The sequence below is a fragment of the Heterodontus francisci genome, chromosome 50 (genome assembly GCF_036365525.1).
Source record: "Heterodontus francisci isolate sHetFra1 chromosome 50, sHetFra1.hap1, whole genome shotgun sequence".
Taxonomy (NCBI): domain Eukaryota; kingdom Metazoa; phylum Chordata; class Chondrichthyes; order Heterodontiformes; family Heterodontidae; genus Heterodontus; species Heterodontus francisci.
In genome coordinates this window covers 9,633,625-9,777,803 of record NC_090420.1, presented here as the reverse complement: position 1 = coordinate 9,777,803, position 144,179 = coordinate 9,633,625, and positions in this window count along the sequence as shown.

Sequence of the window (144,179 nt, the reverse complement as noted above, 5' to 3'; positions counted from 1 at the left end):
CATGTCCCGTGTATATTAGACCATCAGGTGAACACATTCTCCTCACTTCTACTCTTCACCTGGTGACACGTCCCGTGCGTGTTAAACCATCAGGGGAACACACTCTCCTCACTTATACTGCTCACCTGGTAACATGTCCCGTGTATATTAAGCAATCAGGGGAACACATTCTCCTCACTTATACTGTTCACCTGGTAACATGTCCCTTGTATATTAAACCATCAGGGGAATACAGTATCCTCACTTATACTGTTCACCTGGTAACATGTCCCGTGTATATTAAACAATCAGGGGAACACATTCTCCTCACTTATACTGTTCACCTGGTAACATGTCCCGTGCGTGTTAAAACATCAGGGGAACACACTCTCCTCACTTATACTGTTCACCTGGTAACATGTCCAGTGTGTATTAAACAATCAGCGGAACACACTCTCCTCCCTTTTCTGTTCACCTGGTAACATGTCCAGTGTGTATTAAACCATCAGGGGAACTCACTGTCCTCACTTATACTGTTCACCTGGTATCATGTCCCATGTATATTAAACCATCAGGGGAAAGCCCTCTCCTCACTTATACTGTTCACCTGGTAATAAGTCCCGTGTATATTAAACCATCAGGGGAACACACTCTCCTCACTTATACTGTTCACCTGGCAACATGTCCCGTGTATGTTAAACCATGAGGGGAACACACTTTCCTCACTTATGCAGTTCAGCTGGTATCATGTCCCGTGTATATTTAACAATCAGGGCAACACACTCTCCTCACTTATACTGTTCACCTGGTGACACGTCCCGTGCATATTAAACCATCAGGGGAACACACTCTCCTAACTTATACTCGTCACCTGGTAACATGTCCCACGTATATTAAACAATCAGGGGAACACGCTCTCTTCAGTTATACTGTTCACCTGGTAACATGTCCCATGTATATTAAACCATCAGGGGAACACACTCTCTTCACATATACTGTTCACCTGGTAACATGTCCCGTGTGTATTAAACAATCAGGGGAACACATTCACCTCACTTCTACTCTTCACCTGGTGACAAGTCCCGTGCATGTTAAACCATCAGGGGAACACACTCTCCTCACTTATACTGCTCACCTGGTAACATCTCCCGTTTGTATTAAACAATCAGGGGAACACACTCTCATCACTTATACTGTTGACCTGGAAACATGTCCCGTGCATGTTAAATCATCAGGGGAACTACTCTCCTCACTTATACTGTTCACCTGGTAACATGTCCCATGTATATTAAACCATGAGGGGAACACATTCTCCTCACCTATACTGTTCACCTGCTAACATGTCCCGTGTATATTGAACCATCAGGGGAATACAGTCTCATCACTTATACTGTTCAAATGGTAACATGTCCCGTGTATATTAAACCATCAGGGTAACACGCTCTCCTCACTTATACTCGTCACCTGGTAATATGTCCCACGTATATTAAACAATCAGGGGAACACGCTCTCTTCAGTTATACTGTTCACCTGGTAACATTTCCCATGTATATTAAACCATCAGGGGAACACACTCTCCTCACATATACTGTTCACCTGGTAACATGTGCCGTGTGTATTAAACAATCAGGGGAACACACTCTCCTCACTTATAATGTTCACCTGGTGACATGTCCCATGTGTATTAAACCAGAAGGGGAACACACTCTCCTCACTTCTACTCTTCACCTGGTGACACGTCCCGTGCGTGTTAAACCATCAGGGGAACACACTCACCTCACTTATACTGCTCACCTGGTAACATCTCCCGTGAGTATTAAACAATCAGGGGAACACACTCTCCTCACGTACAGTGTTCACGTTGTAACATGTCCCGTGTATATTAAACCATGAGGGGAACACATTCTCCTCACTTATATTGTTCACCTGGTAACATGTCCCGTGTATGTTAAACCATCTGGGGAACACACTCTCCTCACTTATACTGTTCACCTGGTAACATGTCCCGTTTATATTTAACAATCAGGGGAACACACTCTCCTCACTTATACTGTTCACCTGGTAACATGTCCCGTGTATATTAAACCATCAGGGGAACACATTCTCCCCACTGATACTGTTCACCTGCTAACATGTCCCGTGTATATTAAACAATGAGGGGAAAACACTCTCCTCACTTATACTCGTCACCTTTTAACATGTCCCACGTATATTAAGCAATCAGGGGAACAGGCTCTCTTCACTTATTCTGTTCACCTGGTAACATGTCCCATGAATATTAAACAATCAGAGGAAAGCCTTCTCCTCACTAATGCTGTTCAGCTGGTAACATGTCCCGTGTATATTATACCATCAGGGGAACGCACTCTCTTCACATATACTGTTCACCTGGTAACATGTCCCGTGTATATTAGACCATCAGGTGAACACATTCTCCTCACTTCTACTCTTCACCTGGTGACACGTCCCGTGCGTGTTAAACCATCAGGAGAACACACTCTCCTCACTTATACTGCTCACCTGGTAACATGTCCCGTGTATATTAAACCATCAGGGGAACACACTCTCCTCACTTCTACTGTTCACCTGGTAACATGTCCCGTGTTTATTAAACAATCAGGGGAACACACTGTCCTCAATTATACTGTTCACCCGGTGAAATGTCCCGTGTGTATTAAACAATCAGGGGAACACACTCTCCTCACTTATACTGTTCACCTGGTGACATGTCCCGTCAGTATTAAACAATCAGGGGAACACACTCTCCTCAATTATACTGTTCACCTGGTAACATGTCCCGTGCGTGTTAAAACATCAGGGGAACACACTCTCCTCACTTATACTGTTCACCTGGTAACATGTCCAGTGTGTATTAAACAATCAGGGGAACACACTCTCGTCACTTATACTGTTCACCTGGTAACAAGTCCCGTGTATATTAAACAATCAGCGGAACACACTCTCCTCCCTTTTCTGTTCACCTGGTAACATGTCCAGTGTGTATTAAACCATCAGGGGAACTCACTGTCCTCACTTATACTGTTCACCTGGTATCATGTCCCATGTATATTAAACCATCAGGGGAAAGCCCTCTCCTCACTTATACTGTTCACCTGGTAATAAGTCCCGTGTATATTAAACCATCAGGGGAACACACTCTCCTCACTTATACTGTTCACCTGGCAACATGTCCCGTGTAAGTTAAACCATGAGGGGAACACACTTTCCTCACTTATGCAGTTCAGCTGGTATCATGTCCCGTGTATATTTAACAATCAGGGCAACACACTCTCCTCACTTATACTGTTCACCTGGTGACACGTCCCGTGCATATTAAACCATCAGGGGAACACACTCTCCTAACTTATACTCGTCACCTGGTAACATGTCCCACGTATATTAAACAATCAGGGGAACACGCTCTCTTCAGTTATACTGTTCACCTGGTAACATGTCCCATGTATATTAAACCATCAGGGGAACACACTCTCTTCACATATACTGTTCACCTGGTAACATGTCCCGTGTGTATTAAACAATCAGGGGAACACATTCACCTCACTTCTACTCTTCACCTGGTGACAAGTCCCGTGCATGTTAAACCATCAGGGGAACACACTCTCCTCACTTATACTGCTCACCTGGTAACATCTCCCGTTTGTATTAAACAATCAGGGGAACACACTCTCATCACTTATACTGTTGACCTGGAAACATGTCCCGTGCATGTTAAATCATCAGGGGAACTACTCTCCTCACTTATACTGTTCACCTGGTAACATGTCCCATGTATATTAAACCATGAGGGGAACACATTCTCCTCACCTATACTGTTCACCTGCTAACATGTCCCGTGTATATTGAACCATCAGGGGAATACAGTCTCATCACTTATACTGTTCACCTGGTAACATGTCCCGTGTATATTAAACCATCAGGGTAACACGCTCTCCTCACTTATACTCGTCACCTGGTAATATGTCCCACGTATATTAAACAATCAGGGGAACACGCTCTCTTCACTTATACTGTTCACCTGGTAACATTTCCCATGTATATTAAACCATCAGGGGAACACACTCTCCTCACATATACTGTTCACCTGGTAACATGTGCCGTGTGTATTAAACAATCAGGGGAACACACTCTCCTCACTTATAATGTTCACCTGGTGACATGTCCCATGTGTATTAAACCAGAAGGGGAACACACTCTCCTCACTTCTACTCTTCACCTGGTGACACGTCCCGTGCGTGTTAAACCATCAGGGGAACACACTCACCTCACTTATACTGCTCACCTGGTAACATCTCCCGTGAGTATTAAACAATCAGGGGAACACACTCTCCTCACGTACAGTGTTCACGTTGTAACATGTCCCGTGTATATTAAACCATGAGGGGAACACATTCTCCTCACTTATATTGTTCACCTGGTAACATGTCCCGTGTATGTTAAACCATCTGGGGAACACACTCTCCTCACTTATACTGTTCACCTGGTAACATGTCCCGTTTATATTTAACAATCAGGGGAACACACTCTCCTCACTTATACTGTTCACCTGGTAACATGTCCCGTGTATATTAAACCATCAGGGGAACACATTCTCCTCACTGATACTGTTCACCTGCTAACATGTCCCGTGTATATTAAACAATGAGGGGAAAACACTCTCCTCACTTACACTCGTCACCTTTTAACATGTCCCACGTATATTAAGCAATCAGGGGAACAGGCTCTCTTCACTTATTCTGTTCACCTGGTAACATGTCCCATGAATATTAAACAATCAGAGGAAAGCCTTCTCCTCACTAATGCTGTTCAGCTGGTAACATGTCCCGTGTATATTATACCATCAGGGGAACGCACTCTCTTCACATATACTGTTCACCTGGTAACATGTCCCGTGTATATTAGACCATCAGGTGAACACATTCTCCTCACTGATACTGTTCACCTGCTAACATGTCCCGTGTATATTAAACAATGAGGGGAAAACACTCTCCTCACTTATACTCGTCACCTTTTAACATGTCCCACGTATATTAAGCAATCAGGGGAACAGGCTCTCTTCACTTATTCTGTTCACCTGGTAACATGTCCCATGAATATTAAACAATCAGAGGAAAGCCTTCTCCTCACTAATGCTGTTCAGCTGGTAACATGTCCCGTGTATATTATACCATCAGGGGAACGCACTCTCTTCACATATACTGTTCACCTGGTAACATGTCCCGTGTATATTAGACCATCAGGTGAACACATTCTCCTCACTTCTACTCTTCACCTGGTGACACGTCCCGTGCGTGTTAAACCATCAGGGGAACACACTCTCCTCACTTATACTGCTCACCTGGTAACATGTCCCGTGTATATTAAGCAATCAGGGGAACACATTCTCCTCACTTATACTGTTCACCTGGTAACATGTCCCTTGTATATTAAACCATCAGGGGAATACAGTATCCTCACTTATACTGTTCACCTGGTAACATGTCCCGTGTATATTAAACAATCAGGGGAACACATTCTCCTCACTTATACTGTTCACCTGGTAACATGTCCCGTGCGTGTTAAAACATCAGGGGAACACACTCTCCTCACTTATACTGTTCACCTGGTAACATGTCCAGTGTGTATTAAACAATCAGCGGAACACACTCTCCTCCCTTTTCTGTTCACCTGGTAACATGTCCAGTGTGTATTAAACCATCAGGGGAACTCACTGTCCTCACTTATACTGTTCACCTGGTATCATGTCCCATGTATATTAAACCATCAGGGGAAAGCCCTCTCCTCACTTATACTGTTCACCTGGTAATAAGTCCCGTGTATATTAAACCATCAGGGGAACACACTCTCCTCACTTATACTGTTCACCTGGCAACATGTCCCGTGTATGTTAAACCATGAGGGGAACACACTTTCCTCACTTATGCAGTTCAGCTGGTATCATGTCCCGTGTATATTTAACAATCAGGGCAACACACTCTCCTCACTTATACTGTTCACCTGGTGACACGTCCCGTGCATATTAAACCATCAGGGGAACACACTCTCCTAACTTATACTCGTCACCTGGTAACATGTCCCACGTATATTAAACAATCAGGGGAACACGCTCTCTTCAGTTATACTGTTCACCTGGTAACATGTCCCATGTATATTAAACCATCAGGGGAACACACTCTCTTCACATATACTGTTCACCTGGTAACATGTCCCGTGTGTATTAAACAATCAGGGGAACACATTCACCTCACTTCTACTCTTCACCTGGTGACAAGTCCCGTGCATGTTAAACCATCAGGGGAACACACTCTCCTCACTTATACTGCTCACCTGGTAACATCTCCCGTTTGTATTAAACAATCAGGGGAACACACTCTCATCACTTATACTGTTGACCTGGAAACATGTCCCGTGCATGTTAAATCATCAGGGGAACTACTCTCCTCACTTATACTGTTCACCTGGTAACATGTCCCATGTATATTAAACCATGAGGGGAACACATTCTCCTCACCTATACTGTTCACCTGCTAACATGTCCCGTGTATATTGAACCATCAGGGGAATACAGTCTCATCACTTATACTGTTCAAATGGTAACATGTCCCGTGTATATTAAACCATCAGGGTAACACGCTCTCCTCACTTATACTCGTCACCTGGTAATATGTCCCACGTATATTAAACAATCAGGGGAACACGCTCTCTTCAGTTATACTGTTCACCTGGTAACATTTCCCATGTATATTAAACCATCAGGGGAACACACTCTCCTCACATATACTGTTCAGCTGGTAACATGTGCCGTGTGTATTAAACAATCAGGGGAACACACTCTCCTCACTTATAATGTTCACCTGGTGACATGTCCCATGTGTATTAAACCAGAAGGGGAACACACTCTCCTCACTTCTACTCTTCACCTGGTGACACGTCCCGTGCGTGTTAAACCATCAGGGGAACACACTCACCTCACTTATACTGCTCACCTGGTAACATCTCCCGTGAGTATTAAACAATCAGGGGAACACACTCTCCTCACGTACAGTGTTCACGTTGTAACATGTCCCGTGTATATTAAACCATGAGGGGAACACATTCTCCTCACTTATATTGTTCACCTGGTAACATGTCCCGTGTATGTTAAACCATCTGGGGAACACACTCTCCTCACTTATACTGTTCACCTGGTAACATGTCCCGTTTATATTTAACAATCAGGGGAACACACTCTCCTCACTTATACTGTTCACCTGGTAACATGTCCCGTGTATATTAAACCATCAGGGGAACACATTCTCCCCACTGATACTGTTCACCTGCTAACATGTCCCGTGTATATTAAACAATGAGGGGAAAACACTCTCCTCACTTATACTCGTCACCTTTTAACATGTCCCACGTATATTAAGCAATCAGGGGAACAGGCTCTCTTCACTTATTCTGTTCACCTGGTAACATGTCCCATGAATATTAAACAATCAGAGGAAAGCCTTCTCCTCACTAATGCTGTTCAGCTGGTAACATGTCCCGTGTATATTATACCATCAGGGGAACGCACTCTCTTCACATATACTGTTCACCTGGTAACATGTCCCGTGTATATTAGACCATCAGGTGAACACATTCTCCTCACTTCTACTCTTCACCTGGTGACACGTCCCGTGCGTGTTAAACCATCAGGAGAACACACTCTCCTCACTTATACTGCTCACCTGGTAACATGTCCCGTGTATATTAAGCAATCAGGGGAACACATTCTCCTCACTTATACTGTTCACCTGGTAACATGTCCCTTGTATATTAAACCATCAGGGGAATACAGTATCCTCACTTATACTGTTCAGCTGGTAACATATCCCGTGTATATTATACCATCAGGGGAACACACTGTCCTCACTTATACTGTTCACCTTGTAACATGTCCCACGTATATTAAGCAATCAGGGGAACAGGCTCGCTTCACTTATAATGTTCAAATGGTAACATGTTCCGTGTATATTATACCATCAGGGGAACACACTCTCTTCACATATACTGTTCACCTGGTAACATGTCCCGTGCATATTAGACCATCAGGGGAACACACTCTCCTCACTTCTACTCTTCACCTGGTGACACGTCCCGTGCGTGTTAAACCATCAGGGGAACACACTCTCCTCACTTATACTGTTCAGCTGGTAACATGTCCCGTGTATATTATACCATCAGGGGAACACACTGTCCTCACTTATACTGTTCACCTGGTAACATGTCCCGTGTATATTAAACCATCAGGGGAACACACTCTCCTCACTTATACAGTTCACCTGGTAACATGTCCCGTGTATATTAAAACATCAGGGGGAATGCACGCTCCTCACTTATGCTGTTCACCTGGTAACATGTCCCGTGTATATTAAACCACCAGGGGAACTCACTCTCCTCACTTTTCCTTTTCAGCTGGTATCATGTCCTGTGTATATTAAACCATCAGGCGAACACACTCTCCTCACTTATACTGTTCACCTGTTGACATGTCGTGTGTTGTAAACCATCAGGGGAACACACTCTCCTCACTTATCCTGTTCACCTGGGAAATGTCCCATCAGTATTAAACCATTAGGGGAACTCAATCTCCTCACTTATACTGTTCACCTGGTGACATGTCCCGTGTGTATTAAACAATCAGGGGAACAAACTCTCCTCACCTATACTGTTCACCTGGTAACATGTCCCCTGTGTAAAAAACAATCAGGGGAACACACTCTCCTCACTTATACTGTTCACCTGGTGACATGTCCCGTCAGTATTAAACCATCAGGGGAAGACACTCTCCTCCCTTTTCTGCTCACCTGGGAACTTGTCCCGTGTGTATTGAACCATCAGGGGAACTCACTGTCCTCACTTATACTGTTCACCTGGTAACATGTCCCGTGTATATTAAACCATCAGGGGAAAGCCCTCTCCTCACTTATACTGTTCACCTGTTAATAAGTCCCGTGTATATTAAACAATGAGGGGAACACACTCTCCTCACTTATACAGTTCACCTGGTAACATGTCCCGTGTAGATTTAACTATCAGGGGAACACACTCTCCTCACTTATACTGTTCACCTGTTTACATGTCGCGTGTATATTAAACCATCAGGGGAACAAATTCTCCTCACGGATACTGTTCACCTGCTAACATGTCCCGTGTATATTAAACAATGAGGGGAACACACTCTCCTCACTTATACTCGTCACCTGGTAACATGTCCCACGTATATTAAACAATCAGGGGAACACGCTCTCTTCACTTATACTGTTCACCTGGTAACATGTCCCATGTATATTAAACCATCAGGGGAACAGACTCTCTTCACATATACTGTTCACCTGTTAACATGTCCCGTGTGTATTAAACAATCAGGGGAACACACTCTCCTCACTTATACTGTTCACGTTGTAACATGTCCCGTGTATATTAAACCATCAGGCCAACACACTCTCCTCACTTGTACTGTTCACCTGGTAACATGTCCCGTGTATATTAAACCATCTGGGGAACACACTCTCCTCACTTATACTGTTCACCTGGTAACATGTCCCGTGTATATTAAACCATCAGGGGAACACATTCTCTTCACTGATACTGTTCACCTGCTAACATGTCCCGTGTATATTAAACAATGAAGGGAAAACACTCTCCTCACTTATACTCGTCACCTTGTAACATGTCCCACGTATATTAAGCAATCAGGGGAACAGGCTCTCTTCACTTATAATGTTCAAATGGTAACATGTCCCGTGTATATTATACCATCAGGGGAACACACTCTCCTCACTTATCCTGTTCACCTGGGAAATGTCCCGTCAGTATTAAACCATCAGGGGAACTCAATCTCCTCACTTATACTGTTCACCTGGTGACATGTCCCGTGTGTATTAAACAATCAGGGGAACACACTCTCCTCACCTATACTGTTCACCTGGTAACATGTCCCCTGTGTAAAAAGCAATCAGGGGAACACTCTCTGCTCACTTATACTGTTCACCTGGTGACATGTCCCGTCAGTATTAAAGCTCAGGGGAAGACACTCTCCTCCCTTTTCTGCTCAGCTGGGAACTTTTCCCGTGTGTATTGAACCATCAGGGGAACTCACTGTCCTCACTTATACTGTTCACCTGGTAACATGTCCCGTGTATATTAAACCATCAGGGGAACACGCTCTCTTCACTTATACTGTTCACCTGGTAACATTTCCCATGTATATTAAACCATCAGGGGAACACACTCTCCTCACATATACTGTTCACCTGGTAACATGTGCCGTGTGTATTAAACAATCAGGGGAACACACTCTCCTCACTTATACTGTTCACCTGGTGACATGTCCCATGTGTATTAAACCAGAAGGGGAACACACTCTCCTCACTTCTACTCTTCACCTGGTGACACGTCCCGTGCGTGTTCAACCATCAGGGGAACACACTCACCTCACTTATACTGCTCACCTGGTAACATCTCCCGTGAGTATTAAACAATCAGGGGAACACACTCTCCTCACGTACAGTGTTCACGTTGTAACATGTCCCGTGTATATTAAACCATGAGGGGAACACACTCTCCTCACTTATATTGTTCACCTGGTAACATGTCCCGTGTATGTTAAACCAACTGGGGAACACACTCTCATCACTTATACTGTTCACCTGGTAACATGTCCCGTTTATATTTAACAATCAGGGGAACACACTCTCCTCACTTATACTGTTCACCTGGTAACATGTCCCGTGTATATTAAACCATCAGGGGAACACATTCTCCTCACTGATACTGTTCACCTGCTAACATGTCCCGTGTATATTAAACAATGAGGGGAAAACACTCTCCTCACTTATACTCGTCACCTTTTAACATGTCCCACGTATATTAAGCAATCAGGGGAACAGGCTCTCTTCACTTATTCTGTTCACCTGGTAACATGTCCCATGAATATTAAACAATCAGAGGAAAGCCTTCTCCTCACTAATGCTGTTCAGCTGGTAACATGTCCCGTGTATATTATACCATCGGGGGAACACACTCTCTTCACATATACTGTTCACCTGGTAACATGTCCCGTGTATATTAGACCATCAGGTGAACACATTCTCCTCACTTCTACTCTTCACCTGGTGACACGTCCCGTGCGTGTTAAACCATCAGGGGAACACACTCTCCTCACTTATACTGCTCACCTGGTAACATGTCCCGTGTATATTAAGCAATCAGGGGAACACATTCTCCTCACTTATACTGTTCACCTGGTAACATGTCCCTTGTATATTAAACAATCAGGGGAATACAGTATCCTCACTTATACTGTTCACCTGGTAACATGTCCCATGTATATTAAACAATCAGGGGAACACATTCTCCTCACTTATACTGTTCACCTGGTAACATGTCCCTTGTATATTAAACCATCAGGGGAATACAGTATCCTCACTTATACTGTTCAGCTGGTAACATGTCCCGTGTATATTATACCATCAGGGGAACACACTGTCCTCACTTATACTGTTCACCTTGTAACATGTCCCACGTATATTAAGCAATCAGGGGAACAGGCTCTCTTCACTTATAATGTTCAAATGGTAACATGTTCCGTGTATATTATACCATCAGGGGAACACACTCTCTTCACATATACTGTTCACCTGGTAACATGTCCCGTGCATATTAGACCATCAGGGGAACACATTCTCCTCACTTCTACTCTTCACCTGGTGACACGTCCCGTGCGTGTTAAACCATCAGGGGAACACACTCTCCTCACTTATACTGTTCAGCTGGTAACATGTCCCGTGTATATTATACCATCAGGGGAACACACTGTCCTCACTTATACTGTTCACCTGGTAACATGTCCCGTGTATATTAAACCATCAGGGGAACACACTCTCCTCACTTATACAGTTCACCTGGTAACATGTCCCGTGTATATTAAAACATCAGGGGAAAGCACGCTCCTCACTTATGCTGTTCACCTGGTAACATGTCCCGTGTATATTAAACCATCAGGGGAACTCACTCTCCTCACTTTTCCTTTTCAGCTGGTATCATGTCCTGTGTATATTAAACCATCAGGCGAACACACTCTCCTCACTTATACTGTTCACCTGTTGACATGTCGTGTGTTGTAAACCATCAGGGGAACACACTCTCCTCACTTATCCTGTTCACCTGGGAAATGTCCCGTCAGTATTAAACCATCAGGGGAACTCAATCTCCTCACTTATACTGTTCACCTGGTGACATGTCCCGTGTGTATTAAACAATCAGGGGAACACACTCTCCTCACCTATACTGTTCACCTGGTAACATGTCCCCTGTGTAAAAAACAATCAGGGGAACACACTCTCCTCACTTATACTGTTCACCTGGTGACATGTCCCGTCACTATTAAACCATCAGGGGAAGACACTCTCCTCCCTTTTCTGCTCACCTGGGAACTTGTCCCGTGTGTATTGAACCATCAGGGGAACTCACTGTCCTCACTTATACTGTTCACCTGGTAACATGTCCCATGTATATTAAACCATCAGGGGAACAGACTCTCTTCACATATACTGTTCACCTGTTAACATGTCCCGTGTGTATTAAACAATCAGGGGAACACACTCTCCTCACTTATACTGTTCACGTTGTAACATGTCCCGTGTATATTAAACCATCAGGCCAACACACTCTCCTCACTTGTACTGTTCACCTGGTAACATGTCCCGTGTATATTAAACCATCTGGGGAACACACTCTCCTCACTTATACTGTTCACCTGGTAACATGCCCCGTGTATATTAAACCATCAGGGGAACACATTCTCTTCACTGATACTGTTCACCTGCTAACATGTCCCGTGTATATTAAACAATGAAGGGAAAACACTCTCCTCACTGAGAATCGTCACCTGGTAACATGTCCCACGTATATTAAGCACTCAGGGGAACATGCTCTCTTCACTTATAATGTTCAAATGGTAACATGTCCCGTGTATATTATACCATCAGGGGAACACACTCTCCTCACTTATCCTGTTCACCTGGGAAATGTCCCGTCAGTATTAAACCATCAGGGGAACTCAATCTCCTCACTTATACTGTTCACCTGGTGACATGTCCCGTGTGTATTAAACAATCAGGGGAACACACTCTCCTCACCTATACTGTTCACCTGGTAACATGTCCCCTGTGTAAAAAGCAATCAGGGGAACACTCTCTGCTCACTTATACTGTTCACCTGGTGACATGTCCCGTCAGTATTAAACCTCAGGGGAAGACACTCTCCTCCCTTTTCTGCTCACCTGGGAACTTGTCCCGTGTGTATTGAACCATCAGGGGAACTCACTGTCCTCACTTATACTGTTCACCTGGTAACATGTCCCGTGTATATTAAACCATCAGGGGAAAGCCCTCTCCTCACTTATACTGTTCACCTGTTAATAAGTCCCGTGTAGATTTAACTATCAGGGGAACACACTCTCCTCACTTATACTGTTCACCTGTTTACATGTCGCGTGTATATTAAACCATCAGGGGAACAAATTCTCCTCACGGATACTGTTCACCTGCTAACATGTCCCGTGTATATTAAACAATGAGGGGAACACACTCTCCTCACTTATACTCGTCACCTGGTAACATGTCCCACGTATATTAAACAATCAGGGGAACACGCTCTCTTCACTTATACTGTTCACCTGGTAACATGTCCCATGTATATTAAACCATCAGGGGAACAGACTCTCTTCACATATACTGTTCACCTGTTAACATGTCCCGTGTGTATTAAACAATCAGGGGAACACACTCTCCTCACTTATACTGTTCACGTTGTAACATGTCCCGTGTATATTAAACCATCAGGCCAACACACTCTCCTCACTTATACTGTTCACCTGGTAACATGTCCCGTGTATATTAAACCATCTGGGGAACACACTCTCCTCACTTACACTGTTCACCTGGTAACATGTCCCGTGTATATTAAACCATCAGGGGAACACATTCTCCTCACTGATACTGTTCACCTGCTAACATGTCCCGTGTATATTAAACAATGAAGGGAAAACACTCTCCTCACTTATACTCGTCACCTTGTAACATGTCCCACGTATATTAAGCAATCAGGGGAACAGGCTCTCTTCACTTATAATGTTCAAATGGTAACATGTCCCGTGTATATTATACCATCAGGGGAACACACTCTCTTCACATATACTGTTCACCTGGTAACATGTCCCGTGCGTGTTAAACCATCAGGGGAACACACTCTCCTCACTTATACTGCTCACCTGTTAACATGTCCTGTGAGTTTTAAACAATCAGGGGAACACACTCTCCTGACTTATACTTTTCACCTGGTAACATGTCCTGTGTATGTTAAACCATCAGGGGAACACATTCTCCTCACTTATACTGTTCACCTGGTAACATGTCCTGTGTATATTAAACCATCAGGGGAACACACTCTCTTCACATATACTGTTCACCAGGTACCATGTCCCGTGCGTGTTAACACATCAGGGGAACACACTCTCCTCACTTTTATTGCTCACCTGGTAACATCTCCCGTGAGTATTAAACAATCAGGGGAACACACTCTCCTCACTTATACTGTTCACCTGGTAACATGTCCCGTGGATATTAAACCATCTGGGGAACACACTCTCCTCACTTATACTGTTCACCTGGTAACATGTCCCGTTTATATTTAACAATCAGGGGAACATACTCTCCTCACTTATACTGTTCACATGGTAACATGTCCCGTGTATATTAAACCATCAGGGGAACACATTCTCCTCACTGATACTGTTCACCTGCTAACATGTCCCGTGTATATTAAACAATGAGGGGAAAACACTCTCCTCACTTATACTCGTCACCTTGTAACATGTCCCATGTATATTAAGCAATCAGGGGAACAGGCTCTCTTCACTTATACTGTTCACCTGGTAACATGTCCCATGTATATTAAACCATCAGGGGAAAGCCTTCTCCTCACTTATGCTGTTCAGCTGGTAACATGTCCCGTGTATATTATAACATCAGGGGAACACACTCTCTTCACATATACTGTTCACCTGGTAACATGTCCCGTGTATATTAGACCATCAGGGGAACACATTCTCCTCACTTCTACTCTTCACCTGGTGACACATCCCATGCGTGTTAAACCATCAGGGGAACACACTCTCCTCACTTATACTGCTCACCTGGTAACATGTCCCGTTTGTATTAAACCATCAGGGGAAGACACTCTCCTCACTTATCGAGTTCACCTGGTGACATGTCCCGTGTATGTTAAACCATCATGGGAACACACTCTCCTTACTTATACTGTTCACCTGGTAACATGTCCCGTGTGTATTAAACCATCAAGGGAACACACTCTCCTTACTTATACTGTTCACCTGGTAACATGTCCCGTGTGTATGAAACAATCAGGGGAACACACTCTCCTCGCTTATACTGCTCACCTGGTAACATGTCCTGTGTATATTATCCCATCAGGGGAACACTCTCTCCTCACTTCTACTGTTCACCTGGTAACATTTCCCGTGTGTATTAAACCATCAGGGGAACACACTCTCCACACTTATAATGTTCACCTGGAAACATGTCCCTTGTGTATTAAACCATCAGTGGAACACACTCTCCTCACTTATAGAGTTCACCTGGAGACATGTCCCGTGTATATTAAGCCATCAGGGGAACACACTCTCCTCACTTATAATGTTCACCTGGTAACATGTCCCGTGTGTATTATACCATCAGGGGAAAACTATCTCCTCACATATACTGTTCACCTGGTGACTTGTCCCGTGTATATTAAGCCATCAGTGGAACACACTTTCCTCAATTATAGAGTTCACCTGGTAACATGTCCCGTGTGTATTAAACAATCAGGGGATCACACTCTCCTCACTTATACTGTTCACCTGGTAACATGTCCCGTGTATATTAAACCATCAGGGGAATACATTCTCCTCACTTATACTGTTCACCTGCTAACATGTCCCGTGTATATTAAACCATCAGGGGAACACACTCTCCTCACTTCTACTGTTCACCTGGTAACATGTCCCGTGTATATTAAACCATCAGGGGAAAGCCTTCTCCTCACTTATGCTGTTCAGCTGGTAACATGTCCCGTGTATATTAAACCATCAGGGGAACACACTCTCCTCACTTATACTGTTCACCTGGTAACATGTCCCGTGTATATTAAACCATCAGGGGAAAACACTCTCCTCACTTATACTGTTCACCTGGTAACATGTCCCGTGTATATTGAACCATCAGGGGAATACAGTATCCTCACTTATACTGTTCACCTGGTAACATGTCCCGTGTATATTAAAGCATCAGTGGAACACATTCTCCTCACTTATACTGTTCACCTGGTAACATGTCCCGTGTATATTAAAACATCAGGGGAAAGCAGTCTCCTCACTTCCAATGTTCACATGGTAACATGTCCCGTGTATATTAAACCATCAGGGGAACTCACTGACCTCACTTATACTGTTCACCTGGTAACATGTCCCGTGTATATTAATCCATCAGGGGAATACATTCTCCTCACTTATACTGTTCACCTGGTATCATGTCCTGTGTGTATTAAACCATCAGGGGAAGACACTCTCCTCCCTTTTCTGTTCACCTGGTAACATGTCCCGTGTGTATTAAACCATCAGGGGAACTCAATGTCCTCACTTACACTGTTCACCTGGTAACATATCCCGTGTATATTAAACCAACAGTGGAATACATTCTCCTCACTTATACTGTTCACCTGGTGACATGTCCCGTGTATATTGAACCATCAGGGGAATACAGTATCCTCACTTATACTGTTCACCTGGTAACATGTCCCCTGTATATTAAACCATCAGCGGAACACCCTCTCCTCACTTATACTGTTCACCTGTTGACATGACGTGAGTTTTAAAAAATCAGGGGAACACACTCTCCTCACTTATACTGTTCACCTGGTAACATGTCCTGTGCGTGTTAAACCATCAGGGGAACACACTCTCCTCACTGACACTGTTCACGTGGGGAAATGTCCCGTCAGTATTAAACCATCAGGGGAACACACTCTCCTCACTTATAATGTTCACCTGGTGACATGTCCCGTGTGTATTAACCAATCAGGGGAACACACTCTCCTCACATATACTGTTCACCTGGTAACATGTCCTGTGCGTGTTAAACCATCAGGGGAACACACTCTCCTCACTTATACTGTTCACCTGGTGACATGTCCCGTCAGTATTAAACCATCAGGGGAAGACACTCTCCTCCCTTTTCTGATCACCTGGTAATATGTCCCGTGTGTATTAAACCATCAGGGGAACTCACTGTCCTCACTTATACTTTTCACCTGGTAACATGTCCCGTGTACATTAAACCATCAGGGGAAAGCCCTCTCCTCACTTCTACTCTTCACCTGGTAATATGTCCCGTGTATATTAAACCATCAGGGGAACACACTCTCCTCACTTATACTTTTCACCTGGTAACATGTCCCGTGTGTATTAAACCATCAGGGGAACACACTCTCCTCACTTATACTTTTCACCTGGTAACATGTCCCGTGTATATTAAACCAGCAGGCGAACACACTCTCCTCACTTATACTTTTCACCTGGTAACATGTCCCGTGTATATTAAACCATCAGGGGAAAGCCCTCTCCTCACTTATACTTTTCACGTGGTAATATGTCCCGTGTATATTAAACCATCAGGGGAACACACTCTCCTCAATTATACTGTTCACCTGGTAACATCTCCCGTGAGTATTAAATAATCAGGGGAACACACTCTCCTCACTTATACTGTTCACCTGGTAACATGTCCCGTGAATATTGAACCATCAGGGGAATACAGTCTCCTCACTTATACTTTTCACCTGGTAACATGTCCCGTGTGTATTAAACCATCAGGGGAACACATTCTCCTCACTTATACTGTTCACGTTGTAACATTTCCCGTGTATATTAAACCATTAGGGGAACACACTCTCCTCACTTATACTTTTCACCTGGTAACATGTCCCGTGTATATTAAACCATCAGGGGAACACATTCTCCTCACTTATACTGTTCACCTGCTAACATGTCCCGTGTATATTGAACCATCAGGGGAATACAGTCTCCTCACTTATACTGTTCACCTGGTAACATGTCCCGTGTATATTAAACCATCAGGGGAACACACTCTCCTCACTTATACTGTTCACCTGGTAACATGTCCCGAGTATATTAAACCATCAGGGGAACACACTCTCCTCACTTATATTGTTCACCTGGTAACATGTCCCGTGTATATTTAACCATCAACGGAACACACTCTCCTCACTTATACTGTTCACCTGGTATCATGTCCCGTGTATATTTAACAATCAAGGGAACACATTCTCCTCACTTATACTGTTCACCTGGTAACATGTCCCATGTATATTAAACCATCAGGGGAACACATTCTCCTCACTGATACTGTTCACCTGCTAACATGTCCCGTGTATATTAAACAATGACGGGAACACACTCTCCTCACTTATACTCGTCAGCTGGTAACATGTCCAAAGTATATTAAGCAATCAGGGGAACCCGCTCTCTTCACTTATACTGTTCACCTGGAAACATGTCCCATGCATATTAAACCATCAGGGGAACACACTCTCTTCACATATACTGTTCACCTGGTAACATGTCCCGTGTAGATTAGACCATCAGGGGAACACACTCTCCTCACTTATACTCTTCACCTGGTGACACGTCCCGTGCGTGTTAAACCATCAGGGGAACACACTCTCCTCACTTATAATGCTCACCTGGTAACATGTCCCGTGAGTATTCATCAATCAGTGGAACACACTCTCCTCACTTATACTTTTCACCTGGTAACATGTCACATGTATATTAAACCATCAGGGGAACACACTCTCTTCACATATACTGTTCACGTTGTAAAATGTCCAGTGTATATTAGACCATCAGCGGAACACACTCTCCTCACTTCTACTCTTCACCAGGTGACACGTCCCGTGCGGGTTAAACCTTCAGGGGGACACACTCTCCTCACTTATACTGTTCATCAGGTGACCTGTCCCGTGAGTATTAAACAATCAGGGGAACACAGTCCCCTCACTTATACTTTTCACCTGGTAACATGTCCCGTGTATATTAAACCATCAGGGGAACACATTCTCCTCAAATATAATGTTCACCTGGTAACATGTCCTGTGTATATTAAACAATCAGGGGAACACACTCTCCTCACTTATACTGTTCACTGGTAACACGTCCCGTGTTTTTTAACCATCAGGGGAACACATTCTCCTCACTTCTCATGTTCACCTGGTAAGATGTCCCGTGTATATTAAACCATCAGGGGAACACACTCTCTTCACATATACTGTTCACCAGGTAACATGTCCCGTGCGTGTTAAACCATCAGGGGAACACACTCTCCTCACTTTTACTGCTCACCTGGTAACATCTCCCGTGAGTATTAAACAATCAGGGGAACACACTCTCCTCACTTATACTGTTCACCTGGTAACATGTCCCGTGTATATTAAACCATCTGGGGAACACAATCTCCTCACTTATACTGTTCACCTGGTGACATGTCCCGTTTATATTTAACAATCAGGGGAACAAACTCTCCTCACTTATACTGTTCACCTGGTAACATGTCCCGTGTATATTAAACCATCAGGGGAACACATTCTCCTCACTGATACTGTTCACCTGCTAACATGTCCCATGTATATTAAACAATGAGGGGAAAACACTCTCCTCACTTATACTCGTCACCTTGTAACATGTCCCACGTATATTAAGCAATCAGGGGAACAGGCTCTCTTCACTTATACTGTTCACCTGGTAACATGTCCCATGTATATTAATCCATCAGGGGAAAGCCTTCTCCTCACTTATGCTGTTCAGCTGGTAACATGTCCCGTGTATATTAAACCTTCAGGGGAACACACTCTCCTCACTTATACTGTTCATCTGGTAACCTGTCCCGTGAGTATTAAACAATCAGGGGAACACAGTCCCCTCACTTATACGTTTCACCTGGTAACATGTCCCGTGTATATTAAACCATCAGTGGAACACATTCTCCTCAAATATAATGTTCACCTGGTAACATGTCCTGTGTATATTAAACAATCAGGGGAACACACTCTCCTCACTTATACTGTTCACTGGTAACACGTCCCGTGTTTTTTAACCATCAGGGGAACACATTCTCCTCACTTCTCATGTTCACCTGGTAACATGTCCCGTGTATATTAAACCATCAGGGGAACACACTCTCTTCACATATACTGTTCACCAGGTAACATGTCCCGTGCGTGTTAAACCATCAGGGGAACACACTCTCCTCACTTTTACTGCTCACCTGGTAACATCTCCGGTGAGTATTAAACAATCAGGGCAACACACTCTCCTCACTTATACTGTTCACCTGGTAACATGTCCCGTGTATATTAAACCATCTGGGGAACACAATCTCCTCACTTATACTGTTCACCTGGTAACATGTCCCGTTTATATTTAACAATCTGGGGAACACACTCTCCTCACTTATACTGTTCACCTGGTAACATGTCCCGTGTATATTAAACCATCAGGGGAACACATTCTCCTCACTGATACTGTTCACCTGCTAACATGTCCCATGTATATTAAACAATGAGGGGAAAACACTCTCCTCACTTATACTCGTCACCTTGTAACATGTCCCACGTATATTAAGCAATCAGGGGAACAGGCTCTCTTCACTTATACTGTTCACCTGGTAACATGTCCCATGTATATTAATCCATCAGGGGAAAGCCTTCTCCTCACGTATGCTGTTCAGCTGGTAACATGTCCCGTGTATATTAAACCTTCAGGGGAACACACTCTCCTCACTTATACTGTTCATCTGGTAACCTGTCCCGTGAGTATTAAACAATCAGGGGAACACAGTCCCCTCACTTATACGTTTCACCTGGTAACATGTCCCGTGTATATTAAACCATCAGTGGAACACATTCTCCTCAAATATAATGTTCACCTGGTAACATGTCCTGTGTATATTAAACAATCAGGGGAACACACTCTCCTCACTTATACTGTTCACTGGTAACACGTCCCGTGTTTTTTAACCATCAGGGGAACACATTCTCCTCACTTCTCATGTTCACCTGGTAACATGTCCCGTGTATATTAAAGCATCAGGGGAACACACTCTCTTCACATATACTGTTCACCAGGTAACATGTCCCGTGCGTGTTAAACCATCAGGGGAACACACTCTCCTCACTTTTACTGCTCACCTGGTAACATCTCCGGTGAGTATTAAACAATCAGGGCAACACACTCTCCTCACTTATACTGTTCACCTGGTAACATGTCCCGTGTATATTAAACCATCTGGGGAACACAATCTCCTCACTTATACTGTTCACCTGGTAACATGTCCCGTTTATATTTAACAATCTGGGGAACACACTCTCCTCACTTATACTGTTCACCTGGTAACATGTCCCGTGTATATTAAACCATCAGGGGAACACATTCTCCTCACTGATACTGTTCACCTGCTAACATGTCCCATGTATATTAAACAATGAGGGGAAAACACTCTCCTCACTTATACTCGTCACCTTGTAACATGTCCCACGTATATTAAGCAATCAGGGGAACAGGCTCTCTTCACTTATACTGTTCACCTGGTAACATGTCCCATGTATATTAATCCATCAGGGGAAAGCCTTCTCCTCACTTATGCTGTTCAGCTGGTAACATGTCCCGTGTATATTATACCATCAGGGGAACACACTCTCTTCACATATACTGTTCACCTGGTAACATGTCCCGTGTATATTAGACGATCAGGGGAACACATTCTCCTCACTTCAACTCTTCACCTGGTGACACGTCCCATGCGTGTTAAACCATCAGGGGAACACATTCTCCTCACTTATACTGTTCACGTTGTAACATGTCCCGTGTATATTAAACCATTAGGGGAACTCACTCTCCTCACTTATACTTTTCACCTGGCAACATGTCCCGTGAGTATAAAACAATCAGGGGAACACACTCTCCTCACTTATACTGCTCACCTGGTAACATGTCCCGTTTGTATTAAACCATCAGGGGAAGACACTCTCCTCACTTATCGAGTTCACCTGGTAACATGTCCCATGTATATTAAACCCTTCGGGGAACACACTCTCCTCACTTATACTGTTCACCTTGTAACATGTCCTGTGTGTATGAAACAATCAGGGGAACACACTCTCCTCGCTTATTCTGCTCACCTGGTAACATGTCCTGTGTATATTAACCCATCTGGGGAACACACTCTCCTCACTTATACTGTTCACCTGGTAACATGTCCCGTGTGTATTAAACCATCAGGGGAACACACTCTCCACACTTATAATGTTCACCTGGTAAAGTGTCCCTTGTGTATGAAACCATCAGGGGAAAACACTCTCCTCACTTATACTGTTCACCTGGTAACATGTCCCGTCTGTATTAAACCATCAGGGGAACACACTCTCCTCACTTATAGAGTTCACCTGGTGACATGTCCTGTGCATATTAAGCCATCAGGGGTACACACTCTCCTCACTGATAATGTTCACCTGTTAACAAGTCCCGTGTGTATTAAACCATCAGGGGAAAACACTCTCCTCACTTATACTGTTCACCTGGTAACATGTCCCGTCTGTATTAAACGATCAGGGGAACACACTCTCCTCACATATAGAGTTCACCTGGTGACATGTCCCGTGTATATTAAGCCATCAGGGGAACACACTCTCCTCACTTATACTGTTCACCTGGTAACATGTCCCGTCTGTATTAAACCATCAGGGGAACACACTCTCCTCACTTATAATGTTCACCTGGTAACATGTCCCGTCTGTATTAAACCATCAGGGGAACACACTCTCCACACTTATAATGTTCACCTGGTAACATGTCCCGTCTGTATTAAACCATCAGGGGAACACACTTTCCTCACTTATAATGTTCACCTGGTAACATGTCCCGTCTGTATTAAACCATCAGGGGAACACACTCTCCTCACTTATAATGTTCACCTGGTAACATGTCCCGTCTGTATTAAACCATCAGGGGAACACACTCTCCACACTTATTATTTTCACCTGGTAACATGTCCCGTGTATATTAAGCCATCAGTGGAACACACTTTCCTCACTTATAGAGTTCACCTGGTAACATGTCCCGTGTGTATTAAACAATCAGGGGAACACACTCTCCTCACTTATATTGTTCACCTGGTGACAAGTCCCGTGTGTATTAAGCAATCAGGGGAACTCACTCTCCTCAGTTATACCGTTCACCTGGTAACATGTCCCGTGTATGTTAAACCATTTGCGGGACACACTCTCCTCACTTATAGAGTTCACCTGGTGACATGTCCCATGTATATAAAATCATCAGGTTAACACACTCTCCTCACTTATACCGTTCAGCTGGTAACATGTCCCGTGTATGTTAAACCATCAGGATGACACACTCTCCTCACTTATAGAGTTCACCTGGTGACATGTCCCGTGTATATTAAACCATCAGGGGAATACATTCTCCTCACTTTTACTGTTCACCTGCTAACATGTCCCGTGTATATTAAACCATCAGGGGAACACACTCTCCTCACTTCTACTGTTCACCTGGTAACATGTCCCGTGTATATTAAACCATCAGGGGAAAGCCTTCTCCTCACTTATGCTCTTCAGCTGGTAACATGTCCCGTGTATATTATACCATCAGGGGAACACACTCTCCTCACTTATACTGTTCACCTGTTAACATGTCCCGTGTATATTAAACCATCAGGGGAAAGCCTTCTCCTCACTTATGCTGTTCAGCTGGTAACATGTCCCGTGTATATTAAACCATCAGGGGAACACACTCTCCTCACTTATACTGTTCACCTGGTAACATGTCCCGTGTATATTATACCATCAGGGGAAAACACTCTCCTCACTTATACTGTTCACCTGGTAACATGTCCCGTGTATATTGAACCATCAGGGGAATACAGTATCCTCACTTATACTGTTCACCTGGTAACATGTCCCGTGTATTTTAAACCATCAGTGGAAGACATTCTCCTCACTTATACTGTTCACCTGGTAACATGTCCCTTGTATATTAAACCATCAGGGGAAAGCCCTCTCCTCACTTATACTGTTCAGCTGGTAACATGTCCCGTGTATATTAAAACATCAGGGGAACTCACCGTCCTCACTTATTCTGTTCACCTGGTAACATGACCCGTGTGTATTAAAGCATCAGGGGAACACACTCTCTTCACATATACTGTTCACCAGGTAACATGTCCCGTGCGTGTTAAACCATCAGGGGAACACACTCTCCTCACTTTTACTGCTCACCTGGTAACATCTCCGGTGAGTATTAAACAATCAGGGCAACACACTCTCCTCACTTATACTGTTCACCTGGTAACATGTCCCGTGTATATTAAACCATCTGGGGAACACAATCTCCTCACTTATACTGTTCACCTGGTAACATGTCCCGTTTATATTTAACAATCTGGGGAACACACTCTCCTCACTTATACTGTTCACCTGGTAACATGTCCCGTGTATATTAAACCATCAGGGGAACACATTCTCCTCACTGATACTGTTCACCTGCTAACATGTCCCATGTATATTAAACAATGAGGGGAAAACACTCTCCTCACTTATACTCGTCACCTTGTAACATGTCCCACGTATATTAAGCAATCAGGGGAACAGGCTCTCTTCACTTATACTGTTCACCTGGTAACATGTCCCATGTATATTAATCCATCAGGGGAAAGCCTTCTCCTCACTTATGCTGTTCAGCTGGTAACATGTCCCGTGTATATTATACCATCAGGGGAACACACTCTCTTCACATATACTGTTCACCTGGTAACATGTCCCGTGTATATTAGACGATCAGGGGAACACATTCTCCTCACTTCAACTCTTCAACTGGTGACACGTCCCATGCGTGTTAAACCATCAGGGGAACACATTCTCCTCACTTATACTGTTCACGTTGTAACATGTCCCGTGTATATTAAACCATTAGGGGAACTCACTCTCCTCACTTATACTTTTCACCTGGCAACATGTCCCGTGAGTATAAAACAATCAGGGGAACACACTCTCCTCACTTATACTGCTCACCTGGTAACATGTCCCGTTTGTATTAAACCATCAGGGGAAGACACTCTCCTCACTTATCGAGTTCACCTGGTAACATGTCCCATGTATATTAAACCCTTCGGGGAACACACTCTCCTCACTTATACTGTTCACCTTGTAACATGTCCTGTGTGTATGAAACAATCAGGGGAACACACTCTCCTCGCTTATTCTGCTCACCTGGTAACATGTCCTGTGTATATTAACCCATCTGGGGAACACACTCTCCTCACTTATACTGTTCACCTGGTAACATGTCCCGTGTGTATTAAACCATCAGGGGAACACACTCTCCACACTTATAATGTTCACCTGGTAAAGTGTCCCTTGTGTATGAAACCATCAGGGGAAAACACTCTCCTCACTTATACTGTTCACCTGGTAACATGTCCCGTCTGTATTAAACCATCAGGGGAACACACTCTCCTCACTTATAGAGTTCACCTGGTGACATGTCCTGTGCATATTAAGCCATCAGGGGTACACACTCTCCTCACTGATAATGTTCACCTGTTAACAAGTCCCGTGTGTATTAAACCATCAGGGGAAAACACTCTCCTCACTTATACTGTTCACCTGGTAACATGTCCCGTCTGTATTAAACGATCAGGGGAACACACTCTCCTCACATATAGAGTTCACCTGGTGACATGTCCCGTGTATATTAAGCCATCAGGGGAACACACTCTCCTCACTTATACTGTTCACCTGGTAACATGTCCCGTCTGTATTAAACCATCAGGGGAACACACTCTCCTCACTTATAATGTTCACCTGGTAACATGTCCCGTCTGTATTAAACCATCAGGGGAACACACTCTCCACACTTATAATGTTCACCTGGTAACATGTCCCGTCTGTATTAAACCATCAGGGGAACACACTTTCCTCACTTATAATGTTCACCTGGTAACATGTCCCGTCTGTATTAAACCATCAGGGGAACACACTCTCCTCACTTATAACGTTCACCTGGTAACATGTCCCGTCTGTATTAAACCATCAGGGGAACACACTCTCCACACTTATTATTTTCACCTGGTAACATGTCCCGTGTATATTAAGCCATCAGTGGAACACACTTTCCTCACTTATAGAGTTCACCTGGTAACATGTCCCGTGTGTATTAAACAATCAGGGGAACACACTCTCCTCACTTATATTGTTCACCTGGTGACAAGTCCCGTGTGTATTAAGCAATCAGGGGAACTCACTCTCCTCAGTTATACCGTTCACCTGGTAACATGTCCCGTGTATGTTAAACCATTTGCGGGACACACTCTCCTCACTTATAGAGTTCACCTGGTGACATGTCCCATGTATATAAAATCATCAGGTTAACACACTCTCCTCACTTATACCGTTCAGCTGGTAACATGTCCCGTGTATGTTAAACCATCAGGATGACACACTCTCCTCACTTATAGAGTTCACCTGGTGACATGTCCCGTGTATATTAAACCATCAGGGGAATACATTCTCCTCACTTTTACTGTTCACCTGCTAACATGTCCCGTGTATATTAAACCATCAGGGGAACACACTCTCCTCACTTCTACTGTTCACCTGGTAACATGTCCCGTGTATATTAAACCATCAGGGGAAAGCCTTCTCCTCACTTATGCTCTTCAGCTGGTAACATGTCCCGTGTATATTATACCATCAGGGGAACACACTCTCCTCACTTATACTGTTCACCTGTTAACATGTCCCGTGTATATTAAACCATCAGGGGAAAGCCTTCTCCTCACTTATGCTGTTCAGCTGGTAACATGTCCCGTGTATATTAAACCATCAGGGGAACACACTCTCCTCACTTATACTGTTCACCTGGTAACATGTCCCGTGTATATTATACCATCAGGGGAAAACACTCTCCTCACTTATACTGTTCACCTGGTAACATGTCCCGTGTATATTGAACCATCAGGGGAATACAGTATCCTCACTTATACTGTTCACCTGGTAACATGTCCCGTGTATTTTAAACCATCAGTGGAAGACATTCTCCTCACTTATACTGTTCACCTGGTAACATGTCCCTTGTATATTAAACCATCAGGGGAAAGCCCTCTCCTCACTTATACTGTTCAGCTGGTAACATGTCCCGTGTATATTAAAACATCAGGGGAACTCACCGTCCTCACTTATTCTGTTCACCTGGTAACATGACCCGTGTGTATTAAAGCATCAGGGGAACTCACCGTCCTCACTTGTTCTGTTCACCTGGTAACATGACCCGTGTATATTAAACCATCAGGGGAAAGCCCTCTCCTCACTTATACTGTTCACCTGGTAATAAGTCCCGTGTATATTAAACCATTAGGGGAACACACTGTCCTCACTTATACTGTTCACGTGGTAACATGTCCCGTGTATATTAAACCATCAGGGGAACACGCTCTACTCACTTATACTTTTCACGTGGTAACATGTCCCGTGTATATTAAACCATCTGGGGAACACATTCTCCTCACTTATACTGTTCACCTGCTAACATGTCCCGTGTATATTGAACCATCTGGGGAATACAGTCTCCTCACTTAGACTGTTCACCTGGTAACATGTCCCGTGTATATTAAACCATCAGGGGAACACACTCTCCTCACTTATATTGTTCACCTGGTAACATGTCCCGTGTATATTTAACCATCAGGGGAACACACTCTCCTCATTTATACTGTTCACCTGGTAACATGTCCCGTGTATATTTAACAATCAGGGGAACACTCTCTCCTCACTTATACTGTTCACCTGCTAACATGTCCCGTGTATATTAAACAATGACGGGAACACACTCTCCTCACTTATACTCGTCACCTGGTAACATGTCCAACGTATATTAAGCAATCAGGGGAACACGCTCTCTTCACTTATACTGTTCACCTGGAAACATGTCCCATGTATATTAAACCATCAGGGGAACACACTCTCTTCACATATACTGTTCACCTGGTAACATGTCCCGTGTATATTAAACAATCAGGGGAACACGCTCTCTTCACTTATACTGTTCACCTGGTAACATGTCCCGTGTATATTAAACCATCAGGGGAAAGCACTCTCCTCACTTATACTGTTCACCTGGTAACTTGTCCCGTGTATATTAAACCATCACGGGAACACACTCTCCTCACTTCTACTGTTCACCTGGTAACATGTCCCGTGTATATTAAACAATCAGGGGAACACATTCTCTTCACTTATACTGTTCACCTGGCAACATGTCCCGTGTATATTAAACCATCAGGGGAACACACTCTCCTCACTTATACTGTTCACCTGGTAACTTGTCCCGTGTATATTAAACCATCAGGGGAAAGCCCTCTCCTCACTTATACTGTTCAGCTGTTAACATGTCCCGTGTATATTAAACCATCAGGGGAACACACACTCCTCACTTATACTGTTCACCTGGTAACTTGTCCCGTGTATATTAAACCACCACGGGAACACACTATCCTCACTTATACTGTTCACCTGGTAACATGTCCCGTGTATATTAAACAATCAGGGGAACACGCTCTCTTCACTTATACTGTTCACCTGGTAACATGTCCCATGTATATTAAACCATCAGGGGAAGACACTCTCTTCACATATACTGTTCACCTGGTAACATGTCCTTTGTATATTAGACCATCAGGGGAAAACACTCTCCTCACTTCTACTCTTCACCTGGTGACACGTCCCATGCATGTTAAACCATCAGGGGAACTCACTCTCCTCACTTCGACTGTTCAGCTGGTAACATGTCCCGTGTATATTAAACCATCAGGGGAACACACTCTCCTCACTTCTACTGTTCACCTGGTAACATGTCCTGTGCGTGTTAAACCATCAGGGGAACACCCTCTCCTCACTTATACTGTTCACCTGCTGACATGTCGTGTGTTTTAAAAAATCAGGGGAACACACTCTCCTCACTTATACTGTTCACCTGGTACCATGTCCTGTGCGTGTTAAACCAACAGGGGAACACACTCTCCTCACTTATACTGTTCACGTGGGGAAATGTCCCGTCAGTATTAAACCATCAGGGGAACACACTCTCCTCACTTATGCTGTTCACCTGGTGACATGTCCCGTGTGTATTAACCAATCAGGGGAACTCACTCTCCTCACTTATACTGTTCACCTGGTGACATGTCCCGTCAGTATTAAACCATCAGGGGAAGACAATCTTCTCCCTTTTCTGTTCACCTGGTAACATGTACCGTGTGTATTAAAGCTTCAGGGGAACTCACTGTCCTCACTTATTCTGTTCACCTGGTAACATGACCCGTGTATATTAAACCATCAGGGGAAAGCCCTCTCCTCACTTATACTGTTCACCTGGTAATAAGTCCCGTGTATATTAAACCATTAGGGGAACACACTGTCCTCACTTATACTTTTCACGTGGTAACATGTCCCGTGTATATTAAACCATCAGTGGAACACACTCTACTCACTTATACTTTTCACGTGGTAACATGTCCCGTGTATATTAAACCATCAGGGGAACACATTCTCCTCACTTATACTGTTCACCTGCTAACATGTCCCGTGTATATTGAACCATCAGGGGAATACAGTCTCCTCACTTAGACTGTTCACCTGGTAACATGTCCCGTGTATATTAAACCATCAGGGGAACACACTCTCCTCACTTATATTGTTCACCTGGTAACATGTCCCGTGTATATTTAACCACCAGGGGAACACACTCTCCTCACTTATACTGTTCACCTGGTAACATGTCCCGTGTATATTTAACAATCAGGGGAACACACTCTCCTCACTTATACTGTTCACCTGCTAACATGTCCCGTGTATATTAAACAATGACGGGAACACACTCTCCTCACTTATACTCGTCATCTGGTAACATGTCCAACGTATATTAAGCAATCAGGGGAACACGCTCTCTTCACTAATACTGTTCACCTGGTATCATGTCCTGTGTATATTAAACCATCAGGGGAACACATTGTCCTCACTTATACTGTTCACCTGGTAACATGTCCCGTGTATATTAAAACATCAGGGGAAAGCACTCTCCTCACTTATACTGTTCACCTGGTATCATGTCCTGTGTATATTAAACCATCAGGGGAACACATTGTCCTCACTTATACTGTTCACCTGGTAACATGTGCCGTGTATATTAAAACATCAGGGGAAAGCACTCTCCTCACTTATACTGTTCACCTGGTAACATATCCCGTGTATATTAAACCATCAGGGGAACTCACTCTCCTCACTTATACTGTTCACCTGGTATCATGTCCTGTGTATATTAAACCATCAGGGGAACTCACTCTCCTCACTTATACTGTTCACCTGGTAACATGTCCTGTGCGTGTTAAAACATCAGGGGAACACACTCTCCTCACTGATACTGTTCCCCTGGTAACATGTCGTGTGTATTAAACCATCAGGGGAACACACTCTCCTCATTCAAACTGTTCAACTGGTAACATGTCCTGTGCGTGTTAAACCATCAGGGGAACACGCTCTCCTCACTTATACTGTTCAACTGGAAACATGTACCATGTATATTAAACCATCAGGGGAACACACTCTCTTCACATATACTGTTCACCTGGTAACATGTCCCGTGTATATTAAACAATCAGGGGAACACGCTCTCTTCACTTATACTGTTCACCTGGTAACATGTCCCGTGTATATTAAACCATCAGGGGAAAGCACTCTCCTCACTTATACTGTTCACCTGGTAACTTGTCCCGTGTATATTAAACCATCACGGGAACACACTCTCCTCACTTATACTGTTCACCTGGTATCATGTCCCGTGTATATTAAACAATCAGGGGAACACACTCTCTTCACTTATACTGTTCACCTGGCAACATGTCCCGTGTATATTAAACCATCAGGGGAACACACACTCCTCACTTATACTGTTCACCTGGTAACTTGTCCCGTGTATATTAAACCATCACGGGAACACACTCTCCTCACTTATACTGTTCACCTGGTAACATGTCCCGTGTATATTAAACAATCAGGGGAACACGCTCTCTTCACTTATACTGTTCACCTGGTAACATGTCCCGTCTATATTATACCATCAGGGGAACACACACTCCTCACTTATACTGTTCACCTGGTAACTTGTCCCGTGTATATTAAACCATCACGGGAAATCATTCTCCTCACTTATACTGTTCACCTGGTAACATGTCCCATGTATATTAAACCATCACGGGAACACGCTCTCTTCACTTATACTGTTCACCTGGTAACATGTCCCATGTATATTAAACCATCAGGGGAACACACTCTCTTCACATATACTGTTCACCTGGTAACATGTCCCGTGTATATTAGACCATCAGGGGAAAACACTCTCCTCACTTCTACTCTTCACCTGGTGACACGTCCCATGCATGTTAAACCATCAGGGGAACTCACTCTCCTCACTTCTACTGTTCAGCTGGTAACATGTCCAGTGTATATTAAACCATCAGGGGAACACACTCTCCTCACTTCTACTGTTCACCTGGTAACATGTCCTGTGCGTGTTAAACCATCAGGGGAACACCCTCTCCTCACTTATACTGTTCACCTGCTGACATGTCGTGTGTTTTAAAAAATCAGGGGAACACACTCTCCTCACTTAGACTGTTCACCTGGTAACATGTCCTGTGCGTGTTAAACCAACAGGGGAACACACTCTCCTCACTTATACAGTTCACGTGGGGAAATGTCCCGTCAGTATTAAACCATCAGGGGAACACACTCTCCTCACTTATGCTGTTCACCTGGTGACATGTCCCGTGTGTATTAACCAATCAGGGGAACTCACTCTCCTCACTTATACTGTTCACCTGGTGACATGTCCCGTCAGTATTAAACCATCAGGGGAAGACACTCTCCTCCCTTTTCTGTTCACCTGGTAACATGTCCCGTGTATGTTAGACCATCAGGGGAACACACTCTCCTCACTTCTACTCTTCACCTGGTGAAACGTCCCGTGCGTGTTAAACCATCAGGGGAACACACTCTCTTCACATACACTGTTCACGTTGTAACATGTCCCGTGCATATTAGACCATCAGGGGAACACACTCTCCTCAGTTCTACTCTTCACCTGGTGACACGTCCCGTGCGTGTTAAACCATCAGGGGAAAACACTCTCCTCACTTATACTGCTCACCTGGTAACATGTCACGTGTATATTAAACCATCAGGGGAACACACTCTCCTCACTTACACTGTTCACCTGGTAACATGTCCCGTGTATATTAAACCATCAGGGGAACACATTCTCCTCACTTATACTGTTCACCTGGTAACATGTCCCGTGTATATTATACCATCAGGGGAACACACTCTCCTCACTTATACTGTTCACCTGGTAACATGTCCCGTGTATATTTAACAATCAGGGGAACACACTCTCCTCACTTAGACTGTTCACCTGGTAACATGTCCCGTGTATATTAAAACATCAGGGGAACACATTCTCCTCACTGTTACTGTTCACCTGCTAACATGTCCCGTGTATATTAAACAATGAGGGGAACACACTCTCTTCACTTATACTGTTCACCTGGTAACATGTCCCATGTATATTAAACCATCAGGGGAACACTCTCTCTTCACATATACTGTTCACCTGGTAACATGTCCCGTGTATGTTAGACCATCAGGGGAACACACTCTCCGCACTTATACTTTTCACCTGGTAACATGTCCCATGTATATTAAACCATCAGTGGAACACACTCTCTTCACATATACTGTTCACGTTGTAACATGTCCCGTGTATATTAGACCATCAGGGGAACACACTCTCCTCACTTATACTTTTCACCCGGTAACATGTCCCGTGTATATTATACCATCAGGGGAACACACTCTCCTCACTTATACTGTTCAGCTGGTAACATGTCCCGTGTATATTATACCATCAGGGGAACACACTCTCCTCACTTATACTGCTCACCTGGTAACATGTCCCGTGTATATTAAACCATCAGGGGAAAGCCCTCTCCTCACATATACTGTTCACCTGGTCACATGTCCCGTGTGTATTAAACAATCAGGGGAACACACTCTCCTCCCTTATACTGTTCACCTGGTAACATGTCCCGTGTATATTAAACCATCAGGGGAAAGCCCTCTCCTCAGTTATACTGTTCATCTGGTAACATGTCCCGTGTGTATTAAACAATCAGGGGAACACACTCTCCTCCCTTATACTGTTCACCTGGTAACATGTCCCGTGTATATTAAACCATCAGGGGAACACATTCTCCTCACTGATACTGTTCACCTGCTAACATGTCCCGTGTATATTAAACAATGAGGGGAACACACTCTCCTCACGTATACTCGTCACCTGGTAACATGTCCCACGTATATTAAGCAATCAGGGGGACACGCTCTCTTCACTTATACTGTTCACCTGGTAACATGTCCCATGTATATTAAACCATCATGGGAAAGCCCTCTCCTCACTTATACTGTTCAGCTGGCAACTTGTCCCGTGTATATTAAAACATCAGGGGAAAGCACTCTCCTCACTTATACTGTTCACCTGGTATCATGTCCTGTGTATATTAAACCATCAGGGGAACACATTGTCCTCACTTATACTGTTCACCTGGTAACATGTCCCGTGTATATTAAAACATCAGGGGAAAGCACTCTCCTCACTTATACTGTTCACCTGGTAACATATCCCGTGTATATTAAACCATCAGGGGAACTCACTCTCCTCACTTATACTGTTCACCTGGTATCATGTCCTGTGTATATTAAACCATCAGGGGAACTCACTCTCCTCACTTATACTGTTCACCTGGTAACATGTCCTGTGCGTGTTAAAACATCAGGGGAACACACTCTCCTCACTGATACTGTTCCCCTGGTAACATGTCGTGTGTATTAATCCATCAGGGGAACACACTCTCCTCATTAAACTGTTCAACTCGTAACATGTCCTGTGCGTGTAAAACCATCAGGGGAACACGCTCTCCTCACTTATACTGTTCACCTGGTGACATGTCCCGTCAGTATGAAACCATCAGGGGAACACAATCTCCTCACTTATACTGTTCAACTGGTAACATGTCCTGTGCGTGTTAAACCATCAGGGGAACACAATCTCCTGACTTATACTGTTCAACTGGTAACATGTCCTGTCTGTTTTAAAACATCAGAGGAACACACTCTCCTCACTTATACTGTTCACCTGGTGACATGTCCCGTCAGTATTAAACCATCAGGGGAAGACACTCTCCTCCCTTATCTGTTCACCTGGTAACATGTCCCGTGTATATTAAACCATCAGGGGAACTCACTGTCCTCACTCATACTCTTCTCCTGGTAACATGTCCCGTGTATATTAAACCATCAGGGGAACACCCTCTCCTCACTTATACTGTTCACCTGATGACATGTCCCGGGTATATTAAACAATCAGGGGAACACTCTCTCCTCACTTACACTGTTCACCTGCTAACATGTCCCGTGTATATTGAACCATCAGGGGAATACAGTATCCTCACTTATACTGTTCACCTGCTAACATGTCCCGTGTATATTAAACCATCAGGGGAATGCATTCTCCTCACTTATACTGTTCACCTGCTAACATGTCCCGTGTATATTGAACCATCAGGGGAACACTCTCTCCTCACTTATACTGTTCACCTGGTAACATGTCCCGTGTATATTAAACCATCAGGGGAATATATTCTCCTCACTTATACTGTTCACCTGCTAACATGTCCCGTGTATATTGAACCATCAGGGGAATACAGTATCCTCACTTATACTGTTCACCTGGTAACATGTCCCTTGTATATTAAACCATCAGGGGAACACATTCTCCTCACTTATACTGTTCACCTGGTAACATGTCCCGTGTATATTAAACCATCAGGGGAAAGCCCTCTCCTCTATTATACTGTTCAGCTGGTAACATGTCCCGTGTATATTATACCATCAGGGGAACACACTGTCCTCACTTATACTGTTCACCTGGTAACATGTCCCGTGTATATTAAACCATCAGGGGAAAGCCCTCTCCTCAATTATACTGTTCAGCTGGTAACATGTCCCGTGTATATTATACCATCAGGGGAACACACTCTCCTCACTTATACTGTTCACCTGGTATCATGTCCTGTGTATATTAAACCATCAGGGGAACACACTCTCCTCACTTATACTGTTCACCTGGTAACATTTCCTGTGTGTGTTAACCCATCAGGGGAACACTCTCTCCTCACTTATACTGTTCACCTGTTGACATGTCGTGTGTTTTAAACCATCAGCGGAACACACTCTCCTCAATTATACTGTTCATCTGGTGACATGTCCCGTCAGTATTAAACGATCAGGGGAACACACTCTCCTCACTTATACTGTTCACCTGTTGACATGTCGTGTGTTTTAAACCATCAGCGGAACACACTCTCCTCAATTATACTGTTCACCTGGTGACATGTCCCGTCAGTATTAAACCATCAGCGGAACACACTCTCCTCAATTATACTGTTCACCTGGTGACATGTCCAGTTTATATTAAACCATCAGGGGAACACTCTCTCCTCACTTATACTGTTCACGTGGGGAAAAGTCCCATCAGTATTAAACCATAAGGGGAACACAATCTGCTCACTTATACTGTTCACCTGGTGACATGTCCCGTGTGTATTAAACCATCAGGGGAACTCACTGCCCTCACTTATACTGTTCACTGGTAACATGTCCCGTGTATATTTAACAATCAGGGGAAAGCCCTCTCCTCACTTAAACTGTTCACCTGGTAATACGTCCCGTGTATATTAAACCATCAGGGGAACACACTCTCCTCGCTTATACTGTTCACCTGGCAACATGTCCCGTGTCTATTAAACCATCAGGGGAACACACTCTCCTCACTTATACTGTTCACCTGGTAACATGTCCCGTGTATATTTAACAATCAGGGGAACGCACTCTCCTCACTTCTACTGTTCACCTGTTTACATGTCCCGTGTATATTAAACCATCAGGGGAACACATTCTCCTCACTGATACTGTTCACCTGCTAACATGTCCCGTGTATATTAAACAATGAGGGGAACACACTCTCCTCACTTATACTCGTCACCTGGTATCATGTCCCACGTATATTAAACAATCAGGGGAACACGCTCTCTTCACTTATTCTGTTCACCTGGTAACATGTCCCATGTATATAAAACCATCAGGGGAACACACTCTCTTCACATATACTGTTCAACTGGTAACATGTCCAGTGTGTATTAAACAATCAGGGGAACACACTCTCCTCAATTCTACTCTTCACCTGGTGACACGTCCCGTGCGTGCTAAACAATCAGGGGAACACACTCTCCTCACTTATACTGCTCACCTGGTAACATCTCCCGTGAGTATTAAAAAATCAGGGGAACACACTCTCCTCATTTCTACTGTTCACGTTGCAACATGTCCCGTGTATATTAAACCATCAGGGGAACACACTCTCCTCACTTATACTGTTCACCTGGTAACATGTCCCGTGTATATGAAACCATCAGGGGAACACATTCTCCTCACTTATACTGTTCACCTGCTAACATGTCCCTTGTATATTGAACCATCAGGGGAATACAGTCTCCTCACTTATACTGTTCACCTGGTAACATGTCCCGTGTATATTATACCATCAGGGGAACGCACTCTCCTCACTTATACTGTTCACCTGGTAACATGTCCCATGTATGTTAAATCATCAGGGGAAAACACTCTCCTCACCTATACTGTTCACCTGGTAACATGTCCCGTGTATATTAAACCATCAGGGGAACACATTCTCCTCACTGATACTGTTCACCTGCTAACATGTCCCGTGTATATTAAACAATGAGGGGAACACACTCTCCTGACTTATACTCGTCACCTGTTAACATGTCCCACGTATATTAAGCAATCAGGGGAACACGCTCTCTTCACTTATACTGTTCACCTGGTAACATGTCCCATGTATATTAAACCAGCAGGGGAACACACTCTCTTCACATATACTGTTCACCTGGTAACATGTCCCGTGTATGTTAGACCATCAGGGGAACACACTCTCCGCACTTATACTTTTCACCTGGTAACATGTCCCATGTATATTAAACCATCAGGGGAATACACTCTCTTCACATATACTGTTCACGTTGTAACATGTCCCGTGTATATTAAACAATGAGGGGAACACAATCTCCTCACTTATACACGTCACCTGGTAACATGTCCCGTGTATATTACACCATCAGGGGAACACACTATCCTCACTTCTACTCTTCACCTGGTGACACGTCCCGTGCGTGTTAAACCATGAAGGGAACACACTCTCCTCACTTATACTGCCCACCTGCTAACATGTCTCGTGTATATTAAACCATCAGGGGAACACATTCTGCTCACTTATACTGTTCACCTGCTAACATGTCCCGTGTATATTAAACCATCAGGGGAAAGCCCTCTCCTCACTTATACTGTTCACCTGGTAACATGTCCCCTGTGTATTAAAAAATCAGGGGAACACACTCTCCTCCCTTAAACTGTTCACCTGGTAACATGTCCCGTGTATATTAAACCATCAGGGGAACACATTCTCCTCACTTATACTGTTCAGCTGGTAACATGTCCCGTGTATATTATACCATCAGGGGAACACACTCTCCTCACTTATACTCGTCACCTGGTAACATGCCCCACGTATATTAAGCAATCAGGGGAACACGCTCTCTTCACTTATACTGTTCACCTGGTAACATGTCCCGGGTATATTAAACCATCAGGGGAACACACTGTCCTCAATTATACTGTTCACCTGGTAACATGTCCCGTGTATATTAAAACATCAAGGGAAAGCACTCTCTTCACTTATACTGTTCACCTGGTAACATGTCCCGGGTATATTAAACCATCAGGGGAACACACTGTCCTCACTTATACTGTTCACCTGTTAACATGTCCTGTGCGTGTTAAAACATCAAGGGAATGCACTCTCCTCACTTATACTCTTCACCTGGTAACATGTCCCGTGTTTATTAAACCATCAGGGGAACTCACTCTCCTCACTTATACTGTTCACCTGGGATCATGTCCCGGGTGTATTAAAGCATCAGGGGAACACACTCTCCTCACTTATACTGTTGACCTGGTAACATGTCCCATGGATATTAAACCATGAGGGGAACGCATTCTCCTCACCTATGCTGTTCACCTGCTAACATGTCCCGTGTATATTGAACCATCAGGGGAACATACTCTCCTCACTTATACTCGTCACCTGGTAACATGTCCCACGTATATTAAACAATCAGGGGAACACGCTCTCTTCACTTATACTGTTCAACTGGTAACATGTCCCATGTATATTAAACAATCAGGGGAACACACTCTCCTCACTTATACTGTTCACCTGGTAACATGTCCCGTGTATATTAAACCATCCGGGGAACACACTCTCCTCACCTATACTCGTCACCTGGTAACATGTCCCACGTATATTAAACAATCAGGGGAATACAGTCACATCACTTATACTGTTCACCTGGTAACATGTCCCGTGTATATTAAACCATCAGGGGAACACACTCTCCTCACTTATACTGCCCACCTGGTAACATGTCCCGTGAGTATTAAACAATCAGGGGAACACAGTCTCCTCACTTATACTTTTCACCTAGTAACATTTCCCGTGTATATTAAACCATCAGGGGACCACATTCTCCTCACTTATACTGTTCACCTGGTAACATGTCCTGTGTATATTAAACCATCAGGGGAACACACTCTCCTCACTTATACTGTTCACCTGGTAACATGTCCGGTGTATATTAAACCATCAGGGGAATACATTCTCCTCACTTATACTGTTCACCTGCTAACATGTCCCGTGTATATTATACCATCAGGGGAACACACTCTCCTCACTTATACTGTTCACCTGGTAACATGTCCCGTGTATATTAAACTATCAGGGGAAAGCCCTCTCCTCACTTATACTGCTCAGCTGGTAACATGTCCCGTGTATATTATAACATCAGGGGAACACATTCTCCTCACTTATACTGTTCACCTGGTAACATGTCCCGTGTATATTAAACCATCAGGGGAAAGCCCTCTCCTCACTTATACTGTTCACCTGGTAACATGTCCCGTGTGTATTAAACAATCAGGGGAACACACTCTCCTCCCTTATACTGTTCACCTGGTAACATGTCCCGTGTATATTAAACCATCAGGGGAACACATTCTCCTCACTTATACTGTTCAGCTGGTAACATGTCCCGTGTATATTAAACCATCAGGGGAACACACTCTCCTCACTTATACTCGTCACCTGGTAACATGTCCCACGTATATTAAACAATCAGGGGAACACGCTCTCTTCACTTATACTGTTCACCTGGTAACATGTCCCGTGCATATTAAACAATCTGGGGAACACACTCTCCTCACTTATACTGTTCACCTGGTAACATGTCCCGTGTATATTAAACCATCTGGGGAACACACTCTCCTCACTTATACTGTTCACCTGGTAACATGTCCCGGGTATATTAAACCATCTGGGGAACACACTCTCCTCACTTATACTGTTCACCTGGTAACATGTCCCGTGTATATTAAACCATCTGGGGAACACACTCTCCTCACTTATACTGTTCACCTGGTAACATGTCCCGTGTATATTAAACCATCTGGGGAACACACTCTCCTCACTGATACTGTTCACCTGGTAACATGTCCCGTGTATATTAAACCATCTGGGGAACACACTCTCCTCACTTATACTGCCCACCTGGTAACATGTCCCGTGAGTATTAAACAATCAGGGGAACACAGTCTCCTCACTTATACTTTTCACCTAGTAACATTTCCCGTGTATATTAAACCATCAGGGGACCACATTCTCCTCACTTATACTGTTCACCTGGTAACATGTCCCGTGTATATTAAACTATCAGGGGAAAGCCCTCTCCTCACTTATACTGTTCAGCTGGTAACATGTCCCGTGTATGTTAGACCATCAGGGGAACACACTCTCCTCACTTCTACTCTTCACCTGGTGAAACGTCCCGTGCGTGTTAAACCATCAGGGGAACACACTCTCTTCACATACACTGTTCACGTTGTAACATGTCCCGTGCATATTAGACCATCAGGGGAACACACTCTCCTCAGTTCTACTCTTCACCTGGTGACACGTCCCGTGCGTGTTAAACCATCAGGGGAAAACACTCTCCTCACTTATACTGCTCACCTGGTAACATGTCACGTGTATATTAAACCATCAGGGGAACACACTCTCCTCACTTACACTGTTCACCTGGTAACATGTCCCGTGTATATTAAACCATCAGGGGAACACATTCTCCTCACTTATACTGTTCACCTGGTAACATGTCCCGTGTATATTATACCATCAGGGGAACACACTCTCCTCACTTATACTGTTCACCTGGTAACATGTCCCGTGTATATTTAACAATCAGGGGAACACACTCTCCTCACTTAGACTGTTCACCTGGTAACATGTCCCGTGTATATTAAAACATCAGGGGAACACATTCTCCTCACTGTTACTGTTCACCTGCTAACATGTCCCGTGTATATTAAACAATGAGGGGAACACACTCTCTTCACTTATACTGTTCACCTGGTAACATGTCCCATGTATATTAAACCATCAGGGGAACACTCTCTCTTCACATATACTGTTCACCTGGTAACATGTCCCGTGTATGTTAGACCATCAGGGGAACACACTCTCCGCACTTATACTTTTCACCTGGTAACATGTCCCATGTATATTAAACCATCAGTGGAACACACTCTCTTCACATATACTGTTCACGTTGTAACATGTCCCGTGTATATTAGACCATCAGGGGAACACACTCTCCTCACTTATACTTTTCACCCGGTAACATGTCCCGTGTATATTATACCATCAGGGGAACACACTCTCCTCACTTATACTGTTCAGCTGGTAACATGTCCCGTGTATATTATACCATCAGGGGAACACACTCTCCTCACTTATACTGCTCACCTGGTAACATGTCCCGTGTATATTAAACCATCAGGGGAAAGCCCTCTCCTCACATATACTGTTCACCTGGTCACATGTCCCGTGTGTATTAAACAATCAGGGGAACACACTCTCCTCCCTTATACTGTTCACCTGGTAACATGTCCCGTGTATATTAAACCATCAGGGGAAAGCCCTCTCCTCAGTTATACTGGTCATCTGGTAACATGTCCCGTGTGTATTAAACAATCAGGGGAACACACTCTCCTCCCTTATACTGTTCACCTGGTAACATGTCCCGTGTATATTAAACCATCAGGGGAACACATTCTCCTCACTGATACTGTTCACCTGCTAACATGTCCCGTGTATATTAAACAATGAGGGGAACACACTCTCCTCACGTATACTCGTCACCTGGTAACATGTCCCACGTATATTAAGCAATCAGGGGGACACGCTCTCTTCACTTATACTGTTCACCTGGTAACATGTCCCATGTATATTAAACCATCATGGGAAAGCCCTCTCCTCACTTATACTGTTCAGCTGGCAACTTGTCCCGTGTATATTAAAACATCAGGGGAAAGCACTCTCCTCACTTATACTGTTCACCTGGTATCATGTCCTGTGTATATTAAACCATCAGGGGAACACATTGTCCTCACTTATACTGTTCACCTGGTAACATGTCCCGTGTATATTAAAACATCAGGGGAAAGCACTCTCCTCACTTATACTGTTCACCTGGTAACATATCCCGTGTATATTAAACCATCAGGGGAACTCACTCTCCTCACTTATACTGTTCACCTGGTATCATGTCCTGTGTATATTAAACCATCAGGGGAACTCACTCTCCTCACTTATACTGTTCACCTGGTAACATGTCCTGTGCGTGTTAAAACATCAGGGGAACACACTCTCCTCACTGATATTGTTCCCCTGGTAACATGTCGTGTGTATTAAACCATCAGGGGAACACACTCTCCTCATTAAACTGTTCAACTCGTAACATGTCCTGTGCGTGTTAAACCATCAGGGGAACACGCTCTCCTCACTTATACTGTTCACCTGGTGACATGTCCCGTCAGTATGAAACCATCAGGGGAACACAATCTCCTCACTTATACTGTTCAACTGGTAACATGTCCTGTGCGTGTTAAACCATCAGGGGAACACAATCTCCTGACTTATACTGTTCAACTGGTAACATGTCCTGTCTGTTTTAAAACATCAGAGGAACACACTCTCCTCACTTATACTGTTCACCTGGTGACATGTCCCGTCAGTATTAAACCATCAGGGGAAGACACTCTCCTCCCTTATCTGTTCACCTGGTAACATGTCCCGTGTATATTAAACCATCAGGGGAACTCACTGTCCTCACTCATACTCTTCTCCTGGTAACATGTCCCGTGTATATTAAACCATCAGGGGAACACCCTCTCCTCACTTATACTGTTCACCTGATGACATGTCCCGGGTATATTAAACAATCAGGGGAACACTCTCTCCTCACTTACACTGTTCACCTGCTAACATGTCCCGTGTATATTGAACCATCAGGGGAATACAGTATCCTCACTTATACTGTTCACCTGCTAACATGTCCCGTGTATATTAAACCATCAGGGGAATGCATTCTCCTCACTTATACTGTTCACCTGCTAACATGTCCCGTGTATATTGAACCATCAGGGGAACACTCTCTCCTCACTTATACTGTTCACCTGGTAACATGTCCCGTGTATATTAAACCATCAGGGGAATATATTCTCCTCACTTATACTGTTCACCTGCTAACATGTCCCGTGTATATTGAACCATCAGGGGAATACAGTATCCTCACTTATACTGTTCACCTGGTAACATGTCCCTTGTATATTAAACCATCAGGGGAACACATTCTCCTCACTTATACTGTTCACCTGGTAACATGTCCCGTGTATATTAAACCATCAGGGGAAAGCCCTCTCCTCTATTATACTGTTCAGCTGGTAACATGTCCCGTGTATATTATACCATCAGGGGAACACACTGTCCTCACTTATACTGTTCACCTGGTAACATGTCCCGTGTATATTAAACCATCAGGGGAAAGCCCTCTCCTCAATTATACTGTTCAGCTGGTAACATGTCCCGTGTATATTATACCATCAGGGGAACACACTCTCCTCACTTATACTGTTCACCTGGTATCATGTCCTGTGTATATTAAACCATCAGGGGAACACACTCTCCTCACTTATACTGTTCACCTGGTAACATTTCCTGTGTGTGTTAACCCATCAGGGGAACACTCTCTCCTCACTTATACTGTTCACCTGTTGACATGTCGTGTGTTTTAAACCATCAGCGGAACACACTCTCCTCAATTATACTGTTCATCTGGTGACATGTCCCGTCAGTATTAAACGATCAGGGGAACACACTCTCCTCACTTATACTGTTCACCTGTTGACATGTCGTGTGTTTTAAACCATCAGCGGAACACACTCTCCTCAATTATACTGTTCACCTGGTGACATGTCCCGTCAGTATTAAACCATCAGCGGAACACACTCTCCTCAATTATACTGTTCACCTGGTGACATGTCCCGTTTATATTAAACCATCAGGGGAACACTCTCTCCTCACTTATACTGTTCACGTGGGGAAAAGTCCCATCAGTATTAAACCATAAGGGGAACACAATCTGCTCACTTATACTGTTCACCTGGTGACATGTCCCGTGTGTATTAAACCATCAGGGGAAATCACTGCCCTCACTTATACTGTTCACTGGTAACATGTCCCGTGTATATTTAACAATCAGGGGAAAGCCCTCTCCTCACTTAAACTGTTCACCTGGTAATACGTCCCGTGTATATTAAACCATCAGGGGAACACACTCTCCTCGCTTATACTGTTCACCTGGCAACATGTCCCGTGTCTATTAAACCATCAGGGGAACACACTCTCCTCACTTATACTGTTCACCTGGTAACATGTCCCGTGTATATTTAACAATCAGGGGAACGCACTCTCCTCACTTCTACTGTTCACCTGTTTACATGTCCCGTGTATATTAAACCATCAGGGGAACACATTCTCCTCACTGATACTGTTCACCTGCTAACATGTCCCGTGTATATTAAACAATGAGGGGAACACACTCTCCTCACTTATACTCGTCACCTGGTATCATGTCCCACGTATATTAAACAATCAGGGGAACACGCTCTCTTCACTTATTCTGTTCACCTGGTAACATGTCCCATGTATATAAAACCATCAGGGGAACACACTCTCTTCACATATACTGTTCAACTGGTAACATGTCCAGTGTGTATTAAACAATCAGGGGAACACACTCTCCTCAATTCTACTCTTCACCTGGTGACACGTCCCGTGCGTGCTAAACAATCAGGGGAACACACTCTCCTCACTTATACTGCTCACCTGGTAACATCTCCCGTGAGTATTAAAAAATCAGGGGAACACACTCTCCTCATTTCTACTGTTCACGTTGCAACATGTCCCGTGCATATTAAACCATCAGGGGAACACACTCTCCTCACTTATACTGTTCACCTGGTAACATGTCCCGTGTATATGAAACCATCAGGGGAACACATTCTCCTCACTTATACTGTTCACCTGCTAACATGTCCCTTGTATATTGAACCATCAGGGGAATACAGTCTCCTCACTTATACTGTTCACCTGGTAACATGTCCCGTGTATATTATACCATCAGGGGAACGCACTCTCCTCACTTATACTGTTCACCTGGTAACATGTCCCATGTATGTTAAATCATCAGGGGAAAACACTCTCCTCACCTATACTGTTCACCTGGTAACATGTCCCGTGTATATTAAACCATCAGGGGAACACATTCTCCTCACTGATACTGTTCACCTGCTAACATGTCCCGTGTATATTAAACAATGAGGGGAACACACTCTCCTGACTTATACTCGTCACCTGTTAACATGTCCCACGTATATTAAGCAATCAGGGGAACACGCTCTCTTCACTTATACTGTTCACCTGGTAACATGTCCCATGTATATTAAACCAGCAGGGGAACACACTCTCTTCACATATACTGTTCACCTGGTAACATGTCCCGTGTATGTTAGACCATCAGGGGAACACACTCTCCGCACTTATACTTTTCACCTGGTAACATGTCCCATGTATATTAAACCATCAGGGGAATACACTCTCTTCACATATACTGTTCACGTTGTAACATGTCCCGTGTATATTAAACAATGAGGGGAACACAATCTCCTCACTTATACACGTCACCTGGTAACATGTCCCGTGTATATTACACCATCAGGGGAACACACTATCCTCACTTCTACTCTTCACCTGGTGACACGTCCCGTGCGTGTTAAACCATGAAGGGAACACACTCTCCTCACTTATACTGCCCACCTGCTAACATGTCTCGTGTATATTAAACCATCAGGGGAACACATTCTGCTCACTTATACTGTTCACCTGCTAACATGTCCCGTGTATATTAAACCATCAGGGGAAAGCCCTCTCCTCACTTATACTGTTCACCTGGTAACATGTCCCCTGTGTATTAAAAAATCAGGGGAACACACTCTCCTCCCTTAAACTGTTCACCTGGTAACATGTCCCGTGTATATTAAACCATCAGGGGAACACATTCTCCTCACTTATACTGTTCAGCTGGTAACATGTCCCGTGTATATTATACCATCAGGGGAACACACTCTCCTCACTTATACTCGTCACCTGGTAACATGCCCCACGTATATTAAGCAATCAGGGGAACACGCTCTCTTCACTTATACTGTTCACCTGGTAACATGTCCCGGGTATATTAAACCATCAGGGGAACACACTGTCCTCAATTATACTGTTCACCTGGTAACATGTCCCGTGTATATTAAAACATCAAGGGAAAGCACTCTCTTCACTTATACTGTTCACCTGGTAACATGTCCCGGGTATATTAAACCATCAGGGGAACACACTGTCCTCACTTATACTGTTCACCTGTTAACATGTCCTGTGCGTGTTAAAACATCAAGGGAATGCACTCTCCTCACTTATACTCTTCACCTGGTAACATGTCCCGTGTTTATTAAACCATCAGGGGAACTCACTCTCCTCACTTATACTGTTCACCTGGGATCATGTCCCGGGTGTATTAAAGCATCAGGGGAACACACTCTCCTCACTTATACTGTTGACCTGGTAACATGTCCCATGGATATTAAACCATGAGGGGAACGCATTCTCCTCACCTATGCTGTTCACCTGCTAACATGTCCCGTGTATATTGAACCATCAGGGGAACATACTCTCCTCACTTATACTCGTCACCTGATAACATGTCCCACGTATATTAAACAATCAGGGGAACACGCTCTCTTCACTTATACTGTTCAACTGGTAACATGTCCCATGTATATTAAACAATCAGGGGAACACACTCTCCTCACTTATACTGTTCACCTGGTAACATGTCCCGTGTATATTAAACCATCCGGGGAACACACTCTCCTCACCTATACTCGTCACCTGGTAACATGTCCCACGTATATTAAACAATCAGGGGAATACAGTCACATCACTTATACTGTTCACCTGGTAACATGTCCCGTGTATATTAAACCATCAGGGGAACACACTCTCCTCACTTATACTGCCCACCTGGTAACATGTCCCGTGAGTATTAAACAATCAGGGGAACACAGTCTCCTCACTTATACTTTTCACCTAGTAACATTTCCCGTGTATATTAAACCATCAGGGGACCACATTCTCCTCACTTATACTGTTCACCTGGTAACATGTCCTGTGTATATTAAACCATCAGGGGAACACACTCTCCTCACTTATACTGTTCACCTGGTAACATGTCCGGTGTATATTAAACCATCAGGGGAATACATTCTCCTCACTTATACTGTTCACCTGCTAACATGTCCCGTGTATATTATACCATCAGGGGAACACACTCTCCTCACTTATACTGTTCACCTGGTAACATGTCCCGTGTATATTAAACTATCAGGGGAAAGCCCTCTCCTCACTTATACTGTTCAGCTGGTAACATGTCCCGTGTATATTATAACATCAGGGGAACACATTCTCCTCACTTATACTGTTCACCTGGTAACATGTCCCGTGTATATTAAACCATCAGGGGAAAGCCCTCTCCTCACTTATACTGTTCACCTGGTAACATGTCCCGTGTGTATTAAACAATCAGGGGAACACACTCTCCTCCCTTATACTGTTCACCTGGTAACATGTCCCGTGTATATTAAACCATCAGGGGAACACATTCTCCTCACTTATACTGTTCAGCTGGTAACATGTCCCGTGTATATTAAACCATCAGGGGAACACACTCTCCTCACTTATACTCGTCACCTGGTAACATGTCCCACGTATATTAAACAATCAGGGGAACACGCTCTCTTCACTTATACTGTTCACCTGGTAACATGTCCCGTGCATATTAAACAATCTGGGGAACACACTCTCCTCACTTATACTGTTCACCTGGTAACATGTCCCGTGTATATTAAACCATCTGGGGAACACACTCTCCTCACTTATACTGTTCACCTGGTAACATGTCCCGGGTATATTAAACCATCTGGGGAACACACTCTCCTCACTTATACTGTTCACCTGGTAACATGTCCCGTGTATATTAAACCATCTGGGGAACACACTCTCCTCACTTATACTGTTCACCTGGTAACATGTCCCGTGTATATTAAACCATCTGGGGAACACACTCTCCTCACTGATACTGTTCACCTGGTAACATGTCCCGTGTATATTAAACCATCTGGGGAACACACTCTCCTCACTTATACTGCCCACCTGGTAACATGTCCCGTGAGTATTAAACAATCAGGGGAACACAGTCTCCTCACTTATACTTTTCACCTAGTAACATTTCCCGTGTATATTAAACCATCAGGGGACCACATTCTCCTCACTTATACTGTTCACCTGGTAACATGTCCCGTGTATATTAAACTATCAGGGGAAAGCCCTCTCCTCACTTATACTGTTCAGCTGGTAACATGTCCCGTGTATATTATAACATCAGGGGAACACACTCTCCTCACTTATACTGTTCACCTGGTAACATGTCCCGTGTATATTAAACCATCAGGGGAAAGCCCTCTCCTCACTTATACTGTTCACCTGGTAACATGTCCCGTGTATATTAAACAATCAGGGGAACACACTCTCCTCCCTTATACTGTTCACCTGGTAACATGTCCGGTGTATATTAAACCATCAGGGGAATACATTCTCCTCACTTATACTGTTCACCTGCTAACATGTCCCGTTTATATTATACCATCAGGGGAACACACTCTCCTCACTTATACTGTTCACCTGGTAACATGTCCCGTGTATATTAAACTATCAGGGGAAAGCCCTCTCCTCACTTATACTGTTCAGCTGGTAACATGTCCCGTGTATATTATAACATCAGGGGAACACACTCTCCTCACTTATACTGTTCACCTGGTAACATGTCCCGTGTATATTAAACCATCAGGGGAAAGCCCTCTCCTCACTTATACTGTTCACCTGGTAACATGTCCCGTGTATATTAAACAATCAGGGGAACACACTCTCCTCCCTTATACTGTTCACCTGGTAACATGTCCCGTGTATATTAAACCATCAGGGGAACACATTCTCCTCACTTATACTGTTCAGCTGGTAACATGTCCCGTGTATATTAAACCATCAGGGGAACACACTCTCCTCACTTATAATCGTCACCTGGTAACATGTCCCACGTATATTAAACCATCAGGGGAACACGCTCTCTTCACTTATACTGTTCACCTGGTAACATGTCCCGTGTATATTAAACAATCTGGGGAACACACTCTCCTCACTTATACTGTTCACCTGGTAACATGTCCAGTGTATATTAAACCATCTGGGGAACACACTCTCCTCACTTATACTGTTCACCTGGTAACATGTCCCGGGTATATTAAACCATCTGGGGAACACACTCTCCTCACTTATACTGTTCACCTGGTAACATGTCCCGTGTATATTAAACCATCTGGGGAACACACTCTCCTCACTTATACTGTTCACCTGGTAACATGTCCCGTGTATATTAAACCATCTGGGGAACACACTCTCCTCACTGATACTGTTCACCTGGTAACATGTCCCGTGTATATTAAACCATCTGGGGAACACACTCTCCTCACTTATACTGTTCACCTGGTAACATGTCCCGTGTATATTAAACCATCAGGGGAACACACTCTCCTCATTTATACTGTTCACCTGGTAACATGTCCCACGTATATTAAACAATCTGCGGAACACGCTCTCTTCACTTATACTGTTCACCTGGTAACATGTCCCGTGTGTATTGAACAATCTGGGGAACACACTCTCCTCACTTATACTGTTCACTTGTTAACATGTCCTGTGCGTGTTAAAACATCAAGGGAATGCACTCTCCTCACTTATACTCTTCACCTGGTAACATGTCCCGTGTTTATTAAACCATCAGGGGAACTCACTCTCCTCACTTATACTGTTCACCTGGGATCATGTCCCGGGTGTATTAAAGCATCAGGGGAACACACTCTCCTCACTTATACTGTTGACCTGGTAACATGTCCTGTGTATATTAAACCATCAGGGGAATACATTCTCCTCACTTATACTGTTCACCTGCTAACATGTCCCGTGTATATTATACCATCAGGGGAACACACTCTCCTCACTTATACTGTTCACCTGGTAACATGTCCCGTGTATATTAAACCATCAGGGGAAAGCCCTCTCCTCACTTATGCTGTTCAGCTGGTAACATGTCCCGTGTATATTATAACATCAGGGGAACACACTCTACTCACTTATACTGTTCACCTGGTAACATGTCTCGTGTATATTAAACCATCAGGGGAAAGCCTTCTCCTCACTTAAACTGTTCACCTGGTAACATGTCCAGTGTATATTATACCATCAGGGGAACACACTCTCCTCACTTATACTCGTCACCTGGTAACATGTCCCACGTATATTAAGCAATCAGGGGAACACGCTCTCTTCACTTATACTGTTCACCTGGTAACATGTCCCGGGTATATTAAACCATCAGGGGAACACACTGTCCTCACTTATACTGTTCACCTGGTAACATGTCCCGTGTATATTAAAACATCAAGGGAAAGCACTCTCCTCACTTCTACTGTTCACCTGGTAACATGTCCCGTGTTTATTAAACCATCAGGGGAACTCACTCTCCTCACTTATACTGTTCACCTGGGATCATGTCCCGGGTGTATTAAAGCATCAGGGGAACACACTCTCCTCACTTATACTGTTGACCTGGTAACATGTCCCACGTATATTAAACCATGAGGGGAACACATTCTCCTCACCTATGCTGTTCACCTGCTAACATGTCCCGTGTATATTGAACCATCAGGGGAACACACTCTCCTCACTTATACTCGTCACCTGGTAACATGTCCCACGTATATTAAACAATCAGGGGAACACGCTCTCTTCACTTATACTGTTCAACTGGTAACATGTCCCATGCACATTAAACAATCAGGGGAACACACTCTCCTCACTTATACTGTTCACCTGGTAACATGTCCCGTGTATATTAAACCATCCGGGGAACACACTCTCCTCACTTATACTCGTCACCTGGTAACATGTCCCACGTATATTAAACAATCAGGGGAATACAGTCACATCACTTATACTGTTCACCTGGTAACATGTCCCGTGTATATTGAACCATCAGGGGAACACACTCTCCTCACTTATCCTCGTCACCTGGTAACATGTCCCACGTATAATAAACAATCAGGGGAACACGCTCTCTTCACTTATACTGTTCACCTGGTAACATGTCCCGTGTATATTAAACCATCTGGGGAACACACTCTCCTCACTTATACTGTTCACCTGGTAACATGTCCCGTGTATATTAAACCATCTGGGGAACACACTCTCCTCACTTATACTGTTCACCTGGTAACATGTCCCGGGTATATTAAACCATCTGGGGAACACACTCTCCTCACTTATACTGTTCACCTGGTAACATGTCCCGTGTATATTAAACCATCTGGGGAACACACTCTCCTCATTTATACTGTTCACCTGGTAACATGTCCCGTGTATATTAAACCATCTGGGGAACACACTCTCCTCACTTATACTGCTCACCTGGTAACATGTCCCGTGTATATTAAACCATCAGGGGAACACACTCTCCTCACTTATACTGTTCACCTGGTAACATGTCCGGTGTATATTAAACCATCAGGGGAATACATTCTCCTCACTTATACTGTTCACCTGCTAACATGTCCCGTGTATATTATACCATCAGGGGAACACACTCTCCTCACTTATACTGTTCACCTGGTAACATGTCCCGTGTATATTAAACCATCAGGGGAAAGCGCTCTCCTCACTTATACTGTTCAGCTGGTAACATGTCCCGTGTATATTATAACATCAGGGGAACACACTCTACTCACTTATACTGTTCACCTGGTAACATGTCTCCTGTATATTAAGCCATCAGGGGAAAGCCTTCTCATCACTTATACTGTTCACCTGGTAACATGTCCCGTGTGTATTAAACAATCAGGGGAACACACTCTCCTCCCTTAAACTGTTCACCTGGTAACATGTCCCGTGTATATTAAACCATCAGGGGAACACATTCTCCTCACTTATACTGTTCAGCTGGTAACATGTCCAGTGTATATTATACCATCAGGGGAACACACTCTCCTCACTTATACTGGTCACCTGGTAACATGTCCCACGTATATTAAGCAATCAGGGGAACACGCTCTCTTCACTTATACTGTTCACCTGGTAACATGTCCCGTGTATATTAAACCATCAGGGGAACACACTGTCCTCACTTATACTGTTCACCTGGTAACATGTCCCGTGTATATTAAACCATCTGGGGAACACACTCTCCTCATTTATACTGTTCACCTGGTAACATGTCCCGTGTATATTAAACCATCTGGGGAACACACTCTCCTCACTTATACTGCTCACCTGGTAACATGTCCCGTGTATATTAAACCATCAGGGGAACACACTCTCCTCACTTATACTGTTCACCTGGTAACATGTCCGGTGTATATTAAACCATCAGGGGAATACATTCTCCTCACTTATACTGTTCACCTGCTAACATGTCCTGTGTATATTATACCATCAGGGGAACACACTCTCCTCACTTATACTGTTCACCTGGTAACATGTCCCGTGTATATTAAACCATCAGGGGAAAGCCCTCTCCTCACTTATATTGTTCAGCTGGTAACATGTCCCGTGTATATTATAACATCAGGGGAACACGCTCTACTCACTTATACTGTTCACCTGGTAACATGTCTCGTGTATATTAAACCATCAGGGGAAAGCCTTCTCCTCACTTATACTGTTCACCTGGTAACATGTCCCGTGTGTATTAAACAATCAGGGGAACACACTCTCCTCCCTTAAACTGTTCACCTGGTAACATGTCCCGTGTATATTAAACCATCAGGGGAACACATTCTCCTCACTTATACTGTTCAGCTGGTAACATGTCCAGTGTATATAATACCATCAGGGGAACACACTCTCCTCACTTATACTCGTCACCTGGTAACATGTCCCACGTATATTAAGCAATCAGGGGAACACGCTCTCTTCACTTATACTGTTCACCTGGTAACATGTCCCGGGTATATTAAACCATCAGGGGAACACACTGTCCTCACTTATACTGTTCACCTGGTAACATGTCCCGTTTATATTAAAACATCAAGGGAAAGCACTCTCCTCACTTATACTGTTCACCTGGTAACATGTCCCGTGTTTATTAAACCATCAGGGGAACTCACTCTCCTCACTTATACTGTTCACCTGGGATCATGTCCCGGGTGTATTAAAGCATCAGGGGAACACACTCTCCTCACTTATACTGTTGACCTGGTAACATGTCCCACGTATATTAAACCATGAGGGGAACACATTCTCCTCACCTATGCTGTTCACCTGCTAACATGTCCCGTGTATATTGAACCATCAGGGGAACACACTCTCCTCACTTATACTCGTCACCTGGTAACATGTCCCACGTATATTAAACAATCAGGGGAACACGCTCTCTTCACTTATACTGTTCAACTGGTAACATGTCCCATGTATATTAAACAATCAGGGGAACACACTCTCCTCACTTATACTGTTCACCTGGTAACATGTCCCGTGTATATTAAACCATCCGGGGAACACACTCTCCTCACTTATACTCGTCACCTGGTAACATGTCCCACGTATATTAAACTATCAGGGGAATACAGTCACATCACTTATACTGTTCACCTGGTAACATATCCCGTGTATATTAAACCATCAGGGGAACACACTCTCCTCACTTATACTCGTCACCTGGTAACATGTCCCACGTATATTAAACAATCAGGGGAACACGCTCTCTTCACTTATACTGTTCACCTGGTAACATGTCCCGTGTATATTAAACCATCTGGGGAACACACTCTCCTCACTTATACTGTTCACCTGGTAACATGTCCCGTGTATATTAAACCATCTGGGGAACACACTCTCCTCACTTATACTGTTCACCTGGTAACATGTCCCGGGTATATTAAACCATCTGGGGAACACACTCTCCTCACTTATACTGTTCACCTGGTAACATGTCCCGTGTATATTAAACCATCTGGGGAACACACTCTCCTCACTTATACTGTTCACCTGGTAACATGTCCCGTGTATATTAAACCATCTGGGGAACACACTCACCTCACTTATACTGTTCACCTGGTAACATGTCCCGGGTATATTAAACCATCTGGGGAACACACTCTCCTCACTTATACTGTTCACCTGGTAACATGTCCCGTGTATATTAAACCATCTGGGGAACACACTCTCCTCACTTATACTGTTCACCTGGTAACATGTCCCGTGTAGATTAAACCATCTGGGGAACACACTCTCCTCATTTATACTGTTCACCTGGTAACATGTCCCGTGTGTATTAAACAATCTGGGGAACACACTCTCCTCACTTATACTGTTCACCTGGTAACATGTCCCGTTTATATTTAACAATCAGGGGAACACACTCTCCTCACTTATACTGTTCACCTGCTAACATGTCCCGTGTATATTAAACAATGAGGGGAAAACACTCTCCTCACTTATACTCGTCACCTTGTAACATGTCCCACGTATATGAAGCAATCAGGAGAACAGGCTCTCTTCACTTATACTGTTCACCTGGTAACATGTCCCGTGTATATTATACCATCAGGGGAACACACTCTCCTCACTTATACTGTTCACCTGGTAACATGTCCCGTGTATATTTAACAATCAGGGGAACACACTCTCCTCACTTATACTGTTCACCTGGTAACATGTCCCGTGTATATTAAACCATCAGGGGAACACATTCTCCTCACTGATACTGTTCACCTGCTAACATGTCCCGTGTATATTAAACAATGAGGGGAATACACTCTCCTCACTTATACTCGTCACCTGGTAACATGTCCCACGTATATTAAGCAATCAGGGGAACACACTCTCTTCACTTATACTGTTCACCTGGTAACATGTCCCATGTATATTAAACCATCAGGGGAACACACTCTCTTCACATATACTGTTCACCTGAAACATGTCCCGTGTATGTTACACCATCAGGGGAACACACTCTCCGCACTTATACTTTTCACCTGGTAACATGTCCCATGTATATTAAACCATCAGGGGAACACACTCTCTTCACATATACTGTTCACGTTGTAACATGTCCCGTGTACATTAAACAATGAGGGGAACACACTCTCCTCACTTATACTCGTCACCTGGTAACATGTCCCGTGTGTATTACACCATCAGGGGAACACACTCTCCTCACTTCTACTCTTCACCTGGTGACACGTCCCGTGCGTGTTAAACCATCAAGGGAACACACTCTCCTCACTTATACTGCCCCCCTGGTAACATGTCCCGTGCGTATTAAACAATCAGGGGAACACAGTCTCCTCACTTATACTTTTCACCTGGTAACATTTCCCGTGTATATTAAACCATCTGGGGAACACATTCTCCTCACTTATACTGTTCACCTGGGAACATGTCCGGTGTATATTAAACCATCAGGGGAATACATTCTCCTCACTTATACTGTTCACCTGCTAACATGTCCCGTGTATATTATACCATCAGGGGAACACACTCTCCTCACTTATACTGTTCACCTGGTAACATGTCCCGTGGAGATTAAACCATCAGGGGAAAGCCCTCTCCTCACTTATACTGTTCAGATGGTAACATGTCCCGTGTATATTATAACATCAGGGGAACACACTCTCCTCACTTATACTGTTCACCTGGTAACATGTCCCGTGTATATTAAACTATCAAGGGAAAGCCCTCTCCTCACTTATACTGTTCACCTGGTAACATGTCCCGTGTGTATTAAACAATCAGGGGAACACACTCTCCTCCCTTATACTGTTCACCTGGTAACATGTCCCGTGTATATTAAACCATCAGGGGAACACATTCTCCTCACTTATACTGTTCAGCTGGAAACATGTCCCGTGTATATTATACCATCAGGGGAACACACTCTCCTCACTTATACTCGTCACCTGATAACATGTCCCACGTATATTAAGCAATCAGGGGAACACGCTCTCTTCACTTATACTGTTCACCTGGTAACAGGTCCCTGGTATATTAAACCATCAGGGGAACACACTGTCCTCACTTATACTGTTCACCTGGTAACATGTCCCGTGTATATTAAAACATCAAGGGAAAGCACTCTCCTCACTTATACTTTTCACCTGGTAACATGTCCCGTGTTTATTAAACCATCAGGGGTACTCACTCTCCTCACTTATACTGTTCACCTGGTAACATGTCCTGTGCGTGTTAAAACATCAGGGGAACACACTCTCCTCACTTATACTGTTCACCTGGTAACATGTCCTGTGCGTGTTAAAACATCAGGGGAACTCACTCTCCTCACTTATACTGTTCACCTGGTATCATGTCCCGGGTGTATTGAACCATCAGGGGAACACACTCTCCTCACTTATACTGTTGACCTGGTAACATGCCCCATGTATATTAAACCATGAGGGGAACACATTCTCCTCACCTATGCTGTTCACCTGCTAACATGTGCCGTGTATATTGAACGATCAGGGGAACACACTCTCTTCACTTATACTGTTCAACTGGTAACATGTCCCATGTATATTAAACAATCAGGGGAACACACTCTCCTCACTTATACTGTTCACCTGGTAACATGTCCCGTGTATATTAAACCATCCGGGGAACACACTCTCCTCACTTATAGTCTTCACCTGGTAACATGTCCCACGTATATTAAACAATCAGGGGAATACAGTCACATCACTTATACTGTTCACCTGGTAACATGTCCCGTGTATATTAAACCATCTGGGGAACACACTCTCCTCATTTATACTGTTCACCTGGTAACATGTCCCGTGTGTATTAAACAATCTGGGGAACACACTCTCCTCACTTATACTCTTCACCTGGTAACATGTCCCGTTTATATTTAACAATCAGGGGAACACACTCTCCTCACTTATACTGTTCACCTGCAAACATGTCCCGTGTATATTAAACAATGAGGGGAAAACACTCTCCTCACTTATACTCGTCACCTTGTAACATGTCCCACGTATATGAAGCAATCAGGAGAACAGGCTCTCTTCACTTATACTGTTCACCTGGTAACATGTCCCGTGTATATTATACCATCAGGGGAACACACTCTCCTCACTTATACTGTTCACCTGGTAACATGTCCCGTGTATATTTAACAATCAGGGGAGCACACTCTCCTCACTTATACTGTTCACCTGGTAACATGTCCCGTGTATATTAAACCATCAGGGGAACACATTCTCCTCACTGATACTGTTCACCTGCTAACATGTCCCGTGTATATTAAACAATGAGGGGAATACACTCTCCTCACTTATACTGTTCACCTGGTAACATGTCCCGGGTATATTAAACCATCTGGGGAACACACTCTCCTCACTTATACTGTTCACCTGGTAACATGTCCCGTGTATATTAAACCATCTGGGGAACACACTCTCCTCACTTATACTGTTCACCTGGTAACATGTCCCGTGTATATTAAACCATCTGGGGAACACACTCACCTCACTTATACTGTTCACCTGGTAACATGTCCCGGGTATATTAAACCATCTGGGGAACACATTCTCCTCACTTATACTGTTCACCTGCTAACATGTCCTGTGTATATTATACCATCAGGGGAACACACTCTCCTCACTTATACTGTTCACCTGGTAACATGTCCCGTGTATATTAAACCATCAGGGGAAAGCCCTCTCCTCACTTATATTGTTCAGCTGGTAACATGTCCCGTGTATATTATAACATCAGGGGAACACGCTCTACTCACTTATACTGTTCACCTGGTAACATGTCTCGTGTATATTAAACCATCAGGGGAAAGCCTTCTCCTCACTTATACTGTTCACCTGGTAACATGTCCCGTGTGTATTAAACAATCAGGGGAACACACTCTCCTCCCTTAAACTGTTCACCTGGTAACATGTCCCGTGTATATTAAACCATCAGGGGAACACATTCTCCTCACTTATACTGTTCAGCTGGTAACATGTCCAGTGTATATAATACCATCAGGGGAACACACTCTCCTCACTTATACTCGTCACCTGGTAACATGTCCCACGTATATTAAGCAATCAGGGGAACACGCTCTCTTCACTTATACTGTTCACCTGGTAACATGTCCCGGGTATATTAAACCATCAGGGGAACACACTGTCCTCACTTATACTGTTCACCTGGTAACATGTCCCGTTTATATTAAAACATCAAGGGAAAGCACTCTCCTCACTTATACTGTTCACCTGGTAACATGTCCCGTGTTTATTAAACCATCAGGGGAACTCACTCTCCTCACTTATACTGTTCACCTGGGATCATGTCCCGGGTGTATTAAAGCATCAGGGGAACACACTCTCCTCACTTATACTGTTGACCTGGTAACATGTCCCACGTATATTAAACCATGAGGGGAACACATTCTCCTCACCTATGCTGTTCACCTGCTAACATGTCCCGTGTATATTGAACCATCAGGGGAACACACTCTCCTCACTTATACTCGTCACCTGGTAACATGTCCCACGTATATTAAACAATCAGGGGAACACGCTCTCTTCACTTATACTGTTCAACTGGTAACATGTCCCATGTATATTAAACAATCAGGGGAACACACTCTCCTCACTTATACTGTTCACCTGGTAACATGTCCCGTGTATATTAAACCATCCGGGGAACACACTCTCCTCACTTATACTCGTCACCTGGTAACATGTCCCACGTATATTAAACTATCAGGGGAATACAGTCACATCACTTATACTGTTCACCTGGTAACATATCCCGTGTATATTAAACCATCAGGGGAACACACTCTCCTCACTTATACTCGTCACCTGGTAACATGTCCCACGTATATTAAACAATCAGGGGAACACGCTCTCTTCACTTATACTGTTCACCTGGTAACATGTCCCGTGTATATTAAACCATCTGGGGAACACACTCTCCTCACTTATACTGTTCACCTGGTAACATGTCCCGTGTATATTAAACCATCTGGGGAACACACTCTCCTCACTTATACTGTTCACCTGGTAACATGTCCCGGGTATATTAAACCATCTGGGGAACACACTCTCCTCACTTATACTGTTCACCTGGTAACATGTCCCGTGTATATTAAACCATCTGGGGAACACACTCTCCTCACTTATACTGTTCACCTGGTAACATGTCCCGTGTATATTAAACCATCTGGGGAACACACTCACCTCACTTATACTGTTCACCTGGTAACATGTCCCGGGTATATTAAACCATCTGGGGAACACACTCTCCTCACTTATACTGTTCACCTGGTAACATGTCCCGTGTATATTAAACCATCTGGGGAACACACTCTCCTCACTTATACTGTTCACCTGGTAACATGTCCCGTGTAGATTAAACCATCTGGGGAACACACTCTCCTCATTTATACTGTTCACCTGGTAACATGTCCCGTGTGTATTAAACAATCTGGGGAACACACTCTCCTCACTTATACTGTTCACCTGGTAACATGTCCCGTTTATATTTAACAATCAGGGGAACACACTCTCCTCACTTATACTGTTCACCTGCTAACATGTCCCGTGTATATTAAACAATGAGGGGAAAACACTCTCCTCACTTATACTCGTCACCTTGTAACATGTCCCACGTATATGAAGCAATCAGGAGAACAGGCTCTCTTCACTTATACTGTTCACCTGGTAACATGTCCCGTGTATATTATACCATCAGGGGAACACACTCTCCTCACTTATACTGTTCACCTGGTAACATGTCCCGTGTATATTTAACAATCAGGGGAACACACTCTCCTCACTTATACTGTTCACCTGGTAACATGTCCCGTGTATATTAAACCATCAGGGGAACACATTCTCCTCACTGATACTGTTCACCTGCTAACATGTCCCGTGTATATTAAACAATGAGGGGAATACACTCTCCTCACTTATACTCGTCACCTGGTAACATGTCCCACGTATATTAAGCAATCAGGGGAACACACTCTCTTCACTTATACTGTTCACCTGGTAACATGTCCCATGTATATTAAACCATCAGGGGAACACACTCTCTTCACATATACTGTTCACCTGAAACATGTCCCGTGTATGTTACACCATCAGGGGAACACACTCTCCGCACTTATACTTTTCACCTGGTAACATGTCCCATGTATATTAAACCATCAGGGGAACACACTCTCTTCACATATACTGTTCACGTTGTAACATGTCCCGTGTACATTAAACAATGAGGGGAACACACTCTCCTCACTTATACTCGTCACCTGGTAACATGTCCCGTGTGTATTACACCATCAGGGGAACACACTCTCCTCACTTCTACTCTTCACCTGGTGACACGTCCCGTGCGTGTTAAACCATCAAGGGAACACACTCTCCTCACTTATACTGCCCCCCTGGTAACATGTCCCGTGCGTATTAAACAATCAGGGGAACACAGTCTCCTCACTTATACTTTTCACCTGGTAACATTTCCCGTGTATATTAAACCATCTGGGGAACACATTCTCCTCACTTATACTGTTCACCTGGGAACATGTCCGGTGTATATTAAACCATCAGGGGAATACATTCTCCTCACTTATACTGTTCACCTGCTAACATGTCCCGTGTATATTATACCATCAGGGGAACACACTCTCCTCACTTATACTGTTCACCTGGTAACATGTCCCGTGGAGATTAAACCATCAGGGGAAAGCCCTCTCCTCACTTATACTGTTCAGATGGTAACATGTCCCGTGTATATTATAACATCAGGGGAACACACTCTCCTCACTTATACTGTTCACCTGGTAACATGTCCCGTGTATATTAAACTATCAAGGGAAAGCCCTCTCCTCACTTATACTGTTCACCTGGTAACATGTCCCGTGTGTATTAAACAATCAGGGGAACACACTCTCCTCCCTTATACTGTTCACCTGGTAACATGTCCCGTGTATATTAAACCATCAGGGGAACACATTCTCCTCACTTATACTGTTCAGCTGGAAACATGTCCCGTGTATATTATACCATCAGGGGAACACACTCTCCTCACTTATACTCGTCACCTGATAACATGTCCCACGTATATTAAGCAATCAGGGGAACACGCTCTCTTCACTTATACTGTTCACCTGGTAACAGGTCCCTGGTATATTAAACCATCAGGGGAACACACTGTCCTCACTTATACTGTTCACCTGGTAACATGTCCCGTGTATATTAAAACATCAAGGGAAAGCACTCTCCTCACTTATACTTTTCACCTGGTAACATGTCCCGTGTTTATTAAACCATCAGGGGTACTCACTCTCCTCACTTATACTGTTCACCTGGTAACATGTCCTGTGCGTGTTAAAACATCAGGGGAACACACTCTCCTCACTTATACTGTTCACCTGGTAACATGTCCTGTGCGTGTTAAAACATCAGGGGAACTCACTCTCCTCACTTATACTGTTCACCTGGTATCATGTCCCGGGTGTATTGAACCATCAGGGGAACACACTCTCCTCACTTATACTGTTGACCTGGTAACATGCCCCATGTATATTAAACCATGAGGGGAACACATTCTCCTCACCTATGCTGTTCACCTGCTAACATGTGCCGTGTATATTGAACGATCAGGGGAACACACTCTCTTCACTTATACTGTTCAACTGGTAACATGTCCCATGTATATTAAACAATCAGGGGAACACACTCTCCTCACTTATACTGTTCACCTGGTAACATGTCCCGTGTATATTAAACCATCCGGGGAACACACTCTCCTCACTTATAGTCTTCACCTGGTAACATGTCCCACGTATATTAAACAATCAGGGGAATACAGTCACATCACTTATACTGTTCACCTGGTAACATGTCCCGTGTATATTAAACCATCTGGGGAACACACTCTCCTCATTTATACTGTTCACCTGGTAACATGTCCCGTGTGTATTAAACAATCTGGGGAACACACTCTCCTCACTTATACTCTTCACCTGGTAACATGTCCCGTTTATATTTAACAATCAGGGGAACACACTCTCCTCACTTATACTGTTCACCTGCAAACATGTCCCGTGTATATTAAACAATGAGGGGAAAACACTCTCCTCACTTATACTCGTCACCTTGTAACATGTCCCACGTATATGAAGCAATCAGGAGAACAGGCTCTCTTCACTTATACTGTTCACCTGGTAACATGTCCCGTGTATATTATACCATCAGGGGAACACACTCTCCTCACTTATACTGTTCACCTGGTAACATGTCCCGTGTATATTTAACAATCAGGGGAGCACACTCTCCTCACTTATACTGTTCACCTGGTAACATGTCCCGTGTATATTAAACCATCAGGGGAACACATTCTCCTCACTGATACTGTTCACCTGCTAACATGTCCCGTGTATATTAAACAATGAGGGGAATACACTCTCCTCACTTATACTGTTCACCTGGTAACATGTCCCGGGTATATTAAACCATCTGGGGAACACACTCTCCTCACTTATACTGTTCACCTGGTAACATGTCCCGTGTATATTAAACCATCTGGGGAACACACTCTCCTCACTTATACTGTTCACCTGGTAACATGTCCCGTGTATATTAAACCATCTGGGGAACACACTCACCTCACTTATACTGTTCACCTGGTAACATGTCCCGGGTATATTAAACCATCTGGGGAACACACTCTCCTCACTTATACTGTTCACCTGGTAACATGTCCCGTGTATATTAAACCATCTGGGGAACACACTCTCCTCACTTATACTGTTCACCTGGTAACATGTCCCGTGTAGATTAAACCATCTGGGGAACACACTCTCCTCATTTATACTGTTCACCTGGTAACATGTCCCGTGTGTATTAAACAATCTGGGGAACACACTCTCCTCACTTATACTGTTCACCTGGTAACATGTCCCGTTTATATTTAACAATCAGGGGAACACACTCTCCTCACTTATACTGTTCACCTGCTAACATGTCCCGTGTATATTAAACAATGAGGGGAAAACACTCTCCTCACTTATACTCGTCACCTTGTAACATGTCCCACGTATATGAAGCAATCAGGAGAACAGGCTCTCTTCACTTATACTGTTCACCTGGTAACATGTCCCGTGTATATTATACCATCAGGGGAACACACTCTCCTCACTTATACTGTTCACCTGGTAACATGTCCCGTGTATATTTAACAATCAGGGGAACACACTCTCCTCACTTATACTGTTCACCTGGTAACATGTCCCGTGTATATTAAACCATCAGGGGAACACATTCTCCTCACTGATACTGTTCACCTGCTAACATGTCCCGTGTATATTAAACAATGAGGGGAATACACTCTCCTCACTTATACTCGTCACCTGGTAACATGTCCCACGTATATTAAGCAATCAGGGGAACACACTCTCTTCACTTATACTGTTCACCTGGTAACATGTCCCATGTATATTAAACCATCAGGGGAACACACTCTCTTCACATATACTGTTCACCTGAAACATGTCCCGTGTATGTCACACCATCAGGGGAACACACTCTCCGCACTTATACTTTTCACCTGGTAACATGTCCCATGTATATTAAACCATCAGGGGAACACACTCTCTTCACATATACTGTTCACGTTGTAACATGTCCCGTGTATATTAAACAATGAGGGGAACACACTCTCCTCACTTATACTCGTCACCTGGTAACATGTCCCGTGTATATTACACCATCAGGGGAACACACTCTCCTCACTTCTACTCTTCACCTGGTGACACGTCCCGTGCGTGTTAAACCATCAAGGGAACACACTCTCCTCACTTATACTGCCCACCTGGTAACATGTCCCGTGAGTATTAAACAATCAGGGGAACACAGTCTCCTCACTTATACTTTTCACCTGGTAACATTTCCCGTGTATATTAAGCCATCTGGGGAACACATTCTCCTCACTTATACTGTTCACCTGGGAACATGTCCGGTGTATATTAAACCATCAGGGGAATACATTCTCCTCACTTATACTGTTCACCTGCTAACATGTCCCGTGTATATTATACCATCAGGGGAACACACTCTCCTCACTTATACTGTTCACCTGGTAACATGTCCCGTGGAGATTAAACCATCAGGGGAAAGCCCTCTCCTCACTTATACTGTTCAGCTGGTAACATGTCCCGTGTATATTATAACATCAGGGGAACACACTCTCCTCACTTATACTGTTCACCTGGTAACATGTCCCGTGTATATTAAACTATCAGGGGAAAGCCCTCTCCTCACTTATACTGTTCACCTGGTAACATGTCCCGTGTGTATTAAACAATCAGGGGAACACACTCTCCTCCCTTATACTGTTCACCTGGTAACATGTCCCGTGTATATTAAACCATCAGGGGAACACATTCTCCTCACTTATACTGTTCAGCTGGAAACATGTCCCGTGTATATTATACCATCAGGGGAACACACTCTCCTCACTTATACTCGTCACCTGGTAACATGTCCCACGTATATTAAGCAATCAGGGGAACACGCTCTCTTCACTTATACTGTTCACCTGGTAACAGGTCCCTGGTATATTAAACCATCAGGGGAACACACTGTCCTCACTTATACTGTTCACCTGGTAACATGTCCCGTGTATATTAAAACATCAAGGGAAAGCACTCTCCTCACTTATACTTTTCACCTGGTAACATGTCCCGTGTTTATTAAACCATCAGGGGTACTCACTCTCCTCACTTATACTGTTCACCTGGTAACATGTCCTGTGCGTGTTAAAACATCAGGGGAACACACTCTCCTCACTTATACTGTTCACCTGGTAACATGTCCTGTGCGTGTTAAAACATCAGGGGAACTCACTCTCCTCACTTATACTGTTCACCTGGTATCATGTCCCGGGTGTATTAAACCATCAGGGGAACATACTCTCCTCACTTATACTGTTGACCTGGTAACATGCCCCATGTATATTAAACCATGAGGGGAACACATTCCCCTCACCTATGCTGTTCACCTGCTAACATGTGCCGTGTATATTGAACGATCAGGGGAACACACTCTCCTCACTTATACTCGTCACCTGGTAACATGTCCCACGTACATTAAACAATCAGGGGAACACGCTCTCTTCACTTATACTGTTCAACTGGTAACATGTCCCATGTATATTAAACAATCAGGGGAACACACTCTCCTCACTTATACTGTTCACCTGGTAACATGTCCCGTGTATATTAAACCATCCGGGGAACACACTCTCCTCACTTATACTCTTCACCTGGTAACATGTCCCACGTATATTAAACAATCAGGGGAATACAGTCACATCACTTATACTGTTCACCTGGTAACATGTCCCGTGTATATTAAACCATCTGGGGAACACACTCTCCTCATTTATACTGTTCACCTGGTAACATGTCCCGTGTGTATTAAACAATCTGGGGAACACACTCTCCTCACTTATACTGTTCACCTGGTAACATGTCCCGTTTATATTTAACAATCAGGGGAACACACTCTCCTCACTTATACTGTTCACCTGCAAACATGTCCCGTGTATATTAAACAATGAGGGGAAAACACTCTCCTCACTTATACTCGTCACCTTGTAACATGTCCCACGTATATGAAGCAATCAGGAGAACAGGCTCTCTTCACTTATACTGTTCACCTGGTAACATGTCCCGTGTATATTATACCATCAGGGGAACACACTCTCCTCACTTATACTGTTCACCTGGTAACATGTCCCGTGTATATTTAACAATCAGGGGAGCACACTCTCCTCACTTATACTGTTCACCTGGTAACATGTCCCGTGTATATTAAACCATCAGGGGAACACATTCTCCTCACTGATACTGTTCACCTGCTAACATGTCCCGTGTATATTAAACAATGAGGGGAATACACTCTCCTCACTTATACTCGTCACCTGGTAACATGTCCCACGTATATTAAGCAATCAGGGGAACACACTCTCTTCACTTATACTGTTCACCTGGTAACATGTCCTGTGCGTGTTAAAACATCAGGGGAACACACTCTCCTCACTTATACTGTTCACCTGGTAACATGTCCTGTGCGTGTTAAAACATCAGGGGAACTCACTCTCCTCACTTATACTGTTCACCTGGTATCATGTCCCGGGTGTATTAAACCATCAGGGGAACACACTCTCCTCACTTATACTGTTGACCTGGTAACATGCCCCATGTATATTAAACCATGAGGTGAACACATTCTCCTCACCTATGCTGTTCACCTGCTAACATGTGCCGTGTATATTGAACGATCAGGGGAACACACTCTCCTCACTTATACTCGTCACCTGGTAACATGTCCCACGTACATTAAACAGTCAGGGGAACACGCTCTCTTCACTTATACTGTTCAACTGGTAACATGTCCCATGTATATTAAACAATCAGGGGAACACACTCTCCTCACTTATACTGTTCACCTGGTAACATGTCCCGTGTATATTAAACCATCCGGGGAACACACTCTCCTCACTTATACTCTTCACCTGGTAACATGTCCCACGTATATTAAACAATCAGGGGAATACAGTCACATCACTTATACTGTTCACCTGGTAACATGTCCCGTGTATATTAAACCATCTGGGGAACACACTCTCCTCATTTATACTGTTCACCTGGTAACATGTCCCGTGTGTATTAAACAATCTGGGGAACACACTCTCCTCACTTATACTGTTCACCTGGTAACATGTCCTGTGCGTGTTAAAACATCAGGGGAACACACTCTCCTCACTTATACTGTTCACCTGGTAACATGTCCTGTGCGTGTTAAAACATCAGGGGAACTCACTCTCCTCACTTATACTGTTCACCTGGTATCATGTCCCGGGTGTATTAAACCATCAGGGGAACACACTCTCCTCACTTATACTGTTGACCTGGTAACATGCCCCATGTATATTAAACCATGAGGGGAACACATTCTCCTCACCTATGCTGTTCACCTGCTAACATGTGCCGTGTATATTGAACCATCAGGGGAACACACTCTCCTCACTTATACTCGTCGCCTGGTAACATGTCCCACGTACATTAAACAATCAGGGGAACACGCTCTCTTCACTTATACTGTTCAACTGGTAACATGTCCCATGTATATTAAACAATCAGGGGAACACACTCTCCTCACTTATACTGTTCACCTGGTAACATGTCCCGTGTATATTAAACCATCCGGGGAACACACTCTCCTCACTTATACTCTTCACCTGGTAACATGTCCCACGTATATTAAACAATCAGGGGAATACAGTCACATCACTTATACTGTTCACCTGGTAACATGTACCGTGTATATTAAACCATCTGGGGAACACACTCTCCTCATTTATACTGTTCACCTGGTAACATGTCCCGTGTGTATTAAACAATCTGGGGAACACACTCTCCTCACTTATACTGTTCACCTGGTAACATGTCCCGTTTATATTTAACAATCAGGGGAACACACTCTCCTCACTTATACTGTTCACCTGCAAACATGTCCCGTGTATATTAAACAATGAGGGGAAAACACTCTCCTCACTTATACTCGTCACCTTGTAACATGTCCCACGTATATGAAGCAATCAGGAGAACTGGCTCTCTTCACTTATACTGTTCACCTGGTAACATGTCCCGTGTATATTATACCATCAGGGGAACACACTCTCCTCACTTATACTGTTCACCTGGTAACATGTCCCGTGTATCTTTAACAATCAGGGGAGCACACTCTCCTCACTTCTACTGTTCACCTGGTAACATGTCCCGTGTATATTAAACCATCAGGGGAACACATTCTCCTCACTGATACTGTTCACCTGCTAACATGTCCCGTGTATATTAAACAATGAGGGGAATACACTCTCCTCACTTATACTCGTCACCTGGTAACATGTCCCACGTATATTAAGCAATCAGGGGAACACACTCTCTTCACTTATACTGTTCACCTGGTAACATGTCCCATGTATATTAAACCATCAGGGGAACACACTCTCTTCACATATACTGTTCACCTGAAACATGTCCCGTGTATGTTACACCATCAGGGGAACACACTCTCCGCACTTATACTTTTCACCTGGTAACATGTCCCATGTATATTAAACCATCAGGGGAACACACTCTCTTCACATATACTGTTCACGTTGTAACATGTCCCGTGTATATTAAACAATGAGGGGAACACACTCTCCTCACTTATACTCGTCACCTGGTAACATGTCCCGTGTATATTACACCATCAGGGAACACACTCTCCTCACTTCTACTCTTCACCTGGTGACACGTCCCGTGCGTGTTAAACCGTCAAGGGAACACACTCTCCTCACTTATACTGCCCACTTGGTAACATGTCCCGTGAGTATTAAACAATCAGGGTAACACAGTCTCCTCACTTATACTTTTCACCTGGTAACATTTCCCGTGTATATTAAACCATCTGGGGAACACATTCTCCTCACTTATACTGTTCACCTGGGAACATGTCCGGTGTATATTAAACCATCAGGGGAATACATTCTCCTCACTTATACTGTTCACCTGCTAACATGTCCCGTGTATATTATACCATCAGGGGAACACACTCTCCTCACTTATACTGTTCACCTGGTAACATGTCCCGTGGAGATTAAACCATCAGGGGAAAGCCCTCTCCTCACTTATACTGTTCAGCTGGTAACATGTCCCGTGTATATTATAACATCAGGGGAACACACTCTCCTCACTTATACTGTTCACCTGGTAACATGTCCCGTGTATATTAAACTATCAGGGGAAAGCCCTCTCCTCACTTATACTGTTCACCTGGTAACATGTCCCGTGTGTATTAAACAATCAGGGGAACACACTCTCCTCCCTTATACTGTTCACCTGGTAACATGTCCCGTGTATATTAAACCATCAGGGGAACACATTCTCCTCACTTATACTGTTCAGCTGGAAACATGTCCCGTGTATATTATACCATCAGGGGAACACACTCTCCTCACTTATACTCGTCACCTGGTAACATGTCCCACGTATATTAAGCAATCAGGGGAACACGCTCTCTTCACTTATACTGTTCACCTGGTAACAGGTCCCTGGTATATTAAACCATCAGGGGAACACACTGTCCTCACTTATACTGTTCACCTGGTAACATGTCCCGTGTATATTAAAACATCAAGGGAAAGCACTCTCCTCACTTATACTTTTCACCTGGTAACATGTCCCGTGTTTATTAAACCATCAGGGGAACTCACTCTCCTCACTTATACTGTTCACCTGGTAACATGTCCTGTGCGTGTTAAAACATCAGGGGAACACACTCTCCTCACTTATACTGTTCACCTGGTAACATGTCCTGTGCGTGTTAAAACATCAGGGGAACTCACTCTCCTCACTTATACTGTTCACCTGGTATCATGTCCCGGGTGTATTAAACCATCAGGGGAACACACTCTCCTCACTTATACTGTTGACCTGGTAACATGCCCCATGTATATTAAACCATGAGGGGAACACATTCTCCTCACCTATGCTGTTCACCTGCTAACATGTGCCGTGTATATTGAACCATCAGGGGAACACACTCTCCTCACTTATACTCGTCACCTGGTAACATGTCCCACGTACATTAAACAATCAGGGGAACACGCTCTCTTCACTTATACTGTTCAACTGGTAACATGTCCCATGTATATTAAACAATCAGGGGAACACACTCTCCTCACTTATACTGTTCACCTGGTAACATGTCCCGTGTATATTAAACCATCCGGGGAACACACTCTCCTCACTTATACTCGTCACCTGGTAACATGTCCCACGTATACTAAACAATCAGGGGAATACAGTCACATCACTTATACTGTTCACCTGGTAACATGTCCCGTGTATATTAAACCATCTGGGGAACACACTCTCCTCACTTATACTGTTCACCTGGTAACATGTCCCGTGTATATTAAACCATCTGGGGAACACACTCTCCTCACTTATACTGTTCACCTGGTAACATGTCCCGGGTATATTAAATCATCTGGGGAACAGACTCTCCTCACTTATACTGTTCACCTGGTAACATGTCCCGTGTATATTAAACCATCTGGGGAACACACTCTCCTCACTTATACTGTTCACCTGGTAACATGTCCCGTGTATATTAAACCATCTGGGGAACACACTCTCCTCATTTATACTGTTCACCTGGTAACATGTCCCGTGTGTATTAAACAATCTGGGGAACACACTCTCCTCACTTATACTGTTCACCTGGTAACATGTCCCGTTTATATTTAACAATCAGGGGAACACACTCTCCTCACTTATACTGTTCACCTGCTAACATGTCCCGTGTATATTAAACAATGAGGGGAAAACACTCTCCTCACTTATACTCGTCACCTTGTAACATGTCCCACGTATATTAAGCAATCATGAGAACAGGCTCTCTTCACTTATTCTGTTCACCTGGTAACATGTCCCGTGTATGTTAGACCATCATGGGAACACACACTCCTCACTTCTACTCTTCACCTGGTGACACGTCCCGTGCGTGTTAAACCATCAGGGGAACACACTCTCCTCACTTATACTGTTCACCTGGTAACATGTCCCGTGTATATTATACCATCAGGGGAACACACTCTCCTCACTTATACTGTTCACCTGGTAACATGTCCCGTGTATATTAAACCATCTGGGGAACACACTCTCCTCACTTATACTGTTCACCTGGTAACATGTCCCGTGTATATTAAACCATCTGGGGAACACACTCTCCTCACTTATACTGTTCACCTGGTAACATGTCCCGGGTATATTAAACCATCTGGGGAACACACTCTCCTCACTTATACTGTTCACCTGGTAACATGTCCCGTGTATATTAAACCATCTGGGGAACACACTCTCCTCACTTATACTGTTCACCTGGTAACATGTCCCGTGTATATTAAACCATCTGGGGAACACACTCTCCTCACTTATACTGTTCACCTGGTAACATGTCCCGGGTATATTAAACCATCTGGGGAATACACTCTCCTCACTTATACTGTTCACCTGGTAACATGTCCCGTGTATATTAAACCATCTGGGGAACACACTCTCCTCACTTATACTGTTCACCTGGTAACATGTCCCGTGTATATTAAACCATCTGGGGAACACACCCTCCTCATTTATACTGTTCACCTGGTAACATGTCCCGTGTGTATTAAACAATCTGGGGAACACACTCTCCTCACTTATACTGTTCACCTGGTAACATGTCCCGTTTATATTTAATAATCAGGGGAACACACTCTCCTCACTTATACTGTTCACCTGCTAACATGTCCCATGTATATTAAACAATGAGGGGAAAACACTCTCCTCACTTATACTCGTCACCTTGTAACATGTCCCACGTATATTAAGCAATCAGGAGAACAGGCTCTCTTCACTTATTCTGTTCACCTGGTAACATGTCCCGTGTATATTAAACCATCAGGGGAAAGCCTTCTCCTCACTTATGCTGTTCACCTGGTAACATGTCCCGTGTATATTAGACCATCAGGGGAACACATTCTCCTCACTTCTACTCTTCACCTGGTGACACGTCCCGTGCGTCTTAAACCATCAGGGGAACACACTCTCCTCACTTATACTGTTCATCTGGTAACATGTCCCTTGTATATTAAACCATCAGGGGAAAGCCCTCTCCTCACTTATACTGTTCACCTGGTAACATGTCCCATGTATATTAAACCATCAGGGGAACACACTCTCCTCACTTATACTGTTCACCTGGTAACATGTCCCGTGTATATTAGACCATCAGCGGAACACACTCTCCTCACTTATATTCTTCACCAGGTGACACGTCCCGTGCGTGTTAAACCATCAGGCGAACACATTCTCCTCACTTATAAAGGGGGAGGGTGAACAGCCAGTTGTCATTGTGCACATAGGCACCAATGATATAGGTAAAAAACGGGATGAGTTCCTACAAGCAGAGTTTAGGGAGTTAGGAGCCAAGTTAAAAAGTAGGACCTCAGATGTAGTAATCTCAGGATTACTACCAGTGCCACGTGATAGTCAGAGTAAAAATGAAAGAATAGTCAGGATGAATGCGTGGCTTGAGAGATGGTGCAGGAAGGAGGGGTTCAGATTTTTGGGACATTGGGACCGGTTCTGGGGGAGGTGGGACTATTACAAATTGGACGGTCTACACCTGGGCCGGACTGGAACCAATGTGCTTGGAGGTGCTTTTGCTGACGCTGTTGGGGAGGGTTTAAACTAATGTGGCAGGGGGATGGGAACCAATTGAGGTCAGTTGACAGTAAGGAGGTAGTAACAAAAGCCTGTAAGGAACTAGATAATGAAGTCAGTGTGACTAAGGGGAAGAACAGGCAGGGAGCAGATGATGAATATAAAGGGACTGGTGGTCTGAGGTGCATTTGTTTTAATGCAAGAAGTGTAGTAGGTAAGGCAGATGAAGTTAGGTCTTGGATTAGTACCTGGGAGTATGATGTTATTGCTATTACTGAGACTTGGTTGAGGGAAGGGCATGATAGGCAACTAAATATCCCAGGATATCGATGCTTCAGGCGGGATAGAGAGGGAGGTAAAAGGGGTGGAGGAGTTGCATTACTGGTCAAAGAGGATATCACAGCTGTGCTGAAGGAGGGCACTATGGAGGACTCGAGCAGTGAGGCAATATGGACAGAACTCAGAAATAGGAAGGGTGCGGTAACAATGTTGGGGCTGTACTACATGCCTCCCAACAGCGAGCGTGAGATAGAGGTACAAATATGTAAACAGATTTTGGAAAGATGTAGGAGCAACAGGGTGGTGGTGATAGGAGATTTTAATTTTCCCAACATTGACTGGGATTCGCTGAGTTTTAGAGGTCCAGATGGAGCAGAATTTGTAAGGAGCATCCAGGAAGGTTTTCTAGAGCAGTATGTAAATAGTCCAACTCGGGAAGGGGCCTTACTGGACCTGGTGTTGGGGAATGAGCCCGGCCAGGTTGTTGAAGTTTCAGTAGGGGACTACTTTGGGAATAGTGATCACAATTCCGTAAGCTTTAAAATACTCATGGACAAAGACGAGAGTGGTCCGAAAGGAAGAGTGCTAAATTGGGGGAAGGCCAACTATACCAAAATTCGGCAGGAGCTGGGAAATGTAGATTGGGAGCAGCTGTTTGAAGGTAAATCCACATGTGATATGTGGGAGGCTTTTAAAGAGAGGTTGATTAGCGTGCAGGAGAGACATGTTCCTGTGAAAATGAGGGATAGAAATGGCAAGATTAGGGAACCATGGATGACAGGTGAAATTGTGAGACTAGCTAAGAGGAAAAAGGAAGCATACATAAGGTGTAGGCGGCTGATGAAAGACGAAGCTTTGAAAGAATATCGGGAATGTAGGACCAATCTGAAACGAGGAATTAAGAGGGCTAAAAGGGGTCATGAAATATCTTTAGCAAACAGGGTTAAGGAAAATCCCAAAGCCTTTTATTCATATATAAGAAGAAAGAGGGTAACTAGAGAAAGGATTGGCCCACTAAAGGACAAAGGAGGAATGCTATGCTTGGACTCAGAGAAAATGGGTGAGATTCTAAACGAGTACTTTGCATCGGTATTCACCGAGGAGAGGGACATGACGGATGTTGAGGTTAGGAACAGATGTTTGATTACTCTAGGTCAAGTCGGCATAAGGAGGGAGGAAGTGTTGGGTATTCTAAAGGGCATTAAGGTGGACAAGTCCCCAGGTCCGGATGGGATCTATCCCAGGTTACTGAAGGAAGCAAGAGAGGAAATAGCTGGGGCCTTAACAGATATCTTTGCAGCATCCTTAAACACGGGTGAGGTCCCGGAGGACTGGAGAATTGCTAATGTTGTCCCCTTGTTTAAGAAGGGTAGCAGGGATAATCCAGGAAATTATAGACCGGTGAGCCTGACGTCAGTGGTAGGGAAGCTGCTGGAGAAGATACTGAGGGATAGGATCTATTCCCATTTGGAAGAAAATGGGCTCATCAGTGATAGGCAACATGGCTTTGTGCAGGGAAGGTCATGTCTTACCAACTTAATAGAATTCTTTGAGGAAGTGACAAAGTTGATTGATGAGGGAAGGGCTGTCGATGTCATATACATGGACTTCAGTAAGGCGTTTGATAAGGTTCCCCATGGCAGGCTGATGGAGAAAGTTCAGGCGCCTGGGGTCCAAGGTGTACTAGCGAGATGGATAAAGAACTGGCTGGGCAACAGGAGACAGAGAGTAGCAGTAGAAGGGAGTTTCTCAAACTGGAGACGTGTGACCAGTGGTGTTACACAGGGATCCGTGCTGGGACCACTGTTGTTTGTGATATGCATTAATGATTTGGAGGAAAGTATAGGTGGACTGATTAGCAAGTTTGCAGACGACACTAAGATTGGTGGAGTAGCAGATAGTGAAGGGGACTGTCAGAGAATACAGCAGAATATAGATAGACTGGAGAGATGGGCAGAGAAATGACAGATTGAGTTCAATCAGGGCAAATGCGAGGTGATGCATTTTGGAAGATCCAATTCAAGAGTGAACTATACAGTAAATGGAAAAGTCCTGGGGAAAATTGATGTACAGAGAGATTTGGGTGTTCAGGTCCATTGTTCCCTGAAGGTGGCAACGCAGGTAAATAGAGTGGTCAAGAAGGCATACGGCATGCTTTCCTTCATCGGACGGGGCATTGAGTACAAGAGTTGGCAGGTCATGTTACAGTTGTACAGGACTTTGGTTCGGCCACATTTGGAATACTGCGTACAGTTCTGGTCGCCACATTATCAAAAGGATGTGGATGCTTTGGAGAGGGTGCAGAGGAGGTTCACCAGGATGTTGCCTGGTATGGAGGGCGCTAGCTATGAAGAGAGGTTGAGTAGATTAGGATTATTTTCATTAGAAAGACGGAGGTTGAGGGGGGACCTGATTGAGGTGTACAAAATCATGAGAGGTATAGACAGGGTGGACAGCAAGAGGCTTTTTCCCAGTGTGGGGGTTTCAATTACTAGAGGACATGAGTTCAAAGTGAAAGGGGAAAAGTTGAGGGGGAATATGCGTGGAAAGTTCTTTACGCAGAGGGTGGTGGGCATCTGGAACGCGTTGCCAGCGGAGGTGGTAGACGCGGGCACGATGGAATCTTTTAAGATGTATCTAGACAGATACATGAATGGGCAGGAAGAAAAGAGATACAGAACCTTAGAAAATAGGCGACATGTTTAGAGAGAGGATCTGGATCGGCGCAGGCTTGGAGGGTCGAAGGGCCTGTTCCTGTGCTGTAATTATCTTTGTTCTTTGTTCTTTGTTTAAAACTCTACAGCTCTTTCTATGTTTTCACTAATTTAGCAATGATATTGAGAGGGTATTTCACCACCTTGTTCAGCTCCTGTCTGAATTTACTCTGGGTCACAGTGTAAATACACGTATTGGTGCAGGAACTGAGAAGCTGCAGCATCTTTGATGTGCGATCTGTGATATAGTGAGGGTCAGTGTCGGTGTAATAATACTGAAAATCTGCAATTCTTGTATAAATTTTAAATACAACCAGCGTCATCCATAACAGTATAAAACTGATGGATATACTGAAGAGTAAAATAATTGATTTTCTCTGATTCTCCATCTCTGGGTCCTTGTGATTCTCTCCATTGCTGTGGCGCCGGAAACTCCTGCGGACTTTACTGGAGAATAAAATACGTCTGACTGTGAGAACATTGAGCATCAAAATCAGAAAGAACGGAACACAAGGGGTTAAAATGTAGTTAAACAATTCAAATGCCCCCCATTTGGGAGAAATAAAGAAGCTCGGTTTATAAACACAACCTATGGGAACGTTAACAATAACGTAACGTGGCTTATATATAAAGTACCAGGGGACATTCTCTAAACAGCCCAGCACACTCACTGTTCCTACAACCACAGCTGCCGTTTTCTCGGTGCAATATTTTGTTTTCAGCTTCTCACAACAAATGGCCACAAATCGATCAAAGGTGAAAGAGACTGTGAGCCAGACAGAAATAAATGTGGCTGCAGAAAGCAGAACGGCAATGAGAGAACACACAGGAGTAATGTCCAGGAATGAGTCTAGGAAATAAATTGAAATAATCCAGTACAGTATGGGATCAGTGATAATGAGCAGGAGATCAGACACTGCCATTCCCACCAGGTAGACAGTGATACATTTGGAGAGACCGCACTTTCCTCGGGACAGGATCACAATCGCCACCAAGTTAACTGGAAGAGAGAGAAAAGGAAGCAGAGAAATTACTGATCAGACCTGGAGACAAAGCAGCAGTTTGACAAGATCTGGGCTAAATTTTCCAGCTTTGTTGCTGCATCGAACAGTGAAAACTGATTCATTGACCTGGGCAGTGCTTTGTCACAGTAAAATGTTATAAAACACAATTATTAATAATGAATTGGGAAATGGATACAGAAAGTGAATATGGTCAACACTGGATCTACATCAAGTACAGAGTGAGGATGCAGTACCGGTGGGGAAATGAGAAGGGGTTTTACAGAGATGGAATCCAGTGGGTTAAATGGGAATTTGTCTCCAAACCTTTGGTTGGGAAGGTTAGGCAGAGCGGAAGGTTCAGCTGGTTCGTTGCTCTGGGTCCATAGAACCGACAGGGACTATTATCAGATGGGAAAAGGCTGAATTCTGCAGAACTGAGTTTGAGTGCTCGTATCAGCCATGATATTCAATGGCAGGTCAGGATCGAAGGGCTTAATATCCTCACCTTGCTCCTATGTTCCTTAATTCCTATCAAGTTGGATGAGGCAGCTGGAGCTGGAGCCAGTAAGTGAGACTGGGAGGGAGAGAAGGAAAAGAACACTTTGGAGTTGGAGTGGAGACAGGAGCAGATGGTCAGTGATAGTAGATAATCTGAAGCAATGGATGAGGAGACGGAGGATTCAATACAGTGAGAGGGGAGGCTGAGATTCACAGGGAGAGACTGCAGCAGAGTATTAGAGTATATCTAATCTACAGATCCCAGTAACACAACTTAATGAATCCATTCAAACAATAAAACTTGTGGTTATTGATGTTGGAGAAAAGTTCATTGTTTATACAATATAGTCAATGCATTTAGTTTGTACAGGAAATTAAGAATATATTTCTGATATCAGCCTCGCTCTTTATTGAATTCAGCAGTCACAGAGATTTTAAAGTGCAGAATTTAAATAATGAATTACCATCAGTGATGAACTGATTCTATTCTGTTTATTCAGTCGCTAAGTAAGGAATAGGAACTTTCTACAAAACAAAATGAAGACCTGACAGTAATAAACACAGAGGATCAAGTCCAACAGTAAAATTAACACAATCTGACAACAGAAAACTTCAACTGACAGTTTCTCTCACTAACTGTTCTGGATATTCCAGCACTTTTTGTGAGTGAATTATTCGCACCGCTGTTTCTTTCCCTCTCTCTATTTCTTCTGGCTATCTTTTTCTCTGCTCCTTTTCTCCTACCTTCTCTCAGTCGCCCTCCCTATCTTTCTGGAGTACTCACACTCTGCCAACTGTTACTTAATGTCAATTTTCACATACGATTTGTTATTATAATTCTGTGCCTGTGTTCTGTTCACCAGCCCCGTGTTCAATGATTCTATTCTCAGAGTCAGTTTGTTCAATGGTGAAACCTCTGTGAATATTTTAATTTGTCTACAGATTACGCAAATCTCCTCCTGTTCACCTAGACTCTTCACTTCATTTAGAATGCATGGAATAAACAGAATCGAAAGCTCCTTCCAGACAAACTTCACAATCATTGAAACTCCTTCTCCTGGAATTATAAAGTACACCATTAGAATGTGGGATTGTTTAATTAACAACACACCGACATCAGCGCTGCAGCTGATAATCCAGAGAGAAATGGGAAAACTCTTGGTACCAACCAATAAAACATCATATCAGTGCATTCTATTTCACAATGTAGTCCAGTGACAGTGAAGGATCCACACTGAAGTAGAGAAGGAGATGGGAAAGATTCAGCAGCAAACTCAGTTCAGTGGCCAGATCTCTGAAGCAGCGTCAGACGCATACAGAATGTAATAATATTTTATAACATTGATAATCAATAAATACATTAAATCCCAGTTAAGTTGCAGCATATTATTGGGGATGGAGGATATTGTTCTGTCCCCTTGTAATACTGAGACCATGAGATGCCGCATTATCAGCCACTGAAGACAATTACATAAAAGTATTGCAATCCAGGTTAGATCCACAACAGGAAACTGTTAAAAACTCCTGATAGCCTGATTCCTGCTCTGCGCCGAGACATCTGATTCGAATGCATTCATTACACAAAATAATCGAGTAACTATATCGGATTTGTATAAACAAAGGTCATTACAGAAATAATGTAGCTCCAACAAGACTGAAAGAGCTGAAAGGTAGGAGATGCCATCAATCAACTTCGGGAACAGGAGGCTGAGTAAAACACAGTGGGGCATAATACCAAGTACAGCAGCACAGGTAACATCGAGTTACACCATTCACAACTGATATACAGGCTTACCAGGAACACCAATTGCGGCAAGTATTCGATAATAAATGGATACAATCTGAAGCATTATTGAATATCACATTTTTATGAGAAGCAGAGACTTCTGTTAGACTGGAACCCACAGCTCCAGCAGACACTCTGAGCTCATATCTTCCAATGGGTGCTGTTTTATAAATGGGAAAAGTCTCCACTGACACGGTTATACCCCTGATAATTGCTATTCGTTACACTCACCAGAACAAACACATTGCATCAGCAGTTTTGAATGCGTTGGAAGGGGTTCAGGGGAGGTTTGATAGGTTGATACATGGAATGAGCTGGTTGTCTTATCAGGAAAGGTTGGACACTGGTATTGTGTTCACTGGAGTTTAGAAGAGTGAAGGGAGACTTGATTAAAGTATATGAGATCCTGAATGGTCTTGATAATGTGGATGTAGAAAGTATGTTTCTTTTTGTGGGGTCACTGAATATTTTAAGGCGAAGGTAGATAGATTCTTCTTAGGCAAGGGAATCAAATGAAATCAGGTGTCCATGGGAGTGTGGAACTCGAGACATAAACAGATCAGCTGTGATCTTATTGAATGGTGGAAGAGACTCGTGGGGCCAAATGCCTACTTCTGCTCCTAATTTGTATGTCGTATATTTACCTGTTTTGTCTACATTGGGTAATGTCTCCAGTAAAATTAGAAATGTGCCACCTCTTGACTCCATTCTTCCAGTTCAATTCTGTCAGGCCACACGTCAATGTCAACGGGTCCAAAACTCTGCTGCTGATGTTCAGTTCTTACCAAATCCCGCTCACCCATTAACCTTACCTTCACTGACCCGCATTGGCTCCCAGTTCCTCAACACCTGATAATTAAAATTTATATCATTGTTTTAAAATCCCTCCATGTTCCCGCCCCTCCCCATCTCAAGCCTCTCCTCCAAACTTGCAGCAAATCTATCGATGATCTATCGATACCACTGACACTGACCTCTTGCACTGCGACTGACATTGCTTGGTTCCATTCTCACTAATCTGATTGTGGCCAGAACATCTCCAACAATGGCTTCTCTTTCCACACCAGTACCATTACCTCTGGAGTACCCTGAATTTTCCATTCTTGCTCCCTCATCTTTAATATCTAAATGTTGTCCACTGGTGACACCATCTACACACATGCTGTCTGCTTCCACATGTGTGCTGGCAACATCAGCTCCAGCTCTCCACCATCTCGCTCGACCCTCTACTGCCTCTGTGTTATCAGACTCTTACAGTTTGTTTTCCATGAGCTGACATTTCATCCAATTAAACATGGGGAAGAGTGAAGTCTCCATCTTTGGTCACACTACAAACTTCAGACCTTTGTCACCGATGCCATTACCCTCCTGGCTGTTGTCCCAAGCTGCATTTGATGCGATGTAAACTCTGATTCCGAGGACCACTGCATTTTTTGTTATCCATAAATGACTTAGATCTTGGAATACAAAGTAGAATCTGAAAATGTTTCAATGATAGCAAACCTGGAGGAGCTGCTTACAGGTGACGATGATACACACCACCTGTAACAGGAGAGAGAAAGAATAGCAGAATGGGCAGAGAGATGACAGATGGAATTTGATACCGACTAGTGTGAGATGATGCTTTCTGAAGAATGGATATAGAGTGACAATGCAGAATACTGGCACAGTGTTAAAATTGTCAGCAGGAACAGAAGAAAACACAAGCATGTAAACATACAAATTTCGGATCAGGAGGAGGCCACTTGGCCCATCGAGCCTGCTCCATCATTCAACAGCTTCATGGCTGGTCAGATTGTAATCACAATTCCACATTTCGCCGACTCCCAATAACCTTTCATCCCCTTGCTTATCAGGAATCTATCTGCCACTGCTGTCTGCTTCCACCGTCTTTTGCGGAAGAGAGTTCCAAAGACCATAACCCTCTGAGAGAAAAGAAATTCCTCAACTCTTTCTTCAATGGGGGACCCTTGTTTCAAAACCGTGACCCTTAACTCTAGATTCCCCACCCAAGGGTAAACATCCATTACACGTAAACCCTGTTAAGACCCTTTAGGATTAAGTCTCATCTTACTCTTCTAAACTGCAGCTGCTACAAGCCACGTCTGTCCAACCTTTCCTCATAAGACAACCCGGCCATTCCAGGTATTCATCTGGTGAAGGTTCCCTGTACTGTTTCCAACGCATTTATATCCGTCCTTAACTAAGGAGATCAATACTGTGCACAGTACTCCAGATGTGGTCTCAACAATGACCAGTATAGCTGAAGCACTCCATCCCTGCTTTTGAATTCAATTCCCCTCACAATAAACGATAACATTCTATTCGCTTTCTGAATTACTTGCTGTAACTGCATCCTAATATTTTGTGATTAATGTTCTAGGACAACCAGATCCCTCTGCACCTCGGAGCTCTGCAATCTCTCACCAAAGAACAAAGAAAAAAGAAAATTACAGCACAGGAACAGGCCCTTCGGACCTCCAAGCCTGCACCGATCCAGATCCTCTATCTAAACATGTCGCCTATTTACTAAGGGTCTGTATCTCTTTGCTTCCTGCCCATTCATGTATCTGTCTAGATACATCTTAAAAGACGCTATCATGCCCGCGTCTACCACCTCCGCTGGCAACGCATTCCAGGCACCCACCACCCTCTGCATAAAGAACATTCCACGCATATCCCCCCTAAACTTTTCCCCTCTCACTTTGAACTCGTTACCCCTAGTAATTGAAACCCCCACTCTGGGAAAAAGCTTCTTGCTATCCACCCCGTCTATACCTCTCATGATTTTGTACACCTCAATCAGGTCCCCCCTCAACCTCCGTCTTTCTAATGAAAATAATCCAAATCTGCTCAACCTCTCTTCATAGCTAGCGCCCTCCATACCAGGCAACATCCTGGTGAACCTCCTCTGCACCCTCACCAAAGCATCTACATCCTTTTGGCAATGTGGCGACCAGAACTGCACGCAGTATTCCAAATGTGGCCGAACCAATGTCTCATACAACTGTAACATGACCTGCCAACCCTTGTACTCAATACTCCGTCCGATGAAGGAAAGCATGCCGTATGCCTTCTTGACCACTCTATTGACCTGCGTTGCCACCTTCATGGAACAATGGACCTGAACACCCAAATCTCTCTGTACATCAATTTTCCCCAGGACTTTTCCATTTACCGTATAATTCACTCTTCAATTGGATCTTCCAAAATGCATCACCTCGCATTTGCCCTGATTGAACTCCATCTGCCATTTTTATGCCCAACTCTCCAATCTATTTATATTCTGCTGTATTCTCTGACAGTCCCCTTCACTATCTGCTACTCCATCAATCTTAGCGTCGTCTGCAGACTTGCTGATCAGACCACCTATACTTTCCTCCAAATCATTTATGAATATCACAAACAACAGTGGTCCCAGCACGGATCCCTGTGGAACACCAGTGGTCACTCGTCTCCATTTTGAGAAACTCACTTCCACTGCTACTCTCTGTCTCCTGTTCCCCAGCCAGTTCTTTATCCATCTAGCTAGTACACCCTGGACCCCATGCGACTTCACTTTCTCCATCAACCTACCATGGGGAACCTTATCAAACGCCTTACTGAAGTCCATGTATATGACATCTACAGCCCTTCCCTCATCAATCAACTTTGTCACTTCCTCAAAGAATTTTATTAAGTTGGTAAGACATGACCTTCCCTGCACAAAACCATATTGCCTGTCACTGATAAGCCTATTTTCTTCCAAATGGGAATAGATCCTATCCCTCAGTATCTTCTCCAGCAGCTTCCCTACCTCTGACGTCAGGCTCACCGGTCTATAATTACCTGGATTATCCCTGCTACCCTTCTTAAACAAGGGGAAAATATTAGCAATTATCCAGTCCTCCGGGACCTCACCCGTGTTTAAGGATGCTGCAAAGATATCTGTTAAGGCCCCAGCTATTTCCTCTCTCGCTTCCCTCAGTAACCTGGGATAGATCCCTTCTGGACCTGGGGGCTTGTCCACCTTAATGCCTTTTAGAATACCCAACACTTCCTCCCTCCTTATGCCGACTTGACCTAGAGTAATCAAACATCTGTCCCGAACCTCAACATCCGACATGTCCCTCTCCTCGGTGAATACCGATGCAAAGTACTCGTTTCGATTCTCACCCATTTTCTCTGACTCCACGCATAATTTTCCTCCTTTGTCCTTTAGTGGGCCAATCCTTTCTCCAGTTACCCTCTTGCTCCTTATATATGAATAAAAGACTTTGGGATTTTCCTTAACCCTGTTTGCTAAAGATATTTCATGACCTCTTTTAGCCCTCTTAATTCCTCGTTTCGGTTTGGTAAGAGAGGTGCCAGAGAACTGCAGGACAGAAAACTCAGTATCATTATTCAAGAAGGGTAGCAGAGATAAACCAGGTAATTACAGGCCTGTGAGTCTAACATCAGTGGTCAGGAAACTACTGGAAAACAATTCTGAGGGACAGGATTGATCTCCACTTGGAGAGGCTGGGATTGATCAGGGATAGTCAGCATGGCTTTGTCAGGGGGAGATTGTGTGTAATTAACTTGATTGAATTTCCCGAGTCGGTGACTAGATGTATAGATGAGGGTAAAGCAGTTGATGTACTATACATGGACTTCAGTAAGGCTTTTGATAAGGTCCTGCATGGGAGGTTGGTTGAGAAGATAAGAGCCCATGGGATCCAGGGCAATTTGGCAAATTAGATCCAAAATTGGCTGAGTGGCAGGAGGCAGCGGGTGATGGTCGACGGTTGTTTTTGCGAATGGAAGCCTGCGACCACTGCTGTGTCACAGGGATCGGTGATGCTACCCTTGTTGTTTGTGGTATACATTAATGATTTAAATGTAAATATCGGAGGTATGATCAGTAAGTTTGCAAATGACATGAAACTTGGTCGTGTCGTAAATAGTGAGGAGGGAAGCCTTAGATTACAGGACGATATAGATGGGCTGGTAAAATGGACGGAGCAGTGGCAAATGGAATTTAATCCTGAGAAGTGTGAGGTGATGCATTTGGAGAGGTATAAGAAGGCAAGCAGATCACTGAAGGCAGCAGCACAGGTAGATTAGGAAGGCACATTGTATACTTGCCTTCATAGAACATAAGAGAAGGGAGGTTATGCTGGAGCTGTATAAAAAGCTAGTTAGGCCTCAACTGGAGTAAGATGTGCATTTCTGTTCACCACACTATAGGAAGGATGTGATTGGACTGGAGAGGGTGCAGAGGAGATTCACCAGGATGTTGCCTGGGCTGGAGCATTTCAGCTGTGAAGAGAGACTGGATAGGGTAGGGTTGTTCTCCTTAGAACAGAGAAGGCTGAGGGGTGACCAGATTGAGGTAGACAACATTATGAGGGGCATTGATAGGTTAGATAGGAAGAAACATTTTGCCTTGCCAGCGGGCATCGAATAGTGGCAAGGGGCAGAATGTTTAGAGGGGATTTAAGGATTTCTTTTTTCACACAGTGTGTGGTTGGAATCAGGAACGCAATGCCTCAAGGGGCGGTACAAGCATGAACCCTCAGAACATTTAAGAAGTATTTAGACAAGCACTTGAAACGCCATAGCATACAAGGTTACGGGCCAAATGCTGGAAAATTGGATTAGAATAGATAGGCTTGACGGTGTGGGATTTTTCCTGCATCACTCACTGTCCCGGTCACTGTCTGACACTGTACTGATTCAGAGTGTGGGATTATTCCTGCATCACTTACTGTTCTGGTCACTGTCTGACACTGTACTGATTCAGAGTGTATGATTTCTTTTCCTGCGTCACTTACTGTCCCGGTTACTGTCTGACACTGTACTGATTCAGAGTGTGGGATTTTTTTCCTGCATCACTTACTGTTCTGGTCACTGTCTGACACTGTACTGATTCAGAGTGTATGATTTCTTTTCCTGCGTCACTTACTGTCCCGGTTACTGTCTGACACTGTACTGATTCAGAGTGTGGGATTTTTTTCCTGCATCACTTACTGTTCTGGTCACTGTCTGACACTGTACTGATTCAGAGTGTATGATTTCTTTTCCTGCGTCACTTACTGTCCCGGTTACTGTCTGACACTGTACTGATTCAGAGTGTGGGATTTTTTTCCTGCATCACTTACTGTTCTGGTCACTGTCTGACACTATACTGATTCAGAGTGTATGATTTCTTTTCCTGCGTCACTCACTGTCCCGGTCACTGTCTGACACTGTACTGATTCAGAGTGTGGGATTTTTTTCCTGCATCACTTACTGTTCTGGTCACTGTCTGACACTGTACTGATTCAGAGTGTATGATTTCTTTTCCTGCGTCACTTACTGTCCCGGTCACTGTCTGACACTGTACTGATTCAGAGTGTGGGATTTTTTTCCTGCATCACTTACTGTCCCGGTCACTGTCTGACACTGTACTGATTCAGAGTGTGGGATTATTCCTGTCTCATTTCCGTTGCTGGTCACAGTCTGACACTGTAATGACTCAGAGTTTGGAATTCTCCTACATAATGTATTATCCCGGTCACTGTCTGACACTGTCTTTATTCAAAGTCTGGGATTTTTGCTGAATTACTTGCTGTCCAAGTCTCTGTCTGGCACTGGAGTGATTCAGAGTGTGGGATCTTCCCTGCATCAATTTCTGGCCCAGTCACTGTCTGACACTATACTGATTCTGAGTGTGGGATTTTTCCTTCATGACATGCTGCTCCGGTCACTGTCTGACACTACTGATTCAGAATGTGGGTTATTTCCTACATCATTTACTGTCCTGGTCACTGTCTGACACTGTGCTGATTCAGTGTGTGGAATTATACCAGCATCTCTTACTGTCCCAGTTACTGTCTGACATTGTACTGATTCAGTGTGTGGAATTACACCTGCATCTCTTACTGTCCCAGTTACTGTCTGACACTGTACTGATTCAGAGTGTGGGATTGTGCCTGCATCACTAACTGTCCCAGTTACTGTCTGACACTGTGCTAATTCAGTGTGTGGAATTATACCTGCATCTCTTACTGTCCCAGTTACTGTCTGACATTGGGATGATTCTAAGACTGGGACTTTTTCCTCCATCAGTTGCTGTCCCTCTCATTGTCAGGCTCGATTCTTATTCGGGGAGTGGGATATTTGCTGCGTCAGTTGCTGCATAATCAATAGCTGTCGCTGTACTCATTGAGATCGTGTTTTTTTCCTTCATTACTTGCTATCCCAGTCTCTGTCTAACACTCTAATGATTCAGAATGTGTTTTTTCCTGTCTGTGCGGAGTTTGCAAGTTCTGCCTGTGACCACGTGGGTTTCCGTCGTTGCTCTGGTTTCCTCCCACAGCCAAAGGCTTGCAGGTTGATAGGTAAATTGGCCATTGTGAATTGCCCCTGGTGTAGATAGGTGGTAGGAGAATTGAGGGAAGGTGGGGATGTGGTAAGGAATTTGGGATTAATGTAAAAATGGGTGGTTGATGGTCGGCACAGACTCGGAGGGCCGAAGGCTTGTTTCAGTGCTGTATGACTCTATGCATCAATGACACTATGATTCAGAGTGAGGGATTTTCCCTGCATTACTTCCTTTCCCGGTAACTGTCTGACACTGTACTGATTCAGTATGTGGGATTTTACCTGTGTCACTTACTGTCCCAGTCACTGTTTAACATTAGACTGATTCACAGAATGGGACTTTTCCTGCATCAGTTGCTGTCACTCTCATTGTCGGTCTATATTCTTATTCAGAGGGTTGGATATTTGCTGTGTCAGTGGCTGCACGATCAAAATCTATCACTGTACTCATTCAGATCGTGTTTTTATCTGCATCACTTGCTGTCCCAGTCTCTATCTAACACTGTACAGATTCAGAATGTGGCTTTTTTCCTGCCTTACTTCCTTTCCTAGTCACTGTCTGAACTGTACTGATTCAGAGTCTGGAATTTTTCCTGCATCACTTGCTGTCCCAGTCTCTATCTAACACTGTACAGATTCAGAATGTGGCTTTTTTCCTGCCTTACTTCCTTTCCTAGTCACTGTCTGAACTGTACTGATTCAGAGTCTGGAATTTTTCCTGCATCACTTGCTGTCCCAGTCTCTATCTAACACTGTACAGATTCAGAATGTGACTTTTTTCCTGCCTTACTTCCTTTCCTAGTCACTGTCTGAACTGTACTGATTCAGAGTCTGGAATTTTTCCTGCATCACTTGCTGTCCCAGTCTCTATCTAACACTGTACAGATTCAGAATGTGGCTTTTTTCCTGCCTTACTTCCTTTCCTAGTCACTGTCTGAACTGTACTGATTCAGAGTCTGGAATTTTTCCTGCATCACTTGCTTTTGCAGTACCTGTCTAACAATGTGCTGATTCCGAGTGCGGGATTTTTCCTGCATCAATTGCTGTCCCGGTCACTGTCTAACACTGTACAGTGCGGAGTTTGCTAGTTCTCTCTGTGAATGCGTGGGTTTCCGTCGTCGCTCTGGTTTCCTCCCACAGCCAAAGGTTTTCAGGTTGATAGGTAAATTGGCCATTGTAAATTGCCCCTAGTTCAGGGAGGTGGTAGGAGAATTGAGGGATGGTGGGGATGTGGTAGGGAATTTGGGATTAATGTAGGATTAGTATAAGAATGGATGGTTGATGGTCGGCACAGACTGGGTGGGCCGAATGGCCTGTTTCAGTGCTGTATGACTCAATGAATCTATGACACTATGATTCAGAGTAAGAGATTTTTCCTGCATTACTTCCTTTCCCAGTCACTCTCTGACCCTGTCCTGGTTCAAGTTCTCGGGATTTTCCTGCATTACTTGCTCTCCTGGTCACTGTCTGAAACAGTACTGATTCAGTGTGAGGGATCTTTCCTGCATCAGTTACTGTTCTGGTCATTGTCTGACACTGTACTGATTCAGAGTGTGGGATAAGTACGACATCACTAACTTTCCCAGTCACTCTCTGATGCTCCTGATTCAAGGTCTGGGATTTTTCCTGCATTATTTGCTCTCCCGCGTATTCTCGGACACTGTACTAATTCAGACAATGGGATTTTTCCTGCACCCCGTGCTTTCCCAATCACTGTCTAACACGGTACTGATTCAGAATTTGGGATTTTTCCTACATGACTTACATTCCTGGTAACAGTCTGACACTGAACTGATTCAAGGTCTGGAAGTTTTCCTGCTTCACGTCCTTTCTGGTCACTGTTTAACATGGTACTGATTTAGAGTGTGGAACTTTTCCTTCATTGCTTCCTTTCCCGGTCACTTTTTGACACTGGACTGATTCAAAATATTGGATTCTTCCTGCATCACTTGCTGTCCCAGTAACTCTCTCACACTGCCTTGATTCTAAGCCTGGGATTTTCCCTGCATTACTTGCTTTCCCAGTTACTCTCTGATACTGTCCTGATTCAGACTGTGGGATTTTTCCTGCATGACTTACTTTGCCAGTCACTGTCTAACATGGTACTGATTCAGAGCGTGGGATTTTCTTTCATCACTTCCTTTCCCAAAGGGATAGGCACTGAAACAGGCGCTTTGACCCGCCGACTCTGTGATGACTATCAACCACCCATTAAAGCAAATCCTACATTAACCCTATGTTCCCCCCTTCTCTCAATTCTTCTATCACATTCCTACACCAGGCACAATTTATAACTGCCAATTTACCTACCAACCTGCAGGTCTTGAGCTGCACGTGGAAACTGGAGAGCACCCAACAGAAACCCACACAGGTAGAACGTGAAAACTCCACACAGACAGTACCCAGAACCGAACCTCGGTCACTGGAGCTGTGAGGCTGCGGTGCTAACCACTGAGCCACTGTGCTGGGATCTCTCTGGCATTGTTTACTGTCCTGGTCACTCTCTGACACTGCCCTGATTCAAAGTCGGGGATTTTTCCTCCATTACTTCATTGCCCGGTCACTGCCTGACACTGTACTGATTCAGAGTCTGGCATTTTCCTGCATCATTTAATTTCCAATCACTGTCTGACACTGTCCTGATTCAAAGTCTGGGATATTTCCTGGATTACTTCCTTTCCCAGTCATTGTTTGACACTATACTGATTCAGAGTGTGGGATTATTCCTGCATCAATTAGTGTCCCGATCACGGTCTGTCACTGTACTCATGCAAGGTCTGGGAATTTTCCTTCATTACTTCCTCTCCCGGTTACTCTCTGACACTGGACTGATTCAGACTGTGAGATTTATCCTGCATCAGTTCCGTTCCTGCTCACTGTCTGAAACTGTACTGATTCAGAGTGTGGGATTATTGTTGCATCATTTCCTTTCCCGGGCACTGTCTGACACTGGACTGATTCAGAATGTGGGATTTTTCCTGCAATACTTGCTCTCCTGGCCACTCTCTGACACTGTACTGATTCAGAATGTGGGATTTGTCCTGCATCGCTTCCACTCTTGGTCACAGTCTGACACGATACCTGAACTGGAAAACTTTATCAACTTTGCTTCTAATTTCCACCCTTCTCTCACCTTTCCACAGTCCATCTCCGACACTTCCCTTCCCTTCCTCGACTTCTCTGTCTCCATCTCTGGGGATAGGTTGTCTACTAATATCCATTATAAGCCCACCGACTCCCACAGCTACCTCGACTACACTTCTTCACACCCTGCCTCCTGTAAATACTCCATTCCATTCTCCCAGTTTTTCTGTCTCTGACACAGCTGCTCTGATGGTGCTACCTTCCATGGCAGCGCTTCTGATATGTCTTCCTTTTTCCTCAACCGAGGTTTCCCCCACGTGTCCAGCCCATTTCCTGCACCTCTACCCTCACCCCTTCCCTTTCCGCACAGAACCGCGACAGGGTTCGCTTTGTCCTCACTTTCCACCCCATCAGCCTCCCATATCCAAAGGATCATCCTCCGCCATTTCCACCACCTCCAGCGTGATGCCACTACCAAATGCATCTTCCCCTCCCTTCCCCTGTCGGAATTCTGAAGGGATCATTCCACCCGTGAGACCCTGGTCCACTCCTCCATTACCCCCAGCTCATCGTCCCCTTCCTATGGCACCTTCCCCTGCTATCGCAGAAGGTGTAATACCTGCCTATTTACCGCCTCTCTCCTCACTATCCCAGGACCCAAACACTCCTTTCTGAGAACAGGGAAAAATATCGAGAAAGGCATAGAGAGAGAGAGAGAGAGAGAGATGGATAGAGAGATGAAGAAATACAGAGAGAAAGAGAGAAAGAGAGAGAGCTGGAGATGCAGAGTGAGAGAATGCAGCAGTGATGTAGATATTGAGAAAGATCGCAGATAAAGAGAGATGGAAAGACGGAAAGAGGTAGAGGGGTAGAGATACAAACTAAGATGTGTTTACAGAAGAGAGAGGGGTGTCCTGCAGTGGGAGGAGGGCGATGCAATGATAATCTTGCCAGCAAGGAGAGGCAGGGATGGAAAGAGTCAAAGATGTGGAACTGTGTGAGAGAGAAATGGACTGGGAGAGACTGATAAAGAAGCAGAGAGTCGCAGAAAGAGAATGAAAAGAGAAATTTGTGAGACTCTAGAGAGAGGAGGAAATATAAAGGATGTTGAGAGAATATAGAGATAGGAATTTACAGATGTGAAGAAACAGAGCTAGGAACATGATGGGAGGGGTACAGAACAAGTTGCAGCAAGAGATGGAGAGAGGGAAAACTACGGGATTACAGTGACTGTTCTGGAGCAGCGCTTCCCAAACTATTTGCTTCAGAGGCCGCTCCAGCCCGCCCCCTTGTGGTAAAAAGGTCCCCCTAAAACACACAATCAAAATACTGTGGATGCTGGAAATCTGAAATAAAGACCATGCTGGAAATACTGAGCATTTCCAGCACTGTGTTTTTATATTCTCCCCGAAAACATAAGGTCTTCTTTCCTGCATCTAAAAAAGAATTAGGCAATAACACAAATACATTTATTACTATTCACTGGTTAAAGCTTTTGTCTGAGAATACCACGTGCCAAAAGATTCTCTTTCTGCATCATCAAAGCTTCAGCTTCTGAAAAGATTCTCCTTGTGAATGAGATAAATACAATTGATGAAAACAAAACAAAGGATTTTGAACATAAAACAAACACACAGCACGAGACCAGGGCTCTTTTTCTCACTGCCATAAACAAACTCTCAATCACTCTACCTTACAAATACATCCCAGATACAGAGAATGAGAAGAGATTGGAAATGTGAGACATGTGTTTAGGAGCTGCGTACATGCTCATTGTCCTGTTAATGCAGGTAACATAGACAGTTCTGAGCAGAGGCAACACGAGGAGCTGCTTCTTGATGACCTGCAAACCTTTCACTGGCTGGGCAACAGGATACAGAGAGTAGCAGTGGAAGGGAGTTTCTCAAAATGGAGACGTGTGACCAGTGGTGTTCCACAGGGATCCGTGCTTGGACCACTGTTGTTTGTGATATACATAAATGATTTGGAGGAAAGTATAGGTGGTCTGATTAGCAAGTTTGCAGACGACACTAATATTGGTGGAGTAGCAGATAGTGAAGGGGCCTGTCAGAGAATACAGCAGAATATAGATAGATTGGAGAGTTGGGCAGAGAAATGGCAGATGGAGTTCAATCAGGGCAAATGCGAGGTGATGCATTTTGGAAGATCCAATTCAAGAGTGAACTATACAATAAATGGAAAGGTCCTGGGGAAAATTGATGTACAGAGAGATTTGGGTGTTCAGGTCCATTGTTCCCTGAAGGTGGCAACGCAGGTCAATAGAGTGGTCAAGAAGGCATACGGCATGCTTTCCTTCATCGGACGGGGTATTGAGTACAAGAGTTGGCAGGTCATGTTACAGTGGTATAAGACTTTGGTTCGGCCACATTTGGAATACTGCGTGCAGTACTGGTCGCCACACTACCAAAAGGATGTAGATGCTTTGGAGAGGGTGCAGAGGAGGTTCACCAGGATGTTGCCTGGTATGGAGGGCGATAGCTATGAAGAGAGGTTGAGTAGATTAGGATTATTTTCATTAGAAAGACGAAGGTTGAGGGGGGACCTGATTGAGGTGTACAAAATCATGAGAGTTATAGACAGGGTGGATAGCAAGAAACTTTTTCCCAGAGTGGGGGCTTCAATTACTAGGGGTCGCGAGTTCAAAGTGAGAGGGGAAAGGTTTAGGTGGGATATGCGTGGAAAGTTCTTTACGCAGAGGGTGGCAGGTGCCTGGAATGCGTTGCCAGCAGAGGTGGTAGACGTGGGCATGATAGCGTCTTTTAAGATGTATCTAGACAGATACATGAATGGGCAGGAAGCAAAGAGATACAGTCCCTTAGTAAATATGTGACATGTTTAGATAGAGGATCTGGATCGGCGCAGGCTTGGAGGGCCGAAGGGCCAGTTCCTGTGCTGTAATTTTCTTTGTTCTTTGTTCTATGTGGCCAGAGAGGATTTTAAAATTGAGTCAGATCCCCTGCAGTCTTCTCCCTTGCCTCACATAGGAACCTGGGAGACATCTCATCTGGGCCTGCGGATGTATCTACTTTTCAGGCCGCTAAAAGTGTTATTACCTGCTCCCGTTCAATACTAATTTATTTAAGTAAATCACAATTTCCCTCACTGATCACTACACCCACATCGTCCTTCTCCATGGTGAACACAGATGCAAAGTAATCATTTAAAACCTTAGCTACGTCCTCCGGCTCCACAGACAGATTGTAACTTTGGTCCTTAATAGGCCCTACTCTTTCACTGCTTATCTTCTTGCTCTTAATATACTTATAATGCGTCTTGGGATTTTCCTTTATCTTGCCCGCCAGTGTTTTTTTCATGCCCCCTCTTCGCTCTCCTAATTATTCTTTTTAAGCACACCCTTACATTTCTATACTCCTCCAGGGCCGCTGCTGTTTTCAGTCCTCCGAATCGGCCATGAGCCTCCTTTTTTGTTATTCAGTCCTTATTAGTCCTACCCTTGACCTTTATGGGAGCATGCCGGCCCTGAACTCTCACTATTTCTTTTTTAATGACTCCCACTGGTCTGATTTCGACTTTCCTACAAGTAGCTGCTCCCAGTCTAATTTGGCCAGATCCTGTTTCATCATATTGAAATCAGTCTTCCCCCAGATCAATAACTTTATTTGTTGTCCATCTTTGTCCTTTTGAATAACTACCTTAAATCTTACAGTTATGGTCACTATCGCCAAAATGCGCCCCCAATGACACTGCTACCACTTGTTCAGCTTCATTCTCTAAGATTCGGTCCAATACCCCACCTTCTCATGCATGTGCCCCTTTTTTGTTTTTAAGTTCTACCCATATGGTCTCATTTGAGGAACCTTCTGAGATATCATCCCTCCTTAATGCAGTAATTGACTCCTTGATCAAAAGTGCAATGCCATCCTCCCCTATCATACCAGAAGATTCTATACCCTGGAATACTGAGCTACCCTTTCCTCAACTATGTCTCTGTGATAGCAATAATATCATATTCTGACGTGTTAATCAACGCCCTCAGTTCATTTGCGTTACTATTAAGACTCCTCGCGTTAAAATGGATGTAATCCACGCTTGTATTATACGCTTGTTCCTTGACAGGTCTATGTTTTCTCTGTCTTCCAGACTGACTCAGTTTCTCTTCTATATTTGACTGTGCATCACCCCTACTGTAACTCCGCTCTGTATCCCAACCCCTCACAAATTAGTTTAACTTCTCCCCCCACCCCCGCCAGTACTGCATCACAACATTACTGGGATAGTAAGAGGGCTATGGGGAAAGAGCGGTGCAATGTAATTAATTTGGATATGATAAATGGCTATAGGAAGGCACTAGGGCAGTGAGAATAATGTGGGGTTTTCTGCAGGTTTGTGGAGAGCGTGAGCTAGTCGGATTCGTTAAGAATTGGGGCAAGGTTGGAGTGCGGCAGTGGGATTTGTTCGAAATTGAAACAGTGGTATGGGGAGAGAGTGCGGCAGTGGGATTTGTTCGAAATTGAAACAGTGGTATGGGGAGAGAGTGCGGCAGTGGGATTTGTTCGAAATTGAAACAGTGGTATGGGGAGAGAGTGCGGCAGTGGGATTTGTTCGAGATTGATGCAGTGGTATGGGAAGAGAGTGCGGCAGTGGGAATTGTTCGAGATTCAAACATTGGTATGGGAAGAGAGTGTGGCAGTGGGATTTGTTCGAGATTGATAACAGTGCAATGGGGAGCGAGTGCGGCAATGGTGTTTGTTTGAGATTGATAACAGTGTTATTGGGAGAGAGTGTGGCAGTGGGATTTGTTCGAGATTGATACAGTGGTATGGGGAGAGAGTGTGACAGTGGGATTTGTTCGAGATTGATTCAGTGGTGGGGGAGAGAGTGGGTTAATCAGATTACTTTGGGGATTGATACAGGGCTATGGGGGAAACAGAGCCGTGGTATTAGTTTGGGGATTGCTCCAGGGCATGGGGGAGAGAGCAGAGTAGTGAGATTTGCTGTGAGTGATACTGGAAAATGGAGAGAGAGCTGGACAGTGGGATTAGTTTGGCATTGATACCGGGCATCTGGAGAGAGTGGGGCAGTTGCATTCGTGTAGGATTGACACAGGGCATTGCGGAGAGGGTGAGGCAGTGGGATTGATTTGGGGACTGATACAGGGCTATGGGGTGCGAGCAGGGCAGTGGGATTTGTTTGGAGCTTGTAACAGGGCTATTGGGAGAAAGCGGGCAGTGAGTTTTTATATTTATTGGTAGACAGCTATGTGCAGAGAGTGGGGTAGTGGGATTAATTTGGAATTGATATAGGGCAATGGGGAGAGAGCGATGCAGTGAGATTTGTTTGGGTTGATACAGGGCTATAGGGAAGGAGTGGGCTGTGTCATTAGTTTGGGATTGATACAGGGCTATGAGGAGAGAGCGCAGCAGTGAGATTTGTTTGGGATTGGTACAGGAATATAGGGAAGGAGTGGGACAGTGAGATTAGTTTGGGTTGATACAGGACTATAGGGAAGGAGTGGGCAGTGTGATTAGTTTGGGATTGGTACAGGGCTATGGAGAAGGAGTGGAGCAGGAGGATTCGTTTGGCATTGGTACAGGAATATAGGGAAGGAGTGGGACAGTGGTATTAGTTTGGGATTGATCCAGGGCTATGGGGAAGTAGAGGGGCAGTAGGATTTGTTTGGGATTGATACAGAGGTATAGGGAAGGAGTTTGGCAGTGGGATTATTTTGGGATTGATACAGCGGTATAGAGAAGGAGCGGGGCAGTGGCATTAGTTTGGGATTGAAACAGTGGGATAGGGAAGGAGTGGGGCAGTGGGATTAGTTTGGGATTGATACAGCGGTATAGGGAAGGAGTGGGGCAGTTGGATTATTTTGGGATTGATACAGCGGTATAGGGAAGGAGTGGGGCAGTGTCATTAGTTTGGGATTGATACAGTTGTATACTGAAGGAGTGGGGCAGTGTCATTAGTTTGGGATTGATACAGTTGTATACTGAAGGAGTGGGGCAGTGGCTATAGTTTGGGATTGATGCAGCTGTATACTGAAGGGGTGGGGCAGTGGCTATAGTTTGGGATTGATACAGTTGTATACTGAAGGAGTGGGGCAGTGTCATTAGTTTGGGATTGATGCAGCTGTATACTGAAGGAGTGGGGCAGTGGCTATAGTTTGGGATTGATACAGCTGTATACTGAAGGGTGGGGCAGTGGCTATAGTTTGGGATTGATACAGTTGTATACTGAAGGAGTGGGGCAGTGGCTATAGTTTGGGATTGATACAGCTGTATACTGAAGGGGTGGGGCAGTGGCTATAGTTTGGGATTGATACAGTTGTATACTGAAGGGGTGGGGCAGTGGCTATAGTTTGGGATTGATACAGTTGTATACTGAAGGAGTGGGGCAGTGTCATTAGTTTGGGATTGATACAGTTGTATACTGAAGGAGTGGGGCAGTGGCTATAGTTTGGGATTGATGCAGCTGTATACTGAAGGGGTGGGGCAGTGGCTATAGTTTGGGATTGATACAGTTGTATACTGAAGGAGTGGGGCAGTGTCATTAGTTTGGGATTGATACAGTTGTATACTGAAGGAGTGGGGCAGTGGCTATAGTTTGGGATTGATACAGCTGTATACTGAAGGGGTGGGGCAGTGGCTATAGTTTGGGATTGATACAGTTGTATACTGAAGGAGTGGGGCAGTGGCTATAGTTTGGGATTGATCCTGGGCTATTAGAAAAGTAAGGTCACTTTTGTATCTGGTTGAGCAGTAACTGTATAATAGAAATTAATCATATAGTAATGTAATATACATGGATTTTTGGTGGCAGTCCAAGTAAGGGAATTATTGTGCCTGGATGGATAATAACAGTAAAAGTTTAGATATGAGATCAGTGACATTTCCAGATAACTTTCAGGTCTTTCCACAGTTTCTGTGAGAAGCAATGAGTTCTTGAAACTTCCACTGAGTCTCTCAGGTTCCACAATCATATTACTTCCAGTCAGGTGGCCACAGAAGCAGCAGGCATTATCTCAGCTCCTGTTTATTATGGCACAGAATCTATTTAAATAACAACAATAAGGAGGGTCATTAAGGACAATCCAATTCGCACAAAGATCAGTTCCTGAAAAATCCAATCTTGGCAAAACATATTGGCATTGCACTGTGCTGTGTCAGATGAGTTTAGCTTTCAGCTGACCCTCTCCATGTTTCAGGGGCAGTATCTGAGGGTAAACCGATCTGTGAGAATTGTGTAGTCTTTCATTGAAATGACAATTTACCACTGAAATTATCTGTAATCGGTAACTAAAAGATTCCTCCTTCTTCCTGCCAGTGTTACCAGACTGCAGCTATCATGTTATATACCTTCCCAACAGTTTGGAAAACTCACGTTAGAGATGTTAAATATCTGCCAAATGTTGCATTATGTAATATGAATGTACACATAGAGTCATAGAGTTATACAGCACAGAAACAGGCCCTTCGGTACATCGTGTCTGTGCCGGTCATCAAGCACCTAACTATTCTAATCCCGTTTTCCGGAACTTGGCCCGTCGCCTTGTATGCTATGATGTTTCAAGTGCACATCTAAGTACTTCTTAAATGTTGTGAGTGTTCCTGACTCTACCACCTTTTCAGGCAGGGCATTCCAGATTCCAACCACATTCTGGGTGAAATTTCGTTTTCTGCAAATCCCCTCTAAACCTTCTTCCCCTTACCTTAAATCTATGCCCTTTGGTTATTGACCCCTCCACTCAGGGAAAGGTTTCTTCCTATCTAACCTATCAATGCCCCTTCTATAGACCTTATAAACCTTCTATTATATATGTAAGATGCCTGAGTAAAATGAGTTAATTTCAGTTGTTCACTGACTGTAATTAATATCAGTCTCCATGGGAACTCATTGTCTCTGTTTTTTATTAATTCCAGTTCGATGAACATAGCAGATTCAGACAGTATACTTCCCACTGTTAATTTTAATGGAATATATTTTAAAGATTTTTTAGGTGTGGATTTGCACACATCAATAATTCAATTCATATAATTTTCTGATTAAACACTCAATACCAAACTATTAAATGTTCATCTGACTCAGAGAAGTTTTCCTATGGAGATCAGCTTCACTCTGGTCTATTAAAAATACAGTCTTTTTGACGGAACAGTGCTAGTTTAATAGCAGAGCTGACAAAATATGGTAACAGATTCTCCGAATTGGAAGCAATACATTTTGCAGATTCTCTATTCCTCTTCATACGTGTGAGTCTACATAGAATCACTGTGCAAATGCTCAGCCATCCTAATAATGGAGACACCCTCATTGGGGTGGAAGGGGGAGGGGGTCGGAGGGAGGTCTCTCTGAAAATTTTGCTAACACAGCTGGGCATCTGGTACATATGTTTTGTTTCTAATTTTCTGAATCTAAGCTGACACAGAGCAACACAAGATCCCCTTGAAATTTCCCTCAGTCAGAGTGACCCTGAACCCCAGTGGTAAACAAGACAGGTTACATTCCCAGTCATAGTTACATCTCCCATTCAGACAATCAGAGACTATCATGACTGTCTTGAAGGGGATTGAATTGTTAAATTGAGCTAAGTGTTTGTTTGGACAAATCTGTTTAAATATATTCTGTGATCTGAGAAGTGTTAATGGGAGAATTGTGAAATTTGTTCTCCTGAACTTACAGTAACTAATGAGGAGCCGAGAATATTTAGGCTCCAAGCTGAGAAACATTAATCCCAATCACTGAACAGCAGCATTAACCCTTGACAATCTAATTTTTTTTATACAGCAATACAAATTAAACCAGATATTAAACAGATGTGAATTGAAAGCCCCACAAACAAGTGAATATGATCATATGATGAACGATATTGGGAATAACAGCTGACACGAATCTCTTGATCTGATAGGAATGATGTGAAGTGGGAGCTGATTCATTTACAGATTTCAAATTATTTACATGATCCGATGTAATTCCAGAGAATATATATCCACTTCTCAGAGCTGGGGTCAGTAATCACACATGGGAACTGAAATAATGAACTGGTCAAACTCCATCAAATATCAGACCTGGGGAAATCAGACATTTCTATCTATTTTACACAATACATTATGGTTCTTTCGTGGAAATTTTGTAAATTCCAAATAGGATCAATGCTCATTAATTAATTAAACTAACGGTCACTGTGAATAAATTTACTAAACTAGTTAACTCTCCATTTAAATTGTGTAACTCTTCCTCGGTTCAGTGAGATATAAGGTACACTGAAAGAGAGTAGTTTTTCTCAAACAGTGCCCTTGTACTACACTGTGCTAGTGTTTCAACTGGATCTAATGAAAGTACAAGTGAGGGCAGTGATGTCCCTGGATATACAGTGACTGTAAAGTTAAATCTGTGATATATATGGAAGGGTAGTAGCGATAAAACTGAGGCCAGTGATGCTCTGTCACAGTATAACAGGAACATTCATATATATGCATGGGTCGTAACAGTCAAAGTGAGGTTAATGTTGTATCTGGATGAGCAATAACAGTATAAAAGTGATCAATCAGAGATCTGGATGTTTAGTAACAGTAAAACTGAGGTCAGTGTTGTATCTGGATGATCAATAACAGTATAAAAGTGATCAATCAGAGATCTGGATGGAGAGTAACAGTCAAAGTGAGGTTAATGTTGTGTCTGGATGAGCAATAACAGTATAAAAGTGATCAATCAGAGATCTGGATGTGTAATGTGATGCCCCATTCAAAGCCCCCAATCAAAATATATGATTCTTATTTTTGGTTGGAGGAACACACTGTTAATTCAATCCCATCCCCCCACAAATCGGCTAACATATCTTTTAAACTTTCCACATTAACACTGAGCTGTCACAACTGTAAATACAGGGCCTGGAGGAAATACTGAGGTGTCACAACATTAAACACAGGTCCTGGGGGAAATACTGAGCTGTCACAACTTTAAAGACAGGTCCTGTGGGAAAGACTGAGCTGTCACAAATTTAAAGACATGTCCTGGGGGAAATACTGAACTGTCACAACTTTAAAGACAGGTCCTGGGGGAAAGACTGAGCTGTCACAACTTTAAACACAGGTCCTGGAGGAAATACTGAGCTGTCACAACTGTAAATACAGGGCCTGGAGGAAATACTGAGCTGTCACAACTTTAAACACAGGTCCTGGGGGAAATACTGAGCTGTCACAACTTTAAACACAGGTCCTGGAGGAAATACTGAGCTGTCACAACTGTAAATACAGGGCCTGGAGGAAATACTGAGCTGTCACAACTTTAAACACAGGTCCTGGGGGAAATACTGAGCTGTCACAACTTTAAACACAGGTCCTGGAGGAAATACTGAGCTGTCACACCTGTAAACACAGGTCCTGGAGGAAATACTGAGCTGTCGTAGTTTTAAACACAGGTCCTGGGGAAAATACTGAGCTGTCACAACTTTAAAGACAGGTCCTGGGGAAAATATTGAGCGTTCACAACTTTAAACACAGGTCCTGGGGATAACACGGAGCTGTCACAACTTTAAAGAAAGGGCCTGCGGGAAATACTGAACTGTCACAACTTTAAACACAGGTCCTGGAGGAAATACTGAGCTGTCACAACTTTCAACACAGGTCCTGGAGGAAATACTGAGCTGTCACAACTTTAAACACAGGTCCTGGGGAAAATACGGAGCTGTCACAACTTTAAAGACAGGGCCAGGGGGAAATACTGAGCTGTCGTAGTTTTAAAAACAGGACCTGTGGAAAATACTGAGCTGTCACAACTTTAAACACAGGTCCTGGGGAAAATACGGAGCTGTCACAACTTTAAAAACAGGTCCTGGGGTAATAATGATCTGTCACAACTTTAAAGACAGGTCCTGGTGGAAATATTGAGCTGTCACAACTTTAAAGACAGGTCCTGGTGGAAATACTGAGCTGTCACAACTTTAAAGACAGGTCCTGGAGGAAATACTGAGCTGTCACAACTTTAAAGACAGGTCCTGGGAGAAACACTGAGCTTTCACAACATTAAAAACAGATCCTGAGGGAAATACTGAGCTGTCACAACTTTAAAGACAAGTCCTGGGAGAAACACTGAGCTGTCACAACTTTAAACACAGGTCCTGGGAGAAACACTGAGCTGTCACAACTTTAAACAAAGTTCCTGGAGGAAATACTGAGCTGTCACAACTTTAAACATAGGTCCTGGGGGAAATACTGAGCTGTCACAACTTTAAAGACAGGTCCTGGGTAAAATACTGAACAGTCACATCTGTGGAAACAGAGCCTGCAGGAAATATTGAACTGTCACAACTTTAAAGACAGGTCCTGGGGGAAAAACTGAGCTGTCACAACTTTAAAGACAGGTCCTGGGGGAAATACTGAACTCTCACAACTTTAAAGACAGGTCCTGGGGGAAAGACTGAGCTGTCAGAACTTTAAACACAGGTCCTGGGGGAAATACTGAGCTGTGACAACTTAAAGACAGGTCCTGGGGGAAAGACTGAGCTCTCACAACTTTAAACACATGTCCTGGGGGAAATACTGAGATGTCAGAACTTTAAACACAGGTCCTGGGGGAAATACTGAGCTGTCACATCTTTAAACACAGGTCCTGGGTAAAATATGGAGCTGTCAAAACGGTAAGCACAGGGCCTGTGGAAAGACTGAGCCGTCACAACTTTAAAGAATGGACCTGGGGGAAATACTGAACTGTCACAACTTTAAACACTGGTCCTGGGGGAAATACTGAGCTGTCACAACTTTAAACACAGGTCCTGAGGGAAATACTGAGCTGTCACAACTTTAAAGACAGGGCCTGGATGAAATACTGAGCTGTCGCAGTTTTAAACACAGGTCCTGGGGAAAATACTGAGCTGTCACAACTTTAAACACAGGTCCTGGGGATAATACGGAGCTGTCACAACTTTAAAGACAGGGCCTGCGGGAAATACTGAACTGTCACAACTTTAAAGAAAGGTCCTGGGGGAAATACTGAGCTGTCACCACTTTGAAGACAGGTCCTTGGGGAAACACTGAGCTGTCACAACTTTAAACACAGGTCCTGGGGGAAATACTGAGCTGTCTCAACATTAAAGAAAGGTCCTGGGAGAAACACTGAGCTGTCACAACTTTAAACACAGGTCCTGGAGGAAAGACTGAGCTGTCACAACTTGAAAGACAGGTCCTGGGGGAAATACTGAGCTGTCACAAATTTAAACACAGGTCCTGGGGGAAAGACTGAGCTGTCACAACTTTAAAGACAGGACCTGGGTGAAAGACTGAGGTGTCACCACTTTGAAGACAGGTCCTTGGGGAAATACTGAGTTGTCACAGCTGTCAACACAGGTCCTGGGGGAAATACTGAGCTGTCTCAAATTTAAAGAAAGGTCCTGGGGGAAATACTGAGCTGTCACCACTTTGAAGACAGGTCCTTGGGGAAATACTGAGCTGTCACAACTTTAAACACAGGTCCTGGAGGAAATACTGAGCTGTCACAACTGTAAATACAGGGCCTGGAGGAAATACTGAGCTGTCACAACATTAAACACAGGTCCTGGAGGAAATACTGATCTGTCACAACTTTAAACACAGGTCCTGGAGGAAATACTGTGCTGTCACAACTTTAAACACAGGTCCTGGAGGAAATACTGAGCTGTCACACCTGTAAACACAGGTCCTGGAGGAAATACTGAGATGTCGTAGTTTTAAACACAGGTCCTGGGGAAAATACTGAGCTGTCACAACTTTAAACACAGGTCCTGGGGAAAATACTGAGCTGTCACAACTTTAAACACAGGTCCTGGGGAAAATACGGAGCTGTCACAACTTTAAAGATAGGGCCTGGGGGAAATACTGAGCTGTCACAACTTTAAACACAGGTCCTGGGGGAAATACTGAGCTGTGACAACTTAAAGACAGGTCCTGGGGGAAAGACTGAGCTCTCACAACTTTAAACACATGTCCTGGGGGAAATACTGAGATGTCAGAACTTTAAACACAGGTCCTGGGGGAAATACTGAGCTGTCACATCTTCAAACACAGGTCCTGGGTAAAATATGGAGCTGTCACAACGGTAAGCACAGGGCCTGTGGAAAGACTGAGCTGTCACAACTTTAAAGAATGGTCCTGGGGGAAATACTGAACTGTCCCAACTTTAAACACTGGTCCTGGGGGAAATACTGAGCTGTCACAACTTTAAACACAGGTCCTGAGGGAAATACTGAGCTGTCACAACTTTAAAGACAGGGCCTGGATGAAATACTGAGCTGTCGCAGTTATAAACACAGGTCCTGGGGAAAATACTGAGCTGTCACAACTTTAAACACAGGTCCTGGGGATAATACGGAGCTGTCACAACTTTAAAGACAGGGCCTGCGGGAAATACTGAACTGTCACAACTTTAAAGAAAGGTCCTGGGGGAAATACTGAGCTGTCACCACTTTGAAGACAGGTCCTTGGGGAAACACTGAGCTGTCACAACTTTAAACACAGGTCCTGGGGGAAATACTGAGCTGGCTCAACATTAAAGAAAGGTCCTGGGAGAAACACTGAGCTGTCACAACTTTAAACACAGGTCCTGGAGGAAAGACTGAGCTGTCACAACTTGAAAGACAGGTCCTGGGGGAAATACTGAGCTGTCACAAATTTAAACACAGGTCCTGGGGGAAAGACTGAGCTGTCACAACTTTAAAGACAGGACCTGGGTGAAAGACTGAGGTGTCACCACTTTGAAGACAGGTCCTTGGGGAAATACTGAGTTGTCACAACTGTCAACACAGGTCCTGGGGGAAATACTGAGCTGTCTCAACTTTAAAGAAAGGTCCTGGGGGAAATACTGAGCTGTCACCACTTTGAAGACAGGTCCTTGGGGAAATACTGAGCTGTCACAACTTTAAACACAGGTCCTGGAGGAAATACTGAGCTGTCACAACTGTAAATACAGGGCCTGGAGGAAATACTGAGCTGTCACAACATTAAACACAGGTCCTGGAGGAAATACTGATCTGTCACAACTTTAAACACAGGTCCTGGAGGAAATACTGTGCTGTCACAACTTTAAACACAGGTCCTGGAGGAAATACTGAGCTGTCACACCTGTAAACACAGGTCCTGGAGGAAATACTGAGATGTCGTAGTTTTAAACACAGGTCCTGGGGAAAATACTGAGCTGTCACAACTTTAAACACAGGTCCTGGGGAAAATACTGAGCTGTCACAACTTTAAACACAGGTCCTGGGGAAAATACGGAGCTGTCACAACTTTAAAGATAGGGCCTGGGGGAAATACTGAGCTGTCACAACTTTAAACACAGGTCCTGGGGGAAATACTGAGCTGTGACAACTTAAAGACAGGTCCTGGGGGAAAGACTGAGCTCTCACAACTTTAAACACATGTCCTGGGGGAAATACTGAGATGTCAGAACTTTAAACACAGGTCCTGGGGGAAATACTGAGCTGTCACATCTTCAAACACAGGTCCTGGGTAAAATATGGAGCTGTCACAACGGTAAGCCCAGGGCCTGTGGAAAGACTGAGCTGTCACAACTTTAAAGAATGGTCCTGGGGGAAATACTGAACTGTCACAACTTTACACACTGGTCCTGGGGGAAATACTGAGCTGTCACAACTTTAAACACAGGTCCTGAGGGAAATACTGAGCTGTCACAACTTTAAAGACAGGGCCTGGATGAAATACTGAGCTGTCGCAGTTATAAACACAGGTCCTGGGGAAAATACTGAGCTGTCACAACTTTAAACACAGGTCCTGGGGATAATACGGAGCTGTCACAACTTTAAAGACAGGGCCTGCGGGAAATACTGAACTGTCACAACTTTAAAGAAAGGTCCTGGGGGAAATACTGAACTGTCACAACTGTAAAGAAAGGTCCTGGGGGAAATACTGAGCTGTCACCACTTTGAAGACAGGTCCTTGGGGAAACACTGAGCTGTCACAACTTTAAACACAGGTCCTGGGGGAAATACTGAGCTGTCTCAACATTAAAGAAAGGTCCTGGGAGAAACACTGAGCTGTCACAACTTTAAACACAGGTCCTGGAGGAAAGACTGAGCTGTCACAACTTGAAAGACAGGTCCTGGGGGAAATACTGAGCTGTCACAAATTTAAACACAGGTCCTGGGGGAAAGTCTGAGCTGTCACAACTTTAAAGACAGGACCTGGGTGAAAGACTGAGGTGTCACCACATTGAAGACAGGTCCTTGGGGAAATACTGAGTTGTCACAACTGTCAACACAGGTCCTGGGGGAAATACTGAGCTGTCTCAACTTTAAAGAAAGGTCCTGGGGGAAATACTGAGCTGTCACCACTTTGAAGACAGGTCCTTGGGGAAATACTGAGCTGTCACAACTTTAAAGACAGGTCCTGGAGGAAATACTGAGCTGTCACAACTGTAAATACAGGGCCTGGAGGAAATACTGAGCTGTCACAACATTAAACACAGGTCCTGGAGGAAATACTGATCTGTCACAACTTTAAACACAGGTCCTGGAGGAAATACTGTGCTGTCACAACTTTAAACACAGGTCCTGGAGGAAATACTGAGCTGTCACACCTGTAAACACAGGTCCTGGAGGAAATACTGAGATGTCGTAGTTTTAAACACAGGTCCTGGGGAAAATACTGAGCTGTCACAACTTTAAACACAGGTCCTGGGGAAAATACTGAGCTGCCACAACTTTAAACACAGGTCCTGGGGAAAATACGGAGCTGTCACAACTTTAAAGATAGGGCCTGGGGGAAATACTGAGCTGTCACAACTTTAAACACAGGTCCTGGGGAAAATACTGAACTGTCACAACTTTAAAAACAGGTCCTGGTGGAAATACTGAGCTGTCACAACTTTAAACACAGGTCCTGGAGGAAATACTGAGCTGTCACAACTTTAAAGACAGGTCCTGGGGGAAACACTGAGCTGTCACAACATTAAAGACAGGTCCTGGAGGAAATACTGAGCTGTCACAACGTTAAAGACAGGTCCTGGGGGAAATACTGAGCTGTCACAACTTTAAACACAGGTCCTGGGTAAAATACTGAACTGCCACATCTGTGAAAACAGGGCCTGCTGGAAATACTGAGCTGTCACAACTTTAAAGACATGTCCTGGGGAAAATACTGAGCTGTCACAACTTTAAAGACAGGTCCTGGGGGAAAGACTGAGCTGTCACAACTTTAAAGACAAGTCCTGGGGGAAATACTGACCTGTCACAACTTTAAAGAAAGTTCCTGGGGGAAATACTGAACTGTCACAACTTTAAAGAAAGGTCCTGGGGGAAATACTGAGCTGTCACCACTTTGAAGACAGTTCCTTGGGGAAATACTGAGCTGTCACAACTTTAAAGAACGTTCCTGGGGGAAATACTGAACTGTCACAACTTTAAAGAAAGGTCCTGGGGGAAATACTGAGCTGTCACCACTTTGAAGACAGTTCCTTGGGGAAATACTGAGCTGTCACAACTTTAAAGAAAGGTCCTGGGAGAAACACTGAGCTGTCACAACTTCAAAGACAGGTCCTGGGGGTAATACTGAGCTGTCACAATCTTAAACAAAGGTCCTGGAGGAAATACTGAGCTGTCACAACATTAAACACAGGTCCTGGGGGAAATACTGAGCTGTCACAACTTTAAACACAGGTCCTGGAGGAAATACTGAGCTGTCACAACTTTAAGCACAGGTCCTGGAGGAAATACTGAGCTGTCACACCTGTAAACACAGGTCCTGGAGGAAATACTGAGCTGTCGTAGTTTTACACACAGGTTCTGGTGAAAATACTGAGCTGTCACAACTTTAAAGACAGGTCCTGGGGAAAGTACTGAGCTGTCACAACTTTAAACAAAGGTCCTGGGGATAACACGGAGCTGTCACAACTTTAAACACAGGTCCTGGGGGAAATACTGAGCTGTCACAACTTTAAACACAGGTCCTGGGGAAAATACGGAGCTGTCACAACCTTAAAGACAGGGCCTGGGGGTAATACTGAGCTGTCGTAGTTTTAAAAACAGGACCTGTGGAAAATACGGAGCTGTCTCAACGTTAAAAACAGGTCCAGGGGGAAATACTGATCTGTCACAACATTAAACACAGGTCCTGGGGGAAACACTGAGCTGCCACAAATTTAAAGACAGGTCCTGGGTAAAATACTGAACTGCCACATCTGTGAAAACAGGGCCTGCTGGAAATACTGAACTGTTACAACTTTAAAGACAGGTCCAGGGGGAAATACTGAGCTGTCACAACTTTAAAGACATGTCCTGGGGGAAATACTGAGCTGTCACAACTTTAAACACAGGTCCTGGGTGAAATTCTGAGCTGTCACAACTTAAAGACAGGTCCTGGGAGAAAGACTGAGCTGTTACAACTTTAAACACAGGTCCTGGGGGAAAGACTGAGCTCTCACAACTTTAAACACAGGTCCTGGGGGAAATACTGAGCTGTCACATCTTCAAACACAGGTCCTGGGTACAATATTGAGCTGTCTCAACGGTAAACACAGGGCCTGGGGAAAGACTGAGCTGTCACAACTTTAAAGAAAGGTCCTTGGGGAAATACTGAACAGTCACATCTTTAAACACAGGGCCTGGGGGAAATACTGAGCTGTCACATCTTAAAGACACGTCCTGGGTAAAATACTGAGTTGTCACAACTTTACAGACAGGTCCTGGGGGAAATACTGAGCTGTCACAACTTTAAACACAAGACCTGGGGGAAATACTGAACTGTCACAACATTAAAGACAGGACCTGGGGGAAATACTGAGCTGTCACATCTTTAAACACAGGGCCTGGGGGAAATACTGAGCATTCACAACTATAAGGACAGATCCTGGGGGAAATACTGAACTGTCACAACTGTAAACACAGGTCCTGGGGGAAATACTGAACTGTCACAAATGTAAACACTGGGACTGGGGGAAATACTGAACTGTCACAACTGTAAACACAGGTCCTGGGGGAAATACTGAGCTGTCACAGCTTTAAAGACAGGTCCTGGGGGAAATACTGAGCTGTCACATCTTTAAACACAGGGCCTGGGGGAAGTACTGAGCTGTCACAACTTAAAGACAAGTCCTGGGGGAAATACTGAACTGTCACAACTGTAAACACAGGGCCTGGAGGAAATACTGATCTGTCACAACTTTAAACACAGGTCCTGGAGGAAATACTGAGCTGTCACAACTTTAAACACAGGTCCTGGAGGAAATACTGAGCTGTCACACCTGTAAACACAGGCCCTGGAGGAAATACTGAGCTGTCGTAGTTTTAAACACAGGTCCTGGGGAAAATACTGATCTGTCACAACTTTAAAGACAGGTCCTGGGGGAAATACTGAACTGTCACAACTTTAAACACAGGTCCTGGAGGAAATACTGAACAGTCACAACTGTAAACACAGGGACTGGGGGAAATACTGAGCTGTCACAACATTAAACACAGGTCCTGGGGGAAATACTGAGCTGTCACAACTTTAAACACAGGTCCTGAAGGAAATACTGAACTGTCACAACTGTAAACACAGGGACTGGGGGAAATACTGAACTGTCACAACTGTAAACACAAGTCCTGGGGGAAATACTGAACTGTCACAACTTTAAAGACAGGACCTGGGGGAAATACTGAGCTGTCACATCTTTAAACACAGGGCCTGGGGGAAGTACTGAGCTGTCACAACTTAAAGACAAGTCCTATGTAAAATACTGAACTGTCACAACTTTAAGGACAGGTACTGGGGAAATTACTGAGCTGTCACAACTTTAAAGACAGGTACTGGGGAAAATACTGAGCTGTCACAACTTTAAACACAGGTCCTGGGGAAAACACGGAGCTGTCACAACTTTAAAGCCAGGGCCTGCGGGAAATACTGATCTGTCACAACTTTAAACACAGGTCCTGGAGGAAATACTGAGCTGTCACAACTTTAAACACAGTTCCTGGGGAAAATACGGAGCCGTCACAACTTTAAAGACAGGGCCTGGGGGAAATACTGAGCTGTCGTAGTTTTAAAAACAGGACCTGTGGAAAATACTGAGCTGTCACAACTTTAAAGACAGGTCCTGAGGGAAATACTGAGCTGTCACAACTGTAAACACAGGTCCTGGAGGAAAGACTGAGCTGTCACAACTTGAAAGACTGGTCCTGGGGGAAATACTGAGCTGTCACAACTTTACAGACAGGTACTGGGGGAAATACTGAGCTGTCACAACTTTAAAGAACGGTCCTGGGAGAAAAACTGAGCTGTCACAACTTTAAAGACAGGTCCTGGGGGAAATACTGAGCTGTCACAACTTTAAACACAGCTCCTGGAGGAAATACTGAGCTGTCACAACTGTAAATACAGGGCTTGGAGGAAATACTGAGCTGTCACAATATTAAACACAGGTCTTGGGGGAAATATTGAGCTGTCACAACTTTTAACACAGGTCCTGGAGGAAATACTGAGCTGTCACACCTGTAAACACAGGTCCTGGAGGAAATACTGAGCTGTCGTAGTTTTAAACACAGGTCCTGGGGAAAATACTGAGCTGTCACAACTTTAAACACAGGTCCTGGGGATAACACGGAGCTGTCACAACTTTAAAGACAGGGCCTGCGGGAAATACTGAACAGTCACAACTTTAAAGAAAGGTCCTGGGGGAAATACTGAGCTGTCACCACTTTAAAGACAGGGCCTGGGGGAAATACTGAACTGTCACAACTGTAAACACAGTTCCTGAAGGAATTACTGAGCTGTCACAACTTTAAACACAGGTCCTGGGGAAAATACGGAGCTGTCACAACTTTAAAGACAGGTCCTGAGGGAAATACTGAGCTGTCACAACTTTAAACACAGGTCCTGGGAGAAACACTGAGCTTTCACAACTTTAAAAACAGGTCCTGAGGGAAATACTGAGCTGCACAACTTTAAAGACAGGCCCTGGGAGAAACACTGAGCTGTCACAATTTCGAACACAGGTCCTGGGGGAAATACTGAGCTGTCACAACTTTAAACACAGGTCCTGGGAGAAACACTGAGCTGTCACAACTTTAAACACTGGTCCTGGAGGAAATACTGAGCTGTCACAACTTTAAAGACAGGTCCTGGGGGCAATACTGAGCTGCCACTACTTTAAAGACAGGTCCTGGGGGAAACACTGAGCTGTCACAACTTTAAAGACAGGTCCTGGGGGAAATACTGAACTGTCACAACATTAAAGACAGGTCCTGGGGGAAAGACTGAGCTGTCACAACTTTAAAGACATGTCCTGGGGGAAATACTGAACTGTCACAACTTTAAAGACAGGTCCTGGGAGAAAGACTGAGCTGTCACAACTTTAAAGACAAGTCCTGGGGGAAATACTGAGCTGTCACAACTTTAAACACTGGTCCTGGGGGAAATACTGAGCTGTCACATCTTCAAACACAGGTCCTGGTTAAAATATTGAGCTGTCTCAACGGTAAACACAGGGCCTGGGGAAAGACTGAGCTGTCACAACTTTAAAGAAAGGTCCTGGGGGAAATACTGAGCTGTCACAACTTTAAAGACAGGTCCTGGGGGAAATACTGAGCTGTCACATCTTTAAATACAGGTCCCGGGGGAAATACTGAGCTGTCACAACTTTAAACACAGGTCCTGGGGGATATACTGAGCTGTCACAACTTAAAGACAGGTCCTGGGTAAAATAATGAACTGTTACAACTTTAAAGACAGGTCCTGGGGGAAATACTGAGCTGTCACAACTTTAAAGACAGGTCCTGGGGAAAATACTGAGCTGTCACAACTTTAGAGACATGTCCTGGGGGAAATACTGAACTGTCACAGCTTTAAAGACAGGTCCTGGGGGAATGACTGAGCTGTCACAACTTTAAACACAGGTCCTGGGGGAAATTATGAGCTGTCACAACTGTAAACACAGGTCCTGGAGGAAATACTGAGCTGTCACAACTTTAAACACTGGTCCTGGGGGAAATACTGAGCTGTCACATCTTCAAACACAGGTCCTGGTTAAAATATTGAGCTGTCTCAACGGTAAACACAGGGCCTGGGGAAAGACTGAGCTGTCACAACTTTAAAGAAAGGTCCTGGGGGAAATACTGAGCTGTCACAACTTTAAAGACAGGTCCTGGGGGAAATACTGAGCTGTCACATCTTTAAATACAGGTCCCGGGGGAAATACTGAGCTGTCACAACTTTAAACACAGGTCCTGGGGGATATACTGAGCTGTCACAACTTAAAGACAGGTCCTGGGTAAAATAATGAACTGTTACAACTTTAAAGACAGGTCCTGGGGGAAATACTGAGCTGTCACAACTTTAAAGACAGGTCCTGGGGAAAATACTGAGCTGTCACAACTTTAGAGACATGTCCTGGGGGAAATACTGAACTGTCACAGCTTTAAAGACAGGTCCTGGGGGAATGACTGAGCTGTCACAACTTTAAACACAGGTCCTGGGGGAAATTATGAGCTGTCACAACTGTAAACACAGGTCCTGGAGGAAATACTGAGCTGTCACAACTTTAAACACAGGTCCTGGGAGAAACACTGAGCTTTCACAACTTTAAAAGCAGGTCCTGAAGGAAATACTGAGCTGTCACAACTTTAAACACAGGTCCTGGGGAAAATACGGAGCTGTCAAAACATTAAAAACAGGTCCTGGGGGAAATACTGATCTGTCACAACTTTAAAGACAGGTCCTGAGGGAAATACTGAGCTGTCACAACTTTAAACACAGGTCCTGGTGGAAATACTGAGCTGTCACAACTTTAAACACAGGTCCTGGAGGAAATACTGAGCTGTCACAACTTTAAAGACAGGTCCTATGTAAAATACTGAACTGTCACAACTTTAAGGACAGGTACTGGGGAAAATACTGAGCTGTCACAACTTTAAAGACAGGTACTGGGGAAAATACTGAGCTGTCACAACTTTAAACACAGGTCCTGGGGAAAACACGGAGCTGTCACAACTTTAAAGACAGGGTCTGCGGGAAACACTGATCTGTCACAACATGAAACACAGGTCCTGGAGGAAATATTGAGCTGTCACAACTTTAAACACAGTTCCTGGGGAAAATACTGAGCTGTCACACCTGTAAACACAGGTCCTGGAGGAAATACGGAGCTGTCGTAGTTTTAAACACAGGTCCTGGGGAAAATACTGAGCTGTCACAACTTTAAACACAGGTCCTGGGGATAACACGGAGCTGTCACAACTTTAAAGACAGGGCCTGCGGGAAATACTGAACTGTCACAACTTTAAAGAAAGGTCCTGGGGGAAATACTGAGCTGTCACCACTTTAAAGACAGGGCCTGGGGGAAATACTGAACTGTCACAACTGTAAACACAGGTCCTGGAGGAAATACTGAGCTGTCACAACTTTAAACACAGTTCCTGGGGAAAATACGGAGCTGTCACAACTTTAAAGACAGGGCCTGGGGGAAATACTGAACTGTCACAACTGTAAACACAGGTCCTGGAGGAAATACCGAGCTGTCACAACTTTAAAGACAGGTCCTGGGAGAAACACTGAGCTTTCACAACTTTAAAAACAGGTCCTGAAGGAAATACTGAGCTGTCACAACTTTAAACACAGGTCCTGGGGAAAATACGGAGCTGTCAAAACATTAAAAACAGGTCCTGGGGGAAATACTGATCTGTCACAACTTTAAACACAGGTCCTGGAGGAAATACTGAGCTGTCACAACTTTAAAGACAGGTCCTGGGAGAAACACTGAGCTTTCACAACTTTAAAAACAGGTCCTGAGCGAAATACTGAGCTGCACAACTTTAAAGACAGGCCCTGGGAGAAACACTGAGCTGTCACAATTTCGAACACAGGTCCTGGGGGAAATACTGAGCTGTCACAACTTTAAACACAGGTCCTGGGAGAAACACTGAGCTGTCACAACTTTAAACACTGGTCCTGGAGGAAATACTGAGCTGTCACAACTTTAAAGACAGGTCCTGGGGGCAATACTGAGCTGCCACAACTTTAAAGACAGGTCCTGGGGGAAAGACTGAGCTGTCACATCTTTATACACAGGTCCTGGGGGAAATACTGAGCTGTCACAACTTTAAACACAGGTCCTGGAGGAAATACTGAGCTGTCACAACTTTAAAGACAAGTCCTGGGGAAAATACTGAGCTGTCACAACTTTAGAGACATGTCCTGGGGGAAATACTGAACTGTCACAGCTTTAAAGACAGGTCCTGGGGGAATAACTGAGCTGTCACAACTTTAAACACAGGTCCTGGGGGAAATTATGAGCTGTCACAACTTTAAACACATCTCCTGGGGGAAATACTGAGCTGTCACAACTTTAAAGACAAGTCCTGCGGGAAATACTGAGCTGTCACAACTTTAAACACAGGTCCTGGGGGAAATTATGAGCTGTCACAACTTTAAACACATCTCCTGGGGGAAATACTGAGCTGTCACATCTTTAAACACAGGTCCTGGGTAAAATATTGAGCTGTCACAACTTTAAAGACAGGTCCTGGGGGAAATACTGAGCTGTCACATCTTTGTACACAGGTCCTGGGGGAAATACTGAGCTGTCACAACTTTAAAGACAGGTCCTGGGGGAAATACTGAGCTGTCACATCTTTATACACAGTTCCTGGGGGAAATACTGAGCTGTCACAACTTTAAACACAGGTCCTGGAGGAAATACTGAGCTGTCACAACTTTAAAGACAGGTACTGGGAGAAACACTGAGCTTTCACAACTTTAAAGACTGGTCCTGGAGGAAATACTGAGCTGTCACAACTTTAAACACAGGTCCTGAGCGAAATACTGAGCTGCACAACTTTAAAGACAGGCCCTGGGAGAAACACTGAGCTGTCACAATTTCGAACACAGGTCCTGGGGGAAATACTGAGCTGTCACAACTTTAAACACAGGTCCTGGGAGAAACACTGAGCTGTCACAACTTTAAACACTGGTCCTGGAGGAAATACTGAGCTGTCACAACTTTAAAGACAGGTCCTGGGGGCAATACAGAGCTGCCACAACTTTAAAGACAGGTCCTGGGGGAAAGACTGAGCTGTCACAACTTTAAAGACAGGTCCTGGGGGAAATACTGAACTGTCACAACATTAAAGACAGGTCCTGGGGGAAAGACTGAGCTGTCACAACTTTAAAGACATGTCCTGGGGGAAATACTGAACTGTCACAACTTTAAAGACAGGTCCTGGGGGAAAGACTGAGCTGTCACAACTTTAAAGACAAGTCCTGGGGGAAATACTGAGCTGTCACAACTTTAAACACTGGTCCTGGGGGAAATACTGAGCTGTCACAACTTTAAACACAGGTCCTGGGGGAAATACTGAGCTGTCACATCTTCAAACACAGGTCCTGGTTAAAATATTGAGCTGTCTCAACGGTAAACACAGGGCCTGGGGAAAGACTGAGCTGTCACAACTTTAAAGACAAGTCCTGCGGGAAATACTGAGCTGTCACAACTTTAAACACAGGTCCTGGGGGAAATTATGAGCTGTCACAACTTTAAACACATCTCCTGGGGGAAATACTGAGCTGTCACATCTTTAAACACAGGTCCTGGGTAAAATATTGAGCTGTCACAACTTTAAAGACAGGTCCTGGGGGAAATACTGAGCTGTCACATCTTTGTACACAGGTCCTGGGGGAAATACTGAGCTGTCACAACTTTAAAGACAGGTCCTGGGGGAAATACTGAGCTGTCACATCTTTATACACAGTTCCTGGGGGAAATACTGAGCTGTCACAACTTTAAACACAGGTCCTGGAGGAAATACTGAGCTGTCACAACTTTAAAGACAGGTCCTGGGAGAAACACTGAGCTTTCACAACTTTAAAGACTGGTCCTGGAGGAAATACTGAGCTGTCACAACTTTAAACACAGGTCCTGAGCGAAATACTGAGCTGCACAACTTTAAAGACAGGCCCTGGGAGAAACACTGAGCTGTCACAATTTCGAACACAGGTCCTGGGGGAAATACTGAGCTGTCACAACTTTAAACACAGGTCCTGGGAGAAACACTGAGCTGTCACAACTTTAAACACTGGTCCTGGAGGAAATACTGAGCTGTCACAACTTTAAAGACAGGTCCTGGGGGCAATACAGAGCTGCCACAACTTTAAAGACAGGTCCTGGGGGAAAGACTGAGCTGTCACAACTTTAAAGACAGGTCCTGGGGGAAATACTGAACTGTCACAACATTAAAGACAGGTCCTGGGGGAAAGACTGAGCTGTCACAACTTTAAAGACAAGTCCTGGGGGAAATACTGAGCTGTCACAACTTTAAACACTGGTCCTGGGGGAAATACTGAGCTGTCACAACTTTAAACACAGGTCCTGGGGGAAATACTGAGCTGTCACATCTTCAAACACAGGTCCTGGTTAAAATATTGAGCTGTCTCAACGGTAAACACAGGGCCTGGGGAAAGACTGAGCTGTCACAACTTTAAAGAAAGGTCCTGGGGGAAATAATGAACTGTCACAACTTTAAAGACAGGTCCTGGGGGAAATACTGAGCTGTCACATCTTTAAATACAGGTCCCGGGGGTAATACTGAGCTGTCACAACTTTAAACACAGGTCCTGGGGGATATACTGAGCTGTCACAACTTAAAGACAGGTCCTGGGTAAAATAATGAACTGTTACAACTTTAAAGACAGGTCCTGGGGGAAATACTGAGCTGTCACAACTTTAAAGACAGGTCCTGGGGAAAATACTGAGCTGTCACAACTTTAGAGACATGTCCTGGGGGAAATACTGAGCTGTCACAACTTAAAGACAGGTCCTGGGTAAAATAATGAACTGTTACAACTTTAAAGACAGGTCCTGGGGGAAATACTGAGCTGTCACAACTTTAAAGACAGGTCCTGGGTAAAATAATGAACTGTCACAGCTTTAAAGACAGGTCCTGGGGGAATGACTGAGCTGTCACAACTTTAAACACAGGTCCTGGGGGAAATACTGAGCTGTCACAACTTTAAAGACAAGTCCTGCGGGAAATACTGAGCTGTCACAACTTTAAACACAGGTCCTGGGGGAAATTATGAGCTGTCACAACTTTAAACACATCTCCTGGGGGAAATACTGAGCTGTCACATCTTTAAACACAGGTCCTGGGTAAAATATTGAGCTGTCACAACATTAAAGACAGGTCCTGGGGGAAATACTGAGCTGTCACATCTTTGTACACAGGTCCTGGGGGAAATACTGAGCTGTCACAACTTTAAAGAAAGGTCCTTGGGGAAAGACTGAGCTGTCACAACTTTAAAGAAAGGTCCTGGGGGAAATACTGAGCTGTCACAACTTTAAAGACAGGTCCTGGGGGAAATACTGAGTTGTCACATCTTTAAATACAGGTCCCGGGGGAAATACTGAGCTGTCACAACTTTAAACACAGGTCCTGGGGGATATACTGAGCTGTCACAACTTAAAGACAGGTCCTGGGTAAAATAATGAACTGTTACAACTTTAAAGACAGGTCCTGGGGGAAATACTGAGCTGTCACAACTTTAAAGACAGGTCCTGGGGAAAATACTGAGCTGTCACAACTTTAGAGACATGTCCTGGGGGAAATACTGAACTGTCACAGCTTTAAAGACAGGTCCTGGGGGAATGACTGAGCTGTCACAACTTTAAACACAGGTCCTGGGGGAAATTATGAGCTGTCACAACTGTAAACACAGGTTCTGGAGGAAATACTGAGCTGTCACAACTTTAAACACAGGTCCTGGGAGAAACACTGAGCTTTCACAACTTTAAAAGCAGGTCCTGAAGGAAATACTGAGCTGTCACAACTTTAAACACAGGTCCTGGGGAAAATACGGAGCTGTCAAAACATTAAAAACAGGTCCTGGGGGAAATACTGATCTGTCACAACTTTAAAGACAGGTCCTGAGGGAAATACTGAGCTGTCACAACTTTAAAGACAGGTCCTGGTGGAAATACTGAGCTGTCACAACTTTAAACACAGGTCCTGGAGGAAATACTGAGCTGTCACAACTTTAAAGACAGGTCCTATGTAAAATACTGAACTGTCACAACTTTAAGGACAGTTACTGGGGAAAATACTGAGCTGTCACAACTTTAAAGACAGGTACTGGGGAAAATACTGAGCTGTCACAACTTTAAACACAGGTCCTGTGGAAAACACGGAGCTGTCACAACTTTAAAGACAGGGCCTGCGGGAAACACTGATCTGTCACAACTTGAAACACAGGTCCTGGAGGAAATATTGAGCTGTCACAACTTTAAACACAGTTCCTGGGGAAAATACTGAGCTGTCACACCTGTAAACACAGGTCCTGGAGGAAATACTGAGCTGTCGTAGTTTTAAACACAGGTCCTGGGGAAAATACTGAGCTGTCACAACTTTAAACACAGGTCCTGGGGATAACACGGAGCTGTCACAACTTTAAAGACAGGGCCTGCGGGAAATACTGAACTGTCACAACTTTAAAGAAAGGTCCTGGGGGAAATACTGAGCTGTCACCACTTTAAAGACAGGGCCTGGGGGAAATACTGAACTGTCACAACTTTAAACACAGGTCCTGGAGGAAATACTGAGCTGTCACAACTTTAAAGACAGGTCCTGGGAGAAACACTGAGCTTTCACAACTTTAAAGACAGGTCCTGGAGGAAATACTGAGCTGTCACAACTTTAAACACAGGTCCTGAGCGAAATACTGAGCTGCACAACTTTAAAGACAGGCCCTGGGAGAAACACTGAGCTGTCACAATTTCGAACACAGGTCCTGGGGGAAATACTGAGCTGTCACAACTTTAAACACAGGTCCTGGGAGAAACACTGAGCTGTCACAACTTTAAACACTGGTCCTGGAGGAAATACTGAGCTGTCACAACTTTAAAGACAGGTCCTGGGGGCAATACTGAGCTGCCACAACTTTAAAGACAGGTCCTGGGGGAAAGACTGAGCTGTCACAACTTTAAAGACAGGTCCTGAGGGAAATACTGAACTGTCACAACATTAAAGACAGGTCCTGGGGGAAAGACTGAGCTGTCACAACTTTAAAGACATGTCCTGGGGGAAATACTGAACTGTCACAACTTTAAAGACAGGTCCTGGGGGAAAGACTGAGCTGTCACAACTTTAAAGACAAGTCCTGGGGGAAATACTGAGCTGTCACAACTTTAAACACTGGTCCTGGGGGAAATACTGAGCTGTCACAACTTTAAACACAGGTCCTGGGGGAAATACTGAGCTGTCACATCTTCAAACACAGGTCCTGGTTAAAATATTGAGCTGTCTCAACGGTAAACACAGGGCCTGGGGAAAGACTGAGCTGTCACAACTTTAAAGAAAGGTCCTGGGGGAAATAATGAACTGTCACAACTTTAAAGACAGGTCCTGGGGGAAATACTGAGCTGTCACATCTTTAAATACAGGTCCCGGGGGAAATACTGAGCTGTCACAACTTAAAGACAGGTCCTGGGTAAAATAATGAACTGTTACAACTTTAAAGACAGGTCCTGGGGGAAATACTGAGCTGTCACAACTTTAAAGACAGGTCCTGGGGAAAATACTGAGCTGTCACAACTTTAGAGACATGTCCTGGCGGAAATACTGAGCTGTCACAACTTAAAGACAGGTCCTGGGTAAAATAATGAACTGTTACAACTTTAAAGACAGGTCCTGGGGGGAATACTGAGCTGTCACAACTTTAAAGACAGGTCCTGGGTAAAATAATGAACTGTCACAGCTTTAAAGACAGGTCCTGGGGGAATGACTGAGCTGTCACAACTTTAAACACAGGTCCTGGGGGAAATTATGAGCTGTCACAACTTTAAACACATCTCCTGGGGGAAATACTGAGCTGTCACAACTTTAAAGACAAGTCCTGTGGGAAATACTGAGCTGTCACAACTTTAAACACAGGTCCTGGGGGAAATTATGAGCTGTCACAACTTTAAACACATCTCCTGGGGGAAATACTGAGCTGTCACATCTTTAAACACAGGTCCTGGGTAAAATATTGAGCTGTCACAACTTTAAAGACAGGTCCTGGGGGAAATACTGAGCTGTCACATCTTTGTACACAGGTCCTGGTGGAAATACTGAGCTGTCACAACTTTAAAGACAGGTCCTGGGGGAAATACTGAGCTGTCACATCTTTATACACAGGTCCTGGGGGAAATACTGAGCTGTCACAACTTTAAACACAGGTCCTTGGGGAAAGACTGAGCTGTCACAACTTTAAAGAAAGGTCCTGGGGGAAATACTGAGCTGTCACAACTTTAAAGACAGGTCCTGGGGGAAATACTGAGCTGTCACATCTTTAAATACAGGTCCCGGGGGAAATACTGAGCTGTCACAACTTTAAACACAGGTCCTGGGGGATATACTGAGCTGCCACAACTTAAATACAGGTCCTGGGTAAAATAATGAACTGTTACAACTTTAAAGACAGGTCCTGGGGGAAATACTGAGCTGTCACAACTTTAAAGACAGGTCCTGGGGAAAATACTGAGCTGTCACAACTTTAGAGACATGTCCTGGGGGAAATACTGAACTGTCACAGCTTTAAAGACAGGTCCTGGGGGAATGACTGAGCTGTCACAACTTTAAACACAGGTCCTGGGGGAAATTATGAGCTGTCACAACTGTAAACACAGGTCCTGGAGGAAATACTGAGCTGTCACAACTTTAAACACAGGTCCTGGGAGAAACACTGAGCTTTCACAACTTTAAAAGCCGGTCCTGAAGGAAATACTGAGCTGTCACAACTTTAAACACAGATCCTGGGGAAAATACGGAGCTGTCAAAACATTAAAAACAGGTCCTGGGGGAAATACTGATCTGTCACAACTTTAAAGACAGGTCCTGAGGGAAATATTGAGCTGTCACAACTTTAAAGACAGGTCCTGGTGGAAATACTGAGCTGTCACAACTTTAAACACAGGTCCTGGAGGAAATACTGAGCTGTCACAACTTTAAAGACAGGTCCTATGTAAAATACTGAACTGTCACAACTTTAAGGACAGGTACTGGGGAAAATACTGAGCTGTCACAACTTTAAAGACAGGTAATGGGGAAAATACTGAGCTGTCACAACTTTAAACACAGGTCCTGGGGAAAACACGGAGCTGTCACAACTTTAAAGACAGGGCCTGCGGGAAACACTGATTTGTCACAACTTGAAACACAGGTCCTGGAGGAAATATTGAGCTGTCACAACTTTAAACACAGTTCCTGGGGAAAATACTGAGCTGTCACACCTGTAAACACAGGTCCTGGAGGAAATACTGAGCTGTCGTAGTTTTAAACACAGGTCCTGGGGAAAATACTGAGCTGTCACAACTTTAAACACAGGTCCTGGGGATAACACGGAGCTGTCACAACTTTAAAGACAGGGCCTGCGGGAAATACTGAACTGTCACAACTTTAAAGAAAGGTCCTGGGGGAAATACTGAGCTGTCACCACTTTAAAGACAGGGCCTGGGGGAAATACTGAACTGTCACAACTGTAAACACAGGTCCTGGAGGAAATACTGAGCTGTCACAACTTTAAACACAGTTCCTGGGGAAAATACGGAGCTGTCACAACTTTAAAGACAGGGCCTGGGGGAAATACTGAACTGTCACAACTTTAAACACAGGTCCTGGAGGAAATACTGAGCTGTCACAACTTTAAAGACAGGTCCTGGGAGAAACACTGAGCTTTCACAACTTTAAAGACAGGTCCTGGAGGAAATACTGAGCTGTCACAACTTTAAACACAGGTCCTGAGCGAAATACTGAGCTGCACAACTTTAAAGACAGGCCCTGGGAGAAACACTGAGCTGTCACAATTTCGAACACAGGTCCTGGGGGAAATACTGAGCTGTCACAACTTTAAACACAGGTCCTGGGAGAAACACTGAGCTGTCACAACTTTAAACACTGGTCCTGGAGGAAATACTGAGCTGTCACAACTTTAAAGACAGGTCCTGGGGGCAATACTGAGCTGCCACAACTTTAAAGACAGGTTCTGGGGGAAAGACTGAGCTGTCACAACTTTAAAGACAGGTCCTGAGGGAAATACTGAACTGTCACAACATTAAAGACAGGTCCTGGGGGAAAGACTGAGCTGTCACAACTTTAAAGACATGTCCTGGGGGAAATACTGAACTGTCACAACTTTAAAGACAGGTCCTGGGGGAAAGACTGAGCTGTCACAACTTTAAAGACAAGTCCTGGGGGAAATACTGAGCTGTCACAACTTTAAACACTGGTCCTGGGGGAAATACTGAGCTGTCACAACTTTAAACACAGGTCCTGGGGGAAATACTGAGCTGTCACATCTTCAAACACAGGTCCTGGTTAAAATATTGAGCTGTCTCAACGGTAAACACAGGGCCTGGGGAAAGACTGAGCTGTCACAACTTTAAAGAAAGGTCCTGGGGGAAATAATGAACTGTCACAACTTTAAATACAGGTCCCGGGGGAAATACTGAGCTGTCACAACTTTAAACACAGGTCCTGGGGGATATACTGAGCTGTCACAACTTAAAGACAGGTCCTGGGTAAAATAATGAACTGTTACAACTTTAAAGACAGGTCCTGGGGGAAATACTGAGCTGTCACAACTTTAAAGACAGGTCCTGGGGAAAATACTGAGCTGTCACAACTTTAGAGACATGTCCTGGGGGAAATACTGAGCTGTCACAACTTAAAGACAGGTCCTGGGTAAAATAATGAACTGTTACAACTTTAAAGACAGGTCCTGGGGGAAATACTGAGCTGTCACAACTTTAAAGACAGGTCCTGGGTAAAATAATGAACTGTCACAGCTTTAAAGACAGGTCCTGGGGGAATGACTGAGCTGTCACAACTTTAAACACAGGTCCTGGGGGAAATTATGAGCTGTCACAACTTTAAACACATCTCCTGGGGGAAATACTGAGCTGTCACAACTTTAAAGACAAGTCCTGTGGGAAATACTGAGCTGTCACAACTTTAAACACAGGTCCTGGGGGAAATTATGAGCTGTCACAACTTTAAACACATCTCCTGGGGGAAATACTGAGCTGTCACATCTTTAAACACAGGTCCTGGGTAAAATATTGAGCTGTCACAACTTTAAAGACAGGTCCTGGGGGAAATACTGAGCTGTCACATCTTTGTACACAGGTCCTGGGGGAAATACTGAGCTGTCACAACTTTAAAGACAGGTCCTGGGGGAAATACTGAGCTGTCACATCTTTATACACAGGTCCTGGGGGAAATACTGAGCTGTCACAACTTTAAACACAGGTCCTTGGGGAAAGACTGAGCTGTCACAACTTTAAAGAAAGGTCCTGGGGGAAATACTGAGCTGTCACAACTTTAAAGACAGGTCCTGGGGGAAATACTGAGCTGTCACATCTTTAAATACAGGTCCCGGGGGAAATACTGAGCTGTCACAACTTTAAACACAGGTCCTGGGGGATATACTGAGCTGTCACAACTTAAATACAGGTCCTGGGTAAAATAATGAACTGTTACAACTTTAAAGACAGGTCCTGGGGGAAATACTGAGCTGTCACAACTTTAAAGACAGGTCCTGGGGAAAATACTGAGCTGTCACAACTTTAGAGACATGTCCTGGGGGAAATACTGAACTGTCACAGCTTTAAAGACAGGTCCTGGGGGAATGACTGAGCTGTCACAACTTTAAACACAGGTCCTGGGGGAAATTATGAGCTGTCACAACTGTAAACACAGGTCCTGGAGGAAATACTGAGCTGTCACAACTTTAAACACAGGTCCTGGGAGAAACACTGAGCTTTCACAACTTTAAAAGCAGGTCCTGAAGGAAATACTGAGCTGTCACAACTTTAAACACAGATCCTGGGGAAAATACGGAGCTGTCAAAACATTAAAAACAGGTCCTGGGGGAAATACTGATCTGTCACAACTTTAAAGACAGGTCCTGAGGGAAATATTGAGCTGTCACAACTTTAAAGACAGGTCCTGGTGGAAATACTGAGCTGTCACAACTTTAAACACAGGTCCTGGAGGAAATACTGAGCTGTCACAACTTTAAAGACAGGTCCTATGTAAAATACTGAACTGTCACAACTTTAAGGACAGGTACTGGGGAAAATACTGAGCTGTCACAACTTTAAAGACAGGTAATGGGGAAAATACTGAGCTGTCACAACTTTAAACACAGGTCCTGGGGAAAACACGGAGCTGTCACAACTTTAAAGACAGGGCCTGCGGGAAACACTGATTTGTCACAACTTGAAACACAGGTCCTGGAGGAAATATTGAGCTGTCACAACTTTAAACACAGTTCCTGGGGAAAATACTGAGCTGTCACACCTGTAAACACAGGTCCTGGAGGAAATACTGAGCTGTCGTAGTTTTAAACACAGGTCCTGGGGAAAATACTGAGCTGTCACAACTTTAAACACAGGTCCTGGGGATAACACGGAGCTGTCACAACTTTAAAGACAGGGCCTGCGGGAAATACTGAACTGTCACAACTTTAAAGAAAGGTCCTGGGGGAAATACTGAGCTGTCACCACTTTAAAGACAGGGCCTGGGGGAAATACTGAACTGTCACAACTGTAAACACAGGTCCTGGAGGAAATACTGAGCTGTCACAACTTTAAACACAGTTCCTGGGGAAAATACGGAGCTGTCACAACTTTAAAGACAGGGCCTGGGGGAAATACTGAACTGTCACAACTTTAAACACAGGTCCTGGAGGAAATACTGAGCTGTCACAACTTTAAAGACAGGTCCTGGGAGAAACACTGAGCTTTCACAACTTTAAAGACAGGTCCTGGAGGAAATACTGAGCTGTCACAACTTTAAACACAGGTCCTGAGCGAAATACTGAGCTGCACAACTTTAAAGACAGGCCCTGGGAGAAACACTGAGCTGTCACAATTTCGAACACAGGTCCTGGGGGAAATACTGAGCTGTCACAACTTTAAACACAGGTCCTGGGAGAAACACTGAGCTGTCACAACTTTAAACACTGGTCCTGGAGGAAATACTGAGCTGTCACAACTTTAAAGACAGGTCCTGGGGGCAATACTGAGCTGCCACAACTTTAAAGACAGGTCCTGGGGGAAAGACTGAGCTGTCACAACTTTAAAGACAGGTCCTGAGGGAAATACTGAACTGTCACAACATTAAAGACAGGTCCTGGGGGAAAGACTGAGCTGTCACAACTTTAAAGACATGTCCTGGGGGAAATACTGAACTGTCACAACTTTAAAGACAGGTCCTGGGGGAAAGACTGAGCTGTCACAACTTTAAAGACAAGTCCTGGGGGAAATACTGAGCTGTCACAACTTTAAACACTGGTCCTGGGGGAAATACTGAGCTGTCACAACTTTAAACACAGGTCCTGGGGGAAATACTGAGCTGTCACATCTTCAAACACAGGTCCTGGTTAAAATATTGAGCTGTCTCAACGGTAAACACAGGGCCTGGGGAAAGACTGAGCTGTCACAACTTTAAAGAAAGGTCCTGGGGGAAATAATGAACTGTCACAACTTTAAATACAGGTCCCGGGGGAAATACTGAGCTGTCACAACTTTAAACACAGGTCCTGGGGGATATACTGAGCTGTCACAACTTAAAGACAGGTCCTGGGTAAAATAATGAACTGTTACAACTTTAAAGACAGGTCCTGGGGGAAATACTGAGCTGTCACAACTTTAGAGACATGTCCTGGGGGAAATACTGAGCTGTCACAACTTAAAGACAGGTCCTGGGTAAAATAATGAACTGTTACAACTTTAAAGACAGGTCCTGGGGGAAATACTGAGCTGTCACAACTTTAAAGACAGGTCCTGGGTAAAATAATGAACTGTCACAGCTTTAAAGACAGGTCCTGGGGGAATGACTGAGCTGTCACAACTTTAAACACAGGTCCTGGGGGAAATTATGAGCTGTCACAACTTTAAACACATCTCCTGGGGGAAATACTGAGCTGTCACAACTTTAAAGACAAGTCCTGCGGGAAATACTGTGCTGTCACAACTTTAAACACAGGTCCTGGGGGAAATTATGAGCTGTCACAACTTTAAACACATCTCCTGGGGGAAATACTGAGCTGTCACATCTTTAAACACAGGTCCTGGGTAAAATATTGAGCTGTCACAACTTTAAAGACAGGTCCTGGGGGAAATACTGAGCTGTCACATCTTTGTACACAGGTCCTGGGGGAAATACTGAGCTGTCACAACTTTAAAGACAGGTCCTGGGGGAAATACTGAGCTGTCACATCTTTATACACAGGTCCTGGGGGAAATACTGAGCTGTCACAACTTTAAACACAGGTCCTTGGGGAAAGACTGAGCTGTCACAACTTTAAAGAAAGGTCCTGGGGGAAATACTGAGCTGTCACAACTTTAAAGACAGGTCCTGGGGGAAATACTGAGCTGTCACATCTTTAAATACAGGTCCCGGGGGAAATACTGAGCTGTCACAACTTTAAACACAGGTCCTGGGGGATATACTGAGCTGTCACAACTTAAATACAGGTCCTGGGTAAAATAATGAACTGTTACAACTTTAAAGACAGGTCCTGGGGGAAATACTGAGCTGTCACAACTTTAAAGACAGGTCCTGGGGAAAATACTGAGCTGTCACAACTTTAGAGACATGTCCTGGGGGAAATACTGAACTGTCACAGCTTTAAAGACAGGTCCTGGGGGAATGACTGAGCTGTCACAACTTTAAACACAGGTCCTGGGGGAAATTATGAGCTGTCACAACTGTAAACACAGGTCCTGGAGGAAATACTGAGCTGTCACAACTTTAAACACAGGTCCTGGGAGAAACACTGAGCTTTCACAACTTTAAAAGCATGTCCTGAAGGAAATACTGAGCTGTCACAACTTTAAACACAGGTCCTGGGGAAAATACGGAGCTGTCAAAACATTAAAAACAGGTCCTGGGAGAAATACTGATCTGTCACAACTTTAAAGACAGGTCCTGAGGGAAATATTGAGCTGTCACAACTTTAAACACAGGTCCTGGAGGAAATACTGAGCTGTCACAACTTTAAAGACAGGTCCTATGTAAAATACTGAACTGTCACAACTTTAAGGACAGGTACTGGGGAAAATACTGAGCTGTCACAACTTTAAAGACAGGTACTGGGGAAAATACTGAGCTGTCACAGCTTTAAACACAGGTCCTGGGGAAAACCCGGAGCTGTCACAACTTTAAAGACAGGGCCTGCGGGAAACACTGATCTGTCACAACTTGAAACACAGGTCCTGGAGGAAATATTGAGCTGTCACAACTTTAAACACAGTTCCTGGGGAAAATACTGAGCTGTCACACCTGTAAACACAGGTCCTGGAGGAAATACTGAGCTGTCGTAGTTTTAAACACAGGTCCTGGGGAAAATACTGAGCTGTCACAACTTTAAACACAGGTGCTGGGGATAACACGGAGCTGTCACAACTTTAAAGACAGGGCCTGCGGGAAATACTGAACTGTCACAACTTTAAAGAAAGGTCCTGGGGGAAATACTGAGCTGTCACCACTTTAAAGACAGGGCCTGGGGGAAATACTGAACTGTCACAACTGTAAACACAGGTCCTGGAGGAAATACTGAGCTGTCACAACTTTAAACACAGTTCCTGGGGAAAATACGGAGCTGTCACAACTTTAAAGACAGGGCCTGGGGGAAATACTGAACTGTCACAACTGTAAACACAGGTCCTGGAGGAAATACTGAGCTGTCACAACTTTAAAGACAGGTCCTGGGAGAAACACTGAGCTTTCACAACTTTAAAAACAGGTCCTGAAGGAAATACTGAGCTGTCACAACTTTAAGCACAGGTCCTGGGGAAAATACGGAGCTGTCAAAACATTAAAAACAGGTCCTGGGGGAAATACTGATCTGTCACAACTTTAAAGACAGGTCCTGAGGGAAATACTGAGCTGTCACAACTTTAAACACAGGTCCTGGAGGAAATACTGAGCTGTCACAACTTTAAAGACAGGTCCTGGGAGAAACACTGAGCTTTCACAACTTTAAAAACAGGTCCTGAGCGAAATACTGAGCTGCACAACTTTAAAGACAGGCCCTGGGAGAAACACTGAGCTGTCACAATTTCGAACACAGGTCCTGGGGGAAATACTGAGCTGTCACAACTTTAAACACAGGTCCTGGGAGAAACACTGAGCTGTCACAACTTTAAACACTGGTCCTGGAGGAAATACTGAGCTGTCACAACTTTAAAGACAGGTCCTGGGGAAAATACTGAGCTGTCACAACTTTAGAGACATGTCCTGGGGTAAATACTGAACTGTCACAGCTTTAAAGACAGGTCCTGGGGGCAATACTGAGCTGCCACAACTTTAAAGACAGGTACTGGGAAAGACTGAGCTGTCACATCTTTATACACAGGTCCTGGGGGAAATACTGAGCTGTCACAACTTTAAACACAGGTCCTGGAGGAAATACTGAGCTGTCACAACTTTAAAGACAGGTCCTGGGGAAAATACTGAGCTGTCACAACTTTAGAGACATGTCCTGGGGTAAATACTGAACTGTCACAGCTTTAAAGACAGGTCCTGGGGGAATGACTGAGCTGTCACAACTTTAAACACAGGTCCTGGGTGAAATTATGAGCTGTCACAACTTTAAACACATCTCCTGGGGGAAATACTGAGCTGTCACAACTTTAAAGACAAGTCCTGCGGGAAATACTGAGCTGTCACAACTTTCAACACAGGTCCTGGGGGAAATTATGAGCTGTCACAACTTTAAACACATCTCCTGGGGGAAATACTGAGCTGTCAAATCTTTAAACACAGGTCCTGGGTAAAATATTGAGCTGTCACAACTTTAAAGACAGGTCCTGGGGGAAATACTGAGCTGTCACATCTTTGTACACAGGTCCTGGGGGAAATACTGAGCTGTCACAACTTTAAAGACAGGTCCTGGGGGAAATACTGAGCTGTCACATCTTTATACACAGGTCCTGGGGGAAATACTGAGCTGTCACAACTTTAAACACAGGTCCTGGAGGAAATACTGAGCTGTCACAACTTTAAAGACAGGTCCTGGGAGAAACACTGAGCTTTCACAACTTTAAAAACAGGTGCTGAGCGAAATACTGAGCTGCACAACTTTAAAGACAGGCCCTGGGAGAAACACTGAGCTGTCACAATTTCGAACACAGGTCCTGGGGGAAATACTGAGCTGTCACAACTTTAAACACAGGTCCTGGGAGAAACACTGAGCTGTCACAACTTTAAACACTGGTCCTGGAGGAAATACTGAGCTGTCACAACTTTAAAGACAGGTCCTGGGGGCAATATTGAGCTGCCACAACTTTAAAGACAGGTCCTGGGGGAAAGACTGAGCTGTCACAACTTTAAAGACAGGTCCTGGGGGAAATACTGAACTGTCACAACATTAAAGACAGGTCCTGGGGGAAAGACTGAGCTGTCACAACTTTCAAGACATGTCCTGGGGGAAATACTGAACTGTCACAACTTTAAAGACAGGTCCTGGGGGAAAGACTGAGCTGTCACAACTTTAAAGACAAGTCCTGGGGGAAATACTGAGCTGTCACAACTTTAAACACTGGTCCTGGGGGAAATACTGAGCTGTCACAACTTTAAACACAGGTCCTGGGGGAAATACTGAGCTGTCACATCTTCAAACACAGGTCCTGGTTAAAATATTGAGCTGTCTCAACGGTAAACACAGGGCCTGGGGAAAGACTGAGCTGTCACAACTTTAAAGAAAGGTCCTGGGGGAAATAATGAACTGTCACAACTTTAAAGACAGGTCCTGGGGGAAATACTGAGCTGTCACATCTTTAAATACAGGTCCCGGGGGAAATACTGAGCTGTCACAACTTTAAACACAGGTCCTGGGGGATATACTGAGCTGTCACAACTTAAAGACAGGTCCTGGGTAAAATAATGAACTGTTACAACTTTAAAGACAGGTCCTGGGGGAAATACTGAGCTGTCACAACTTTAAAGACAGGTCCTGGGGAAAATACTGAGCTGTCACAACTTTAGAGACATGGCCTGGGTGAAATACTGAGCTGTCACAACTTAAAGACAGGTCCTGGGTAAAATAATGAACTGTTACAACTTTAAAGACAGGTCCTGGGGGAAATACTGAGCTGTCACAACTTTAAAGACAGGTCCTGGGTAAAATAATGAACTGTCACAGCTTTAAAGACAGGTCCTGGGGGAATGACTGAGCTGTCACAACTTTAAACACAGGTCCTGGGGGAAATTATGAGCTGTCACAACTTTAAACACATCTCCTGGGGGAAATACTGAGCTGTCACAACTTTAAAGACAAGTCCTGCGGGAAATACTGAGCTGTCACAACTTTAAACACAGGTCCTGGGAGAAATTATGAGCTGTCACAACTTTAAACACATCTCCTGGGGGAAATACTGAGCTGTCACATCTTTAAACACAGGTCCTGGGTAAAATATTGAGCTGTCACAACTTTAAAGACAGGTCCTGGGGGAAATACTGAGCTGTCACATCTTTGTACACAGGTCCTGGGGGAAATACTGAGCTGTCACAACTTTAAAGACAGGTCCTGGGGGAAATACTGAGCTGTCACATCTTTATACACAGGTCCTGGGGTAAATACTGAGCTGTCACAACTTTAAACACAGGTCCTTGGGGAAATACTGAGCTGTCACAACTTAAAGACAAGTCCTGGGTAAAATACTGAACTGTCACAACTTTAAAGACAGGTCCTGGGGGAAATACTGAGCTGTCACAACTTTAAAGACAGCTCCTGGGGGAAAGACTGAGCTGTCACAACTGTAAACACAGGGCCTGGAGGAAATACTGAGCTGTCACAACTTAAAGACAAGTCCTGGGTAAAATACTGAACTGTCACAACTTTAAAGACAGGTCCTGGGGAAAATACTGAGCTGTCACAACTTTAAAGACAGGTCTTGGGGGAAAGACTGAGCTGTCACAACTTTAAAGACAGGTCCTGGGGGAAAGACTGAGCTGTCAAAACTTTAAAGACAGGTCCTGGAGGAAATACTGAGCTGTCACAACTTTAAAGACAGCTCCTGGGGGAAAGAGTGAGCTGTCACAACTGTAAACACAGGGCCTGGAGGAAATACAGAGCTTTCACAACTTTAAAGACAGGTCCTGGGTAAATACTGAACTGTCACAAATGTAAACACAGGTCCTGGAGGAAATACTGAACTGTCACAACTGTAAACACTGGGCCTGGATGAAATACTGAACTGTCACAAATGTAAACACAGGGACAGGAGGAAATACTGAACTGTCACAACTGTAAACACAGGTCCTGGGGGAAATACTGAACTGTCACAACTGTAAACACAGGGACTGGGGGAAATACTGAGCTGTCACAACTGTAAGCACTGGGCCTGGATGAAATACTGAACTGTCACAAATGTAAACACATTGACAGGAGGAAATACCGAACTGTCACAACTGTAAACACAGGTCCTGGGGGAAATACTGAGCTGTCACAACTGTAAACACTGGGCCTGGAGGAAATACTGAACTGTCACAACTGTAAACACAGGTCGTGGGGGAAATACTGAACTGTCACAACTGTGAACACTGGGCCTGGATGAAATACTGAACTGTCACAAATGTAAACACAGGGACAGGAGGAAATACCGAACTGTCACAACTGTAAACACAGGTCCTGGGGGAAATACTGAACTGTCACAACTGTAAACACAGGGACTGGGGGAAACACTGAGCTGTCACAACTGTAAACACTGGGCCTGGAGGAAATACTGAACTGTCACAAATGTAAACACAGGTCCTGGGGGAAATACTGAACTGTCACATCTTTAAACACAGGTCCTGGAGGAAACACTGAACTGTCACAACTGTAAACACAGGTCCTGGGGGCAATACTGAAATGTCACAACTGTAAACACAGGTCCTGGGGGAAATACTGAACTGTCACAACTTTAAACACAGTTCCTGGAGGAAATACTCAACTGTCACAACTGTAAACACAGGGACTGTGGGAAATACTGAACTGTCACAAATGTAAACGCAGGTCCTGTGGCAAATACTGAGCTGTCACAACAGTAAACACAGGGCCTGGGGGAAATACTGAGCTGTCACAACTGTAAACACAGGGCTTGGAGGAAATACTGAGCTGTCACAACTGTAAACACAGGGCCTGGGGGAAATACTGAAATGTCACGAATGCAAACACAGGGCCTGGAGGAAATACTGAACTGTCACAACTTTAAACACAGGGACTGGGGGAAATACTGAGCTGTCACAACTGTAAACACAGGGACTGGAGGAAATACTGAGCTGTCACAACTGTAAACACAGGGACTGGAGGAAATACTGAACTGTCACAACTGTAAACACAGGGACTGGGGGAAATACTGAGCTGTCACAACTGTAAACAAAAGGCCTGGATGAAATACTGAACTGTCACAAATGTAAACACAGGGCCTGGGGGAAATACTGAGCTGTCACAACTTTAAACACAGGTCCTGGTGGATATACTGAGCTGTCACAACTTAAAGACAGGTCCTGGGTAAAATAATGAACTGTTACAACTTTAAAGACAGGTCCTGGGGGAAATACTGAGCTGTCACAACTTTAAAGACAGGTCCTGGGGAAAATACTGAGCTGTCACAACTTTAGAGACATGTCCTGGGGGAAATACTGAACTGTCACAGCTTTAAAGACAGGTCCTGGGGGAATGACTGAGCTGTCACAACTTTAAACACAGGTCCTGGGGGAAATTATGAGCTGTCACAACTTTAAACACATCTCCTGGGGGAAATACTGAGCTGTCACAACTTTAAAGACAAGTCCTGCGGGAAATACTGAGCTGTCACAACTTTAAACACAGGTCCTGGGGGAAATTATGAGCTGTCACAACTTTAAACACATCTCCTGGGGGAAATACTGAGCTGTCACATCTTTAAACACAGGTCCTGGGTAAAATATTGAGCTGTCACAACTTTAAAGACAGGTCCTGGGGGAAATACTGAGCTGTCACATCTTTGTACACAGGTCCTGGGGGAAATACTGAGCTGTCACAACTTTAAAGACAGGTCCTGGGGGAAATACTGAGCTGTCACATCTTTATACACAGGTCCTGGGGGAAATACTGAGCTGTCACAACTTTAAACACAGGTCCTTGGGGAAATACTGAGCTGTCACAACTTAAAGACAAGTCCTGGGTAAAATACTGAACTGTCACAACTTTAAAGACAGGTCCTGGTGGAAATACTGAGCTGTCACAACTTTAAAGACAGGTCTTGGGGGAAAGACTGAGCTGTCACAACTTTAAAGACAGGTCCTGGGGGAAAGACTGAGCTGTCAAAACTTTAAAGACAGGTCCTGGAGGAAATACTGAGCGGTCACAACTTTAAAGACAGCTCCTGGGGGAAAGAGTGAGCTGTCACAACTGTAAACACAGGGCCTGGAGGAAATACTGAGCTGTCACAACTTAAAGACAAGTCCTGGGTAAAATACTGAACTGTCACAACTTTAAAGACAGGTCCTGGGGAAAATACTGAGCTGTCACTACTTTAAAGACAGGTCTTGGGGGAAAGACTGAGCTGTCACAACTTTAAAGACAGGTCCTGGGGGAAAGACTGAGCTGTCAAAACTTTAAAGACATGTCCTGGAGGAAATACTGAGCGGTCACAAATTTAAAGACAGCTCCTGGGGGAAAGAGTGAGCTGTGACAACTGTAAACACAGGGCCTGGATGAAATACTGAAATGTCACAAATGTAAACACATTGACAGGAGGAAATACCGAACTGTCACAACTGTGAACACAGGTCCTGGGGGAAATTTTGAACTGTCACAACTGTAAACACAGGTCCTGGGGGAAATACTGAGCTGTCACAACTGTAAACACTGTGCCTGGAGGAAATACTGAACTGTCACAACTGTAAACACAGGTCCTGGGGGAAATACTGAACTGTCACAACTGTGAACACTGGGCCTGGATGAAATACTGAACTGTCACAAATGTAAACACAGGGACAGGAGGAAATACCGAACTGTCACAACTGTAAACACAGGTCCTGGGGGAAATACTGAACTGTCATAACTGTAAACACAGGGACTGGGGGAAACACTGAGCTGTCACAACTGTAAACACTGGGCCTGGAGGAAATACTGAACTGTCACAAATGTAAACACAGGTCCTGGGGGAAATACTGAACTGTCACAACTTTAAACACAGGTCCTGGAAGAAATACTGAACTGTCACAACTGTAAACACAGGTCCTGGGGGCAATACTGAACTGTCACAACTGTAAACACAGGTCCTGGGGGAAATACTGAACTGTCACAACTTTAAACACAGTTCCTGGAGGAAATACTCAACTGTCACAACTGTAAACACAGGGACTGGAGGAAATACCGAACTGTCACAAATGTAAACGCAGGTCCTGTGGCAAATACTGAGCTGTCACAACTGTAAACACAGGGCCTGGGGGAAATACTGAAATGTCACGAAGGCAAACACAGGGCCTGGAGGAAATACTGAACTGTCACAACTTTAAACACAGGGACTGGGGGAAATACTGAGCTGTCACAACTGTAAACACAGGGACTGGAGGAAATACTGAGCTGTCACAACTGTAAACACAGGGCTTGGAGGAAATACTGAACTGTCACAACTGTAAACACAGGGACTGGAGGAAATACTGAACTGTCACAACTGTAAACACAGGGACTGGGGGTAATACTGAGCTGTCACAACTGTAAACACAAGGCCTGGATGAAATACTGAACTGTCACAAATGTAAACACAGGGCCTGGGGGAAATACTGAGCTGTCACAACTTTAAACACAGGTCCTGGGGGAAATACTGAACTGTCACAACTGTAAACACAGGGCCTGGATGAAATGCTGAACTGTCACAACTGTAAACACAAGGCCTGGGGGAAATACTGAGCTGTCACAACTTTAAACACAGGGCCTGGGGGAAATACTGAGCTGTCACAACTTTAAACACAGGTCCTGGGGGAAATACTGAGCTGTCACAACTTTAAACACAGGGCCTGGGGGAAATACTGAACTGTCACAACTTCAAACACAGGTCCTGCGGGAAATACTGAACTTTCACAACTTTAAACACAGGGCCTGGGGGAAATACTGAACTGTCACAACTTTAAACACAGGTCCTGGAGGAAATACTGAGCTGTCACAACTGTAAACACATGTACTGGGGGAAAGACTGAGCTGTCACAACTGTAAACACAGATCCTGCGGGAAATACTGAACTGTCACAACTTTAAACACAGGGCCTGGGGGAAATACTGAGCTGTCACAACTGTAAACACAGGGCCTGGGGGAAATACTGAACTGTCACAACTTTAAACACAGGTCCTGGAGGAAATACTGAGCTGTCACAACTGTAAACACATGTCCTGGGGGAAAGACTGAGCTGTCACAACTGTAAACACAGATCCTGCGGGAAATACTGAACTGTCACAACTTTAAACACAGGGCCTGGGGGAAATACTGAACTGTCACACCTTTAAACACAGGTCCTGGAGGAAATACTGAGCTGTCACAACTGTAAACACATGTCCTGGGGGAAAGACTGAGCTGTCACAACTGCAAACACAGATCCTGCGGGAAATACTGAACTGTCACAACTTTAAACACAGGGCCTGGGGGAAAGACTGAGCTGTCACAACTGTAAACACAGATCCTGGAGGAAATACTGAACTGTCACAACTGTAAACACAGATCCTGTGGGAAATACTGAGCTGTCACAACTGTAAACACAGATCCTGGGGGAAATACTGAACTGTCACAACTGTAAACACAAGGCCTGGGGGAAATACTGAGCTGTCACAACTTTAAAGACAGGTCCTGGGGGAAATACTGAACTGTCACAACTGTAAACACAGGGCCTGGATGAAATGCTGAACTGTCACAACTGTAAACACAAGGCCTGGGGGAAATACTGAGCTGTCACAACTTTAAACATAGCGCCTGGGGGAAATACTGAGCTGTCACAACTGTAAACACAGATCCTGCGGGAAATACTGAACTGTCACAACTTTAAACACAGGGCCTGGGGGAAATACTGAACTGTCACAACTTTAAACACAGGTCCTGGGGGAAATACTGAGCTGTCACAAATGTAAACTCATGTCCTGGGGGAAAGACTGAGCTGTCACAACTGTAAACACAGATCCTGGAGGAAATACTGAACTGTCACAACTGTAAACACAGATCCTGGGGGAAATACTGAGCTGTCACAACTGTAAACACAGATCCTGGGGGAAATACTGAACTGTCACAACTGTAAACACAGGGCCTGGGGGAAATACTGAGCTGTCACAACTTTAAATACAGATCCTGGGGGAAATACTGAGCCGTCACAACTTTAAACACTGGGCCTGGATGAAATACTGAACTGTCACAACTTTAAACACTGGGCCTGGATGAAATACTGAGCTGTCACAACTTTAAAAACAGGTCCTGTGGGAAATACTGAACTGTCACAACTTTAAAAACAGGTCCTGTGGGAAATACTGAACTGTCACAACTTTAAACACAGGTCCTGGGGGAAATACTGAACTGTCACAACTTTAAACACAGGTCCTGGGGGAAATACTGAACTGTCACAACTTTAATCACAGATCCTGCGGGAAATACGGAACTGCCACAACTTTAAACACAGGGCCTGGGGGAAATACTGAACTGTCACAACTTTAAACACTGGGCCTGGATGAAATACTGAACTGTCACAACTTTAAACACTGGGCCTGGATGAAATACTGAGCTGTCACAACTTTAAACACAGGTCCTGGGGGAAATACTGAGCTGTCACAACTTTAAACACAGGTCCTGGGGGAAATACTGAACTGTCACAACTTTAATCACAGATCCTGCGGGAAATACTGAACTGTCACAACTTTAAACACAGGGCCTGTGGGAAATACTGTGCTGTCACAACTTTAAATACAGATCCTGGGGGAAATACTGAGCCGTCACAACTTTAAACACTGGGCCTGGATGAAATACTGAACTGTCACAACTTTAAACACTGGGCCTGGATGAAATACTGAGCTGTCACAACTTTAAACACAGGTCCTGAAGGAAATACTGAGCTTTCACTACTTTAAACACAGGTCCTGGAGGAAATACTGAACTGTCACAACTTTAAACACTGGGCCTGGATGAAATACTGAGCTGTCACACCTGTAAACACAGGTCCTGGTGGAAATACTGAGCTGTCGTAGTTTTAAACACAGGTCCTGGGGAAAATACTGAGCTGTCACAACTTTAAAGACAGGGCCTTCGGGAAATACTGAACTGTCACAACTTTAAAGACAGGTCCTGAGGAAAATACTGAGCTGTCACAACTTTAAAGACAGGTCCTGGGGAAAATACTGAGCTGTCACAACTTTAAACACAGGTCCTGGGGGAAATACTGAACTGTCACAACTTTAAACACAGGTCCTGGGGAAAATACTGAGCTGTCACAACTTTAAAGATAGATCCTGGGGAAAATACTGAGCTGTCACAACGTAAAGACAGGTCCTGGGGAAAATACTGAGCTGTCACAACTTTAAAGACAGGTCCTGGGGGAAATACTGAGCTGTCACAACTTTAAACACAGGTCCTGGGGGAAATACTGTGCTGTCACAACTTTAAAGACAGTTCCTGGGGGAAGTACTGAGCTGTCACAACTTAAAACACAGGTCCTGGGGGAACTACTGAGCTGTCGTAGTTTTACAAACAGGACCTGTGGAAAATACTGAGCTGTCACAACTTTAAACACAGGATCTGGGGGAAATACTGATCTGCTACACCTGTAAAAACAGGTCCTGGGGGAAAGACTGAGCTGTCACAACTTTAAAAACAGGTCCTGGTGGAAATACTGAGCTGTCACAACTTTAAAGACAGATCCTGGGGGAAATACTGAGCTGTCACAACTTTAAAGACAGGTCCTGGGGGAAATACTGAGCTGTCACAACTTTAAAGACAGGTCCTGGGGGAAATACTGAACTGTCACAACTTTAAAGACAGGTCCTGGGGGAAATACTGAGCTGTCACATCTGTGAACACAGGGCCTGCAGGAAATACTGAACTGTCACAACTTTAAAGACAGGTCCTGGTGGAAATACTGAGCTGTCACAACTTTAAAGACAGATCCTGGGGGAAATACTGAGCTGTCACAACTTTAAAGACAGGTCCTGGGGGAAATACTGAGCTGTCACAACTTTAAACACAGATCCTGGGGGAAATACTGAACTGTCACAACTTTAAAGACAGGTCCTGGGGGAAATACTGAGCTGTCACATCTGTGAACACAGGGCCTGCAGGAAATACTGAACTGTCACAACTTTAAAGACAGGTCCTGGGTAAAATACTGAACTGTCACATCTGTGAACACAGGGCCTGCAGGAAATACTGAACTGTCACAACTTTAAAGACAGGTCCTGGGGGAAATACTGAACTATCACAACGGTAAACACAGATCCTGGAGGAAATACTGAGCTGTCACAACTGTAAACACAGGGCCTGGGGGAAATACTGAACTGTCACAAATGTAAACACAGGGACAGGAGGAAATACTGAGCTGTCACAACTGTTAACACAGTGCCCGGGGGAAATACTGAGCTGTCACAACTTTAAACACAGGTCCTGGGGAAATACGGAACTGTCACAACTGTAAACACAGGGCCTGGAGGAAATACTGAGCTGTCACAACTTTAAACACAGGTCCTGGGGGAAATACTGAACTATCACAACGGTAAACACAGGTCCTGGGGGAAATACTGAACTGTCACAACTGTAAACACAGGGCCTGGAGGAAATACTGAACTGTCACAACTTTAAACACAGGGCCTGAGGGAAATACTGAACTGTCACAACTTTAAACACAAGTCCTAGGGGAAATACTGAGCTGTCACAACTTTACAAACAGGACCTGGAGGAAGTACTGAGCTGTCATAACTGTAAACACAGATCCTGGAGGAAATAATGAACTGTCACAACTTTAAACACAGGTCCTGGGGGAAAAACTTAACTGTCACAACTGTAAACACTGGGCCTGGGGGAAATACTGAACTGTCACAACTTTAAACACAGGTCCTAGGGGAAATACTGAACTGTCACAACTTTAAACACAGGTCCTGGGGGAAATACTGAACTGTCACAACTTTAAACACAGGTCCTGGAGGAAATAATGAACTGTCACAACTTTAAACACAGGTCCTGGGGGAAATACTGAACTGTCACAACTGTAAACACTGGGCCTGGTGGAAATACTGAACTGTCACAACTTTAAACACAGGTACTGGGGGAAATACTGAACTGTCACAACTTTAAACACAGATCCTGGGGGAAATACTGAGCTGTCACAACTGTAAACACTGGGCCTGGGGGAAATACTGAACTGTCACAACTTTAAACACAGATCCTGGGGGAAATACTGAACTGTCACAACTGCAAACACTGGGCCTGGGGGAAATACTGAACTGTCACAACTTTAAACTCAGGTCCTGGGGGAAATACTGAACTGTCACAACTTTAAACACAGATCCAGGCGGAAATACTGAGCTGTCACAACTGTAAACACTGGGCCTGGGGGAAATACAGAACGTTCACAACTTTAAGCACAAGTCCTAGGGGAAATACTGAGCTGTCACAACTTTACAAACAGGACCCGGAGGAAGTACTGAGCTGTCACAACTTTAAACACAGGTCCTGGGGGAAATACTGAACTGTCACAACTTTAAACGTAGGTCCTGGAGGAAATACTGAGCTGTCACAACTGTAAACACAGGGCCTGGGGGAAATACTGAGCTGTCACAACTTTAAACACAGGGCCTGGGAGAAATACTGAGCTGTCACAACTGTAAACACTGGGCCTGGGGGAAATACTGAACTGTCACAACTGTAAACACAGATCCTGGAGGAAATACTGAGCTGTCACAACTGTAAACACAGGGCCTGGGGGAAATACTGAACTGTCACAACTGTAAACACAGGGCCTGGGGGAAATACTGAGCTGTCACAACTGTAAACACTGGGCCTGTGGGAAATACTGAACTGTCACAACTTTAAACACAGGTCCTGGGGGAAATACTGAACTGTCACAACTTTAAACACAAGTCCTAGGGGAAATACTGAGCTGTCACAACTGTAAACACAGGGCCTGCGGGAAATACTGAACTATCACAACGGTAAACACAGATCCTGGAGGAAATACTGAGCTGTCACAACTGTAAACACAGGGCCTGGGGGAAATACTGAACTGTCACAACTGTAAACACAGGGCCTGGGGAAAATACTGAGCTGTCACAACTGTAAACACAGGGCCTGGGGCAAATACTGAACGGTCACAACTGCAAACACAGATCCTGGAGGAAATACTGAACTGTCACAACTTTAAACACAGATCCTGGAGGAAATACTGAGCTGTCACAACTGTAAACAGAGGGCCTGGGGACAATACTGAGCTGTCACAACTGTTAAACACAGGGCCTGGGGAAAATACTGAACTGTCACAACTGTAAACACTGGGCCTGGGGGAAATACTGAACTGTCACAACTTTAAACACATGTCCTAGGGGAAATACTGAACTGTCACAACTTTAAACACAGGTCCCGGAGGAAATAATGAACTGTCACAACTTTAAACACAGGTCCTGGGGGAAATACTGAACTGTCACAACTTTAAATACAGGTCCTGGGGGAAATACTGAACTGTCCACAACTTTAAACGTAGGTCCTGGAGGAAATACTGAGCTGTCACAACTTTAAACACAGGGCCTGGGGAAAATACTGAACTGTCACAACTGTAAACACAGGGCCTGGGGGAAATACTGAACTGTCACAACTGCAAACACAGATCCTGGAGGAAATACTGAGCTGTCACAACTGTAAACACTGGGCCTGGGGGAAATACTGAGCTGTCACAACTTTAAACACAGGTCCTGGGGAAAATACTGAGCTGTCACAAATTTAAAGACAGGTCCTGGAGGAAATAATGAACTGTCACAACTTTAAACACAGGTCCTGGGGGAAATACTGAGCTGTCACAACTTTAAACACAGGTCCTGGGGGAAATACTGAACTGTCCACAACTTTAAACGTAGGTCCTGGAGGAAATACTGAGCTGTCACACCTTTAAACACAGGTCCTGGGGGAAATACTGAACTGTCACAACTGTAAACACAGGGCCTGGGGGAAATACTGAACTGTCACAACTGTACACACAGGGCCTGGGGGAAATACTGAACTGTCACAACTTTAAACACAGGGCCTGGGGGAAATACTGAACTGTCACAACTGTAAACACAGGGCCTGGGGGAAATACTGAACTGTCACAACTGTAAACACAGGGCCTGGGGGAAATACTGAACTGTCACAACTTTAAACACAGGTCCTGGGAGAAATACTGAACTGTCACAACTTTAAACACACGTCCTGGGGGAAATACTGCACTGTCACAACTTTAAACACAGGGCCTGGGGGAAATACTGAACTGTCACAACTTTAAACACAGGTCCTGGGGGAAATACTGAACTGTCACAACTTTAAACACAGGTCCTGGGGGAAATACTGAACTGTCACAACTTTAAACGTAGGTCCTGGAAAAAATACTGAGCTGTCACAACTTTAAACACAGGGCCTGGGGGAAATACTGAACTGTCACAACTGTAAACACAGGGCCTGGGGGAAATACTGAACTGTCACAACTTTAAACACAGGTCCTGGGGGAAATACTGAACTGTCACAACTTTAAACGTAGGTCCTGGAGGAAATACTGAGCTGTCACAACTGCAAACACAGATCCTGGAGGAAATACTGAACTGTCACAACTGTAAACACCGGGCCTGGCGAAATACTGAACTGTCAGAACTGCAAACACAGATGCTGGAGGAAATACTGAACTGTCACAACTGCAAACACAGATCCTGGAGGAAATACTGAACTGTCACAACTGTAAACACAGGGCCTGGGGGAAATACTGAACTGTCACAACTTTACAAACAGGACCCGGAGGAAGTACTGAGCTGTCACAACTTTAAACACAGGTCCTGGGGGAAATACTGAGCTGTCGCAACTTTAAACACATGTCCTGGGGGAAATACTGAGCTGTCACAACATTACAAACAGGACCCGGAGGAAGTACTGAGCTGTCACAACTTTAAACACAGGTCCTGGGGGAAATACTGAGCTGTCGCAACTTTAAACACATGTCCTGGGGGAAATACTGAGCTGTCACAACTTTAAACACAGGTCCTATAGGAAATACTGAACTGTCACAACTGTAAATACAGGGCTTGGGGGAAATACTGAACTGTCACAACTGTAAACACAGGGCCTGGGGGAAATACTGAACTGTCACAACTGTAAGCACAGATCCTGGGGGAAATACTGAACTGTCACAACTTTAAACACAGATCCTGGGGGAAATACTGAACTGTCACAACTGCAAACACTGGGCCTGGGGGAAATACTGAACTGTCACAACTTTAAACTCAGGTCCTGGGGGAAATACTGAACTGTCACAACTTTAAACACAGATCCAGGCGGAAATACTGAGCTGTCACAACTGTAAACACTGGGCCTGGGGGAAATACAGAACGTTCACAACTTTAAGCACAAGTCCTAGGGGAAATACTGAGCTGTCACAACTTTACAAACAGGACCCGGAGGAAGTACCGAGCTGTCACAACTTTAAACACAGGTCCTGGGGGAAATACTGAACTGTCACAACTTTAAACGTAGGTCCTGGAGGAAATACTGAGCTGTCACAACTGTAAACACAGGGCCTGGGGGAAATACTGAGCTGTCACAACTTTAAACACAGGGCCTGGGGGAAATACTGAGCTGTCACAACTGTAAACACTGGGCCTGGGGGAAATACTGAACTGTCACAACTGTAAACACAGATCCTGGAGGAAATACTGAGCTGTCACAACTGTAAACACAGGGCCTGGGGGAAATACTGAACTGTCACAACTGTAAACACAGGGCCTGGGGGAAATACTGAGCTGTCACAACTGTAAACACTGGGCCTGGGGGAAATACTGAACTGTCACAACTGTAAACACAGATCCTGGAGGAAATACTGAGCTGTCACAACTGTAAACACAGGACCTGGGGGAAATACTGAACTGTCACAACTGTAAACACAGGGCCTGGGGGAAATACTGAGCTGTCACAACTGTAAACACTGGGCCTGGGGGAAATACTGAACTGTCACAACTTTAAACACAGGTCCTGGGGGAAATACTGAACTGTCACAACTTTAAACACAAGTCCTAGGGGAAATACTGAGCTGTCACAACTGTAAACACGGGGCCTGCGGGAAATACTGAACTATCACAACGGTAAACACAGATCCTGGAGGAAATACTGAGCTGTCACAACTGTAAACACAGGGCCTGGGGGAAATACTGAACTGTCACAACTGTAAACACAGATCCTGGAGGAAATACTGAGCTGTCACAACTGTAAACACAGGGCCTGGGGAAAATACTGAGCTGTCACAACTGTAAACACAGGGCCTGGGGGAAATACTGAACGGTCACAACTGCAAACACAGATCCTGGAGGAAATACTGAACTGTCACAACTGTAAACACAGATCCTGGAGGAAATACTGAGCTGTCACAACTGTAAACACAGGGCCTGGGGAAAATACTGAGCTGTCACAACTGTTAAACACAGGGCCTGGGGAAAATACTGAGCTGTCACAACTGTAAACACTGGGCCTGGGGGAAATACTGAACTGTCACAACTTTAAACACATGTCCTAGGGGAAATACTGAACTGTCACAAGTTTAAACACAGGTCCCGGAGGAAATAATGAACTGTCACAACTTTAAACACAGGTCCTGGGGGAAATACTGAACTGTCACAACTTTAAATACAGGTCCTGGGGGAAATACTGAACTGTCCACAACTTTAAACGTAGGTCCTGGAGGAAATACTGAGCTGTCACAACTTTAAACACAGGGCCTGGGGAAAATACTGAACTGTCACAACTGTAAACACAGGGCCTGGGGGAAATACTGAACTGTCACAACTGCAAACACAGATCCTGGAGGAAATACTGAGCTGTCACAACTGTAAACACTGGGCCTGGGGGAAATACTGAGCTGTCACAACTTTAAACACAGGTCCTGGGGAAAATACTGAGCTGTCACAAATTTAAAGACAGGTCCTGGAGGAAATAATGAACTGTCACAACTTTAAACACAGGTCCTGGGGGAAATACTGAGCTGTCACAACTTTAAACACAGGTCCTGGGGGAAATACTGAACTGTCCACAACTTTAAACGTAGGTCCTGGAGGAAATACTGAGCTGTCACAACTTTAAACACAGGTCCTGGGGGAAATACTGAACTGTCACAACTGTAAACACAGGGCCTGGGGGAAATACTGAACTGTCACAACTGTACACACAGGGCCTGGGGGAAATACTGAACTGTCACAACTGTAAACACAGGGCCTGGGGGAAATACTGAGCTGTCACAACTGTAAACACTGGGCCTGGGGGAAATACTGAACTGTCACAACTGTAAACACAGGGCCTGGGGGAAATACTGAGCTGTCACAACTGTAAACACTGGGCCTGGGGGAAATACTGAACTGTCACAACTTTAAACACAGGTCCTGGGGGAAATACTGAACTGTCACAACTTTAAACACAAGTCCTAGGGGAAATACTGAGCTGTCACAACTGTAAACACGGGGCCTGCGGGAAATACTGAACTATCACAACGGTAAACACAGATCCTGGAGGAAATACTGAGCTGTCACTACTGTAAACACAGGGCCTGGGGGAAATACTGAACTGTCACAACTGTAAACACAGATCCTGGAGGAAATACTGAGCTGTCACAACTGTAAACACAGGGCCTGGGGAAAATACTGAGCTGTCACAACTGTAAACACAGGGCCTGGGGGAAATACTGAACGGTCACAACTGCAAACACAGATCCTGGAGGAAATACTGAACTGTCACAACTGTAAACACAGATCCTGGAGGAAATACTGAGCTGTCACAACTGTAAACACAGGGCCTGGGGAAAATACTGAGCTGTCACAACTGTTAAACACAGGGCCTGGGGAAAATACTGAGCTGTCACAACTGTAAACACTGGGCCTGGGGGAAATACTGAACTGTCACAACTTTAAACACATGTCCTAGGGGAAATACTGAACTGTCACAAGTTTAAACACAGGTCCCGGAGGAAATAATGAACTGTCACAACTTTAAACACAGGTCCTGGGGGAAATACTGAACTGTCACAACTTTAAATACAGGTCCTGGGGGAAATACTGAACTGTCCACAACTTTAAACGTAGGTCCTGGAGGAAATACTGAGCTGTCACAACTTTAAACACAGGGCCTGGGGAAAATACTGAACTGTCACAACTGTAAACACAGGGCCTGGGGGAAATACTGAACTGTCACAACTGCAAACACTGATCCTGGAGGAAATACTGAGCTGTCACAACTGTAAACACTGGGCCTGGGGGAAATACTGAGCTGTCACAACTTTAAACACAGGTCCTGGGGAAAATACTGAGCTGTCACAAATTTAAAGACAGGTCCTGGAGGAAATAATGAACTGTCACAACTTTAAACACAGGTCCTGGGGGAAATACTGAGCTGTCACAACTTTAAACACAGGTCCTGGGGGAAATACTGAACTGTCCACAACTTTAAACGTAGGTCCTGGAGGAAATACTGAGCTGTCACAACTTTAAATACAGGTCCTGGGGGAAATACTGAACTGTCCACAACTTTAAACGTAGGTCCTGGAGGAAATACTGAGCTGTCACAACTTTAAACACAGGGCCTGGGGAAAATACTGAACTGTCACAACTGTAAACACAGGGCCTGGGGGAAATACTGAACTGTCACAACTGCAAACACAGATCCTGGAGGAAATACTGAGCTGTCACAACTGTAAACACTGGGCCTGGGGGAAATACTGAGCTGTCACAACTTTAAACACAGGTCCTGGGGAAAATACTGAGCTGTCACAAATTTAAAGACAGGTCCTGGAGGAAATAATGAACTGTCACAACTTTAAACACAGGTCCTGGGGGAAATACTGAGCTGTCACAACTTTAAACACAGGTCCTGGGGGAAATACTGAACTGTCCACAACTTTAAACGTA